Source organism: Chelmon rostratus, chromosome 18 (assembly GCF_017976325.1).
Source record: "Chelmon rostratus isolate fCheRos1 chromosome 18, fCheRos1.pri, whole genome shotgun sequence".
Taxonomy (NCBI): Eukaryota; Metazoa; Chordata; class Actinopteri; order Chaetodontiformes; family Chaetodontidae; genus Chelmon; species Chelmon rostratus.
Window position 1 is genome coordinate 4,647,491 of NC_055675.1, and position 141,902 is coordinate 4,789,392.

At 43.1% G+C, this 141,902-nt stretch overlaps 9 protein-coding genes, 1 long non-coding RNA gene and 1 other non-coding gene across 16 annotated transcripts in view; 7 read left to right on the forward strand and 4 right to left on the reverse strand.

Annotated features, from left to right (window-relative positions):
- Nucleotides 1–24,301: 24,301 nt before the first annotated feature.
- Nucleotides 24,302–39,907, forward strand: LOC121622391 (trace amine-associated receptor 1-like). The gene is made up of 4 exons (XM_041959351.1): nt 24,302–24,447; nt 34,325–35,193; nt 37,329–37,460; nt 39,681–39,907. Exons 1-4 carry the CDS (start codon nt 24,302–24,304, stop codon nt 39,905–39,907), a joined length of 1,374 nt encoding a protein of 457 aa, XP_041815285.1.
- Nucleotides 39,908–41,742: 1,835 nt separating this feature from the next.
- On the forward strand, nt 41,743–53,125 carry LOC121622392 (trace amine-associated receptor 1-like). The gene is made up of 6 exons (XM_041959353.1): nt 41,743–41,979; nt 42,423–42,558; nt 49,387–49,446; nt 49,546–49,583; nt 49,689–49,780; nt 52,222–53,125. The coding sequence occupies exons 1-6, from the start codon at nt 41,743–41,745 to the stop codon at nt 53,123–53,125; spliced, it is 1,467 nt and encodes a 488-aa protein (XP_041815287.1).
- Nucleotides 53,126–68,398: 15,273 nt separating this feature from the next.
- Nucleotides 68,399–69,304, forward strand: LOC121622393 (trace amine-associated receptor 1-like). The gene has a single exon (XM_041959354.1). The coding sequence runs from the start codon at nt 68,399–68,401 to the stop codon at nt 69,302–69,304; it is 906 nt and encodes a 301-aa protein (XP_041815288.1).
- A 9,777-nt stretch (nt 69,305–79,081) lies between these two features.
- LOC121622160 (adhesion G protein-coupled receptor F5-like) lies at nt 79,082–95,312 on the forward strand. Of its 2 annotated transcripts, XM_041959030.1 has the most exons (22): nt 79,082–79,197; nt 81,777–81,883; nt 82,105–82,156; nt 82,329–82,472; nt 82,578–82,751; nt 85,572–85,727; nt 85,852–86,019; nt 86,224–86,253; nt 86,403–86,660; nt 86,743–86,831; nt 86,943–87,004; nt 88,132–88,253; nt 88,412–88,630; nt 89,109–89,318; nt 89,492–89,620; nt 89,715–89,896; nt 91,195–91,371; nt 91,457–92,836; nt 93,016–93,057; nt 93,209–93,259; nt 93,353–93,419; nt 93,925–95,312. In XM_041959030.1, exons 1-22 carry the CDS (start codon nt 79,101–79,103, stop codon nt 93,981–93,983), a joined length of 3,975 nt encoding a protein of 1,324 aa, XP_041814964.1. In that variant the 5' UTR covers nt 79,082–79,100; the 3' UTR covers nt 93,984–95,312. The 2 variants fall into 2 exon arrangements, with proteins under 2 accessions (XP_041814964.1, XP_041814965.1); XM_041959031.1 differs by lacking the exon at nt 79,082–79,197 and having other exon boundaries at nt 81,826–81,883; nt 82,059–82,156.
- A 2,555-nt stretch (nt 95,313–97,867) lies between these two features.
- adgrf3b (adhesion G protein-coupled receptor F3b) lies at nt 97,868–115,845 on the forward strand. Its single transcript, XM_041958154.1, has 19 exons — nt 97,868–97,999; nt 98,376–98,481; nt 100,270–100,330; nt 100,652–100,664; nt 101,353–101,508; nt 103,032–103,184; nt 103,417–103,478; nt 103,591–103,649; nt 104,447–104,571; nt 106,225–106,455; nt 107,300–107,539; nt 107,718–107,858; nt 107,970–108,169; nt 108,972–109,157; nt 111,296–112,600; nt 113,319–113,360; nt 113,650–113,679; nt 113,765–113,841; nt 115,346–115,845. The coding sequence occupies exons 3-18, from the start codon at nt 100,277–100,279 to the stop codon at nt 113,831–113,833; spliced, it is 3,066 nt and encodes a 1,021-aa protein (XP_041814088.1). The 5' UTR covers nt 97,868–97,999; nt 98,376–98,481; nt 100,270–100,276; the 3' UTR covers nt 113,834–113,841; nt 115,346–115,845.
- Nucleotides 115,846–115,936: 91 nt separating this feature from the next.
- mep1a.2 (meprin A, alpha (PABA peptide hydrolase), tandem duplicate 2) lies at nt 115,937–121,636 on the reverse strand. The gene is made up of 14 exons (XM_041958155.1): nt 121,555–121,636; nt 121,423–121,447; nt 121,279–121,332; nt 121,142–121,179; nt 120,941–121,016; nt 120,728–120,845; nt 120,410–120,585; nt 119,759–119,980; nt 119,403–119,549; nt 118,240–118,455; nt 117,551–117,997; nt 117,261–117,434; nt 116,921–116,986; nt 115,937–116,476 (listed from the first exon to the last, which is right to left on the reverse strand). The coding sequence occupies exons 1-13, from the start codon at nt 121,615–121,617 to the stop codon at nt 116,928–116,930; spliced, it is 1,815 nt and encodes a 604-aa protein (XP_041814089.1). The 5' UTR covers nt 121,618–121,636; the 3' UTR covers nt 115,937–116,476; nt 116,921–116,927.
- A 1,804-nt stretch (nt 121,637–123,440) lies between these two features.
- On the reverse strand, nt 123,441–129,277 carry mep1a.1 (meprin A, alpha (PABA peptide hydrolase), tandem duplicate 1). The gene is made up of 14 exons (XM_041959355.1): nt 129,221–129,277; nt 129,112–129,136; nt 128,975–129,019; nt 128,727–128,767; nt 128,423–128,498; nt 128,067–128,184; nt 127,251–127,426; nt 126,835–127,056; nt 126,550–126,696; nt 126,199–126,414; nt 124,994–125,458; nt 123,926–124,099; nt 123,722–123,797; nt 123,441–123,622 (listed from the first exon to the last, which is right to left on the reverse strand). The coding sequence occupies exons 1-13, from the start codon at nt 129,275–129,277 to the stop codon at nt 123,754–123,756; spliced, it is 1,806 nt and encodes a 601-aa protein (XP_041815289.1). The 3' UTR covers nt 123,441–123,622; nt 123,722–123,753.
- A 579-nt stretch (nt 129,278–129,856) lies between these two features.
- On the forward strand, nt 129,857–134,389 carry LOC121621620. 2 transcript variants are annotated; one of them, XR_006007655.1, is made up of 3 exons: nt 129,857–129,928; nt 131,089–131,221; nt 131,738–134,389. It is a non-coding gene; the product is annotated as an uncharacterized LOC121621620 (long non-coding RNA). The 2 variants fall into 2 exon arrangements; XR_006007654.1 differs by lacking the exon at nt 129,857–129,928 and adding an exon at nt 130,149–130,225.
- On the forward strand, nt 130,558–130,639 carry trnas-gcu. The gene has a single exon. It is a non-coding gene; the product is annotated as a tRNA-Ser (tRNA).
- LOC121621619 (protein FAM177A1) lies at nt 130,714–132,382 on the reverse strand. Its single transcript, XM_041958127.1, has 5 exons — nt 132,146–132,382; nt 131,727–131,873; nt 131,583–131,637; nt 131,408–131,502; nt 130,714–131,219 (listed from the first exon to the last, which is right to left on the reverse strand). Exons 1-5 carry the CDS (start codon nt 132,164–132,166, stop codon nt 131,010–131,012), a joined length of 528 nt encoding a protein of 175 aa, XP_041814061.1. The 5' UTR covers nt 132,167–132,382; the 3' UTR covers nt 130,714–131,009.
- Nucleotides 133,682–141,902, reverse strand: part of brox (BRO1 domain and CAAX motif containing) — a 10,114-nt gene continuing 1,893 nt past the window's right edge. For all 4 annotated transcript variants that reach the window (XM_041958123.1, XM_041958124.1, XM_041958125.1 and 1 more), the window contains exons 4-13: nt 141,156–141,252; nt 140,199–140,294; nt 139,989–140,061; nt 138,869–138,974; nt 138,498–138,587; nt 137,895–137,980; nt 137,656–137,737; nt 136,863–137,013; nt 135,667–135,826; nt 133,682–135,543 (exon numbers count right to left, since the gene is read on the reverse strand). In XM_041958123.1, the coding sequence (XP_041814057.1) occupies nt 135,460–135,543; nt 135,667–135,826; nt 136,863–137,013; nt 137,656–137,737; nt 137,895–137,980; nt 138,498–138,587; nt 138,869–138,974; nt 139,989–140,061; nt 140,199–140,294; nt 141,156–141,252 (1,025 nt within the window). In that variant the 3' untranslated portion in view covers nt 133,682–135,459. The remainder of the gene's footprint in view (nt 135,544–135,666; nt 135,827–136,862; nt 137,014–137,655; nt 137,738–137,894; nt 137,981–138,497; nt 138,588–138,868; nt 138,975–139,988; nt 140,062–140,198; nt 140,295–141,155; nt 141,253–141,902) is intronic.

Consider the following 141,902-nt stretch of genomic DNA (forward strand, 5'->3'; position numbering starts at 1 on the left):
GCACACTTAGGTCGAGGGCACAGGAGACAGGGCCAAAGTTAACAGTCTTTAATGAACACTGAACCTACTGTCATGCCCTCCACCTCTGGCTCCACCTAGCAGAGCTTCTCCCTCTCTTCTCCTTCTCCCTCTTTTCCCCATACAGGTGACGGCAGACAGGGAGAGTGACTGAGCGTGGGCAGGTGCAGCCGATCAAGTGATCATTGAGTGTCTCCAGCTGCTGCGGGGAGTGGTTCTGCCTCTGTCATTGAATCAGCCTCCCTTAAAAGACGCCAGCAGACCACTACACGACGCCAGACCGTAAACTTACCTTGAGTCAGTAGTATTGGCTTAGTGTTGAATCTCAGTCACAGTCGTAGCTTTTGTAACTCCGTGTTTGTTTCTCCCACAGTTCCGACCCTCCTCGCTGCCTTGGTTTTCCTGCCTCATACCATCATCATCTTCTGCTCATCTACTGGCTTTCTTCCACCACCGACATCCACGCCTCTGCTCCTGCCCGGCCCGGCTCACCACTCTCCCCAGACATACCACGCCTGCTGTCTGCCTTCATCCCCACTACAGTAATCCCTCTGCTGGTTCACCCTCTCTTGCTTTGTCCATTTAATGTCCATAGTCTTAGTCTTGTGTAGTTATTAGTATTTTCTGTGTCATGTAATTAGAATCCTGGTTAGTTTCAGTGTTTCTCTCTTGTTGTAATGTTCCCCCCTCCTTAAGAGGGCGACTTTAGTCTACATTTAGTTTATTCTTGTATTTGCTTCCCCTCCTTATGAGGGTGACCTTAGTTGACATTTAGTTTTCTTCCTGTATTTCGTTGTATCCCTGTGTTAGTGAAAATAAATTATTTTCTTGTGAACGTTTGGTCTGAGGTGTATTGTGTCTGCACCTGAGCCTCTGAACCTGATTCGTAACATTACGGTCTGGCCATGATGAGCTCAGCAGACATTACGCCAGACTCTGACCAAACGTCCTCAGGACCTGCCCTACAGCAAGCCATGGCCAGTCATGGAGCTTTGCTCGGGCAACACGAGAGTATTATTAAAGCTCTTGTTGATACTAATAATGTCTTGATTAGTCAAGTATCTCAGCTCACAACTAAGGTTTCAGCATTAACTGCCCATATTACAGCTTCTTCCAATGATAGCTCAGCTGTTGCTGCCCCTGCTAACGATGCTACTGCTAGTGCTAACTCCGCCCCCCACCAGGTAATTCGTGAGCCCTTTGTACCAGTTCCTGAGCACTACGATGGTGATTTAGGTACGTGTCAGGCTTTTCTTACACAAGTTTCCCTTGTTTTTGACCTTCAACCATTTTCTTATTCTACTGAGAAAGCAAAGATTGCATATTTAGTTAGTTTGTTTAAGGGGCGAGCAAGAGAGTGGGGGACAGCAGTGTGGGAGAGGCAGTCTGTGGTGTGCTCATCTTATGCTTTGTTCTCCTCTGAGATGAAGAGTTTTTGACCACCCGGTCCGAGGAAGAGAGGCTGGCAACCCCCTCTCGTCACTTAAGCTAGTGTAGCAGGATGAGTTGCAGCCTCTCTGCTCTCATTGCAAGTGAGTGTGCCATCTTGCTCTCCCTCTAACTCATCAGCCAATCGGCACCTGAGGCCACTCTATAAAGAGAGCCGGTGCTCATCCGTCGTTCTCTTGCTCTTTGGCTCTGAGGCCCGCCTACTTCCTGGTCGCCTCACTTCCCCCTCACTGCTGCTGGTGCAGGTAATGTGGCAGTAGCTGCCTTAGTTTGTTTGAGTTTGCCTTATTGCGCACGTTGTTATATCAGTCGCTGTTTGTTTCTAGAGTCAGATTGTCGGACACCGTGCCGACATAGCAGCTCGCGGGAATCCCAGTTTAGACATGCTTGGGTTATCGGCAGCCACTGTCTGCCACCGCAGCTTGCTTAACATGAAGCTCCTCTCTCCTCTCCCACATGTGGTCTGATTCGGCCGATCGGTATGTATCGCACATGCTACCCTGTCTCTCTGCTGTCCTTATTAGCATTTAGTTTGTCTTTTATATTAATTTAGTTTATTTCTGTGTTTTTCTGGCAGATACTACCGGTGGGCTGTGTGATGCTGCTTGTCAAGAACCGCTGCTGTTTTGTCTCTGCTTAATTCTGTTTTGCGTTGCTTTGTCTCCATCTGCTTTCTGTTTGTTTAGCCTCTGTTTTATTTCTATTTTGTTTGTTGGTTTCTGCTTGCTCTGTCCGTGCCTGCTGCTTCATGCGTTGGTCCCGGTCTGGCTCGCTGCTTGGCCCTGTTCTGTTCTGCCTGGTGCACGCTACTGCGGACCTTGCCCTGCTTTCGCGTGGCTTTCTCCCTGCCTTGATCTGCTGGGGACATCAACACTGCTGCTATATTGCATGGGTGGTTAGCTTGGAGAGCAGACTTGTGCAGTTAAGGCTGAGAAGCATGGACTGACATACTCGGTGGCCCGGTTCCTTTAAAACCATATTTTATCTATGCAAGCTGTGGGGTTAATTCCCTTTCCCATCCTTTGATTCAGTTATTAAGTGAATTAATTTACTTTTCATTTATTGTGCTTTGGTATTTTTGGTTATGCCATTTTCTGACTAAGTTGCAATTTGTCTTCTTTAAAATTAAGTTGTTAAACTGTTTTTTTTTTTTGTTCTTTTATTTTTCCTTTCCTGTTCCTCATTTCACCCCACTGCCCCATCATAACTGTACTTGTGTCTTCATTTATTTGGTTAGGTGTAGCTATGGAGGAAGAGTTACAAGATTTGAGGGAGTTAGTAGCACAGTTAAGAGCAGACAATGAGAGGTTGCGGCAGGAGCAGGCGGCGGCCGTGCCTGCCCCTAGTGCCGCACCTTCCACCTCTCCTGCTCCCTCTACTGCTTCTTCCACTGCCAGCGCCCCCTTAACAGAAAGATTAGTGTTTGTGCCTCGGGACAGAAAATGTCCCATGTTCAGGGGGAGAACAGGGATAGGGTTATCTGAGTGGATCGAGGAGGTTCAGGCTTGCATGAGAGCGCGTCATTTATCAGCACCCGATCAGGCATTTTTCTTGTTTGATCATCTGGAGGGAGAGGCACGTGAGGAGATCAAATTTCGTTCTAGTGCGGAACGAGGGGACCCTGACAAAATAATTTCTGCGTTGCAAGAGGTTTACGGTTGTGCTGATTCCTACGTAGCCATGCAGGAGGCGTTTTTTTCCAGACGACAGCAAGAGGGTGAGACACTGCATGAGTTCTCCCTTGCGCTGATGGGTTTAATGGCACCTGTTAAGCAGCGCGCACCTCGTGAGATGATAAATGCAGAAGTCTTGCTGCGCGACCAATTTGTAGAGCATGTCATTGATGGTCCCCTCCGCCGTGAGTTAAAACAGTTTGTGCGCAGGCAGCCTACCGCTACGTTGCTTGAGGTTCGGAGTGAGGCGATCAGATGGGAGCGTGAGGGGTCCCCTGCAAAAGTGAGGGGCCGAAGTAATTCGGTCCCCTCAGTTCTTGGCCTCCAGTATGGAGTCGAAAGTGGCCCTCAGGTGGTGGCGAACTCACCTCATGTGGCTGAGTTAAGCGAGATGAGGGAGATGCTCAAACTCCAACAACAGCAGCTTAATCAGCTTACCCAAAGCATTTCCCGCTTGCAGAGCTCCCATCCGCACGGCCGTCCCTCTCATCGTGGCCCAATTATCTGCAGAAGATGTCAGCAGCCTGGTCACTTCGCCAGAGAGTGTGGTGGGGTTCGTGTCCCTCCACACACTCAGCCCTCTTCATCAGCCCAACAGTTTGGGCGGCAGCCCCATGCCACCAGGCATCTGGAAAACTAGCACCCGCCGAGTTGCAGAGCCACAGTTCGGGGGGTGCAGCCACTGGCTCAGAAGCTGTTTTTAGTGATTCAGGTGAACTTGCTAAGCTCATGTCATCTTGTCCCCATCTAAATGTAAGCTTGGGTGGAATCAGTGTCCCTTGTTTGGTGGATACAGGGTCCATGGTGTCCACCATAACCGAAAGCTTTTTTCTCCAGCATTTCGAGCCTTGGGGCCAAGAGAAGCTTCGGTCTTGCCACTGGCTCCAGCTAAGGGCCGCCAACGGGCTGGCCATTCCTTACATTGGCTACTTGGAGCTAGAAGTTGGGCTTTGCGGTAAGCTAATGCCACAATGTGGGGTATTGGTGGTCAGGGACCCTCCTGGCGGTGCATCAGCCCAGGTCCCTGGTATTTTAGGAATGAACGTCATCCGGAGATGCTACCGTGAGCTTTTTGGGCAGCATGGTCTGGCCTTGTTTGAGTTGCCCTCCGTGTTTGAGGCCCCAGAAGCAGTTGTGCAGGCACTGCAAAGGTGCCATCAGGCCAGCGTGAATGCCCCACAGCATGTCTCCGGCAGGGTCCAGGTGCGTGGTAGGAATGTTTGGCGGATCCCTGGTGGCACAATGAAGGTTGTCGCAGCCACTTGCTTAGACCTGCACTATGGCACCACTGTGTTGTTTGAGCCCTTGGACTCTGGCCTTCCTGCTGGACTGCTCGCCTCTCCCGCTCTGGTTCAGGTAAAAAGGGGCACTGCCTACATTCCTATTGTGAATGTAGGTACTACCGAGGTGTTGCTCTACCCCCGCACAGTTGTTGGTGGTTTGAATGAAGTAACTGTTGTGAGTCTTCCCGCAGGAATCACTGAAGTGCCGTCCACGGTGGCCACAGTGGCATCCCAGTCTGTGTCTGCGTCGGTTCCAGAGCAAATTGCAGCCATGGATTTGTCATCCTTGCCTGCTGAAGAGCAGGTTAAGGTGAGGTCCCTCCTCACAAGGTATGCCCCAGTTTTCGCTGCACACGATGGGGATCTTGGCTGCACCAGCTTGATTGCCCATGACATTCCTCTCTTGGATAATGCTCCTGTTCGACAGCGTTACAGGCGCATCCCCCCGTCTGATTATGAGGGTGTGAAAGAGCATATTAACCAATTGCTTGAGTCACAGGTGATCAGAGAGAGCTGCAGCCCCTATGCATCCCCGATCGTCCTAGTTAAAAAGAAGGATGGCAGTCTTCGCTTATGCGTCGACTATAGGCAGTTGAACCAGAAGACCAGGAAAGATGCATTTCCTCTTCCCCGCATCGAGGAGTCGCTTGATGCGCTGACCGGTGCCCGCTGGTTCTCCACCCTGGACCTGGCCAGCGGGTACAACCAGGTCCCAGTAGCAGAGGTAGACCGGCCCAAAACAGCCTTTTGCACTCCCTTTGGGCTTTTTGAGTGGAATTGTATGCCCTTTGGCCTCTGCAATGCCCCAAGCACGTTCCAGAGACTGATGCAACGGATTTTTGGTGACCAGCAATGCCAGTCTTTGCTGCTTTATTTGGATGACATTGTAGTCTTTTCCTCGACAGTTGATCAACATCTAGAAAGATTGGAGGTGGTGCTCGGGCGGCTACAGCAAGAGGGGCTTAAAGCTAAACTCACCAAGTGTTTCTTTTTCCAGCCAGAAGTGCGTTACTTAGGCCATGTAATTTCAGGCAGGGGTGTTTCCACAGATCCCAGCAAGGTCGAGGTGGTGGCAAACTGGCAGCCTCCAACTACCATCTCTGAATTGCGGTCGTTCCTTGGCTTTGCTAGCTACTACCGCCGGTTCGTGGAAGGCTTTGCCAAGTTGGCAGCCCCTCTACACAGACTGGTGGCTGAGTTGGGGGGCACCAAATCCCAGAAGAGGTCAGTTGCAGTTGCTGAGAAGTGGTCTGATGAGTGTCACGGAAGCTTCGAGGCACTAAAGACCAAACTCACTACTGCACCTGTGCTGGCATATGCCGACTTTTCCCTCCCCTTTATTTTGGAGGTTGACGCAAGTCAGGGTGGCCTGGGGGCTGTGCTCTCACAGGACCAGGGTGGCAAGGTGAGGCCCATTGCCTACGCAAGCAGAGGCCTACGGCCCACTGAGCGCAACATGCTAAACTACAGCTCCATGAAATTGGAGTTTTTGGCACTCAAGTGGGCCATGACAGAAAAATTTAGGGAGTATCTGCTTGGCCATAAGTGCGTTGTCTATACGGACAACAACCCGCTTAGCCACCTGTCCTCCGCGAAGCTTGGTGCCACAGAACAACGTTGGGCAGCCCAGCTCGCAGCATTTGATTTTGAGATCAGATATCGCTCAGGGAAGGTTAATAAGAATGCTGATGCTTTGTCCCGTCAGCGCCCTCCCGGTGCAAGAGACATGGAAGCCATGCTCCCCGGCACATCGCTTCCTGAACCTTTGCAACAAGCCCTGCAGTTTCAGAGGTCCGAGCCCACACAAGCTGCTGTCGTAGCATTGCCCCATTGTGCCCCTTCTGACCTTTGTACACTCCAGCAGGCTGACCCTGTCATTCAGGAGGTCTTAGGATTTTGGAAACAAAAGCGGCGTCCAAACCAAGCAGAGCGCCGACAGCTTTCTCAGCCTGCTTTGGTCCTCCTCCGTCAGTGGGATCGTTTTGTGGAAAGGAGTGGAATTGTGTATCGGCAGGTGTTCCGTCCAGATGGCGCTGAAGCAGTTTTCCAGCTGCTGTTGCCTGCGGCCTTGAAAGACCAGGTCCTGACTGAAGTTCACCAGAGGCATGGCCACCAAGGTGTTGAGAGGACCCTGGAGCTACTACGGCAGCGGTGTTATTGGCCTAACATGTCCTCCGATGTGGCACAGTGGTGCCAGTCATGTGAGCGGTGCCAGGTTGCTAAGAACACACAGCCAGCCCCCCGTGGCTTCATGGCACACTTGCTAGCATCCCGGCCAAATGAAATCTTGGCCATGGACTTCACAGTGTTGGAACCCACCCACACTGGGATTGAGAACGTCCTTGTAATGACCGATGTGTTCAGCAAGTATACACTGGCTGTCCCCACTCGTGACCAGCGAGCTGCTACTGTGGCTCAGGTCTTGGTCACAGAATGGTTTAGTAAGTTTGGTGTTCCTGCCCGTATTCATAGTGACCAGGGCCGCAACTTTGAAAGCGGTCTGATTCAACAGCTTTGTATCCTTTATGGCATTGAAAAGTCTCGCACTACTCCGTACCATCCAGCTGGTAACGGACAGTGTGAAAGATTTAATCGAACCCTCCACGACTTGTTGCGTACCCTGCCTGTCTCCCGGAAGCGGGACTGGCACGCCTGTCTGCCTCAGCTCCTATTCTCCTACAACACCACTCCCCATCAGTCAACTGGTGAGTCGCCATTCTTTTTACTGTTCGGGCAGGAGCCCAGGCTCCCAGTTGATTTCTTGTTGGGTCAAGTCCAAGATCCAGCTGGTGGTAGTGTTAACGAGTGGATTCAGGAGCACCAGACTCGCTTGCAGATTGCCTTTGAGGGTGCCCGAGAGAGACTCAGGGTTGCAGCAGAGCGTAGAAAGAACAACCATGACCAGCATGTTCGAGGTGCCCCATTGCAGGAGGGCCAGCTGGTGCTGTTGCGAGACTTCAGTGCAAGAGGGCGTCATAAGATTCAGGATTTGTGGGGACCGGTAGTGCACGTAGTCCTCAAAGCACCGAAGCACAGCGGCTCGGTGTACACTATTGCTCCTGCAAATGATCATTCTCGAATAAAACATGTTCACCGTACACTCCTGAAGGCAGTGGTTGGAGCCAGTGCTACGGATGGTGCTGCCACCTCTTCTGCACCGCGTTCTGACGAGCAACCATCAGAGGATGAATTTCCACATGACGGTGATTTGTTCATCTTGAGGCAGGAGATCTCTCCTGCAGCACCTGTTCAAACAGCTGCAGTGACTCAAACCACTCCTCGGGTACTCCTCCCACAAGTAGACCCAAGCCCAACTGTACCAGGTCCTTGCATGGATCCTGTGGCAGGCGCACCATCTGCTTGTGCTGACGTTCCATCAGTCACGTACCCGGGTGCTGGTGAGGCAGCAGTCCGCCGTTCCGTACGTTCAACTGCAGGGCAGCATTCAAACATTAACCATCTTCCAAGACCCATTGGGGACTTGGTACATGGTGCTGCGAATGCCCCTGGCCCGATGTCAAATGCAGTGTCTGCCCTCTTCCGACCATGGAACTAGTGTTGGTTGCCTTGGAGGGAGTATTACATCGTCGGGGCGACGATGCATTTGGGGGGGGTAGATTGTAGCAGGATGAGTTGCAGCCTCTCTGCTCTCATTGCAAGTGAGTGTGCCATCTTGCTCTCCCTCTAACTCATCAGCCAATCGGCACCTGAGGCCACTCTATAAAGAGAGCCGGTGCTCATCCGTCGTTCTCTTGCTCTTTGGCTCTGAGGCCCGCCTACTTCCTGGTCGCCTCACTTCCCCCTCACTGCTGCTGGTGCAGGTAATGTGGCAGTAGCTGCCTTAGTTTGTTTGAGTTCGCCTTATTGCGCACGTTGTTATATCAGTCGCTGTTTGTTTCCAGAGTCAGATTGTCGGACACCGTGCCGACATAGCAGCTCGCGGGAATCCCAGTTTAGACATGCTTGGGTTATCGGCAGCCACTGTCTGCCACCGCAGCTTGCTTAACATGAAGCTCCTCTCTCCTCTCCCACATGTGGTCTGATTCGGCCAATCGGTATGTATCGCACATGCTACCCTGTCTCTCTGCTGTCCTTATTAGCATTTAGTTTGTCTTTTATATTAATTTAGTTTATTTCTGTGTTTTTCTGGCAGATACTACCGGTGGGCTGTGTGATGCTGCTTGTCAGGAACCGCTGCTGTTTTGTCTCTGCTTAATTCTGTTTTGTGTTGCTTTGTCTCCATCTGCTTTCTGTTTGTTTAGCCTCTGTTTTATTTCTATTTTGTTTGTTGGTTTCTGCTTGCTCTGTCCGTGCCTGCTGCTTCATGCGTTGGTCCCGGTCTGGCTCGCTGCTTGGCCCTGTTCTGTTCTGCCTGGTGCACGCTACTGCGGACCTTGCCCTGCTTTCGCGTGGCTTTCTCCCTGCCTTGATCTGCTGGGGACATCAACACTGCTGCTATATTGCATGGGTGGTTAGCTTGGAGAGCAGACTTGTGCAGTTAAGGCTGAGAAGCATGGACTGACATACTCGGTGGCCCGGTTCCTTTAAAACCATATTTTATCTATGCAAGCTGTGGGGTTAATTCCCTTTCCCATCCTTTGATTCAGTTATTAAGTGAATTAATTTACTTTTCATTTATTGTGCTTTGGTATTTTTGGTTATGCCATTTTCTGACTAAGTTGCAATTTGTCTTCTTTAAAATTAAGTTGTTAAACTGTTTTTTTTTGTTTGAACTGTAATTTTGAATTATCTTTGGCTAACTATTTCGTTAACCAGGTTAATTGGTGTATTTGGTTGTTGCCAACCCTTGAGAGTTTTGTTTATTCTTTTGGTGTTCATTTGATTTGGTTCATTTGAGTTGACCCCACTAATTTCCCCTCTCCCTTTCAGGTGCTGGAAGCGTACGGTGGCGGTCCTGGTGTCCTGGTGGTGGTGTCCCCCTTCTTGTGTGTCGTGCAACCCCTGGTCTTCGTTTTCACCTTTTGTGTGTTTGTGCGTGTGAGTGTCACGAGTGACCGGGGTGCTTCTCTCCTGGGATCCCTCTCACCTTATTGCCCCAGTTCCCCCCCCACTGGTAAGCTCCAGCCCTGTCACCATCCCTCCTTCACTTCCTGTCCTGCATATATGGTATTTTTTTTACAAGATATTTTTATTGAATAATGTAATAAAGAACCTTATAATTTACCCAGAACCACGTCTCTTGCCTCAAGTAGAACGAACCTGAGTGCCTTGTGTTGGTACCAAATTAACTATTTCCCTGGGTGAAATTCCCAGGGTGGCGTTGTCTGGCTCCTTTGGGCTGTTTCCAAACTTAACAGCTGTACCTTATCCCATTGTACGTGTGCGCTCGCCACACTAGGGAGCCGGAGCGCAGCCGAGTTTGCCGTGGACTTCCGAACCCTGGCTGCAGAAAGTGGATGGAACGATGTTGCTCTTCAGGGAGCCTTTTACAAGGGCCTCAACGAGGGTTTAAAAGATGAACTTGCCACACGAGACGATGCAGCAGATTTGGATGAATTAATCTCTCTCGCCATTCGGTTGGATAACCGTATCCGAGAGCGGAGGAGAGAGCGTGGCCAACAAATTACCTCAGCCCCTGTCCGCCATCCTGACACCCCCACTACCCAAACCTTGGCGGTCCATCCGGCGGAACCTGGGTCAGAGCCCATGCAGATTGGTCGGGCGCAACTGTCACAGAAGGAGAGGAATCATAGACGCGCCACTCACCTTTGCATGTATTGTGGCAGTTCAGATCACTTTGTTGCCCGCTGTCCTAAGCGATTGGAAAAAGAACTGGCTCATTCGTAATGGGAGAGATACGGATGAGCCAAGCAACTTCAGCCCCTCTCCAAGAACTGCAACTTACTGCTACTCTGTGCTGTAATGGCCGCTCCCATTCCACCTCTGTTTTAGTAGACTCTGGGGCTGCAGAGAATATTTTGAACAGACAATTAGCTGAACAGTTGTGTATCCCCACGGGTCCCCTGGAAACCCCTCTGGAGGCCAGGGCCCTGAATGGTAAATCTTTGGGCCAGGTAAACAGAAGAACTGTTCCTGTCACTTTGATCCTAGCCGGGAATCATCGAGAGAACCTGTCCTTCCTCCTTTTTGACCGGTCCAACCCCTCCGTGGTATTGGGTTTTCCCTGGCTGAAGAAACACAATCCCCAAATTGACTGGGTAAAGGAGGAAGTCAGTTCTTGGAGCCCCCAATGTCATGCCAGTTGTCTCCAATCGGCCTTAACCCCTGCCAGTGGAACTGAAAAGCCCCCAGCAAAACCCATAGACTTTAGTTCCTCCTGAATACCATGATTTAGCCCTGGTTTTTAGTAAAGACAGTGCTTTGTCCCTACCCCCTCACAGACCCTATGACTGCTCTATTGAGTTTTTGCCTGGAGCCACACTGCCAAAGAGCCATCTCTATAACCTCTCTAAACCTGAGCAAACTGCCATGGAGACATACATCCGGGACTCCTTGGCCTCTGGAATCATCCGCCCCTCCTCGTCACCTGTGGGAGCAGGTTTTTTCTTTGTGGATAAGAAAGATAAGACTCTCAGACCATGTATTGACTTTAGAGGTATGTTTGACATTACAGTCAAAAATACTTACCCACTGCCATTGATTAACTCTGCTTTTACCACCCTCCACAACGCTTTTGTTTTTACCAAGCTTGACTTAAGGAATGCCTACCACTTAATACGAATTAGGGAGGGAGACGAGTGGAAGACCGCTTTTTTTTTTTAGGTCATTTTGAGTATTTGGTAATGCCTTTTGGTCTGACTAATGTTCCTGCGGTTTTCCAGAACATGATTAACGATGTTTTGAGAGACATGCTTAATAGGTTTGTTTTTGTTTATTTTGACGACATCCTCGTTTACTCTCGTAACCAGGAGGAGCATGTGCAGCACGTCCTTCTGGTTCTTGAGCGGCTCCACAAGAACAGATTATTCGTCAAGGCTGAAAAGTGTGAGTTTCACGCATCCACGGTGTCCTTCCTCGGCTACATCATCTCCCGCGGAGAGGTACGTATGGACCCCCTGAAGGTCACTGCAGTCAAGGAATGGCCTGTGCCTGAAAGCCGAAAGCAACTCCAGCGCTTTCTGGGCTTCGCCAATTTTTACCGCAGATTTATCCGAGACTATAGTAGGGTGGCCGCGCCTCTAACCGCCCTGACCTCCACCTCTCGGCCGTACCAATGGTCCACTGAGGCAGCTCAGGCTTTCCAGTCTCTAAAGGAGCGGTTCACCTCTGCCCCCATTCTGATTCAGCCTGATCCCTCTCTTCAGTTTGTAGTGGAAATTGATGCCTCAGATACTGGGGGGGCAGCCGTTCTCTCCCAGAGGGCCAAAGCAGATAACAAGCTCCACCCTTGTGCTTTCTTCTCTCGCAGGCTCTCCCCAGCAGAGAAGAACTATGACGTTGGAAACCGTGAACTCTTAGCCGTTAAACTAGCCTTGGAGGAGTGGCGGCATTGGCTCAAGGGCGCAGAACACCCATTTATTGTGTGGACGGACCATAAGAATTTGGAGTATGTGCGTTCAGCCAAGAGGTTAAATTCTCGCCAGGCTAGATGGACATTGTTCTTTGGGAGGTTCCGCTTCACTTTGTCTTATCGGCTTATCTTTGTCTTATGTCAAACCTGACGCTCTCTCTCGCCAGTTTTCCGGTGAAGACTCTGCTGAACCTCCCGAGCCCATCCTGCCAAAGTCCTGCTTGGTTGCCTCACTCACCTGGGACATTGAAGACAAGGTCCGTCAAGCGCTGGAGCACCAGCCAGACCCAGGTAAAGGTCCACCTAATACTCTGTTTGTTCCTGTCTCTGTCCGTTCCCAGGTGCTCCAGTGGGCTCATACCTCTCAACTGTCTAGTCATCCAGGTGCCTCTAGAACCCTGGATATCCTACGCCGACGGTTTTGGTGGTCCACCATGCGCAACGACGTCAAGGAATTTGTTGCGGCATGCTCCACATGTGCTAGCAACAAGACTTCAAGCCAGCCGAGTGCCGGAGTTCTCCAGCCCTTGTATGTGCCCCATCGCCCTTGGTCACATATTGCCCTGGACTTTGTAACTGGGTTACCGCCCTCCAGAGGTAATACAGTTATTTTAACATTGGTGGACCGATTTTCCAAAGCTGCTCATTTTGTCGCTCTTCCCAGACTCCCCTCTGCCAAAGAGACTGCAGACCTTCTTGTGCACCATGTCCTCCGCCTACATGGGATCCTTGTGGATGTGGTATCCGACCGTGGCCCTCAGTTCACATCGGAGGTCTGGAGGGCTTTCTGTTCGGCCTTGGGAGCCACAGTCAGTTTGACTTCTGGGTTCCACCCCCAGTCTAATGGACAGACTGAACGGACTAATCAGACACTTGAGTCTCTACTCCGATGTGTTACTTCAGAGAATCTGTCTGCCTGGAGTGACCAACTGCCTTGGGTTGATTATTCCTTTAATTCTCTCCCTAATGCTTCTTCTGGTCTGTCACCCTTTCAATGCTCCCTAGGTTACCAGCCACCCTTGTTTCCTTCTCAAGAGGAGGAGATCTCGGTGCCGTCAGTCCAGGCATTCATTAGGCGCAGCAGAAAAACATGGAAAAGGGCACGGGCATCACTTCTGCGAGCCAGCCATCGCATGGAGGTCCAGGCTAACCGTCACCGGCGTCCAGCCCCCACGTACGTGCCTGGACAAAAGGTTTGGTTAAGGGCTAAGGATCTTCCTTTGAAAGTGGAGTCCCGTAAGCTGGCTCCGCAATTTGTGGGTCCCTTTGTTGTTGAAAGAGTGATTAATCCTAGTGCGGTGCGTTTGGCCGTCCCTAAGTCCATGAAAATACATCCAACCTTCCACGTTTCTCAGCTCAAGCCTGTGGTTGAGAGCCCTCTGGCACCCCCTGTCCGTCCCCCTCCACTGCCCAGGATGGTGGATGAAGCACCAGCCTACTCTGTCAAACGCCTGTTGGATGTCCGCCGCCGGGGTCGCGGCCTTCAGTTCCTGGTGGATTGGGAAGGCTATGGGCCGGAGGAGCGGAGTTGGATCCCACGTCGCCAGATTCTGGATTCTACCTTATCCAGGACCTACGGAGACGGCGGCCGGATCGGTTTCAACGTGTGCCTGGAGGCACACGTAGGAGGGGGGATACTGTCATGCCCTCCACCTCTGGCTCCACCTAACAGAGCTTCTCCCTCTCTTCTCCTTCTCCCTCTTTTCCCCATACAGGTGACGGCAGACAGGGAGAGTGACTGAGCGTGGGCAGGTGCAGCCGATCAAGTGATCATTGAGTGTCTCCAGCTGCGGCGGGTAGTGGTTCTGCCTCTGTCATTGTTTCAGCCTCCCTTAAAAGACGCCAACAGACCACTACACGACGCCAGACCGTAAACTTACCTTGTGTCAGTAGTATTGGCTCTTAGTGTTGAATCTCAGTCACAGTCGTAGCTTTTGTAACTCTGTGTTTGTTTCTCCCACAGTTCCGACCCTCCCTGGCTGCCTTGGTTTTCCTGCCTCATACCATCATCATCCTCCTGCTAATCTACTGGCTTTCTTCCACCACCGACGTCCACGCCTCTGCTCCTGCCCGGCCCGGCTCACCACTCTCCCCAGACATACACACACACTCCCTGTGTTAGTGAAAATAAATTATTTTCTTGTGAACGTTTGGTCTGAGGTGTATTGTGTCTGCACCTGAGCCTCTGAACCTGATTCGTAACACCTACAGATAGATAGACTTTATTTATCCCAAGCTGGGAAATTGCAGTGACTCAGTGTATCCAATCCTTTTTCCATAGACATACAAGGCATGGAGTCAAACAGGTGGGAGCAAGCACCTGAGCACAAAAACAAATGAGTCAGGAAGGCAGGCAAGCAGACAAGAAAAAAGAGGTCTCAAAAAGATACTTAGGCTTGGTACAGATCTGGTAGACGTCTAGAAGAGCTGCACTATGAAATCATTTTATCCCGATTCAAGTTAAGATGAAAGATGGAAGTTAGCTGGCCAGCAGAAAGTGTGTATGCTGGTAGTTTGCTTTCATGAACGTGGCTTTTTTGGCCTGATGTGCAACTGAGCAAAGTTCAGCCTCCAAAGTTGTATCCATTTCTAATTATACATCCATGAACACAATGAGACGAGGCTAGTTTCGTATTGTGTATATCCATGACTGACTCACTGTCTGAGCGAGCTAGTGTTTGGCACAGTGACCCCATCAACTGATGAATTAACAGACCTGTCCGCCAATAAGACACAAGTATTTCCACATATTTTCCTAGAAGCCCTATCTGATTTGTCTTGCCTCCATTCCTCCTGTCTTTAGTGACAAACTGACAAACTGCTCAAAATGGAGGATTATTCCACAATTATTGTAATATTAGACTGTTTTAATGACTATGGCCAGAGATTTGTAAAACGCAAATGGAAAGATGACACCTGTCTCCATTTTTTTTTAACTATTCTGTTAAGAACAATAGTGTTTAATTGTTCTGTTTTTATAAAAGTCGTCTAACTCGCTGTCTTTCATTTTGTGCCATTCACCTCCTTCAGAAAAAGTTTGTCTAATTATGGCAAACTCAGCTTTTTGGTGATCTGTTTTCATTTATCTATTAGGATGCACAAGTTAGGATATTATCTGATATGTTCCGTCTTGCTCCAAAGTATACATGGAATCTCTCTTTGTATCACTTGTTTTGACCTCACCATACTGAGTGGCCTTTTGGATTTCATTCAGCAAGCCATTTGCAGACCTTGCTAGAGTTTGTCCTTGAAACAAGAGTGTTAAAGGAGGGTAGCGAAAGAGTTAATGTTGTACATTGGCAGTACTACTGCTATAACTGCAACCTCTTGTACTGTAGCTACTAGAGTTACTCTGCACGACACTACTACCACTATAAAATTACCTGACATGAACCTGTCAGAGTGGCCCCATTCTCAAATCTGAAATAGATTAGGGTTAGGGTAAATATTTTTTTTGGCCAGAAGTTTCATGTCTTTGGAAAAAAATCTTAGTCTGTCAACTTAAATGATAAATCAGATATGAGCAGTTCTGATACAATGAAAGGACTCACGGGCACATTTAAGAAGCTCTTCTCATCTACAGTACAGTACATTGCTCTGACATCTAATGTAAACAAGATGAAAAGTCCCACATCTGATTGGACAAATACAGAAGGTGCTTATTATGGAAATGAGACAGGGGTTGATAAAAATCAAGACTGTGCCAACAGTCATGGAGAACATCCATCAACACTGATGTGTGAACTACCTTCAGCATTTAAAAGGTATGACAAAAACTGAAAAACTCTATGTTCATCTAGACAGCTATTATTGTAGTGTTGTGCTCATGCAGGGCAGAAATATTCTCAAATAAACATTATTTTTTCTGTTTCAAATATTGTTAATTTTTAATGGAAAACTGATTTGCAGGAACCCAGAAACATGGCACCAGAAGTCACTGCTGAACACACTTATGTTGGCTCACATCCCTGTTATGAAATACATAATGTTTCTTATAGGAGGACAAGCACACCTTCCACAGTATGTGTTTTATTGTCTGTGTTCCTCAGCTCATTGTCTGTTGTCACAATATGTGGAAACCTTCTTGTAATAATCTCCATCATTTACTTCAAACAGCTCCACACTCCTACAAACTCTCTCATCCTTTCCTTGGCAGTAGCTGACCTGCTTGTTGGGCTTGTAGTTTTTCCTTTCAGCATTGAATTCTCTCTAAGTTCATGTCTGTTCTCTGAAAATGTATTTTGCAAAGTACGAGACAGCTTTGACATAACACTGTGCACTGCTTCCATTTTGAATTTGTGCTGCATTTCTATTGACAGATATTATGCAGTGTGTCACCCTCTGACTTATAGAATGAAGATAAATGTTCATGTTGTTGTCATCATGATCGTGGTGAGCTGGAGTGTTTCAATTCTAGTTGCATTTGGCTTCATAATTGCAGGAATAAAACATGAAAAATGCAAACAAAAGTGTTTTATTGATGTTCTGCTTGCAACCATTTTAGGACCCATTTTCTCATTTTACCTCCCAGTGATTTTAATGCTCTGTATCTACCTGAAGATTTTCCTTGTTGCACAGAGACAGGTACGCAGCATCCAGGGAACAAAGTCTGGAGCCACTGCCAGTAAGATGGAGAGAAAATCCACTAAAACTCTGGCAACTGTTATGGGAGTGTTACTGATGTGCTGGACTCCTTTCTTTCTCTGTTTTTCCTTTAACCTTTTGAATCATGTGTCAGTGCCAGTTGCTGTGATTGAAAGTCTTAACTGGCTTGCACTCTCAAATTCCATGCTCAACCCATTTATTTATGCTTTCTTTTACAGCTGGTTCAGATCAGCTTTCAGATTGATCATATCTCGAAAAATATTTCAAGGTGATTTTTCTGATTCAAAACTGCTTTGATCTATTCTTTGGAGTGCAGATGAGTCAGTACTGATCACATGTGGAATAATAAAGATTAAGCATGTCATTAGACTCTGCAACCTGTACTGTTTGTGTCATGTTTTCAATTTTTTAATTGATGCTAACACAGACTGATGTCCAACATAATGAACTGTTTATGCCAGGGGTGTCCAAACCCATACACATACAGAAAAATATACCAAGGACCGGGCCACTAACGAGAGGGGGGTACACAGCCTCACTTCTAATGCATAAATGTTGTAAAATTAATGTAAAAATAATTAAATACAGGTCAGTTATGTTTCATAATTGGACTTATTTGAAGAAAAAAAAACTCCATCACAGCTCTCCATTTACAGAATTTCATTTTATTTTTATCAAAAAGGATGGCAAGCCAGTTTCTCAGTGACAGCCTCAGATTGCTTCTTGGCATGGTGATACCCCTTCATAGTCCTGAATGAAGGGAGAGACAAGAAGAGAAAAAGGGAATGTGGCTATTTTAAGATTGTAAAGCAAATAAATCATTGGGCTTGTTATCACATAAACTAATGTTTTGTTTTGTTTTTTCAAAATTGTCATCAACTTAAATTGACTGAATTTATTAAGTAATTAGGCTTTTTAACATATGAAAACGGTGTGTTCCTTTTTTAAATCACCTCTAATGGGAAGAGTATTGCACTGAGTGGGAGGAGTGATGCTGAGCTTTGGTCTTCAGGATGGCTGGCAGTTCAGGAGTCAGTTTGGTGGTTGAGATGCAAAGAACATCGCAGAGATGGCTGTCGGTCATTCTGGTTCTTAATCTGCTTTTGGTTAGAGTTAACAGAGAGATTGTCTGCTCACATATGTATGTCGATGCCGAACAAACTCATCATGCATTTTGTGTGACGTCTCAGCAGAGGAAACCTTTCCTTTTTCAAGCTCCAGTAGAAGTCAGGTCAGAGAGAAGCTGATGTTGATTCTTCAGAGAATCATCACACTGCGGTTCGATGAGCTCTATCTGCAGTCTTTCTTCCACTTCATCTGCATCAATAATAAACGGAGCTGCAAACAGCATGAATTCCTTCTCAATTACAGAAAAATCTTAAAAACGCTGACTGAATTCTGTAATTAGAGATGTGATCACAGACACATATTTTTCCGTAAAATGCACTACATTGTAGTTGCGCAGTTGTGACTCGAAAAAACAGAGCTTCATGCAGAATGTTGTGGTACGAGCTGCTCTTTGCCTTGTAGGTTCGTGTTCAGTTTGTTGAGATGATCAGTGGGATCAACTAAAAACCAGGTCTGCCAACCACCTAGCTCATCGAATGGTCTTCCCTTCTCTTTCAAAAACTTGTCAGTATTTGATCTCAGAGAATAAAACCGCCGCAGCGCGGAGCCACAACTTTGCCAGCACACTTCAGAATGTTAGAGCACGTCCCCGCATTCAGCATCGACATCAGATAGAAAAGTTTGAAATTCTCTGTGTTAGAGCCCTCATCACGAACTATGTTGACAGTTTTAACATCGCATCGTTTCACATCGCCAAGCTGGACTGTCTTGGCACAGAGGGTTTCCTGGTGGATGATGCAGTGCATTTTAACAGCCTCACATCCGCTTTCTTGCACCTTGGTGCAAACCATAGAAGCTATGCGTTCCTTCCTTCTCACAGAGTGGATGTGTTACACTTTTAAGAATGACTTTGCTGCCGATCCTTGGTGTAGCACATTCAATTTTATTTCCTGTAGGAACAGTAACAAAAACACATCAATATCAGTCGTTTGGCATCTGTGTTGTTTCTGGCCTGACGTCTTACTCTGCTCGTGACTGACTTATTTCAGAACAAATATTACAAGTTAAACAAACAGAATCAAAATGAACTGTTTCACCCTTTTAAACTTCACTCATATCTATTTTTTAAATCATTAGTATGTATTATTGTCTTTGTGTACTCCTTGTTCGTGAAAAACAACAATGAATTAAATGCAGAAATCACGTTTGTCATATTAACTCTTATTCTTAACTGTAATAACAAAACCCATGTTCAATCCGTCATTTCCGCTCTTATTTTGAAACTCACAGGAAGCTGTCTACTGCCATTATGTATGCTAGCCTCATAACGGCTAACACTGGCGCGTCGGCCGTTGCTCATTAACACACAAATAAAGTACCTATTTTCACATTGTCCATTAGCATGAGTTACGTTCAAACTATCATCTCTCTTCGTGGTTTTTGTTTACTGTTGCACATCTGACACTCTAGAAGACAGTTTCACAGTTCGTTTTCGACATCTGTCACTGCCCGCGAAATTGGACTACTATTCATTTATTCATTCAACAAGCTAACTCGTCTCCATTCAAAGTTACGTTACCTGTAGGAACAGTAACAAAAACACATCAATGGGTGGATCTCATTTCTCAAAATTGTCGTTTCCTCGCTCCTCGCTCAAACCGGAAGTACTTCTGGTCCGCCATCTTGCCGGCTGTCCCAAAGCGCAAATTGCAGCTCTGAGGAGCGAGGATGGAGGAGCGATGAGCGAGGATACATCAGTGCATCCTACCCGGAAGTCTGTCAACTGAACGGTATGAAGACTCCGCCCCCACAGCTGGCACGTTTGAACGAGGTGGCGGAGAAAGTGCGCTTGTGGAAATATCCTGCAGTAAATGGCTGTAATTCAGATGAGCCCAACAACGCTACGTTCTCCAAAGAGCGATAATACAAGAACATGAGGATCCGTCATGTTTCACGTAAGAGATGATGTATAGTGAGCAGGGACCATAGGAACCTGCTCACTATTATCCAGCTTAGAACTCTGCTCACTACTAAAGTGTTCAATATAAAGTGACACAAAATGGTGATTAAAACATATTTATTGATTTAAAATGAGCCTACTCTTGTCTGTCACCGCTCTCACTGCGCAGCGACTCTGAAAGTAAACGCGTATGCTGGTAGCAACCACCTCTCACTGTGAGCAGGCCGGCAGGCAGGAAAACTTATTTCTTTACAGATAGATCAGAGAAATCATGTCAAATGTGTGTCAGGCCGGGACTGGAATGAGGACTGAGGTGCAGAGTTAAGCAGCAACCGAGTTTTATTTTTCACAAAAACAACCAATGATCTCTTCGAAGAACGTGAAAGCAATGGCTATGAAATTTACTCTAGATCAAAAACGTTCTGGACCCGATAGCGGTCAGAACACAATGGGAACAAAATAAATTAAGAAAAACACAAAACGCTCTGATAAGAGGAATCGAGGCTATAAAACTTAGATAACAGAAATCGCTCCAGAAGGAGGAAAAAACAGCAAAGCTATCAAAATTACCCAACGTAAGAAATTCACTTATACAAAAAACCAAAGTAAACTCCGCTCTTTAATGACGGAAGACTATCAACAGTTATATGAACCGATTACCTGTAGGAACACTAACAAAAACACATCAATGGGTGGATCTCATTTCTCAAAATTGACTTTAATGACGGAAGACTATCAACAGTTATCTCTGAAAATAGAACAAAAAGCGCTCACAAGGAGGACTAAGAAATGTCTAGAAATAAAACAATGACTACTTAGCGTGAACAAAAAACCCTCGTAACAAGGACTATGGATCTACAAAGAAATAACAAAGGATCACAAAACTCAGAACTAAACTATGAAATTGTAACAAACACAAAATGCTCACGAAGAGGATCAAAGGCTTACAAGACGACTTGGACTGTGGCTGTGGAACTTTGGCTGGCACGGGTGAAACAACCTCAAGACACATAACACACTGGCACGAGACAAGGGAGACGCAGACTATTTAAATACATGGGGGGTAATTGGCAACAGGTGGAGACAATAGGTAATCAGGCTGATGCACCGGTGACACATGAGGGAGGGCAAGTGCTCGGAAACGAGAGGAGAGTTAGGTTCACAAAATAAAACAGGAAATGACAAGACAAAAACCCAAAACGAGACAAACCTCACCGCGGTGTGACAATGTGGAGAAGTAACGGGACCTCCCAGACCTGAGAGAGACGTAGCTGGAGACAGAGTTTGGTTTACCGCTGTTATTTCTACTGATGGATAAAAGTAGCGCAGCAGCTGATTTCTGCGTTCAGCGTCATACATTAAAACATCTGTCTCCAGTTTTGTCTCCGCTAAGCAGTCTTTTATCTACAACCTGTTCAAACACTAACACATCAGCCTCTCTTCACTTGTTCTGTGTGTTATCTGAGTGAAATAATGTGTTTCATGGCTCGTAGGTTTTCTCTTCACTGACAGCTCTGAAATGTGTCTCATTGAACAGAGACAGAAGACACAGCGAGGTTGATAAAGTTCAGGTCAGAAAATGACCACCTGTTCACCTGGAAGAGGCGTCCAGCCAAGAATGAACTCATACTCTTAATAAAAGTGTTTCATATTTATTTGCTAGTGCTGGAGACTTTTTAATAATGTAAATATAAGTATAAAATATAAATATATTGAGGGCGGGGGGAGGTGGGGGTGTGAATATAACGGTAACTGCAGCAGATCCAGCTGTGTCAGAAACAGACGTCGCTTCACGTGACGCTTCAGAGGAAAGGACGTCTCAATTCTCATAAAACATATTTCCTCGTTTCTTCTCTCCTTGCGTGGTTTCCTCTCATGCATCCCCGGTGGGAGGGACTAGGACGCAAGGAAAAGACGCAAGTGAGGGAAACGAGGATGCAATTTTGAGAAATGGGATCCACCCAATCAGTCGTTTGGCGTCTGTGTTGTTTCTGCATTGCTCATGGCCTGATGTCTTACTCTGCTAGGGGCTGGCATCAGCCATAGACACCTGATGCACACAGCGCCCTCTGCTGACTCAACATTTTAACCATGTAAAACAAAACCAGACCTGCTATTAAATGAATGAAATCACACAGGTAATGCCAATATAATCCCTTTTTAACATGTTTTAAACGATTTACACAATTTTTAATGTCTCCTGACATTACAACCAAAGTTCTACCAAGGTCGCCATAAGTATCTCTGCTCGTTATTCCGAGTCAGTTCACAGTGTCTTGCAATCAGTGATGGTTGCCCCAGTGTCTCGTAGCTCAATACAATGGGTGGCTGTCTGAGTCTGTGTGGGTATGTTCTTACCGTCTGAGACAGTCCTTCTCCCAACTCACCACTCTCAGGAACACCAGAAACAGGTGGATCCAGTTGAAGTTGCTCAGCCAGTTGTGACACATCAGCGACCTCTTCGCTCTGTAGTGGCACATCCACCTTATGCAGGTGGGGAACCCTGGTGAGGCTGGAAGGGTTCTACCTCAGGATTCAAGGATGCTTGATGCAGCAGTCTCTCTCTGAGATGCCACTGGTAGGTGCCATTGCCATCATGACCCTCTGAGCTGCTGTCTGATGCCGGCTGCTGCTGCTGCTCGTAGCGTGGTGTCTTCTTCCTTTTTGTAGGTGTCGGGGTGTGTCTCTGCTGCCGTGGAGTCTGTACTGATGGCAGCTCAAGGGGTAAGTAGTCGCATGGCAGTAGAAGATTTCTGTGGACCACTCTGTCCCTCCCAACACCATTCTCTGGGCTGATCTGGTAAACCGGGCTGTCATCGCTCTTTCTCTCTTTCACTCTGAAAACCTGGTCCTCCCAGTAGGACAGAATCTTTCCTGTGCCTCCTCTAGGAGTGAGGTTTCGGATCAGGACCCGATCGCCTGGTTGGAGGTCTCTGCCTAGCACCTTGTTGTCGTAGTTGGCTTTTCCACGAGCTGCTCCTTTATCTACATTTCTGGCAGCGATCTGGTAAGCCTCCTGCATTCTCTCTTGGAGAGCAGGGTTCGGTTGAACCTCTCCACTTGTCCGCTACCCTGGGGGTGATACAGTGTCGTGTGGGAGCCCTGGATACCAGAGAGTTCTTTCAGCCTAGCCATCAGTCTGTTCTCAAATTCTCCTCCCATATCATGGTGCAGCTTGCTGGGGAAACCAAACTTAAGAGCAAATCATTAAAGAGCTTGTCAGCCACAGTCTTCGCTGATTTGTTCTTTGTAGCATAGGCCTGTGCGAACCTTGTGAAGTGATCCATGACAACTAATATGTATTTGTAGCCATGTTTGCACTTGCCGAGATGGAGAAAGTCGACTGAAACTAGCTCGAATGGATATGTGGTCTGGATCGGAGTCAGGGGTGCACGGGTCTGCCTACTTGGTCTCTTCTTCTTTACGCACTCACAGAGTTTGGTCACAAAATGTTCTACATCCTGGTGCATTTGTGGCCAGTAGAACCTCTCTCGAACCAGATCAAGCATCCTTTCTTGGTGCAGCTCTTTGAAGATCAGCGCATGGTAGGCTCTCGTCGGAAGGTTCTGCGGCGCAGTACACCATTTTCATCCAAGTCAATATTTAGCCACTGTTTTAGCAATGTAGCTACTGCTGACTTCTCTGCTTTGATCTCAGATCGACTTGGTCTGTGTTTGCGGCTCTTGTACCAGATGACTCGTGACAATACTTCATCCTCTTCCTGAGCCTTACGGACCTGGGCTGGCGTCAGTGGTTGACCAGTAGTGCTGTCACAGTCTCTTATAAGGTTCAAAGCACAGGTAGGGATGACTCCAACACCCTGGCACGGGTCTCTCTTTTCAACCTTCACGTTCTCCATGAATGCACTGACAGTCTCCCCACTGACCTCTCTCGTACAGCTGTTCATGTAGTCCTCGATGCTGAGCGGCATCCGAGACAGTCCATTGGTGTCATTGTTGTTCTTCCCTGGGCGATAGCGTATGGTGAAACAAAAATCGGCCAGCTCCGACACCCATCTGTGTCCTGCAGCATTGAGTTTTGCAGTTATGCGTACATACGTCAATGGATTATTGTCCGTATAAACCACAAATGACTGGGCGTGATACAAATAGTCCCGGAAGCGTTCACAGATGGCCCACTTCAAGGCCAAGAACTCAAGCTTCCCTGAGTGGTACCTCTTCTCTGACTGACTGAGGCTGCGGGAGCCATACGCCACCACTCTCACCTTCCCCTGTTGCTGCTGGTACAGCACCGCACCAAAACCATCCTGGGAGGCATCACAGTGAAGTGCAAAAGGCTGTTCAAAGTCAGGGTACCCAATGATGGGAGGTTTGGTGAGGTCCTCTATCAGCTTGTTCAGCACTTCCTGGTGCTCAGGAGTCCACTGTATCGGTGTGCGAGAGGGTAAGTGACCTTTCTTTGTCTTCCACTGTTGTTTCACAGGTGATACTTTTGGGTCGGGTGGTTCAGACTTGGGTGGGGCAAGGTTGTACAATGGCTTGGCTTTGCAGGCGAAATTCGGGATGAAGGAGCGGTAATAGGAAAGGAAACCGAGCATCTGGCGCAGGTCTCCCACCTTTGCAGGCCTTCTCTCCTTGAGAGCCATCACAGGTGCAATCTCCGCAGGGTCCATTGTGTAGCCCTCTCCTGTTACCAACTTCCCCAGGAACCTCACTTTTCACCTTAACAGTTCACATTTCTTTGGTGTCAACTTTACACCGTGTTCCTTGTAGCGCTGGAGGACAAGGCGGACATGTTCCAGATGTTCATCGAAACTGCTACTGTGTACCAAGTTATCATCCAGGTATGGGAGGCAAATGGTGTCCCTCAGACCAGCCAAACAGTGTTCCATGCTCTGTTGGAAGTCAGCGGGCGCAGAGCTCAACCCAAATGGGATGCGTACCCATTCAAAGAGCCCCGAGGGCATGATGAAGGCTGTTAAAGGACAACTTTCATTTTTTACAACCTGGACTTTATTTGTAGCATTAAATACGACCATTTAGACACCCAGACAACTTTGGTGGCATTTGGAGTCTTTTTGAAGAAATTAGCCCCAGAGGAGCGGCGCGTATATCTGTATAATGCGAGTAATCGGGGCATCCGTGCGTAGCCTCTATAAACGCATAATCTGCGGCGAAACTCGTTCATATAACTGGTGGTGTTCTTGTGGACAATGTTCATGGATGACAACAGAGGAGGATATGTTCATCGATGACAACAGAGGAGGATGTGTCAATAAACGTCTGTATAACAACACTGGAGGATTTCCGCGCAATGATAAACCGGGCTGTGGTGGAGACATTTTTTCTTGTACCTAAAGTGAACTGGAAGACCCAGCCAAAGCCTGCAGGATCAAATGGGCAACTTTCGATTGAGTAAGTAGCTTACACACATGTATAGATTGTTTATTTGCCTTGGTTTTGTTTGCCAGAAGTTTATCATTGCGCGGAAATCCTCCAGTGTTGTGATACAGACATTTATTGACACACCCAGATGCATATCTCCTGGCCGCAAGTCCCACTCTGAGCAACAGAGGCATTCCTCCTCTGTTGTCATCGATGAACATTGTCCACAAGAACACTACCAGTTACCGTCTACTCGTGGACGCGCAGCCGTTTGTTGTTGTTTGGCCAGCTGTTCCTCTCTCTGCCTCCGCATCCTCCTTTCAACGAGCTCCTCGTCCGTGTACTCTGGCTCAAAACGGTAAGGACGTCCATCGTAAACAAAGTCATCGTCCACCACCTCAGAGTCGTAAAAATATTCATCCATTTTGTGAAAAATAACAGTCGCTAACTACAGCTAAACAGCCGACTGCCGCAGAGTTAGCCGTGTTGTGGCTGGTTGCTCGCAGAGCGCGGCGCTTGTCCCCAGACTTAAGAACCCTTTTCTACTCGTTCAGTAGGGTTTTCAGTTCAGGGGACACCCAGGGTTTGTTGTCCGGGAAACACTGCACTTTTCTGGTGGGCACAGTGTTGTCCACACAGAAGCTAATGTAGTCTGTGATGCATGTTGTCGAACTGTCAGTGTCTTTACCATGAGGACTGCACAACAATTCCCAGTTGGTGGTGTCAAAACAGTCCCTCAGTGCCATACTGGACTCCTCTGACCATGCCTTCACATATACAGATACAAAGATGACTGCTGGGTAGTATGTTGTTGTCCTGTCTCCATTTGATCACGTTGTCTCCCTCTCTCTAACACACACTCACATTTGAGCTGCTGCAGCTGTGCACACAGGCGCCATCTGCTGATGCGTACTCAGAGCACAACAGTTTAAATGCTGACACTGTGAACTCCTTTGTTTTTCTAGGAAGACTATTCTTTTGCATGCTTTGGCCTGTAGTTTATTTGTCATACCATCCTGCATTCACTTATAATTACAAAGAAACTCATAGTTTCTTTGCTATCATTGTCTGGGGCTGTCAAATGAGCTATCAGCTGTTCACATCAGCTGGTCACATCTATCCAATAATACAGCAAAACACACTGATTTTGAGCCTTTTATCCTGCTGCTGTCGTTGAAAAAGAGAGCTAGACAAAACTGGTATGAGTTGAGAGACGGAAGGTTGGATGTACTCTTGTGGACCAGGGTAGTTTTGGTCATGGAGTTTTTATTGTGGCCGCCTACATCCCACCGCGGGCTAATGCTAAGTTAGCATTAGAGGAGCTGTACTGCCTAATCAGCGGGCAGATGAACGACAACCCGGAGGCGGCTGTGATTGTGGCGGGGGACTTTAATCACGTTGAACTGAAGGCGGTGTTTCCCAAAGTACATAAAGTTTCCGACCAGAGACAGTAACATTTTGGATCAGGTTTACTGCAACATCCCTGCTGCTTACAAGGCTGTAGCAGCTCCAAACCTGGGCATGTCAGACAACATCTCTGTGAAACTCATTCCTGTCTACAAGCCTCTGGCCTGCAGAACAAAGCCAACCACCAGGACAGTACAGATATGGACTGAGGAGGCCTCCTCTGCACTTCAGGACTGCTTTGAGCTTACAGACTGGAATGTGTTCAGAGAAGAGGCAGACCTACAGGAGTATACATCATCTGTATTGTCCTATGTTCAGTTCTGCACTGATGCTTTCCTCCCTGTTAAGACCATCACAGTGTTTCCCAACCAGAAACCATGGCTGGACAGCACAGTGCAGTCCCTGCTGAAAGCCCAGGATACTGCCTACAGAGCTGGTGACAGGCTGGCTTATAGCAGGGCTCGAACAGAGCTGAAGAAAGGAATTAAGCAGGCCAAGCTCCAGTACAAAAACAAAATTGAAGATCACTTCAATAACAACAACCTCCAGAACATGTGGAGAGGCATCAGAACCATAACGGACAACAAGCCTAACACTTAGCTTGCCAGCCACGATCCCCACCCTGCCTGACACCTTAAACAGCTTCTTTGCCCGCTTTGACACATCAGGCAGCAGAGAAGCTACACACCTACCCCGGCTGGAGGAGCAGCACCAGCCCCTCGTCCTGCAGCAGCACCAGGTGACATCCACCCTGAGAAGGATCAACACCTGCACAGCTACAGGACCAGATAAGGTGTCAGGCAAGACTTTGGGGACATGTGCTGACCAGCTAGCAGGAGTGTTCCTGGACATTTTCAACCTGTCCCTGCAGCTGTCTACAGTTTCTGAGTGCCTCAAGTCCTCCACCATCATTCCGGTACCGAAGAAGACATCCATCACCTGCCTGAATGACTACCGGCCTGTTGCTCTGACCCCGGTAATCATGAAGTGCTTTGAGCGGATTATTCTCAGGTACATCAGAGGCTTCATCCGAGACAGCCTTTAGTTCGCCTACAGAGGGAATTGGTCCACAGAGGATGCTGTCTCCATCACCCTGCACACAGCCCTGACCCACCTGCAGCAGCCCAACACCTACGTCAGGATGCTATTTGTAAACTTTAGCTCAGCTTTTAACACCGTCATCCCAGACAAGCTGGCGCTGAAGCTACACACAGTGGGTCTGCCTGTGTCTCTCTGCCACTGGATCAGAGACTTTCTCACCAACAGGCCTCAGGTGTGAGAATAGGGAACACAACATCATCCCCTCTGGTCCTTGGCATGGGCACGCCACAGGGTTGTGTGCTCAGCCCAGCCCTCTTCACCCTGTTTACTCTGCCATCCACCCCACCAACACAGTCGTGAAGTTTGCGGACGACACTACAGTAGTGGGTCTCATCTCAGATAACAACGAGACCCACCACAGAGAGGAGATACGCCAGCTCACCCAGTGGTGTTCAGCCAACAACCTGGTGCTGAACACAGGGAAGACCAAGGAGGTCATTGTGGATTTCAGGAGGTTCAGGAAGACGGATCATGCCCCCTCCTCATGGACAGAGAAGTGGTGGAGCGTGTGAACAACATCATGTTCCTGGGCTTCCACATCATATCTGATCTTTCCTGGTCCATGAACACCTCCCGCCTGGTGAAGAAAGCACAACAAAGGCTCTTCTTCCTCTTCCTCAAACGGGCTGGACTCTCCTCTCGGTTGCTCGTCAACTTCTACAGAGCCACAACTGAAAGCATCCTCTGCCTTAGTGTGACAGTGTGGTATGGCAGCTGCACGGCACAGGAGAGGAAACAACTGGCACGGGTGGTTAAAACTGCACAGGGCATCGTGGGCTGCCCCCCTCCTGACCTAGACTCTATATATGAAGGCCGGGTCAGGAAGAGGGCAAGATCCATCGCCACGGACCCCAGCCATCCTGGCCACAGACTGTTTGTACCACTTCCATCAGGAAAGCAGTACAGGAACATTCGCACCACCACCAACAGACTGAGGGACAGCTTCTTCCCCAGAGCTGTCAGAGCTATCACCCCCAGCAGCCCCTCACTGGAGTGAGAGACTGTGAGAACTGTGAACCACTGCTCACTGCACTTTTACACCTACACCTCCACCTGCACCTTCTGTGTACTTAACATTTAAGTACACACACATACTTAACTAAACTATACACATTTTAGTATATTGGCACATTTCATTTTCATTGGTATTTCATTTTATTGGTATATTTTATTGTTTACTGTTTATATACATTTTAGTATATTTCAGCTGCTGTCGGTATATCTTATTCTGTTGGCACATTTCACTGGCATCTTTGATTGTTTATTGTTTAGTATATTTTATTTCCTTAGTATATTTTCATTCTGTTATATTTTTTGGTTTATTTTATTGTAGTTATTAGTGGCACGAGGCAACGCAAGAGCCACTCGCCTCTATAGCTCAAAGAGCTATAGAAGGCGAGTGGCTCGAGTGTTAGCTCTTCTGTAGTTTTTTCTTCCCATGTTTCATCTTCCGCCAGAATTTCGGCGCGTAACGCCAGAATTTCGGCGCGTAACTAGTCCCACAGCTTTGAGAAAACCCACGCAAACATGAATGGGAAATTTCCTCAAATTTCAGCCTTTTTCAATTGTCCGCTGCTTCGCCATACTTTCTCCTAGAGACTTCATTCAAACTTTAAAACGTAGATAATTTTGTCGGGTCAAAATGAACCTTGGCACATTTTTTGATATCTGTTACGGTTTTCGAGCTATGACCATCTGAAGACCATAAAGTTTCTCAAAAATGCTCAGAATTTCTCCCCCTAGAGTGGATGACATCATCAGTTAGAGTGAAAGAGCCAGTGAGAAATCGCCTGAAATTTTTTTCTAAAATTGCCGTAAAATCCAAACGGTGAATAGGAGACACATAATTTTTGGATCTTTTTGTAGACAAACCTTTCTACTCTCGTCAAAGTTCAATTTTAAAGGGCTACCCCCCACCAAATTTAAATAAAGAGGGATCTTGCACCAGCTGCCCTGCTCTGCTGCTCCATTTGAACCCATACAATCTCCTGTTTTCTGAGTCGCAGCCTGCCGGAGTGTGTCTTTTTCAATCGACCATTTAGTCATTTTTCTAAAGACTTTCTGGACATAAAACACACGTTCCTCTGGCCCAGACTTGTCCGCATCTCACAGTGTAATCGTTTTTTTGATAGCAGCTACGTTTTTGTCACAATCACAAGTTGTTCGGAAGAAACCGACAGCGAAAAAGTAGCTGTTCAGGAACAGGTAAAAAGTGGGAGAGATAGAGAGGTAATTATCAGCAGGTGGGGCAGAAGTTACACACGCACACACATACACATTAAGACACATATATACCAGACACATCTCCATGTAGGAACTGGTTGGGCTGCTTGTCCAAAATATTTGGGACAATTTGATGAATGTGTAGTTCAAGCAGACACACACACACAAACAGACGAAGACACACATACGCAGTCACACACAGACTGTGAGAACTGTGAACCACTGCTCACTGCACTTTTACACCTACACCTCCACCTGCACCTTCTGTGTACTTAACATTTAAGTACACACACATACTTAACTAAACTATACACATTTTAGTATATTGGCACATTTCATTTTCATTGGTATTTCATTTTATTGGTATATTTTATTGTTTACTGTTTATATACATTTTAGTATATTTCAGCTGCTGTCGGTATATCTTATTCTGTTGGCACATTTCACTGGCATCTTTGATTGTTTATTGTTTAGTATATTTTATTTCCTTAGTATATTTTCATTCTGTTATATTTTTTGGTTTATTTTATTGTAGTTATTAGTGGCACGAGGCAACGCAAGAGCCACTCGCCTCTATAGCTCAAAGAGCTATAGAAGGCGAGTGGCTCGAGTGTTAGCTCTTCTGTAGTTTTTTCTTCCCATGTTTCATCTTCCGCCAGAATTTCGGCGCGTAACGCCAGAATTTCGGCGCGTAACTAGTCCCACAGCTTTGAGAAAACCCACGCAAACATGAATGGGAAATTTTCACACACAAACAGACGAAGACACACATACGCAGTCACACACAACGACAGATACACACAGACACAGTCACACACAAATACAGTTAAATACACACAGACAGCCTCATATCCATAGACAGGCACAACGCTGTTAGCTCTATTAGCACCGTTAGCATTAATGCCGTTAGCTCTGCTAGCTCTATTAGAAAAGCTAGCACTGTTAGCTCTGTTAGCACCGTTAGCTCTGTTAGCATTAGCACCATTAGCTGCTAGCACCGTAAGCTATATTAGCGCCATTAGCTCTATTAGTGAAGTTAGCTTTATTAGCACCATTAGCTGTTAGCTCCATTAGTGTTAGCTCTGTTAGCTCCATTAGCATTAGCTCTGTTAGCCCTGTTAGCTCTGTTAGTAAAAGGAAACTTCTGATGATAATAGAGATGGTTCATTTCCATTAAATTCATTGATTCAGTTAATAAGACCAGCAGCCCCCTCGTGCCACTGTCAAAATACCGGTGGCGCCAGAATTGTCTCGTCTTAATTTTATTCTTTCTAATCTTTCTTATCTTTCTTATTATCTTGTTTCTAACATGGGGGGTGCAATGCAAATTTCATTGACATGTCATGCTCAATGACCATAAAGAATCTTGAATCTTGAATCTTATTGCTGTTTTCAATTCAGGAAAGCTGTGAACTCCAGAGGGAGGGATTAGTGGACGTAACACAACACAGGCGGAACTCTTCATCCTCTCAGATCCACAGAGAGCCTCAAAATGAAGAGCTTTAGTTAATCGGTCAATAATGGTCAAAATTACGGTTTTACCTTGGGATGGCAGCAATCCAATCACAAAGTCCAAGGCAATATGGGACCAGGGACAGCTGGGTAATGGGAGAGGCTGCAGTAGGCTGACAGGAGAAAAGTGTGAGGCTTTATTCTGCGGTTTTGTTCACCAAATAGATATATTCCCCACCAATTAGCTCTCTTGAGAAAAGAAACCAATACATACAAAAACATACAGTTTGTGCCAGGGTAACAGGTGAAGCGAGCAGTGTGGATCCAATGTAAAACCTGAGACTGCTTCAGGGACAAAGGTCTGTTACCTGGGTCAGGTTGAGAGCACTGAGCCTCCTGGATTTGATCTTCCAGGTAACGGCTTCGACCAGGCAGGAGGAGGGCAGGAGGGCCTCAGGACTGCCAGGATAGTATCTACTGGCGAGAGAGTGCATCAGGCTTAACACCATGACACCTGAATTTATCTAGAATTATATTAAAAAATTAATTCTTTGTGTTTTTGCTTTCACATTTATCATAAATTAAGAGGAGCTTGTTAATTTTTCTGCAGCACATACAATAGATATAAATTTAGGTGTGATGCAAATTGTCGACAACAGGCTTTAATGCTTAAATGCAAGAAAAATACTTTTTTTCAAAAGTAATAAATGTGCATCATAAAAGCCATTCAAAATTTATTCATTTCATCAAAACAGCCACAAAATTGGCTTACAACTATTACATTGTGACAACAACACAACGGATGTAGTTTTCAACCAGTTTCAAACCAGTGCTTGCAAAAGGTTCCCAGGTGTGTGTTGAATATGCACAAACCAGCATTAGAGGAATGCATGTGCAATTCGGCTGCAATGTGGATGAAAGTGGTATCTGATGAAGCGACGGGAACCACTGGAATCACCACTGGTGTTGAGTGAGATGCTTGGCCATTCTGCCACCACCCATATCTTGTGTGGGCCCACCCTCATCTGCCCCTGCTCAATGATATAGCCAAGGAAACTGACTCTCTTTTAAGGTGAGATAATCTGAACAGCTCGCTAGATGTCAAGGGTGCACCTGGAAGAAGGTCTATGGCAGTCATAGAGCCGATGCAGGGGTAAGGAGAGAGCTGAGTCCTTGTGAAAAACCTCCTAGAGCTTATGATATTCAGGGGGTATGGAAGTGAGCTCAACCAGAGGGGGAGCTGGTGGTTCAACTGTGACCCCCGGAGGGAAAAGTAGACTGCAAACAGTGTCATGCAACTGGGAGTTCAGCTAACTATTCTCCCGGCCAACCAGTCCATGATGATGTTATGTTAAATTAACCTGGGGTGACCCAAAACAATGGGTGAGCTTGGGGAACTAATTACATTAAAACTCTATGACGGTTGCCTGGCAGAATCAACATGACAGGGGCAGTCTGATAAGGGCACAGGGGTAATGTTAGCTTGTCCAGACAGTTCTTAACCTCTAAAGTTCCCTTTAGCCTGAGTCAGCTAATGCTTGGGCAGGGCAGGATAATTCACTAGAAAGCAGGGTGGCTTGCAACAATGACCATGAGGAGAGGGAGGAACTACACATTCTCCTCAGTGGTGTCTTATGTACACAGACTTTTTTCAGTCATGTCTATTTGCACACTGATTCTCTTCATGCACCCAAGTACACAATGAATTCAAGGACACCCCAAGTACAAGAGGCGCCCAAGGACATGATGTACTCCTGCCCAGATTGACACCACACTGCCACACTCTGTCAGCCCTGGTTCAGTGTCATCAGACAGCTGGATGCCACCCCATGTGGTCTGGATTATCAAACACACTAGTTAGGCTCCGTGCAAACTGTTCAACTGTGAGTGTGTTATGTTTAGCAATGCACTGGACGGACCCAAAATGGCACACTTAGGTCGAGGGCACAGGAGACAGGGCCAAAGTTAACAGTCTTTAATGAACACTGAACCTACAGGCAGAGTCAGTGTATCCAATCCTTTTCCATAGACAAACAAGGCATGGAGGCAAACAGGTGGGAGCAAGCACCTAAACACAAAAACAAATGAGTCAGGAAGACAGGCCAGCAGACAAGAAAAAAGGAGGTCTCAAAAATATACTTAGGCTTGGTACAGACCTTGTAGAGGTCTAGAAGAGCTGCACTATGAAATCATTTTATCCTGACTCAAGTAAGCGGAGGGATAAGATGGAAGTTAGCTGGCCAGCAGAAATCTCTGGTGTGTATGCTGGTAGTTTGCTCTCATCAAAGTATCTTTTTTATGGCCTGATGGGCCAATAAACAGATCTCAGCCTCCAAAGTTGTATCCATTTCTAATTATACATCCATGGACACAATGAGACAAGGCTAGTCTCGTGTCACGAACCAAGCGAAGGCAGAACTAAGCTATGACTGCGAATGGTTTAGCTGGCTACAGTGTAGCGCAAAGTAGCTGTATATAACTTATGCATCTGCTGTTACCGTAGTCACATAAGTTACAGATTATACAGAGATAATGTTGTACACACTGGCAGTACTACTGCTATTACTGCAACCTCTTGTACTGTAGCTACTAGAATTACTTTGCACAACACTGCTACCACGATAAAATTACCTGACATGAACCTGTCAGAGTGGGCCCATTCTCAAATCTGAAATAGAATAGAGTTTGGGTTTTTTTTTTTTTTGGCGAGGAAAATTTTAGTTTCTTGTCCTTGGAAAAAACCTTCGTCTCTCAACTTACATGATAAATCAGATATGAGTTCTGATACAATGAAAGGACTCACAAAAGAATTTCAGAAGTTATTTTCATGTACAGTACAGTACATTGCTCTGACATCTACTGTAAACAAGATGAAAAATCCCACATCTGATTGGACAAATACAGAAGGTGCTTATTATGGAAATGAGACAGGGGTTGATAAAAATCAAGACTGTGCCAACAGTCATGGAGAACATCCATCAACACTGATGTGTGAATTACCTTCAGTATTTAAAATGTATGACAAAAACTGAAACTCTTTTTTTATCTAAACAACTGTTTTTGTAGTGTTGCGCTCATGCAGGGCAGAAATATTTTCAAATAAACATTATTTCTTCAGTTTTAAATACTGTTGATTTTTAATGGAAAACTGATTCGCAGGAACCCAGAAACATGGCACCAGAAGTCACTGCTGAATACACTTATGTTGGCTTAAATCCCTGTTATGAATTACATAATGTTTCTTACAGGAGGACAAGCACACCTTCCACAGTATGTGTTTTATTGTATGTTTTCCTCAGCGTATTGTCTGCTGTCACAATATGTGGAAACCTTCTTGTAATAATCTCCATCATTTACTTCAAACAGCTCCACACTCCTACAAACTCTCTCATCCTTTCCTTGGCAGTAGCTGACCTGCTTGTTGGGCTTGTAGTTTTTCCTTTCAACATGGAATTGTCTGTAACTTCATGTCTGTTCTTTGAAGATGTGTTGTGCAAAGTACGAGACAGCATTGATGGAACACTGAGTACAGCTTCCGTTTTGAATTTGTGTTGTATTTCTATTGACAGATATTATGCAGTGTGTCACCCTCTGACTTATAGAACGAAGATAAATTTTCATGTTGTTGTCATCATGATCGTGGTGAGCTGGAGTTTTTCACTTCTACTTGTCTTTGGCTTTTTAATTGAAGGAATAAATCTTGAAAAATGCAAACAAAATTGTTTTATTGATGCTCTGCTTGCAAACATTTTAGGACCCATTTTCTCATTTTACCTCCCAGTGATTTCAATGCTCTGTATGTACCTGAAGATTTTCCTTGTTGCACAGAGACAGGTACGCAGCATCCAGGGAACAAAGTCTGGAGCCACTGCCAGTAAGATGGAGAGAAAAGCCACGACAACTCTGGCAATTGTTATGGGAGTGTTTCTGATGTGCTGGTGTCCTTTAGTTCTCTATTTTTTCTTTATGGTATTGAATCCTGTGTCATTTGCTGTGATTGAAAGTCTCAACTGGCTTGCACTCTCAAACTCAATGCTGAACCCATTTATTTATGCTTTCTTTTACAGCTGGTTCAGATCAGCTTTCAGATTGATCATATCTGGAAAAATATTTCAAGGTGATTTTTCCAACTCAAAACTGCTTTAATCTATTCTTTGGAGTGCAGATGAGTCAGTACTGATCACATGTGGAATAAGAAAGATTAAGCATGTCAGCAGACTCTGCAACCTGTACTGTTTGTGTCATGTTTTTTGTTTTTTTGTTTTACATTAGACATATTAAGGTGAAACATAGTCTGTGGCACAAACGGAGGTCCGATATGATGAGCTGTTAATGCAATCATGTAAATTACTTTAGAACACTATGAAAAAATGTACATATATATTCTGATTGTTTCTTGTCTTGATTCTTGTTGATCCTTTTCCTGATGCTATATGATCCTTACATTGAATAAAATATTTATAAAAACATTGATTTCAGTGTCTTTGAGTTCATTTAATTTTGTATATATTTAAATGCATCACAAAAATATATTTGTGATCAAATTAAATATGCTGAATGACATTAGTGGAAGAGTTTTCAAAAACATCTTTGTACACGTGCAGGACGAGTGTGATTTCCCCCCACAGGAATGATCCTGATACTGGCCTCAAACTGTCTGCTCCTGCTGAGAGCTACACTCTCAATGCATGTAATTGTTGGCCCCTGAACAATTCTTTATCGCTTACAATGATTGATTTTCTATTTAGAGATGTTGGTCTACACTATGTCATGAGCATTTTCATTACACTGCACCGTAATTGCAAAAGTATTGAAAATGGTATGAGACAAACAAGAAGAAAATAATAATTGATAATAATAATAACAGTAATTAATGGTTGTTTGTGGTTGTTGTTTGTGGTGATACACAAAACACTAACCAAAACTATCAATAATCACTTTAGGCGATTCTACATTGATGTGTTAAAAAGTGTGAGGAGGCCATGTTTTTTTTCTTGCCATTTAAACAGAGGTCTTGTTTATCAACAGTAAATGCTCTGTGTTGGTCCTCTTCAAACTTGACAGAACCATTAAGGATAGAGATGGACACTGTGTGTTGGGGGAACCCAAACTCTTATTTCGTCCCACTACAGTGGCAGCACTACTGAAGAACACTGCTTAAAATGAATATAAAATCAAACGATTGAGTCTCAGACTTATATTACAGTTTGATTGCTGTTTATGTTGATGGCTTAGTTAGAAACTCGTGCTCGTGAGGGAGGCTCAACCACACACCACTCATGCCTGATCAACCTTAAGCCCATTCTGATTTTGTTTAAAATGTCATAATTTACACGATTATATGGAATTCTGATGCATATTTTATAGCCTACAATCTGATAGTGCCAAAGCAAAATAAGATGAAGCGTCTACAGTCATGCAAGTGACTCTTCAAGGCTATACTTTGGAACACTGGTACTTTGAGTGTTTGCCTTATTGTTTGTTTGTTCTTACTCTTTTCCATGTTCACCACTCTTCTGGAAGCATTAACACAGTACAGCAGGTCCGAACTGGTGAACTTTGGAGTACAGTTCAGACTCCACACATACCCAAAACTGGACTCCGGAACTGGATTCCTCTGGAGCTGCTACGGACCCCAGAGCCCACCACCATCCCCCCGCTGCTGCCAAGGAGATGGAGGAGGCACCATCAAGAAGAGCGTGGCAAGAGAGCTAGGCTACAAGCTAACCCTCACAGACCGGCTCTCCCCAGTCGTTTTCTCACTAACGCCAGGTGTCTTGCCAACAAAACTGACAGGGTCCATCTAAGGATATTCTCTTGTAGGATGGACAGCTGTGTTACCGTTGTCACAGAGACCTGGCTGGACGACAACATCCCGGACGCAGTAGTGGAGGTAGCGGGGTGCTCTCTGTTCCGGACAGACAGGTCTGCAGCTTCAGGTAAGAACAGAGGTGGAGGTTTGGCGCTGCATGTACACAATGCCTGGCGTACAGCCACACACACTGTCAGCACAGCCAACCAGAAACTATGGCTGGACAGCACAGTGCAGTCCCTGCTGAAAGCCCAGGATACTGCCTAAAGAGCTGGTGACAAGCTGGCTTATAGCCCGAACAGAGCTGAAGAAAGGAATTAAGCAGGCCAAGGTCTGGAGAAAATTGAAGCTCACTTCAATAACAACAACCCCCAGAACATGTGGAGAGGCATCAGAACCATGACGGACGACAAGCCAAACACTCTGCTTCGACACATCAGGCAGCAGAGAAGCCATACACCGACCCCAGCTGGAGAAGCAGCACCAGCCCCTCGTCCTGCAGCACCACCAGGTGACCTCCACCCTGAGGAGGATCAACACCCACAGAGCAACAGGACCGGATAAGGTGTCAGGCAAGACTTCGAGGACATGCACTGACCAGCTAGCAGGAGTGTTCCTGGACATCTTCAATCTGTCCCTGCAGCTGTCTATGGTTCCTGAGTGCCTCAAGTCCTCCACCATCATCAGTAGCTAAGAAGACACCCATCAACTGCCTGACTGACTACTGTTGCTCTGACCCCGGTAATCATGAAGTGCTTTGAGCGGATTCTTCTCAGGTACATCAGAGGCTTCATCCCCTCGGACCTAGAAAGCCTTCAGTTCACCTACAGAGGGAATCCACAGAGGATGCTGTCTCCATCACCCTGCACACAGCCCTGACCTACCTGCAGCAGCCCAACAGCTACGTCAGGATGATATTTGTAGACTTTAGCTAGCTTTCAGCACCATCATCCCAGACAAGCTGGCACTGAAGCTACACGCAGTGGGTCTGCCTGCAACACTGTGCAACTGGATCAGAGACTTTCACCACCAGGCCTCAGGTGGTGAGAATAGGGAACACAACATCATCCCCTCTGGTCCTCAGCACGGGCACGCCACAGGGTTGTGTGCTCAGCCCAGCCCTCTTCACCCTGTTTAGTCTGGCATCCACCCCACCAACACAGTCGTGAAGCGGCACTACATTAGTGGGTCTCATCTCAGATAACAACGAGACCCACTACAGAGAGGAGATACACCAGCTCACCCAGTGGTGTTAAGCCAACAACCTGGTGCTGAACACAGGGAAGACCAAGAAGGTCCAGAAAGACGGATCATGCCCCACTCCTCATGGACAGAAAAGTGGCGGAGCGTGTGGACAACATCATGTTCCTGGGCCTCCACATCACATCTGATCATTCCTGGTCCATGAACAACTCCCGCCTGGTGAAGAAGGCACAACAAAGGCTCTTCTTCCTCAGGAAACTGAAACGGGCTGGACTCTCCTCTTGGTTGCTCGTCAACTTCTACAGGGCCACAATGGAAAGCATCCTCTGCCTTAATGTGACAGTGTGGTATGGCAGCTGCACGGCACAGGAGAGGAAACAACTGGCACGGGTGGTTAAAACTGCACAGGGCATCGTGGGATGCCCCCTTCCTGTCCTAGACTCTTTATATGAAGGTCAGGAAGAGGGCAAGATCCGTCGCCATCTCGCCGTCTCCAGCCATCCGGGCCACAGACTGTTTGTACCGCTTCCATCAGGAAAGAGGTACAGGAACATCCGCACCACCACCAACAGACTGAGGGACAGCTTCTTCCCCAGAGCTGTCAGAACTATTACCCACAGCAGCCCCTCACTGGAGTGAGAGACTGTGAGGACTATGAGCCACTGCACACTGCACTTTTGCACCTACACCTCCACCTGCACCTTCTGTGTACTTAACATTTAGGTATACACACGCTTACCTAATTGTCAGCTGAATCTCAGTATATAAATTATAGTATATATTCAGTTGGTATATTTCATTGTTTTAGTATATCTTATTGTTTTAGTATATTTTTATGTATTGTCTAAGTGAATTTTATTTCTGGTATATATTTTTTATTGCATTTACACTACAGGTGGTGCAGAATTATTAGGCAAGTTGTATTTTTGAAGATTGATTTTATTATTGAACAACAATTATGTTCTCAATCAACCCAAAAGACGCATAATATCAAAGCTGAATATTTCTGGAAGTTGGAGTGGGGCTTTTTTAGTTTGGGCTATCTTAGGAGGCTTAGTGTGTGTGCAGATAACTTTTACTGTGCAGAATTAATAGGCAACTTAATAAAAACCAAATATATACCCATCTCACTTATTTATTTTCACCAGGTAAACCAATATAACAACTGAGAATATACAAATAAACATTTCTGACATTCAAAAAACAAAACAAAATCAATTCAGTGACCAATATAGCCACCTTTCTTTACGAGGACACTGAAAAGCCTTCCATCCATAGATTCTGTCAATTTCTTGATCTGTTCATGATCAACATTGCGCGCTGCTGCAACCACAGCCTCCCAGACACTGCTCAGAGAGGTGTACTGTTTTCCCTCCCTGTAAATCTCACGTTTTATGAGGGACCACAGGTTCTCTATGGGGTTCAGATCAGGTGAACAAGGGGGCCATGTCATTAATTTTTCTTCTTTTAGACCTTTACTGGCCAGCCACACTGTGGTGTATTTGGATGTGTGTGATGGAGCATTGTCCTGCATGAAAATCATGGTCTTCTTGAAAGATGCCGACTTCTTCCTGTACCACTGCTTGAAGAAGGTGTCTTCCAGAAACTGGCAGTAGGACTGGGAGTTGAGTTTCACTCCATCGTCAACCCGAAAAGGTCCCACAAGCTCATCTTTAATGATACCAGCCCATACCAGTACCCCACCTCCACCTTGCTGGCGTCTGAGTCGGAGTGGAGTTCTCTGCCCTTTACTGATCCAGCCACGGGCCCATCCATCTGGCCCATCAAGACTCACTCTCATTTCATCAGACCATAAAACCTTAGAAAAATCAGTCTTAAGATATTTCTTGGCCCAGTCTTGACGTTTTATCTTGTGTTTCTTGTTCAATGGTGGTCGTTTTTTCAGCAGTCCTTACCTTGGCCATGTCCCTGAGTATTGCACACCTTGTGCTTTTTGACACTCCAGTAACGTTGCAGCTCTGAAATATGGCAAAACTGGTGGCAAATGGCATCTTTGCAGCTTCACACTTGATTTTCCTCAATTCACGGGCAGTTATTTTGCGCCTTTTTCGTTCAACGCGCTTCTTGCGACCCTGTTGGCTATTTGCCATGAAACGTTTGATTGTTCTGTGATCGCGCCTCAAAAGCTTGCTAATTTCAAGACTGCTGCATCCCTCTGCAAGACATCTCACAATTTTAGACTTTTCAGAGTCCGTCAAATCTCTCTTCTGACCCATTTTGCCAAAGGAAAGGAAGTTTCCTAATAATTATACACACCTGATATAGGGTGTTGATGCCATTAGACCACACCCCTTCTCATCACACAGCTGCACATCACCTGATATACTTAGTTGGTAGTAGGCTTTCAACCCTATACAGCTTGGAGTAGGACAGCATGCATAAAAAGGATGGTGCTCAAAATACTCATCTGCCTAATAATTCTGCACACTGTGTAGATGCAGCTGTTAGCGCTGTGATAAGGAGATGGAAAAAGGGATGCAGAGCTGGATTTAAGTGCCAGGACAAGCAAAGATGGTATAAACCTTCCATACGGTCACTTATTATGGGGAATGTGAGATGTCTACCCAGTAAGATGGAAGACCTGACGGCGCTAACCAGACTGTAGCAGGAGTACCGGGAGTGTAGCGTCATGTGCTTCATGAAGACATGAACAAACTTATGCCGGGCACTGACAATTTTCATCTGCTGAGAGCGGACAGGCGGACAGACAGACAGACGGAGTGCAGTAAGAGGAAAGGTGGGTGCATAGCGATGTTTGTGAACAACAGAGGGTGTGACCCAGGTAATCCATCAGTGTAAAGGAGCAGCACTGCACAAGAGACACTGAACTGCTAGCTCTTAGCATTCGGCCATATTACCTCCCGAGTCAGTTGTCACAAGTCAGTGCGATAACTGTGTGCACCCCCCCCCCCCCCCCGTCCCCGACGCTGCAGCAGAATGCAAGCTCCTGCACACTGTGGTCTCACAGCTGCAGACATCGTACCCCCAGGCCCTCCTTTCATGCTTCCCTGTTTTCAACCCACCTTCACCCAGTATGTCAACACACCAGAGACAATAAAACAGTGGACTTGTGGTATGCAAACACAAAGGATGCTTATATCTCTTCATCCCTCCCCACACTGGGGCGATCTGCTCACTGCCTGGTTCTGCTACCAACTTACATACCCTTGGTGATGAAACAACAGTCAACCATTAGCTCTTTGAAGACATGGTCAGATGAGTCCAGTATGGCACTGTGGGACTGTTTTGGCTCCACCGACTGGGAAGTGTGCAGTCCTCACAGGAAGGATATTGACAGTTTGACAACATGCATCACGGACTACATTAACTTCTGTGTGGACAACACTGTGCCTACCACATGTGTTTCCCAAACAACAAATCCTGGGTGTCCCCTGAACTGAAAACCCTACTGAAAGAGAAGAAAAGGGTTTTTAAGTCTGGTGGACAGAACTGAGTTGAAGAGGGTGCAGAGGGAGCTGAAAGGGAGATCAGGAGAGGGAAGGAGAACTACAGGAGGTAGCTGTAGGAGTGCCTGTAGGGGAACAATGCCAGAGAGGTTTGGAAGGGCCTGAAAACCATCTCAGGCCACAGCAGGGACAACGGCAGGGGCGCAGAATCTGGACACCGGGAATGGCAAATAAGCTGAACCTGTTTTTTAACAGGTTTTATTCCACCCCCGTTCCCTCCCCCAACCACCAGAGCCCAGACCAGACGGCGTTGCCTCTCAGCACCCCCTCCCTCCCCAGTGCATCCCTGACACCAGCGGCTCTGTCCTCCTACCACTTCACCCCCCTACAATCCACATCACAGACCACTGACCCAGCTCCCAACCTCACCCAACAGGAGCCACCCGCTGTCCCCCACCCGGTGAGGATGAAGGCTACTGGCCCTGATGGCATCAGCTCCAGACTGCTGAGGGACTGTGCAGATCAGCTTTGTGGGTGCATTTAACACATCTTTAATGTGACCCTCAGGCTGGAGAGAGTTCCTGCCCTGTGGAAAACTTCCTTTGTGGTTCCAGTGCCAAAGACTGTGCATTCTAGGGAGCCCAAACATTTCAGGCCGTTAGCCTTCACTTCCCACCTGATGAAGACCCTGGAGAGGATTATGCTTAACCACCTTCGTCACCTGGTGAGCAGCGAGCTGGACTCCTACAGTTGACATATCGACCAGGCATTGGTGTGGAAGACACTATCATCTACCTGCTCCATCGCTCTCTTTCCCACATGGAGAGCACTGGGAGCACAGTGAGGGTCATGTTTTTTGGCTTCTCCAGTGCTTTCAACACAATCAAGCCATCTCTGCTGAAGGGGAAGCTGGAAGGAGCCGGAGTAGACTGCCACCTGGTTGCTTGGACCATCGACTACCTCACCAACAGACCGCAGTATGGTAATATTTGCGACTGTGTGTCGGATGTGGCAGTTTACAGCACCGGGGCTCTGCAGGGTACTGTGCTCTCTCCTTTCCTCTTCACCCTCTACACATCCGACTTCAGACACAACACAGACGGCTGCCACCTCCAGAAGTTCTCTAATGATATAGCCATCATTTGATGTGTATTGCAGGGGAACAATTTGGAATACAGGGGAGTCATCGCTAACATTGTCAACTGGTGTGGACTAACACATCTGCACATAAACACCAGCAAGACCAAGGAGATGGCAATAGACTTCCGCAGAAAGGAAAGCACCAGAGATTGCACTGCTGTGCATTCAGGGTCTGGACATTGAGATCGTGGAGAGTACAAATACCTGGGTGTCCACCTCAACAATAAACTAACACTGATGCCCTGTACAATAAGGGCCAAAGTCATCTCCATCTGCTGAAAAGACTGAGGTCCTTTGGAGTATGTACAACATTACTGAGGATTTTTTATGAGTCTGTGGTTGCATCTGCAATCTTTTCTGCGGTGGTCTGCTGGGGCTGTGGAAGCTCTGAGAGGGAGAGAAAGAGACTGAACTGAGGAGGAGGGCTGGTTCTGTCCTGGACTGCCCTCTGGACACCACTGAGGATGTAGGTGAGAGGAGGATGTTAGCAAAGCTGACAGCTATCAATGACAACCACTCCCACCCCCTGCATGACACGGTGGGGGCCCTCAGCAGCTCCTTCACAGTCCAACAGACTGCTGCATCCACTCTGCAAGAAGGTCCTTCATTTCAACAGCTGTCAGAGTGTTGAACTCCAGTGTTGCTTTTAATGTAGCACTGGTTTGTGATGTGTGATTTATTATACACGTATTACCTTGCAATATTGTTTTTTTACGCTCTCATTGAGTACTCTACCTATAAGTACATAATGGTATTCCACTGGAACATATATACATATTTATTACTATGCAATAGCGTTAATGTTATAGTCACTTTATCCACCATGTGCAATTGCTACCCATGAGCGATTTGTGTAAAGTCTGCACAATTCTACAGAATCTTTGGCAGTACATTATGGTAATGTTTCTTATACTTCTTTGCGGCAATATATATTTTGTACATATGTTTTTTTTTAAATATTCCTTTGTATAAAAATAAGAATAGGGAGAAAATGAGAATGTCATCCAGCTAGACATTCAAGTCCCAGAGAACATCATTCAAGTGGCCAAAGCCTTGTTGAAGACCTCCTTTAAATCCAAATAACACTAGATAGTCGGCCTCAGTACCTGGAGATGATGAGGAAGGAGTAACCGATGAAGGGTCAGAAGAGAACACAATGGACAGAGTGGGAAGAACAGTGGAGGTGACAGTCCAGACCCCAAGCGATGATCTCCACGGTTGTCAAGTTCATGTGAGGATTGTGTTTACGGAGCCACAGGTGTCTCAAAATGAGGGGGTGCAAAGGGCAATGGTAAAGGTCAAACCTAATCGTCTCAGAATGGGAGTCAGCAAAGGTAAGGGTGAGGAAAGCAGTGCAGTGTCTCACCCGACACAGTAGCCGACCATCCAGAGCACTAGCATTGAGGAGCTGAGCAAGAGGTCAGGAGGACAGATCGAGTTCTTGTCCTTGTCCGTAGTCCATTAAATTAGCATAAGCACCATTATCAATGAGGCTGGATGGCTGAGGGGGAAAGAGGAAGAAGTGAGTTGTACAGAGGTTAACTGGCGAACAGGGCTCGAGTGCACCAAGGTAGGACTCACCAGCATTCTCTGTCTCCCTGCTGCTCGCCCGCTCTCCACAGAGCAATCGGCCAGGAAGTGTCCTGACTGGCCACAATAAATGTAGAGTCCTGAGTCTGCCGGAGTCCATTTTGTGGCCAAATAATACTGTCAGGGCTCACAGAAGAAGTGGACTCACCAAGCAGTCTCGACACAAATGATTTTCAGAGGATTTAAAGTCTCTTCAGACAACAACAGTCCATCCAACTAACGACAGTATCCAAAGGCAAAGGCAGAGAGAATCATTGAAAATCCAAAAAGGGTCATACACAAGGAACACTGGAATCTCGAGAAAACGCTGGAAAACAACACACATGGGATGAAGATTTTCTGGCAAGAAAAAGGGAAAAGACAAAGGGTATATATAGGGAGGAGGAGGTGGACAAAGGGGCACAGGTGAAACACATCAGGCTGATTAGGAAGGGAGGGAAATTTGCCAGGAACTTGAGGAACGAACAGAGTTTGATGAGAAAAATGGGTATAAGAATATTTCCTTTCTTCACATTTTGTGAGTTTATTATGTTTATTCAGCTAAAAAGCTAAGAGAGTTTGTGAAATGTAATAAATTCAGTTGTTACAAATTAGTATTAGAGCAGAAACAGAAAACTGCTATCATTAAATATTCATTGACTGAAAGCTGGAAAATCCATTAAATGTATTTATGGATTTTCTCACTCTCTCTCTCACACACAAATTGTTCAGAAACAGGTCATTCAGTGTCGTCCATGCACTGTTCACCATCATCTGCTGCTGTCTCTCTCCTCTCTCTCTAGAATCTACTGCTGTAAAAACAGTTCAATGTATTCAAGTTAACAATAGTCACTTCACCCCTTCAAACTGAGCTTGGTGTAGCTACATGATGAATTTAGGCTTCACAGTGCAGAAAAACACAAGTAAAATGAAACATGACCAAATAATATTGCGGAATATTCTGACAGAGAACACTGCGTCAAATCAATATACCTGTGCAGTTGATTCGATGTGTTGGGTCACAATATAAACAGTGAAGTAACCACAATATACTCATTTATCATCCAGGGAGAAAATACCAGACTCCCAGAAAAATTCAAGTGTTGAGTTGTTCAGTTGGGGGGAAAGTGAATAAACTTTGTGAAGTGCTGATCATTTGTCGCCTCTTGTGACTTCGGCAAATGGAATACATAAAGTTATTAGTTATTGTTAAGCTGGTTTGTTCAAATGTGCCTCAGTTGTGACCAGAATCAGAATTGGCTTTATTGGCAACGTATCTGTGCACATACAAGGAACTTGACTGATAAACATTGCACTCAATGACATACAGCTTAACAAGTACATAAAAGACATAAAAAACAAATCACAACAAATGACTGAAACAGTACCAGCCGTTCAACTTCCTGTCTGTATACAGACTCATCACCGTCTCGGATGAGGCTGAAGGCTGTTGTGTCATCTCAAAAGACAGGTCTCCTGAGGTGCAGTTGTTGGAGTTGAGGGAGAAGAGCAGGGGGGAGAGCATACACCCCCGGCGGGCTCCGGTGCTTATGGTCCAGAGTTAATTTAAACACAAGATACTTCTGCTCAAAAAGAGGATTCATTCTCAGTGAAGAACCTTGGACCCCTAATCTGCCTCTATACATGCCAAAGAGCAGTGAATCCTAACACGTCTCTGGGGGTCATCAGGTGGATACCTCCCTTCAATGGTGTTTCGCCTACTTAGTCCCACTACACCTCCAGGAGGCTAGGCGGTGAACTCCGGCGTCCCAGAGTCACCCCCCCTAGTGCCAGTTCACACTGCTCCTACACAATCCAAACAGCACTGCCACGTTCAACTGACCCAGGCCTGTTTAGGAGATGCTCCAGGTAGTGGCCAGTACCGATGCTACCATTTAGCTAATGCTAATGCTCATGCTAACCACTAAGAAGAAAAGAAGAAGACAATACAGTTCCGATGCAACCATTTAGCTAATGCCAATGCTAATGCTAAATGCTAACCGCTACCTGCTAAGAGGACAATACAGCTAGATTTACCTACACTGTTAATGTTAACTGCTAGATGCCAATACTAACTGCTAAGATACTATCATACTACCACCGCTTTAGCTATTGTTAGCTGCTACAATGCTACCACAGGCCTAGATGCCACATGTAACTGCCAATTGCCGCACTACCATCAACCATCATCTACCCCTGCCTCTCACCAACTGCACCAATAAAAGCGGGATGGGAATACAAACCCTGGTTCGGGTAGGGGGAGAGAAAGTAAAGAGGTAGAGTTAAAGATGAAAGTAGGGATTGGATACAGACCCTTGTTCGGGTAGGGGGTAGAAAGTTTAGAGGGTGCTGAAGGTGGAGGCCTAATCCACAGACTAGATTTAACAGCCTCATCTAACATTTCCTTCAAGAAGCAAACAAAACAGGAAAACAACCAACATAAGCTGCCTCAACTGAATTTTCCCAAGGGACTGTTAACTCAATAAAATACACAGTCTTTTTACTCATGGACCATAAGACAATGTCCGGCCTTAGATTACTATAAACTATTTCCTGGGGCACAACTAGCTTTCCTCCCAAGTCGACCTGCATTTGCCAATCATCAGCCCCTACAAGGCAGCCACCAACATGCCTTCTCCCTGACTTAGCAGCTCTATTTTTCTGCCCCTCTCGAACAAACTGCACACCTAACCTCTCCTTACTAAAACTTCCAGAATTCACCTGCTTCCGTCTCTCTTCAATGCCTGCAGCTAAGCTTCTCAGCACCTGATTATGCCGCCATGTATACCGGCGTTGTGATAAGCTAATTCTACAACCTGACAAAATGTGCTTTAAACTTGCTGTACCTGAGCAGACTGGGCACGATTGGTCGCCCTGTACCCAGAGTCTTAGGTTCTGCGGGGTTGGTAACACATCGTATGTCGCCCCTATCAGAAATTTAATACGACCTTCCTCCATATTCCACAGGTCCCTCCAACTAAGTTTCCTCTTCTCAACACCTTCCCAATTCAACCATTGTCCCTGTTTGGCCTGACCAACTGCTTTTGCCGCCCTTAACAACTCCTTCTGCCTACGCACCTGTTCCACTACAAGCTTTCTTTTCTCCATTAGACCTGCTTTGGTCCACACTGATTTGCCTGGGCCAAGCCCCAAGCCTCCCCAGCCAAATTGAACATTTCCTACTATTTCTGCATGCCTAAGAGCTGCCTCTTCCTCCTGCACTGCTGCCCTTGGGTTCCATTTCCTCCCCCCAGAAGGATTCGGAACCACATTGCTGACAAACATGTCCTTACTCCCAGATAATAAAAGTTCTATCCTAACCTTAGTGCATTTAAACTCCTCTGTTAGACTGGATACTGGCAGCTGAAGCATTCCTTTCCCATACCAGCACCCAACCATTTTCTAATATAAGAGCTAACTAGCCTTTCCATTCTCTCTGCTACAGATAATGGGACTTCATATTCTGACATTGGCCACATTAACCTAGGATACAAGCCAAACTGCAAGCACCACAACCTCAGTTTTCCTGGGAGCCCTGATTTATCTATTCTCTCCAGCCCTTCTGCAACATCCTTTCTAAATTGCACAACCTGTTCAACATCATTCAGGTCCACATTATACCACCGTCCTAGACTCTTGACTGATTCCTCCCTAATTGTTGGGATTTCCTCACCATCTATAGCAAACTTCCTATCACTTACTTTCCCTCTGTATATTGAAATACTCCTTGACTTACTAGGCTTAATCTTCATACTAGCCCACTTCAGATTCTGATTGACTTTATCTAACAACCTCCTTGTACATGGCACTGTTGAAGTTAGCAGTGTCATATCATCCATATAAGCCCTAATTGGTGGAAGACACATTCCATTCTGCCGTCTCTCTCCACCTACGACCCACTTGGAAGCCCTAATAATTACCTCCATAGCCATTGTGAAAGCTAGCGGGGAAACTTTACATCCTGCCATAATACCAACCTCCAATCTTTGCCAGCCTGTTGTGGTCTCTGCGATACTTGCACACAGTCTGATGTCTTGGAAATATGCTTTCACCAAGTTAACAACTATCTCCAGCACTTTAAAGTAGTGAAAGGAACTCCAAATAAGGCTATGCGGCACTGATCCAAACGCATTAGCCAGATCTAAAAATACAACATTGAAGTCTCTTTTTTCCCTCTTAGCTATCTGAATCTGATGGCAAATCATGCTAGTATGCTCTAAGCATCCCGTAAATCCTGGTATCCCTGCTTTTTGCACTGTCGAATCTATCATACCATTCCTTTCTAAGTAATTAGCCAGCCTCTGTGCTACGATACTAAAGAATATCTTTCCCTCAATATTAAGGAGAGAAATCATCGGAAACTGGCTAAGGTCCGATGACTCCTTCTCCTTAGGGATGAAGACGCCTCCTGCCCTGCACCATGCTCTTGGAATGCTTTGTTTCTCCCAAACTATTCTCAGGTATCTCCATAGTGTCCTTAAGATGCCAGGTGCACTCTTATAGACACGGTAGGGGACTCCATTAGGCCCTGGGGCCGAAGAAGCCTTTGCACGCCTAACCACCTCCACAACTTCTCTCCATCTAGGTGGCTCACATCCATCTCCTGCTCCACTTCCACTAATGGTGGCATGTCAGGTGGAAGACTGATGTTCCTATTCTCCTTTGAATCTGAATACTTCCACTTCAAATACTGTTCAATCTCTGATTTCGTTGCCTTAAGTTGCCCTCCTTTTTCTTGATTAAACAAGCCTTTCACAAAATTAAAGGGGTTCCTAAAAAATGCTGAAATTGCACGTTCCTTCTTCTTTGAAGTCATTCCTGTATTCAAAAAAGCCTTTGCGTCAGGTTGTTCCTCCGTGTTGCAGTACTGACTTGTGAGCTACTCTGTGTCTCAGCTGGATTGCTCAAATTTTATTCTTTTTTATTTTTTAATTAAGTTTCTTATCCACTGACAGGTGGAGGCTGGCAGGGTGAGCTGGGTCAGTTTTGAGTGATGGATACATGGGACGATATTGTTGAACGCTGGGTCGAAGTCCACAAACAGGATCCTTGTGTGGCAGGCTGCGCTACGCTCCCCACCGTGGGGGGCAGTGTGGCAGACAACTTGTGAGTGATGGACTATAAATAGACCAGGTCAGACCCTTCCTCGTCCTTTCAGTTTCCTCTTCCTCCTTCACGGAGCCAACACTGTGTGTGACGGTGCCTCGCTGGTTCGCAGGTTAGATCTCAAAGTAAAGGTATGCATGCTCTGCTCCACTCGAGTTACTCAGCGTTGTTGTGGACCTGGTGTTTACCTCAGTTTCGCTCTGTCCGGCAGTGTGCCCAGGTCCGGTCTGGGCTGTCTCCCTCGGGCTGGTGTGAGCGGGGTGTGCTCTCTGCTGGCAAAACGCTTAGTTGTCCGCCGTTTATATTGAGCTGCCGATGGTCTGGTGAGGTGTACTGATTATTGTTCTCCCCCAGCCATCGCTGGTAGAGTTTGGGCCGCGGACTTCTTCCTCCTGCTACTACGACACCTTGATCCTGCTCTCCATGCGCGGCCATCGCTCACCGCGGTGAGCCTCGCTGCTGTCTTGGCTTTTTGTCGTTGTCTCTGTTTTGGCTTTTGGCTTGGTTTCCTCTCCCTTCTTTCCTCAGGTGGACCTACTCCCCTTGGTTTAGCTCTTGTTGGGACTCCAGCTGCCTTAACTCGGCGCTCTGGTTCGGCCTTCATCTGACTCTTTTATCTGGCCCTGTTAACTGGGCAAAAGTTGCCGACGTGAGCCAAGAGAGGGCATTCTGACCCTCGTGGACATCAAGCCGTCCCCTCTAAAGACTGCTTTTAATTAATTCTAATTAAAATTAATTCTTTTCTGTTATTTCTTTCTTTGAATTATTATTGATTGAGTTTCTGGGTTATTGGATTTATTGTTTAGAAATCTTTGTTTCTCCTGATTTTGATAATTTGTGATCTAGTGTGGTTTCTTTTTGGGTTTTTGATATTTTGGGTTGTGTTGTGTGTGTGAGGACTGCTTTGATTTTATGATTTAATATTGTTTTTTTCTGTTTAGAGGCGCTGAGGCCCAATGTGGCAGTGGTTCCCCTGGTGGTGGTTCCTTTTCACTTTTTGGTTTGCTGTGTCACGGGTGCAGTGTAGTTTTGGATCCCTCCCCTTTTTGTTACCACGGTCGTGGTAAGCCCCAGCCCTGTCCCTTATTTCCTTTTGGTGGCTCCTCACATCACTCCTTATCATTATTATTATCATTATTTGGATTTATTTAGTCTGTGGCTCATTTTACATAATTGTTTAATAAAACTATGACTTTTATAATTGGAAATCACGCTCTTGTCCTGTGGAATTCTTGAACTGTGTGTCTAACCGCTCGCCTTGCCACAATCGCATATGTCTCTGGGTGGTCAAGGTGTTGCAGGATGTAGCTCAATCCCATGTTGACTGTGTTCTCCCCTGACCTGCTTGCCTGGTATGCAAATTGAAGGGGGTTCAGCAGGGGGCCTGTGATGTCTTTCAGCTGTGTCAACACCAGTCTCAAAGGATCTCCCAGAGGATGTCTTGACCAACACACACAGTTATAAACCTTGTTTTTCTGGCTCAGTGTGAGAGAATGTTTGTGCCAAAAATCTTTTGTACATCCATGACTGACTCACTGTGTGAGCGAGCTAGTGTTTGGCACAGTGACCCCATCAACTGATGAATTGACAGACCTGTCTGTCAATAAGCCACGAGTATTTCCACATAATTTCCTTGAAGCCCTCTGATTGGTCTTGCCTCCATTCCTACTGTCATTAGTGACAAACTGACAAACTGCTCAAAATGGAGGATTATTCTGCAATTATTGTTACTTGGAGTGGTTTTGATTACAATGGCAACAGATCTATAAAATGCAAAGGGAAGGATGGCCCCCATCTCCATGCTCAGGGGGAGAATTTCATTTTTGAAATTACTCTGTTCAGAACAATCAACTTCAATTGTTCTGTTTTTTTAAAATCCGTCTAACTCTCTGTTTTCCATTTTGTGCCATTCACCTCCTTCAGAAAAAGTTGGTCTAATTATGGAAAACTCAGCTTTTCGGTGATCTGTTTTCATTTATCTATTAGGATGCACAAGTTAGGATATTATCTGATCATATGTTCTGTTTTGCTCCAAATTAAATATGTAGTCTCTCTTTGTATCACTTGTTTTGACCTTACCATACTGAGTGGCCTTTTGGTTTTCATTCTGCAAGCCATTTGCAGACCTTGCTAGAGTTTGTCCTTGAAACAAGAGTGTTAAAGGAGGGTAGTGAAAGAGTTAATGTTGTACACTGGCAGTACTACTGCTATTACTGCAACCTCTTGTACTGTAGCTACTAGAATTACTCTGCACGACACTGCTACCACTATAAAATTACCTGACACGAACCTGTCAGAGTGGGCCCATTCTCAAATCTGAAATAGATTAGGGTTTGGGTTATTTGTTTGGTGAGGAAACTTTTAGTTTCATGTCCTGGGAAAAAAAATCTTCGTCTCTCAACTTACATGATAAATCAGATATGAGTTCTGATACAATGAAAGGACTCACAAAAGAATTTCAGAAGTTATTTTCATGTACAGCACAGTACATTGCTCTGACATCTACTGTAAACAAGATGAAAAGTCCCACATCTGATTGGACAAATACAGAAGGTGCTTATTATGGAAATGAGACAGGGGTTGATAAAAATCAAGACTGTGCCAACAGTCATGGAGAACATCCATGATGTGTGAACTACCTTCAGTATTTAAAAGGTATGAGAAAAACTGAAACTCTATTTTTATCTTGACAACTGTTATTGTAGTGTTGCGCTCATGCAGGGCAGAAATATTCTCAAATAAACATTATTTTTTCTGTTTTAAATATTGTTGATTTTTAATGGAAAACTGATTCGCAGGAACCCAGAAACATGGCACCAGAAGTCACTGCTGAACACACTTATGTTGGCTTAAATCCCTGTTATGAATTACATAATGTTTCTTACAGGAGGACAAGCACACCTTCCACAGTATGTGTTTTATTGTATGTTTTCCTCGGCTCATTGTCTGCTGTCACAATATGTGGAAACCTTCTTGTAATAATCTCCATCATTTACTTCAAACAGCTCCACACTCCTACAAACTCTCTCATCCTTTCCTTGGCAGTAGCTGACCTGCTTGTTGGGCTTGTAGTTTTTCCTTTCAACATGGAATTGTCTGTAACTTCATGTCTGTTCTTTGAAGATGTGTTGTGCAAAGTACGAGAGAGCTTTGATGGAACGCTGAGTACAGCTTCCATTTTACATTTGTGCTGTATTTCAATTGACAGATATTATGCAGTGTGTCACCCTCTGACATATAGAATGAAGATAAATGTTCATGTTGTTGTCATCATGATTGTGGTGAGCTGGGGTGTTTCACTTCTATTTGTCTTTGGCTATTTAATTGTTGGAATAAGTCTTGAAAAATGCAAACAAAATTGTTTTACTAATTCTCTGCTTGCAAACATTTCAGGACCCATTTTCTCATTTTATCTCCCAGTGATTTTAATGCTCTGTATCTACCTGAAGATTTTCCTTGTTGCACAGAGACAGGTACGCAGCATCCAGGGAACAAAGTCTGGAGCCACTGCCAGTAAGATGGAGAGAAAAGCCACTAAAACTCTGGCAACTGTAATGGGAGTGTTTCTGATGTGCTGGTCTCCTTTATTTCTCTATTTTTTCTTTCTGGTATTGAATCATGTGTCAGTGTCATTTGCTGTGATTGAAAGTCTTAACTGGCTTGCACTCTCAAACTCAATGCTCAACCCATTTATTTATGCTTTCTTTTACAGCTGGTTCAGATCAGCTTTCAGATTGATTATATCTGGAAAAATATTTCAAGGTGATTTTTCCAACTCAAAACTGCATTGATCTATTCTTTGGAGTGCAGATGAGTCAGTACTGATCACATGTGGAATAAGAAAGATTAAGCATGTCAGTAGACTCTGCAACCTGTACTGTTTGTGTCATGTTTTTTGTTTGTTTGTTTTACATTATACATATTAAGGTGAAACATAGCCTGTGGCACAAACGGAGGTCCGATATGATGAGCTGTCAATGCAACCGTGTAAATTACTTAAGAATACTATGAAAAACTGTACATATATATTCTGATTGTTTCTTGTCTTGATTCTTGTTGATGCTTTTCCTGATGCTATATGATCCTTACATTGAATAAAATATTTATAAAAACATTGATTACAGTGTCTTTGAGTTTATTTCATTTCGGATATATTTAAATGCATTGCAAAAATATATTTGTGATCAAATTAAATATGCTGAATGACATTAGTGGAAGAGTTTTCAAAAACATCTTAGTACACGTGCAGGACGAGTGTGATTTCCCCCCACAGGAATGATCCTGATACTGGCCTCAAACTGTCTGCTCCTGCTGAGAGCTACACTCTCAATGCATGTAATTGTTGGCCCCTGAACAATTCTTTATCGCTTACAATAATTGATTTTCTATTTAGAGATGTTGGTCTACACTATGTCATGAGCATTTTCATTACACTGCACCATAATCGCAAAAGTATTGAAAATGGTATGAGACAAACAAGAAGAAAATTATTATTATTAATAATAATAATAATAATAATAATAATAATAATAATTATTATTATTATTATTATTATTATTATTAATGGTTGTTTGTGGTTGTTGTTTGTGGTGATACACAAAACACTAACCAAAACTATCAATAATCACTTTAGGTGTTATCGATTCTATATTGATGTGTTAAAAAGTGTGAGGAGGCCATGTTTTTTTTTCTTGCCATTTAAACAGAGGTCTTGTTTATGAACAGTAAATGCTCTGTGTTGGTCCTCTTCAAACTTGACATAACCATTAAGGATAGAGATGGACACTGTGTGTTGGGGGAACCCAAACTCTTATTTCTTCCCACTTCAGTGGCAGCACTACTGAAGAACACTGCTTAAAATGAATATAAAATCAAATGATTGAGTCTCAGACTTATATTACAGTTTGATTGCTGTTTATGTTGATGGCTTAGTTAGAAACTTGAGGGAGGCTCAACCACACACCACTCATGCCTGATCAACCCTAAGCCCATTATGATTTTGTTTAAAATGTCATAATTTACTCGATTATATAGAATTCTGATGCATATTTAATAGCCTACAATCTGATAGTGCCAAAGCAAAATAAGATGAAGCGTCTACAGTCATGCAAGTGACTCTTCAAGGCTATACTTTGGAACACTGGTACTTTGAGTGTTTGCCTTTTTGTTTGTTTGTTCTTACTCATTTCCATGTTCACCACTTTTCTGGAAGCTCTAACACAGTACAGCAGGTCCGAACTGGTGAACTTTGGAGTACAGTTCAGACTCCACACACACCTGAAACTGGACTTTATTCCTCCGGAGCTGCTACGGACCCCAGAGCCCACCACCATCCCCCCGCTGCTGCCAAGGAGATGGAGGAGGCACCATAAGAGAGAGCCCGCTTGCGTGCTAGGCTACAAGCTAACCCTCACAGACCGGCTCTCCCCAGTCGCTTCCTCACTAATGCCAGGTGTCTCGCCAACAAAATCAACAAGGTCCGTCTAAGGATAGTCTCTCGCCAGATGGGCAGCTGTGTTACCATTGTCACAGAGACCTGGCTGGACGACAACATCCCGGACGCAGCAGTGGAGGCAGCGGGGCGCTCTCTGTTCCGGACAGACAGGTCTGCAGCTTCAGGTAAGAGCAGAGGTGGAGGTTTGGCGCTGCATGTACACAATGCCTGGCCTACAGCCACACACACTGTCAGCACAGCCAACCAGAAACCATGGCTGGACAGCACAGTGCGGTCCCTGCTGAAAGCCCAGGATACAGCCTACAGAGCTGAAGAAAGGAATTAAGCAGGCCAAGGTCTGGAGAAAATTGAAGCTCACTTCAATAACAACAACCCCCAGAACATGTGGAGAGACATCAGAACCATGACGGACGACAAGCCTAACACTCTGCTTCGACACATCAGGCAGCAGAGAAGCCATACACCGACCCCGGCTGGAGAAGCAGCACCAGCCCCTCATCCTGCAGCACCACCAGGTGACCTCCACCCTGAGGAGGATCAACACCCACAGAGCAACAGGACCGGATAAGGTGTCAGGCAAGACTTCGAGGACATGCACTGACCAGCTAGCAGGAGTGTAAATGGACATCTTCAATCTGTCCCTGCAGCTGTCTATGGTTCCTGAGTGCCTCAAGTCCTCCACCATCATCAGTAGCTAAGAAGACACCCATCACCTGCCTGAATGACTACCGGCCTGTTGCTCTGACCCTGGTAATCATGAAGTGCTTTGAGCGGATTCTTCTCAGGTACATCAGAGGCTTCATCCCCTCGGATCTAGAAAGCCGTCAGTTCACCTACAGAGGGAATCCACAGAGGATGCTGTCTCCATCACCCTGCACACAGCCCTGACCCACCTGCAGCAGCCCAACAGCTACGTCAGGATGCTATTTGTAGACTTTAGCTAGCTTTCAGCACCATCATCCCAGACAAGCTGGCACTGAAGCTACACGCAGTGGGTCTGCCTGCAACACTGTGCAACTGGATCAGAGACTTTCTCACCACCAGGCCTCAGGTGGTGAGAATAGGGAACACAACATCATCCCCTCTGGTCCTCAGCACGGGCACGCCACAGGGTTGTGTGCTCAGCCCAGCCCTCTTCACCCTGTTTAGTCTGGCATCCACCCCACCAACACAGTCGTGAAGTGGCACTGCAGTAGTGGGTCTCATCTCAGATAACAACGAGACCCACTACAGAGAGGAGATACACCAGCTCACCCAGTGGTGTTTAGCCAACAACCTGGTGCTGAACACAGGGAAGACCAAGGAGGTCCAGAAAGACGGATCATGCCCCACTCCTCATGGACAGAGAAGTGGCGGAGCGTGTGGACAACATCATGTTCCTGGGCCCCCACATCACATCTGATCATTCCTGGTCCATGAACAACTCCCGCCTGGTGAAGAACGCACAACAAAGGCTCTTCTTCCTCAGGAAACTGAAACAGGCTGGACTCTCCTCTTGGTTGCTCGTCAACATCTACAGGGCCACAATTGAAAGCCTTAATGTGACAGTGTGGTATAGCAGCTGCACGGCACAGGAGAGGAAACAACTGGCACGGGTGGTTAAAACTGCACATGGCATCGTGGGATGCCCCCTTCCTGTCCTAGACTCTTTATACGAAGGTCAGGAAGAGGGCAAGATCCATCGCCATCTCGCCGTCTCCAGCCATCCGGGCCACAGACGTTTGTACCGCTTCCATCAGGAAAGCGGTACAGGAACATCCGCACCACCACCAACAGACTAAGGGACAGCTTCTTCCCCAGAGCTGTCAGAACTATTACCCACAGCAGCCCCTCACTGGAGTGAGAGACTGTGAGGACTATGAGCCACTGCACACTTTTACACCTACACCTCCACCTGCACCTTCTGTGTACTTAACTTTTAGGCACACACACGCTGAATCTCAGTATATAAATTATAGTATATATTCAGTTGGTATATTTCATTGTTTTAGTACATCTTATTGTTTTAGTATATTTTTATGTATTGTCTTAGTGAATTTTATTTCTGGTATATATTTTTTATTGCATTTACACTAGATGCAGCTGTTAGCGCTGTGATAAGGAGATGGAAAAAGGGATGCAGAGCTGGATTTAAGTGCCAGGACAAGCAAAGATGGTATAAACCTTCCATACGGTCACTTATTATGGGGAATGTGAGATGTCTACCCAGTAAGATGGAAGACCTGACGGCGCTAACCAGACTGTAGCAGGAGTACCGGGAGTGTAGCGTCATGTGCTTCATGAAGACATGAACAAACTTATGCCGGGCACTGACAATTTTCATCTGCTGAGAGCGGACAGGCGGACAGACAGACAGACGGAGTGCAGTAAGAGGAAAGGTGGGTGCATAGCGATGTTTGTGAACAACAGAGGGTGTGACCCAGGTAATCCATCAGTGTAAAGGAGCAGCACTGCACAAGAGACACTGAACTGCTAGCTCTTAGCATTCGGCCATATTACCTCCCGAGTCAGTTGTCACAAGTCAGTGCGATAACTGTGTGCACCCCCCCCCCCCGTCCCCGACGCTGCAGCAGAATGCAAGCTCCTGCACACTGTGGTCTCACAGCTGCAGACATCGTACCCCCAGGCCCTCCTTTCATGCTTCCCTGTTTTCAACCCACCTTCACCCAGTATGTCAACACACCAGAGACAATAAAACAGTGGACTTGTGGTATGCAAACACGAAGGATGCTTATAGCTCTTCATCCCTCCCCACACTGGGGCGATCTGCTCACTGCCTGGTTCTGCTACCAACTTACATACCCTTGGTGATGAAACAACAGTCAACCATTAGCTCTTTGAAGACATGGTCAGATGAGTCCAGTATGGCACTGTGGGACTGTTTTGGCTCCACCGACTGGGAAGTGTGCAGTCCTCACAGGAAGGATATTGACAGTTTGACAACATGCATCACGGACTACATTAACTTCTGTGTGGACAACACTGTGCCTACCACATGTGTTTCCCAAACAACAAATCCTGGGTGTCCCCTGAACTGAAAACCCTACTGAAAGAGAAGAAAAGGGTTTTTAAGTCCGGTGGACAGAACTGAGTTGAAGAGGGTGCAGAGGGAGCTGAAAGGGAGATCAGGAGAGGGAAGGAGAACTACAGGAGGAAGCTGTAGGAGTGCCTGTAGGGGAACAATGCCAGAGAGGTTTGGAAGGGCCTGAAAACCATCTCAGGCCACAGCAGGGACAACGGCAGGGGCGCAGAATCTGGACACCGGGAATGGCAAATAAGCTGAACCTGTTTTTTAACAGGTTTTATTCCACCCCCGTTCCCTCCCCCAACCACCAGAGCCCAGACCAGACGGCGTTGCCTCTCAGCACCCCCTCCCTCCCCAGTGCATCCCTGACACCAGCGGCTCTGTCCTCCTACCACTTCACCCCCCCTACAATCCACATCACAGACCACTGACCCAGCTCCCAACCTCACCCAACAGGAGCCACCCGCTGTCCCCCACCCGGTGAGGATGAAGGCTACTGGCCCTGATGGCATCAGCTCCAGACTGCTGAGGGACTGTGCAGATCAGCTTTGTGGGTGCATTTAACACATCTTTAATGTGACCCTCAGGCTGGAGAGAGTTCCTGCCCTGTGGAAAACTTCCTTTGTGGTTCCAGTGCCAAAGACTGCATTCTAGGGAGCCCAAACATTTCAGGCCGTTAGCCTTCACTTCCCACCTGATGAAGACCCTGGAGAGGATTATGCTTAACCACCTTCGTCACCTGGTGAGCAGCGAGCTGGACTCCTACAGTTGACATATCGACCAGGCATTGGTGTGGAAGACACTATCATCTACCTGCTCCATCGCTCTCTTTCCCACATGGAGAGCACTGGGAGCACAGTGAGGGTCATGTTTTTTGGCTTCTCCAGTGCTTTCAACACAATCAAGCCATCTCTGCTGAAGGGGAAGCTGGAAGGAGCCGGAGTAGACTGCCACCTGGTTGCTTGGACCATCGACTACCTCACCAACAGACCGCAGTATGGTAATATTTGCGACTGTGTGTCGGATGTGGCAGTTTACAGCACCGGGGCTCTGCAGGGTACTGTGCTCTCTCCTTTCCTCTTCACCCTCTACACATCCGACTTCAGACACAACACAGACGGCTGCCACCTCCAGAAGTTCTCTAATGATATAGCCATCATTTGATGTGTATCGCAGGGGAACGATTTGGAATACAGGGGAGTCATCGCTAACATTGTCAACTGGTGTGGACTAACACATCTGCACATAAACACCAGCAAGACCAAGGAGATGGCAATAGACTTCCGCAGAAAGGAAAGCACCAGAGATTGCACTGCTGTGCATTCAGGGTCTGGACATTGAGATCGTGGAGAGTACAAATACCTGGGTGTCCACCTCAACAATAAACTAACACTGATGCCCTGTACAATAAGGGCCAAAGTCATCTCCATCTGCTGAAAAGACTGAGGTCCTTTGGAGTATGTACAACATTACTGAGGATTTTTTATGAGTCTGTGGTTGCATCTGCAATCTATTCTGCGGTGGTCTGCTGGGGCTGTGGATGCTCTGAGAGGGAGAGAAAGAGACTGAACTGAGGAGGAGGGCTGGTTCTGTCCTGGACTGCCCTCTGGACACCACTGAGGATGTAGGTGAGAGGAGGATGTTAGCAAAGCTGACAGCTATCAATGACAACCACTCCCACCCCCTGCATGACACGGTGGGGGCCCTCAGCAGCTCCTTCACAGTCCAACAGACTGCTGCATCCACTCTGCAAGAAGGTCCTTCATTTCAACAGCTGTCAGAGTGTTGAACTCCAGTGTTGCTTTTAATGTAGCACTGGTTTGTGATGTGTGATTTATTATACACGTATTACCTTGCAATATTGTTTTTTTACGCTCTCATTGAGTACTCTACCTATAAGTACATAATGGTATTCCACTGGAACATATATACATATTTATTACTATGCAATAGCGTTAATGTTATAGTCACTTTATCCACCATGTGCAATTGCTACCCATGAGCGATTTGTGTAAAGTCTGCACAATTCTACAGAATCTTTGGCAGTACATTATGGTAATGTTTCTTATACTTCTTTGCGGCAATATATATTTTGTACATATGTTTTTTTTTAAATATTCCTTTGTATAAAAATAAGAATAGGGAGAAAATGAGAATGTCATCCAGCTAGACATTCAAGTCCCAGAGAACGTCATTCAAGTGGCCAAAGCCTTGTTGAAGACCTCCTTTAAATCCAAATAACACTAGATAGTCGGCCTCAGTACCTGGAGATGATGAGGAAGGAGTAACCGATGAAGGGTCAGAAGAGAACACAATGGACAGAGTGGGAAGAACAGTGGAGGTGACAGTCCAGACCCCAAGCGATGATCTCCACGGTTGTCAAGTTCATGTGAGGATTGTGTTTACGGAGCCACAGGTGTCTCAAAATGAGGGGGTGCAAAGGGCAATGGTAAAGGTCAAACCTAATCGTCTCAGAATGGGAGTCAGCAAAGGTAAGGGTGAGGAAAGCAGTGCAGTGTCTCACCCGACACAGTAGCCGACCATCGAGAGCACTAGCATTGAGGAGCTGAGCAAGAGGTCAGGAGGACAGATCGAGTTCTTGTCCTTGTCCGTAGTCCATTAAATTAGCATAAGCACCATTATCAATGAGGCTGGATGGCTGAGGGGGAAAGAGGAAGAAGTGAGTTGTACAGAGGTTAACTGGCGAACAGGGCTCGAGTGCACCAAGGTAGGACTCACCAGCATTCTCTGTCTCCCTGCTGCTCGCCCGCTCTCCACAGAGCAATCGGCCAGGAAGTGTCCTGACTGGCCACAATAAATGTAGAGTCCTGAGTCTGCCGGAGTCCATTTTGTGGCCAAATAATACTGTCAGGGCTCACAGAAGAAGTGGACTCACCAAGCAGTCTCGACACAAATGATTTTCAGAGGATTTAAAGTCTCTTCAGACAACAACAGTCCATCCAACTAACGACAGTATCCAAAGGCAAAGGCAGAGAGAATCATTGAAAATCCAAAAAGGGTCATACACAAGGAACACTGGAATCTCGAGAAAACGCTGGAAAACAACACACATGGGATGAAGATTTTCTGGCAAGAAAAAGGGAAAAGACAAAGGGTATATATAGGGAGGAGGAGGTGGACAAAGGGGCACAGGTGAAACACATCAGGCTGATTAGGAAGGGAGGGAAATTTGCCAGGAACTTGAGGAACGAACAGAGTTTGATGAGAAAAATGGGTATAAGAATATTTCCTTTCTTCACATTTTGTGAGTTTATTATGTTTATTCAGCTAAAAAGCTAAGAGAGTTTGTGAAATGTAATAAATTCAGTTGTTACAAATTAGTATTAGAGCAGAAACAGAAAACTGCTATCATTAAATATTCATTGACTGAAAGCTGGAAAATCCATTAAATGTATTTATGGATTTTCTCACTCTCTCTCTCACACACAAATTGTTCAGAAACAGGTCATTCAGTGTCGTCCATGCACTGTTCACCATCATCTGCTGCTGTCTCTCTCCTCTCTCTCTAGAATCTACTGCTGTAAAAACAGTTCAATGTATTCAAGTTAACAATAGTCACTTCACCCCTTCAAACTGAGCTTGGTGTAGCTACATGATGAATTTAGGCTTCACAGTGCAGAAAAACACAAGTAAAATGAAACATGACCAAATAATATTGCGGAATATTCTGACAGAGAACACTGCGTCAAATCAATATACCTGTGCAGTTGATTCGATGTGTTGGGTCACAATATAAACAGTGAAGTAACCACAATATACTCATTTATCACCCAGGGAGAAAATACCAGACTCCCAGAAAAATTCAAGTGTTGAGTTGTTCAGTTGGGGGGAAAGTGAATAAACTTTGTGAAGTGCTGATCATTTGTCGCCTCTTGTGACTTCGGCAAATGGAATACATAAAGTTATTAGTTATTGTTAAGCTGGTTTGTTCAAATGTGCCTCAGTTGTGACCAGAATCAGAATTGGCTTTATTGGCAACGTATCTGTGCACATACAAGGAACTTGACTGATAAACATTGCACTCAATGACATACAGCTTAACAAGTACATAAAAGACATAAAAAATAAATCACAACAAATGACTGAAACAGTACCAGCCGTTCAACTTCCTGTCTGTATACAGACTCATCACCGTCTCGGATGAGGCTGAAGGCTGTTGTGTCATCTCAAAAGACAGGTCTCCTGAGGTGCAGTTGTTGGAGTTGAGGGAGAAGAGCAGGGGGGAGAGCATACACCCCCGGCGGGCTCCGGTGCTTATGGTCCAGAGTTAATTTAAACACAAGATACTTCTGCTCAAAAAGAGGATTCATTCTCAGTGAAGAACCTTGGACCCCTAATCTGCCTCTATACATGCCAAAGAGCAGTGAATCCTAACACGTCTCTGGGGGTCATCAGGTGGATACCTCCCTTCAATGGTGTTTCGCCTACTTAGTCCCACTACACCTCCAGGAGGCTAGGCGGTGAACTCCGGCGTCCCAGAGTCACCCCCCCTAGTGCCAGTTCACACTGCTCCTACACAATCCAAACAGCACTGCCACGTTCAACTGACCCAGGCCTGTTTAGGAGATGCTCCAGGTAGTGGCCAGTACCGATGCTACCATTTAGCTAATGCTAATGCTCATGCTAACCACTAAGAAGAAAAGAAGAAGACAATACAGTTCCGATGCAACCATTTAGCTAATGCCAATGCTAATGCTAAATGCTAACCGCTACCTGCTAAGAGGACAATACAGCTAGATTTACCTACACTGTTAATGTTAACTGCTAGATGCCAATACTAACTGCTAAGATACTATCATACTACCACCGCTTTAGCTATTGTTAGCTGCTACAATGCTACCACAGGCCTAGATGCCACATGTAACTGCCAATTGCCGCACTACCATCAACCATCATCTACCCCTGCCTCTCACCAACTGCACCAATAAAAGCGGGATGGGAATACAAATCCTGGTTCGGGTAGGGGGAGAGAAAGTAAAGAGGTAGAGTTAAAGATGAAAGTAGGGATTGGATACAGACCCTTGTTCGGGTAGGGGGTAGAAAGTTTAGAGGGTGCTGAAGGTGGAGGCCTAATCCACAGACTAGATTTAACAGCCTCATCTAACATTTCCTTCAAGAAGCAAACAAAACAGGAAAACAACCAACATAAGCTGCCTCAACTGAACTTTCCCAAGGGACTGTTAACTCAATAAAATACACAGTCTTTTTACTCATGGACCATAAGACAATGTCCGGCCTTAGATTACTATAAACTATTTCCTGGGGCACAACTAGCTTTCCTCCCAAGTCGACCTGCATTTGCCAATCATCAGCCCCTACAAGGCAGCCACCTACTTGCCTTCTCCCTGACTTAGCAGCTCTATTTTTCTGCCCCTCTCGAACAAACTGCACACCTAACCTCTCCTTACTAAAACTTCCAGAATTCACCTGCTTCCTTCTCTCTTCAATACCTGCAGCTAAGCTTCTCAGCACCTGATTATGCCGCCATGTATACTGGCGTTGTGATAAGCTAATTCTACAACCTGACAAAATGTGCTTTAAACTTGCTGTACCTGAGCAGACTGGGCACGATTGGTCGCCCTGTACGCAGAGTCTTAGGTTCTGCGGGGTTGGTAACACATCATATGTCGCCCCTATCAGAAATTTAATACGACCTTCCTCCATATTCCACAGGTCCCTCCAACTAAGTTTCCTCTTCTCAACACCTTCCCAATTCAACCATTGTCCCTGTTTGGCCTGACCAACTGCTTTTGCCCCCCTTAACAACTCCTTCTGCCTACGCACCTGTTCCACTACAAGCTTTCTTTTCTCCTTTAGACCTGCTTTGGTCCACACTGATTTGCCTGGGCCAAGCCCCAAGCCTCCCCAGCCAAATTGAACATTTCCTACTATTTCTGCATGCCTAAGAGCATGTCCTTACTCCCAGATAATAAAAGTTCTGTCCTAACCTTAGTGCATTTAAACTCCTCTGTTAGACTGGATACTGGCAGCTGAAGCATTCCTTTCCCATACCAGCACCCAACCATTTTCTAATATAAGAGCTAACTAGCCTTTCCATTCTCTCTGCTACAGATAATGGGACTTCATATTCTGACATTGGCCACATTAACCTAGGATACAAGCCAAACTGCAAGCACCACAACCTCAGTTTTCCTGGGAGCCCTGATTTATCTATTCTCTCCAGCCCTTCTGCAACATCCTTTCTAAATTGCACAACCTGTTCAACATCATTCAGGTCCACATTATACCACCGTCCTAGACTCTTGACTGATTCCTCCCTAATTGTTGGGATTTCCTCACCATCTATAGCAAACTTCCTATCACTTACTTTCCCTCTGTATATTGAAATACTCCTTGACTTACTAGGCTTAATCTTCATACTAGCCCACTTCAGATTCTGATTGACTTTATCTAACAACCTCCTTGTACATGGCACTGTTGAAGTTAGCAGTGTCATATCATCCACATAAGCTCTAATTGGTGGAAGACACATTCCATTCTGCTGTCTCTCTCCACCTACGACCCACTTAGAAGCCCTAATAATTACCTCCATAGCCATTGTGAAAGCTAGCGGGGAAACTTTACATCCTGCCATAATACCAACCTCCAATCTTTGCCAGCCTGTTGTGAGCTCTGCGATACTTGCACACAGTCTGATGTCTTGGAAATATGCTTTCACCAAGTTAACAACTATCTCCAGCACTTTAAAGTAGTGAAAGGAACTCCAAATAAGGCTATGCGGCACTGATCCAAACGCATTAGCCAGATCTAAAAATACAACATTGAAGTCTCTTTTTTCCCTCTTAGCTATCTGAATCTGATGGCAAATCATGCTAGTATGCTCTAAGCATCCCGTAAATCCTGGTATCCCTGCTTTTTGCACTGTCGAATCTATCATACCATTCCTTTCTAAGTAATTAGCCAGCCTCTGTGCTACGATACTAAAGAATATCTTTCCCTCAATATTAAGGAGAGAAATCATCGGAAACTGGCTAAGGTCCGATGACTCCTTCTCCTTAGGGATGAAGACGCCTCCTGCCCTGCACCATGCTCTTGGAATACTTTGTTTCTCCCAAACTATTCTCAGGTATCTCCATAGTGTCCTTAAGATGCCAGGTGCACTCTTATAGACACGGTAGGGGACTCCATTAGGCCCTGGGGCCGAAGAAGCCTTTGCACGCCTAACCACCTCCACAACTTCTCTCCATCTAGGTGGCTCACATCCATCTCCTGCTCCACTTCCACTAATGGTGGCATGTCAGGTGGAAGACTGATGTTCCTATTCTCCTTTGAATCTGAATACTTCCACTTCAAATACTGTTCAATCTCTGATTTCGTTGCCTTAAGTTGCCCTCCTTTTTCTTGATTAAACAAGCCTTTCACAAAATTAAAGGGGTTCCTAAAAAATGCTGAAATTGCACGTTCCTTCTTCTTTGAAGTCATTCCTGTATTCAAAAAAGCCTTTGCGTCAGGTTGTTCCTCCGTGTTGCAGTACTGACTTGTGAGCTACTCTGTGTCTCAGCTGGATTGCTCAAATTTTATTCTTTTTTATTTTTTAATTAAGTTTCTTATCCACTGACAGGTGGAGGCTGGCAGGGTGAGCTGGGTCAGTTTTGAGTGATGGATACATGGGACGATATTGTTGAACGCTGGGTCGAAGTCCACAAACAGGATCCTTGTGTGGCAGGCTGCGCTACGCTCCCCACCGTGGGGGGCAGTGTGGCAGACAACTTGTGAGTGATGGACTATAAATAGACCAGGTCAGACCCTTCCTCGTCCTTTCAGTTTCCTCTTCCTCCTTCACGGAGCCAACACTGTGTGTGACGGTGCCTCGCTGGTTCGCAGGTTAGATCTCAAAGTAAAGGTATGCATGCTCTGCTCCACTCGAGTTACTCAGCGTTGTTGTGGACCTGGTGTTTACCTCAGTTTCGCTCTGTCCGGCAGTGTGCCCAGGTCCGGTCTGGGCTGTCTCCCTCGGGCTGGTGTGAGCGGGGTGTGCTCTCTGCTGGCAAAACGCTTAGTTGTCCGCCGTTTATATTGAGCTGCCGATGGTCTGGTGAGGTGTACTGATTATTGTTCTCCCCCAGCCATCGCTGGTAGAGTTTGGGCCGCGGACTTCTTCCTCCTGCTACTACGACACCTTGATCCTGCTCTCCATGCGCGGCCATCGCTCACCGCGGTGAGCCTCGCTGCTGTCTTGGCTTTTTGTCGTTGTCTCTGTTTTGGCTTTTGGCTTGGTTTCCTCTCCCTTCTTTCCTCAGGTGGACCTACTCCCCTTGGTTTAGCTCTTGTTGGGACTCCAGCTGCCTTAACTCGGCGCTCTGGTTCGGCCTTCATCTGACTCTTTTATCTGGCCCTGTTAACTGGGCAAAAGTTGCCGACGTGAGCCAAGAGAGGGCATTCTGACCCTCGTGGACATCAAGCCGTCCCCTCTAAAGACTGCTTTTAATTAATTCTAATTAAAATTAATTCTTTTCTGTTATTTCTTTCTTTGAATTATTATTGATTGAGTTTCTGGGTTATTGGATTTATTGTTTAGAAATCTTTGTTTCTCCTGATTTTGATAATTTGTGATATAGTGTGGTTTCTTTTTGGGTTTTGGGGTATTTGATATTTTGGGTTGTGTTGTGTGTGTGAGGACTGCTTTGATTTTATGATTTAATATTGTTTTTTTCTGTTTAGAGGCGCTGAGGCCCAATGTGGCAGTGGTTCCCCTGGTGGTGGTTCCTTTTCACTTTTTGGTTTGCTGTGTCACGGGTGCAGTGTAGTTTTGGATCCCTCCCCTTTTTGTTACCACGGTCGTGGTAAGCCCCAGCCCTGTCCCTTATTTCCTTTTGGTGGCTCCTCACATCACTCCTTATCATTATTATTATCATTATTTGGATTTATTTAGTCTGTGGCTCATTTTACATAATTGTTTAATAAAACTATGACTTTTATAATTGGAAATCACGCTCTTGTCCTGTGGAATTCTTGAACTGTGTGTCTAACCGCTCGCCTTGCCACAATCGCATATGTCTCTGGGTGGTCAAGGTGTTGCAGGATGTAGCTCAGTCCCATGTTGACTGTGTTCTCCCCTGACCTGCTTGCCTGGTATGCAAATTGAAGGGGGTTCAGCAGGGGGCCTGTGATGTCTTTCAGCTGTGTCAACACCAGTCTCAAAGGATCTCCCAGAGGATGTCTTGACCAACACACACAGTTATAAACCTTGTTTTTCTGGCTCAGTGTGAGAGAATGTTTGTGCCAAAAATCTTTTGTACATCCATGACTGTCTCACTGTGTGAGCAAGCTAGTGTTTGGCACAGTGACCCCATCAACTGATGAATTGACAGACCTGTCAATAAGACACAAGTATTTCCACATAATTTCCTGGAAGCCCTCTCTGATTGGTCTTGCCTCCATTCCTACTGTCATTAGTGACAAACTGACAAACTGCTCAAAATGGAGGATTATTCTGCAATTATTGTTACTTGGAGTGGTTTTGATTACAATGGCAACATATCTATAAAATGCAAAGGGAAGGATGGCACCCATCATCTGCTCAGGGGGAGAAATTCATTTTTGAAATTACTCTGTTCAGAACAATCAACGTCAATTGTTCTGTTTTTATAAAATCCGTCTAACTCGCTGTCTTCCATTTTGTGCCATTCACCTCCTTCAGAAAAAGTTGGTCTAATTATGGAAAACTCAGCTTTTCGGTGATCTGTTTTCGTATCTATTAGGATGCACAAGTTAGGATATTATCTGATCATATGTTCTGTTTTGCTCCAAATTAAATATGTAGTCTCTCTTTGTATCACTTGTTTTGACCTCACCATACTGAGTGGCCTTTTGGTTTTAATTCTGCAAGCCATTTGCAGACCTTGCTAGAGTTTGTCCTTGAAACACGAGTGTTAAAGGAGGGTAGCGAAAGAGTTAATGTTGTACACTGGCAGTACTACTGCTATTACTGCAACCTCTTGTACTGTAGCTACTAGAATTACTCTGCACGACACTACTACCACTATAAAATTACCTGACATGAACCTGTCAGAGTGGCCCCATTCTCAAATCAAAAATTAGGGTTTGGGTTATTTTTTCTGGCGAGGAAACTTTTAGTTTCATGTCCTGGGAAAAAAAATCTTCGTCGCTCAACTTACATGATAAATCAGATATGAGTTCTGATACAATGAATCTACTGTAAACAAGATAAAAAGTCCCACATCTGATTGGACAAATACAGAAGGTGCTTATTATGGAAATGAGACAGGAGTTGATAAAAATCAAGACTGTGCCAACAGTCATGGAGAACATCCATCAACACTCATGTGTGAATTACCTTCAGTATTTAAAAGGTATGACAAAAACTGAAACTCTTTTTTTATCTAGACAACTGTTATTGTAGTGTTGCGCTCATGCAGGACAGAAATATTTTCAAATAAACATTATTTTTCTGTTTAAAATACTGTTAATTTTTAATGGAAAACTGATTTGCAGGAACCCAGAAACATGGCACCAGAAGCCACTGCTGAGTACACTTATAATGACTTACATCCCTGTTATGAATTACATAATGTTTCTTATATGAAGACAAGCACACCTTCCACAGTATGTGTTTTATTGTATGTTTTCCTCGGCTCATTGTCTGCTGTCACAATATGTGGAAACCTTCTTGTAATAATCTCCATCATTTACTTCAAACAGCTCCACACTCCTACAAACTCTCTCATCCTTTCCTTGGCAGTAGCTGACCTGCTTGTTGGGCTTGTAGTTTTTCCTTTCAACATGGAATTGTCTGCAACTTCATGTCTGTTCTTTGAAGATGTGTTGTGCAAAGTACGAGACAGCATTGATGGAACACTGAGTACAGCTTCCATTTTACATTTGTGTTGTATTTCTATTGACAGATATTATGCAGTGTGTCACCCTCTGACATATAGAACGAAGATAAATTTTCATGTTGTTGTCATCATGATCGTGGTGAGCTGGAGTTTTTCACTTCTAGTTGTCTTTGGCTTTTTAATTGCAGGAATAAATCTTGAAAAATGCAAACAAAATTGTTTTATTGATGCTCTGCTTGCAAACATTTTAGGACCCATTTTCTCATTTTACCTCCCAGTGATTTTAATGCTCTGTATCTACCTGAAGATTTTCCTTGTTGCACAGAGACAGGTACGCAGCATCCAGGGAACAAAGTCTGGAGCCACTGCCAGTAAGACGGAGAGAAAATCCACTAAAACTCTGGCAACTGTTATGGGAGTGTTTCTGATGTGCTGGTCTCCTTTATTTCTCTATTTCTTCTTTCTGGTATTGAATCATACGTCAGTGTCATTTGCTGTGATTGAAAGTCTTAACTGGCTTGCACTCTCAAACTCAATGCTCAACCCATTTATTTATGCTTTCTTTTACAGCTGGTTCAGATCAGCTTTCAGATTGATCATATCTGGAAAAATATTTCAAGGTGATTTTTCCAACTCAAAACTGCATTGATCTATTCTTTGGAGTGCAGATGAGTCAGTACTGATCACATGTGGAATAAGAAAGATTAAGTATGTCAGTAGACTCTGCAACCTGTACTGTTTGTGTCATGTTTTTTGTTTGTTTTACATTAGACATATTAAGGTGAAGCATAGCCTGTGGCACAAACAGAGGTCGGATATGATGAGCTGTTAATGCAATCGTGTGAATTACTTAAGCACACTGTGAAAAAATGTACATATATATTCTGATTGTTTGTTGTCTTGATTCTTGTTGATGCTTTTCCTGATGCTATATGATCCTTACATTGAATAAAATATTTATAAAAACATTGATTACAGTGTCTTTGAGTTCATTTCATTTCGTATATATTTAAATGCATTGCAAAAATATATTTGTGATCAAATTAAATATGCTGAATGACATTAGTGGAAGAGTTTTCAAAAACATCTTTGTACACGTGCAGGACGAGTGTGATTTCCCCCCACAGGAATGATCCTGATACTGGCCTCAAACTGTCTGCTCCTGCTGAGAGCTACACTCTCAATGCATGTAATTGTTGGCCCCTGAACAATTCTTTATCGCTTACAATGATTGATTTTCTATTCAGAGATGTTGGTCTACACTATGTCATGAGGTTGTTGTTTGTGGTGATACACAAAACACTAACCGAAACTATCAATAATCACTTTAGGTGTTATTATTTCTACATTGATGTGTTAAAAAGTGTGAGGAGGCCATGTTTTTTTTCTTGCCATTTAGGTCTTGTTTATGAACATTAAATGCTCTGTGTTGGTCCTCTTCAAACTTGACATAACCATTAAGGATAGAGATGGACACTGTGTGTTGGGGGAACCCAAACTCTTATTTCGTCCCACTACAGTGGCAGCACTACTGAAGAACACTGCTTAAAATGAATATAAAATCAAATGATTGAGTCTCAGACTTATATTACAGTTTGATTGCTGTTTATGTTGATGGCTTAGTTAGAAACTCGTGCTCGTGAGGGAGGCTCAACCACACACCACTCATGCCTGATCAACCCTAAGCCCATTATGATTTTGTTTAAAATGTCATAATTTACTCGATTATATAGAATTCTGATGCATATTTTATAGCCTACTGTCTGATAGTGCCAAGGCAAAATAAGACGAATGCAAGTGACTCTTCAAGGCTATACTTTGGAACACTGGTACTTTGAGTGTTTGCCTTTTTGTTTGTTTGTTTTTACTCATTTTCACGTTCACCACTCTTCTAGAAGCTCTAACACAGTACAGGTCCGAACTGGTGAACTTTGGAGTACAGTTCAGACTCCACACACACCCGAAACTGGACTTTATTCCTCCGGAGCTGCTACGGACCCCAGAGCCCACCACCATCCCCCCGCTGCTGCCAAGGAGATGGAGGAGGCACCATCAAGAAGAGCGTGGCAAGAGAGCCGGCTTGTGCTAGGCTACATGCTAACCCTCACAGACCGGCTCTCTCCAGTTTCTTCCTCACTAACACCAGGTGTCTCGCCAACAAAATCGACAAGGTCCCTCTCAGGATAGTCTCTTGCCAGATGGCCAGCTGTGTTACCGTTGTCACAGAGACGCAGCGGTGGAGGTAGCGGGGCGCTCTCTGTTCCGGACGGACAGGTCTGCAGCTTCAGGTAAGAGCAGAGGTGGAGGTTTGGCGCTGTATGTACACAATGCCTAATGTACAGCCACACACACTGTCAGCACATTCTGCTCTCCTGATTTGGAAGACCTGGCAGTGAAATTCAGACCGTTCAAGCTGGTTTGAGAATTCTCGTCCGTTGTTATTGTGGTCGCCTACATTCCACCGCGGGCTAATGCTAAGTTAGCATTAGAGGAGCTGTACTGCCTAATCCGCGGGCAGATGAACGATGACCCAGAGGCAGACTTTAATCAAGTTGAACTGAAGGCGGTGTTTCCCAAATTTCACAAATACAAGGCTGCAGCAGCTCCACACCTGGTCATGTCAGACCACATCTCAGTGAAACTTGTTCCTGCCTGCAAGCGTCTGGCCTGCAGAACAAAGGCAACCACCAGAGGCCTCCTCTGCACTTCAATACTGCTTTGAGCTGACAGACTGGACTGTGTTCAAAGAAGAGGCAGACCTAGAGGAGTATACATCATCTGTATTGTCCTATGTTCAGTTCTGCACTGATGCTGTTCTCCCTGTTAAGACCATCACAGTGTTTCCCAACCAGAAACCATGGCTGGACAGCACAGTGCAGTCCCTGCGGAAAGCCCAGGATACTGCCTGCAGAGCTGGTGACAAGCTGTCTTATAGCTCGAGCAGAGCTGAAAAAAGGAATTAAGCAGGCCAAGCTCCGGGACAAAGAGAAAATTGAAGATCACTTTAATAACAACAACCCCCAGAACATGTGGGGAGACATCAGAACCATGACGGACGATAAGCCTAACACTCTGCTTCGACACATCAGGCAGCAGAGAAGCCATACACCTACAGCACCAGCCCCTCGTCCTGCAGCAGCACGAGGTGACATCCACCCTGAGGAGTATCAACACCTGCAGAGCTACAGGACCGGATAAGATGTCAGGCAAGACTTTTAGGACATGCACTGACCAGCTAGCAGGAGTGTTCCTGGATCTTCAATCTGTCCCTGCAGCTGTCTATGGTTCCTGAGTGCCTCAAGTCCTCCACCATCATCAGTAGCTAAGAAGACACCCATCACCTGCCTGAATGACTACCGGCCTGTTGCTCTGACCCCGGTAATCATGAAGTGCTTTGAGCGGATTCTTCTCAGGTACATCAGAGGCTTCATCCCCTCGGACTTAGATAGCCTTCAGTTCACCAACAGAGGGTATCCAAAGAGGATGCTGTCTCCATCACCCTGCACACAGCCCTGACACACCTGCAGCACCCCAACACCTACGTCAGAATGCTATTTGTAGACTTTAGCTAGCTTTCAGCACCATCATCCCAGACAAGCTGGCACTGAAGCTACATGGGTGGGTCTACCTGCAACACTGTGCCACTGGATCAGAGACTCTCTCACAAACAGGCCTCAGGTCGTGAGAATAGGGAACACAATATCATCCCCTCTGGTCCTCAGCACTGGCACACCACTGGGATGTGTACTCAGCTCAGCCCTCTTCACCCTGTTTACTCTGCCATCCACCCCACCAACACAGTTGTGACGCGGCACTACAGTAGTGGGTCTCATCTCAGATAACAACGAGACCCACTACAGAGAGGAGATACACCAGCTCACCCAGTGGTGTTCAGCAAACAATCTGGTGCTGAACACAGGGAAGACCAAGGAGGTCATTGTGGACTTCAGGAGGTCCAGAAAGACGGATCATGCCCGTGCGTGTGGACAACATCATGTTCCTGGGCCTCCACATCGCATCTGATCATCTGATCTCTCCTGGATTTCACAATGGAGAAATTTACTCTTACAGAAGCTCTTCACAACACACGGGGGGGGTTAGGGTTAGGGTTGGGGGGGGGGGTGGAGGTGCAAATGAGAACAGTAAGAACAATAAGAACAATAAACTACAACTGTGCAAACTACAAAAAAAAGAATTTGAGTAAGTTTAAGAAAAACATATGACGTGTCTTTTGTTCAGTAGTGGATTTGGAGTAGCAGTGGATTTCGATGTTTGTAATCAGAGGAAGAACAAAGGTTATTGCTAATATTAACTATACATTGGAGTTGTACAGTCTGACAGCGGTGGGAATGAGTGAAGGACCTGCGGTAGCGCTCCTTCCTGCACTGAGGGTGTCTACGTTGGCCACTGAAGGAGCTGCTCAGCTCTTCTACAGTCCGGTGCAGTGGGTGAGAGCTGTTGTCCATGATGGCTGTGAGCTTGGCCAACAGCCTCCTCTCACACACCTCCTCCACAGAGTCACAAACAGGTAAGACCTCTGCATGATCTCATGGAGGCAGCTACCTCAGTTTGATCATGTTTTACATTGTAAATTAAATATTAAGTGGCTCCCTTTCATTGTAAAATTGGTTATATTGTGTTCATATAATGTTTTGTTTTTTGTTAACGAATGAAATAAAATTTAAAAATGAAAAAAAAAGTGTTCTCATCTATATCATGTTATGTTAAATAATTAAGCCTATATTTAAACTAACACAGACTTTTACTCAGCCAACAGAAAGAAGGCAGATGCACGAAGAACGGGTGGTGGCCTAACACCGATAACTGTCTGGAAAAGCAAGAACATCGTGGTCTGATAACTATCTCCCGACGAATATTTCATTCTCTGCGCAGTATCGCTGCACCTTCATCCACGGGATCATGATCAAAAGACGTTAACATGTCATGTTAACGAAAAAAGTCACCACCTACTGCGCCTAATGGACTTCCCACTGACTGATATTTTTAATGATTTTTTTAAATAACAGACGGCAGAACTGCCGTCTGTTATTTAAAAACTGCCAAAACTGGTCTGCCGACTGAATGAATGAATGAGGAAATGAAATACGGTGTGTGGTTGAAAGAGGGCGGAGACACAGAGAAACTCGAGGTTCCTTGAGTAAAACCTGGTCCCGACCAGGTTAGGTTCATAGAGTCAGTTACTGCGGTTCAGTTTCAGGGTTAACATACTCGGAGTTTTCAGTAAACCTGCTTTGTGAAACGGACCTCTGATGAACAGTTAGCAGTCATGCAGTGTCACAACAAAACTGACCGGCAATCCTTTAAGGCATAGTCTTTAACACGTACATTCATCACTAACTGTCACTGTTTACATAAATACCTGCACATTGAAAACGTCATTGTATATATTATTGTATAAACACACACACACACACACACACACACACACATGAGATTGGATCCAAATGCAGACTCACAATGCAGACTCACAATGATGGAGCTGGTGCAGTTCAATAAATTTAATTTAACAAAATGGCAACCCAGCAAATAGTCCATGAGCCAGACCACCAATCACAATCGAACGGATGGGCCATTTCTAGTTGCTATTTTCTTCTTCCTATATATGTCCACATTATTTATTGGCATGATAGCCTTTGCAGACTGGTAGCTCAGTGATTATCATGCGTTGAATATTTAGACTCCTTATAGCTGAAACCTGGAACTGTGTATGGTACATTTGGCATTATGGGGCTTGGTGACTTTTGTGAACCACTCAAGCTGCCAAACTCAACCCAATATGTTCTAAACATGCGACAGAACTTAAAAAAAATGTATTCTTGGTTGCTCAGATCATGTATGTGACAGTTATATCCCTCTTTCTTTAAATTATGCATAGGCGGAAATAAGAATTAAATGTTTCTTCTATGTATCTATTTACATCAGAGACACTAGGTAATATTGGCATTGGCTTCCAGATTTGAAATCTCACAGGCCTCAGCTTTCATTAGGTACCAGCTTTATGCATGTAGGTCTTATAATTTTGGAGATATACTCATTTGAATATGTGCATGTTGTTTAGGCAGGATGTCCATAGATTATAATCAGATCATAATAATCCCATATATGATGCACGTTTCTGAATTTGATGAAAATTACAATATAGTGACAAGATACTCACGAAACACATCTTGAACATTTTTACTTTTGAAGCAATACTTGGAACAAAGAACAGTATACAGTATATTAGATAATACAGATGACAATTCAAACATGTATTATTCAAACAACTATCGACTATCAAGCTCACTCCTCACTTTCAGAGTCAGTCAGGTCTGCATCTGTGATCAAGATTTCATGGTCATCCTCTTGGGGTTGATTGTCGCATGTTTGCAAGTTGCACATGTTGGTGCATTTCAAGCCATTGCTCATGCACTGGCACTCCGGGAGCTTACATTTACAGCTGCATTTACAGGACAGCAGGTGTAGCACTGCCTCAGGTGCTGGAGATCCTTGCATCCATTTGAAAGTGAGCTGACCATTATTCTTGGCCCAGCCATGCTCAACTGGGCTTGGAACTTCCGGATGTTGTTGGAGACTACCTCTAAAGATGCCAGCCTGGTAGTTGGCACGCATAGCATGCGTAAGGAGGCAGTCCTTGCGTGGTGGCAGCTGGCTGGATTCAAGCTCCCCATGCCGTGCAGAGAAAAGCTGGTAGCGGGCTGTGTTGACATCCTCTGTTGATGTGGGTGCTGAGTACAGTTTTCAGGTGAAATCTTGCAGCCTCTTGAACAGGTCAGTGGATAACTCCCAGGACTGTCCCAGCTCCAGGAAAATTTCTTGGAAGTGCTCTGATTTTGTTATCAGCTTCAGGGCTCCAAGCTTCCCCCTGCCTGCGAAGGCACTCACTGTATCACACCCAGTGTATGCATGCATGCCAATCAAAGCATTACAGACCCCATCTCCAAGCCCCTGACATAGCTTGGTGATATCAAGATACCTCACCCGGTTCTTTGTTTCACATTTCTGGAACAAGAGTCATGAGATATTTGCAGAGAACGCCAGGCAGAGCACCAGGACATCAGTATCATCAGCTGCTACTATAACAGCACTGTAGCCTTCGTCTGCAGCATGGGCTGCATGCAGTATGATTCTGGTGTCAGCCTCTTCATGGTTTGACTGCAGGTCTGCAACCTCTGCCCACTGATCCTTTTTCAGGTTGTTTGTAGAAGCTTTCTTTCGGATATCTGAAAATGTCTTCAGTTTCATCTTTGTCATCTTGTCATGGAACTGGGTCTTTGGTCTTTTGTCTTCTAGTCGATCCTGCTTCCAGGTCTCATATGCTTCTGTGCTAATTTTTTTGGCTTCAAGAAGGTCCCCTACAACATCTGGGGGAGGGAGGGTGCCTGTTGAAATGCTGACAAACTCGGTTTCATTTGGGTCAAAAGGGTTCAAGAAGCTTCACAACGGACTGTATCTGGACATCTGCTTCATCTCTGGTGATTCTGGTTGACTGCAGGTCTGGGTGGTTGAGGTGGGACTGTCCACGTCCTGTCATTGCTCTGAGCTGCTTTAGGAACATGCAGCGGTACTCAGGAGTCAGGTAGTACTTCTCCACAGCTGCCTGTTTCAGGCTGAAGCCTTTTGTGCCTCCTGCTGTCTGGGTATCCCTGTTGACTGTTTCCTCAATGGTTTGATCCACAGGGATCCGGCCATAAGGATTCTGGACACTGAAGCCACCCTGCATGAACTGCTGGTACACCTCTGGGTGATCATTTGGCAGACGTGTCATTTTTGAATAGTAGTATAGCAGGAAATGTGCATTATTCAGCTTGTCATTAGCAAAGATCATAGCATGGATTGATGCGAGGTGGAGCATCCAATCCCCTTCTCTTGTGGCACGAAGCAAGCCCAGCATGATCTCAGCCAGATCGAGGTAAGACATCCAGAAAGTTCCCAGTGGGTTGCCATTCCTGAGGGAGTCAGATACTCTTCAAACAACTTGAAGATGCGAGTGCAAGATGCATCATCCATGAGCATTGTGAAGGAGGTCTGGGACACATTGTTGTGGAAAGTAGAGATGCTCTCGAGGGCTTCTTCCAGATGTTGAGTCTCTGCCCTGTGGTTAACTTGGATCCAAGGTAGAAATCCCTTCCAGGCTACCCTCATGAGCGCCTCATATACAACCTTGTGAAGCCTGACAGCACAGTTGTACTTGCCTTCCATCACACCAGCTATGGATCCCTCTGCAATTACTCCGGACTCCACACACAGGTCACGCAGGCCAGCATCCTGAAACCTTTTCCCACTGATTGACAAGAGGTTGCAGATGGTGTGAAATGTTCCCATTCTCAGTATTATATTCTGAAACCTCTTCACCAAAGTCCTCTTCACCAAAGTCCAATACTGCAGGACCTTCCTGCAGCTGCAAAGGTTATTTTATTCACTGGTACTGGCAAAAAATATGCAACATAAAGAATGCCCATTTTTGCAAAAGAAATCTTGATACAAATTACCCACTTAGATCTGATTATGGAAATTCCACCTAAAACAACATGCACATATTCAAATGAGTATATCTCCAAAATTATAAGAGCTACATGCATAAGTCTGGCACCTAATGAAAGCTGAGACCTGTGTGATTACCTAGTGGCTCTGATGTGAATAGATACTGTGATGGAATTTTTACATGTTTCTAGACTTTTCTATTTTGTTTTCCTAGTTTATATAGTTGATCTGTAGTGTTAGCTGTTTTACTGTTGTATTGACTAGAGGATGTCCTGGTGGATTTGTTGTTGTAACCTACTGCAATTAACTCCCAGGGTGCCAAAGTAAATGACCTGATGTTATCACACCTAACTGTAAAGTCCTGAGAACAGGACATCATCAAGTTTTATTGCAGACAACTGTTTTTCTGTTGCCATCTGTTAAACCAGTTCTGCTAAGACCAAAGGCATGTCAGACTATAAGAATGGGGTGAAAACATCTGATCACTGAGCACAACTCTGAACTGCTTACTGCCGTGTGGTTCTGTGGCTGTGTCTCCTCTCTATAGAGATTAAACACTTTGTGCACGTTGCTTGCTTTCCAGAGTGGTTTGTTTGGCTCTGTATAGGCAGAACGGGAAATTTTTCCACAACAATACATAGAAGAAACATTTAATTCTTATTTCCGCCTATGCATAATTTAAAGAAAGAGGGTTATAACTGCCACATATATGATCTGAGCAACCAATAATGCATTTTTTTTAAGTTCTGTCATATGTTTAGAACATATTGGGTTGATTTAGGCATCCTGAGTGGTCCACAAAAGTCACCAAGCCCCATAATACCAAACATGTACTATACGCAGTTCTCAGATTTCTGCTATAGGGATCCATATATTCAATGCATGATAACCATCACTAAGCTACCAGTTTGCAAAGGCTATCATGCCCAACTGTGAACTGCAGACACGTAGCAAGTCAAAAATACAGATTAGAAATGGCCCACCCGTTCGATTGTCGGGGGTCAATTTTGGGGCCTTGGCTCATGGTTGGCTCAGATAGAGGAACAAATAAGCAAGAAGGCAAGAGAGCAGCATGCAGTAGGTTTCATTATATTTACTGCTGTTATTTATAGTAAAACATATGCTCGAAAGAGTGCCAAGGAGGGCTGTGTGCTCGATATCTAATTGAAAAAAGCTTCCTGGAAAAAGTCCAGTCAAACTTAAGATCCCATCATATCACAGAAACAGATCCTGTTAGAGTACAGGATGATCTGAGACAACATACTGACACTGAAGTGCATCTGCATTGTTCCAGCTTCTGAATGAAGCACCTTGAGAAATGATTTAAACTCTGACACTGTTTATATTCATAAACACTGGAAGAAAATTGTAGATTCTAAGTGTCAAATTTGATTATAGGAGTACATATCACACATAAATAAACACACAGCCGTACATATGTGGTCATTGTTTGAACGCAAATGTGAAAAAAAGAAACTGGAGATGAATTGCCCTCCCTTCCTACCATGATTTTGCTGTTTTATTATTATGTATATAATCTTTTTACTGCTCGCTATTTTGATATTTTATTATGTATAGTTTGCTCTTTATAGTGTTATTTCAGATATTTTCACTTATTTCACTGTGTGTAATGCTGCTGCTGCACTGCAGTTTCCCAGCTTGAGATAAATACATTCTATCTATCTATCTATCTATCTATCTATCTATCTATCTATCTATCTATCTATCTATCTATGACCACCGAGCAGCCACACTTGGATACTCAACAAAAACTCTCTAGCTTAAATCTGTGTGCACAAAACAAATAATCACACTCACAGCGCTCAACTCTACAACCAACTCAGTGTAAACTTTTAACTCATACCATGGATCAGGTCACTGAACTTGCCAGACAGGTGTGTGACTCAGACAAAGTATTCCAGGAAGTTGACTGATGCCTCATGTGTTTATTAACTGCTCTATGTATTTGCAGAGGTACAGTGAGACGATCGTCCCTTCCTGACAAGAGCCCTTATGGAAGACAGACGACAGTGAGAGGTAAACAATCCACATTTTAAAACTTTACTCTTGTCTGATATAGATGGTTATTGCTTATTATGCTTTCAGGCAAACTGTTCAGGAGTATGATACATGTTACAGTGAACATAGAGCCGTAGCCTGGATAGTCTCACGTGAAACGTATTTAACCCATTATACAAAACAGATAAAACCTTTGTCAACTTACAGAATATTAACAGGAATAAGGGGAACATTTATATCTCCTTTATACACAGTACAGATGTATGTCTTCAGCACAATTTACTGCAATATCAACCAACACTGTATACTGCAATTGTCCAGTTTCATTATGCTGTGATAATTAGCATAAGTGTGGTATCATTCCCCTGGGGGAATGCTGACAAAAAGTTGTTTTATGTAGGCTACAATGCTGAAGTGCTTACCTTTTCAATAGCCGCTGCAGCTTTTTAGGAACACCGTCAGAAAACAATCCTTTCATGCAGCCAAGGCTGGTGAAACAACAACAACAACAAAAAAAACTAGCTTCAAAACAAAGCTGAAGTTCGGGATTCATATGTGAAGCTTAAACAAATTTACATTATGTCTATGATCAAAAGTGTTATCTTTAAATAGCGCTTCAGTAACTGGAAATGAGAGAACTTTGACTTCATGCTGTGTTAACCCAGCTAGGTTCACCGGAGTCAGGCGTATAGTGGGAATGCATACACTCATTACTCACTCAGTAATAGTCGGCTTCAACCACCTGTGTTAGTCCTCATTAGTAAGAGTGTGTACACACAGTGCTTGTGTGGGACTGCAAAGGTACACAAAAGCCAACCATTAGGTTGAAGCAGTGTAATGTTAATGAGGGCCTCCTGCCCACTCATAGAGATGTATGAGCTTCTTAAGAGGCTCTGGCACTGATGCTCTCGTTTGATTTTGTTTGATGTCAAATAAATTATGTTTTAATAAAAAAAAATACATTAAAGATTAAACATTGGAGTTGCACAAATGATCTGCCATCACCTGCTCTCCCTCTTCGTGCCTATTATAATCTGTGCTGTCTGAAACATTTACTCTTATTTTTATTTGTGGTGACCACTATGATTTTCACACGCTTACACGACAGTTTAATACAGAATGATGTCCAAAATCAAAAACATCATATGGATAAAATTTCTAATAACTTCCTGATTATATGAAGTAGAAAACATCTGCCTCCAGCAGCAGCTAAATCAGTCAGAGGTTACTTTCTTTTACTTTCCTCCGCCCAGTAACTTGAGTCATGAAAGGAAGAAGGCTGGAATGTGTGCACTGTATGCTGAACAAGTTTAAAAACTATTTGGTGGCTTCCAAACACTTAAAAACACCATGCTCCTTTCACATGTCAGCTGTCTCTTCTGCATGTAATAGGTAATTAAGAGAATTTCAAAATAATTTCTAAAATGGACCGGATGCTGAAGTGGAGTTGAAATCAGAGAAAAAGATTTAAACAGTATGGAGACGATGAATTAAAGACAGAGATAAGCCAGAGAAAACAGAGAACCAGTGGTCGGTCTGACCAGGAAGTTAAGAAGGCATTCTCTTTTTTTCGAGGTAGAAGGAAGCATGACTGAACCAGTTTTTCAAAGATATACTCCAAAGAGAATCCTATTGTGTTGCAAACAGGCGTTAAAAGATTAGATAAAGAAGGAGTGATGAACTGTTTTGTCTGTGATAGCTGGAGCAGTAATTAAGGAGGGCTCTGCGGTGGCTGAATAAAACCGCTCCGAACATCATTGGTGCCTATTTACTGAGCATCACTATGACTTATTCATTCATCCATTTATATAAAGTCTGTTTTGCGAGTAGCATAAGGGGTCAACAATGAGCATTTTGTAATACGATTCTGTGCTGTAGAATGCTCAATAGACCTTGTGTAAGTAAGTGTGTGGGAGGCTGGGGTGTGAATGTTGCCTTGGTGACACCAGAGAGCTGTAATCCTGACCCCATCTCATGCGTGATGAGCAAAAATTCTTCCTCAACTTCTTTTCACATGTGAATAACTGATGTAATTAAATTATTGAGTGTGTTGCCCCTGTCAATAAGTTATTGCCTGACTGCTGGGGCTTGTCGGTCTTCATGGAAATATTATAAATAATCTGTGTTGACGGACACCTGAAGTTAAATCTACCACCTTGGATGTTTGATTTAAAACTTGATTTGATTGAGGAGTGACTCACATCTTCCCACAGGTGTTGGATCAAAAACAGGTCAATAGTTTCATTTGGTTTTCAAAGCCACATAAGTCTATTGTGCCTTACTCCCAGTTAACTTGGCTCTCACCAAAGGTAAAGAGAAAATCCACCTACCAGCACCTCTAATGCTCGGCAATTCAAGTCTTATATCTTGTTTCTTGAATCTTTACTTGACCAGACTGTAATAACATGTGGTATTTCTTGAGAGATGTGAAGCAAAGACACTGTGTGAGGTAAAAGGGATGTGTGTGTTGTTGTTGTTTTTTTATTACCAACCATCTACGCTACCATCAACTATGAGTGTGTCCTACAAGGAATAAATGTTTGATTTTATTCATTTAGTAATGAGAAATCATTGTTTCGCTTGTGTTCTCCCTCCAGTCGGGATGGCGTTGCTTAAGGCAGTAGGATACACGGTTGTCATCCTGGTTATATACTGCAGTCTGGAGAATCAAGGGCACAGCCAGCCTCTGAATGTATTCTTTGAGGTAAGAGTATGATAAGACAATAAACAGTCAAGGTTATCGTGCAATAGCATGAGATTCTCCAGCTGGTGTGATTTGGTTACATCACTAAACAGATCAAATCTATTATTGTCGTATGACTTATGAATGTTGTAGTTTTATCAATGACTTGTATTTAGTCAGTCATTGTTTTACATAGACAAACTGTACAAGTGAACTAATCGGGTGGAAATGGATCTCTCCAGGAACTGATGGGTACAGAAGCATCACACATTCATCCCAGAGAAAAAAGAGCGGGTGAGTCGCGTTTTGTTAGTATCAACAGAACATCTCAACTGCATCAGTGATACTGTTCGCTATTTGCATACCTGTCTGCTCATTAGGGCAAAAAATATAGACTATTGACAACTGAATCTGCCTTTTCTTGTCACTTGAGTGTACACTTCATCAGTTCACCATGTCTTCCCAGCTACCTTTAATTCCTCTGAATATGAACTCCAAGCTGTCATAAACATCTCTGACCTGGAGCGTCTCCAACAGCTTCTGAGCACATACACCTTCCCGTTAATGATCAGCAGTGAGGCTGAAATCATAAGCGTCGATACCACAACAGGTATAACAACATACTTTCATTTTGTTGCCAAAGCTAAGCATACTTTAACCCTACCAGCAAATATGTCATTAAACCTTGCTGTCGCCCGCTCCCTTCTCTTCCCAGTGTGTTCATCAAATATGACTGGATACCAGTGCAGATGTGAGCAGAACTTTAAATGGTCTTATAACACCTGCATTAGCGATGGAGCCTGTGATGCCATCATTGCTGACACATGTGGATGCATTAACGCCCTGCCGTCTGATGGCCAGTACTGCCAGCCAAACACCAGTCGAACAGGTCGGCCCAGCACTCAATATACAGTATAATGTCAACACACACTGAGATGTGTATCATCTGGAAAAAAAAAACCCTACATGGTGATTCTGTGCTGTGTTTGCCTGTGAAATGTTTTTGAGTTAGTCAGTGGTGGAAAGCAACTAAGTACATTTACCGAAGTACTGTATTTGAATACAAATTTGAGGTACTTGAGATACATTTCAGTGGAATCTGCACTACCTCTACAGTACGTTTAGTGTAGCAGAGCACTGTACAGTATACCCTTGTTTTTCGCGGGGGTTACGTTCCAAAAAGAACGTAAAGAACAAATTAAATACTCTATTATACATTGAAAAGAAAGAACAAACCATTTTACAGGCTCAAGCATTTGTTTCACAAAAAAATGTACTTTAGAAACGTTTTTTTCAACAAATAACTTCTGTACTGTACTGTCAAATAATAATTTTAATCATTAATGTGAACAGAAGGCTTCAAATTGCGGAGATTAGCACCGCCCACTGCGACCCGAGTAATTGGATTAAACGGGAGAAAATTAAAAATGATTATGAAAAAAATACAAAGTACAGTCGGACAAATAGTGACTCAGGTGTATTTCACTGCTCTTCAGACTGAGCCGCTGCATCCTGACTCCGCTCTGCAGTGTTTTCTTCTTTTGAAGCCCGCGGTGCAGGTGTGTTTGTTCGGGAGAAGAACATAGTGATAGGCAAAACTCGAAATTGCAAGAGAATTTGCACGTACGTAATGTAAATTTGGCAAGCTGTTTTACGTACGTGTACATATTAAACTGCAACGTTATTGACGCACAGGTAGAGAAGAAGCCGGGTGACTTTTTAGCCAATCAGAATGCAGAACACAATGCACGATGCAAATCCGTGAAGTAGCGAAACCGTGAAAAGTAAACCGCGTTATAGCGAGGGATCACTGTAGTTACTAAGTTATATTGCTGATGAAAATATGAAAAACAAAAACAATAATGAGAAATAATGTGAAATACTAGATATCAATAACAATAATCCAGTAGTATAATATATAACACTGTTGCACTGACAGAGCCAATTTTCACTGTAGGGTGAGTATGCTTACTTTTCTACTTTAACTACATATTGCTGTAACAGAGAATTTGTATGGTAAGTAAAAGATCTGAGTATTTCTTCCCCCGCTGAAGTGCATTTCCTCAAATACTGTCCATTAAGTGCAATTAAAGGTCCCTGAGTATTACTATTTTATGATACTTTATGCCTCAACTCCACTATATTTCAGAAGGAAGCTGTACTTTTTGCTCCACTACATACATTCAGCAGCTACAGCAATGTACTGTAGCATCAGATTTCATATATGAAACATATGATGAGGTTTAGAAAATATTATGTCTAGTTGGGGGAGTCCTGGTAGCTCATCTGGTACAGTGCGTACCATGAATTAACCACAGCAGCCCGGGCTTTTTGCTGCACATCACCCCTCCCTCTCTCTCTTTCTTAAAAAGAAAAGAAATAGGACAAACAACATTAAAATGCTGCTCATACATTAATCTACTAGTAGCAAGATCGAACTGTTGCTTATACATCTGTCAGTGGCAGAAAAAAGTGATTGACCATAAATGAAGAATATCTTCAGGTATACGTTTTAGGTAAATGGATTTCAGAGCAATTGCCTCTTTAGGCCACTAGATGGTGCTTTGAATGCATCAAATCCCAAACCTAAAAGTTCTGCATGTGGTCGTTTTACTGTACTAGTCAAATGCCTTGTAGCACATATGTCAAACCGATTCCATAAAGGGCCGTGTGGCTGCAGGTTTTCATTCCAAACAAGGAGGAGCACACATCTTCCACACGACCTTTTAGGAATCAGTTTGACATGCCTTCCTTGTAGTTTTAATTTATCAGAAGTGACTGTGGACACACTAGTTTTTTAGGAATCATGAAAGAAGCAGCCACACTTACTGAGCTTTAATCAGTTAGATGTTTCAGTAAAGACAAGAATCTGTTGCATACATGCTAATAAAACCTTGTTCCTTGTTCCTTGTTTGTCCAAGTTTGATTGACACTTCATGTCACCTCTTTGTATGAGAAAAAAATATTTTTCTTTGTATGGACAATATAGGACAATATAGACTCTTTAATCGTAGTATAAAATATGAATATATGAGAGACATCTAATGTCAAACTCTGCATCAGGTTTCCTTAGAAAACATTGGCAGTGTACAATGAGTGAGATGAACATAAAATGAGAAAACTGTATCTGCTGCAAAAATGCCAGCATCTTGGGTTTTACATGGTTTGAAAACTTACACAGCATGTTTGGCTCACTCAGCTTCCACAGACCATGCAAGAACTCACTAAGACAGAAGAGTTAGTTAAAAATTCTGCGTGTGGGCAGCATTGAAAAAGATTAGTGTTCAATCAAGTGTTGATTGAAAAGATTACAACCATTCATTCCATTCATCCTGTTTTGATTTGCAGGGATGAAGTAGAATAGATTCTTCGGTTGTAATAGAAAATATTTGCATTTAAGAGGTATTTAAAAAGCATTATGATAACAAAAGTGCTGCTGAAACACCATCACCTACACCACCGAATGTACGACACATAAGCTGTAGAGAATGAAGGTCTGCGTGTTTGTTTCTGAAGATTTGCACTGATGCTGAGGCTCATGCAACTTACATAAACCATGTAAAGTTTCAGTTCAAGCAAAAAGGTGACCCTAAAAAGTCCAAGTCAAATAGCGCACGTGGGCAACACTTAGCGCAACATAATTCATGTCATGATGACTGCACACAGTGATACACTCATGTAGTGAATATTGGCCTGTTCTCATTCACAGAACCGGTGGACATTGATATAGTCCTTGACTTGCGCATCCCAGTCTTCAGTGTGCCGTCAAATTTCATTCATCTATTCAGGGAAGCTCTGGCAGGTTTACCACTCCCGCAAGCCATCACCGAGTCTGTAGAAGTTGTAAGCTTAAATTTCACCACAGGTAAGGTCCTTGCTTTGTCGTTTGTTTCCTTCTTTAATTTGTATGGCTGATTTCATGTTGTTTTATCAAATAGTGTAAGATCTGTATGCTATGGCTTGAAGTTTACTTTCAATTTCTTTAAAAGCGTGCTATCCGAACTCTACTGGAGGACTTCACTGTCCGTGTGAGGAGCAGTTTGCGTGGTCGTGTGATAAGTGTGACATCTACGGTGCATGCAGTAATGGCCCTGGACAAACCTGCAAATGCATAAATGGACTTCCTCCTGATGGACAGTTCTGTGAACCACTCACTAGTAAGCATTGTCATGTTGTAGCTGTTCCAATAAAAGTGATGCTACTGACAAAAAAGTGACATATGAATATATATTGTATCTGACTGGCTGCCCTACATGTCATGCATCAAGTTGCATTGATGCTGATAACAACTGAGGGTATTTTGTTTTCCTTAGCAGAACTATGTGGTCTTATCTAATTGAATCTCCAAAATTGCTCCACAGGTATCAGTCAATGTCCTACCCCAACTCCTGGTATGGGAAAAACCTTTTTTTGCATAGATAAAGTTGAAAAGTCTGTGTTTGAAGACACTTATTGACAATTTAGAAAGCATGTATTGCTTTTAAAGAACCTTTATTGAATATGTCAAGTGTTGCAGATTTTTTAAAATTCTTTTCTACAGAGATGCCGACGACAACACCAATGTCAACACCAACAACGACAATGACAACACCAATGACCTCTACGACGGCCATGACAACACCAACAACAACAATGACAACACCAACAACGACAATGACAACACCAACAACGACAATGACAACACCAACAAGGACTATGACAACACCAACAACGACAATCACAACACCAACAACGACAATCACAACACCAATGACCTCAACAACGGCCATGACAACGACACCACCGCCACCACCAACAGGTATTACACATACTATGCATGAATGAAGCTTTGTGTATCTCATGAAATTGCTTCTTGGTGCTGACAACTGTTTGTGCTGTAGAAAGCCGCTTGTCCTTTTCCATGGACCTAGAATATAATCCTTCATATAATGAGCCAACCAGCGACGTTTACCAAAACGTTAATAATACTGTAAGTCTTGATGTGTCTTTCAGTTTTGTCACAATGCTGATGCAATTAATTTATGTGAACTGATGTATCGATCGATCAATAACAAGCAGGCTCTGCTACTGTTTCAAACAGATTCAAAGCCAATGTAAGAAGCACATCTCCACTCTAAAAGCAGCAAAGATAGCTGAGTTTCGGTAAGTCAAATTCTTCGTTTGATTTTACTCTCCTTCTTAAATCAGTTTTGGAGATTATATATTTTTTTAACCACAGTTTGGTTGTTTTCAAATTGTTATACTTATATTAACACAGCGTCAAGGTAATTACATTTTTCAATTTGATATTTTAATTTAATATTTACATAAAAGAGTGGTAACATAGATGTTTTTACCTCAGTATGATATTCTAGGGGTGTAGTCTCCACATTGGACATCAGAATTCTGCATGTTGTTTTTTGCCATGCTAGTAGCACAGCTCTAGAGTAGCAGTGATGGTCAGCCAGTCCACCACTTTGGTCCAGGCTGAAATATCTGTTGGATGGATTGTCAGGAGGTTTTGAACAGACGAAAGACAATATATTTGACGTTCAATCCATTCACAACAGGCTACTTATATAATAATTTTGTCAGTTACACTTCCATAATTAAGGCAACAAGGGTTAAGATTCATGTATATCATTATTGTGCACGTTTGGGGTGTGTGTTGTGCACCTGGCATGTCCTCAGAGCTCTGACTGGATGTCTGTTTAGCATCATGAAGCTCTCATAGCTCTGAGTAAGAAACGAGTATACAGCTCTTTATTTTCCAGATTATCTCTGTGCATACAAATCTTCTGCTTTCATGCAGAGCATGATTACATTTTTAAAACAGAATCAACTTTTTTCTTTTTTAAACACCAACCACATCCCTCGCTCATGAAGATCTGTAATTTTACAGATATTTGCGGCGCTGTCCTCCAGGTTTTTCTGTTTTTCATGTGCTCCCTCTTATTGGTTTAAGACCAAATACCTAATGGCAATCCCATCAGCCTCAGCTCGAGTTTGAGTTAAGTGCTATTTTGCAAATGCTAAGATGCTGAATTGGTGAAGATTACACCAGCTGAGCATCAGAATGTTAGGGTTGTCATTGTCAGTATGCTAGCATCATGGATGTGGTTAGCATGCTGAAGTTAACATTAAGCTCAAAGCACCACTATGCAGCCTCATAGACCTAGCATGGGGGGTAGCCTCTTGGTCTTGTTTTTGGTTAATCATAGCGTTGATAACGGACTACATTATGCCTGCTTGTGATCGGATTTTCATTGGGATTCAATTCTGTCTTGCAGGAGTGGAAGCACCATCTGTGACTATACAATAACAGCAACTTCTGTTCAAGAAATTGAAATCGAAGCAGTAAAAGCGGGGATATTTACAGAGCTGAAAGAGATATACCCCGTGGTCTTTGACAGTAAGACAGTTCCACACATTTTGAGATTTGTTGAGAAATCAAATTTTCTGTAATTTTTTAAATTCACATAAGCATTGTGTGTCATGTCAGGAGTAGCTGGTCATTTTGTACGGACAATTGTATAATAATTGTCTGTCCTTTGTGTCTGCTTTTTAAAGGCCTAATACCCCTAAAACCTGAACCATCCAAAATATTTTTTGGGAAAAGGGTGACTGTGACGTGTGGCCCTCCACCAGAGGCTCTCAATTTTAGTACCAACTGGATTGCAGAGTGGAGACGTGATGGCACAGTAATACTTGCAGATAGCGAACACAGCATTTCAAAAATGAGTGGAGCATCGATCTTAACTGTGTCCAGATTTTTTAGCACCGACAATGGTAAGAAACAGATCCAGTATGGCGCAATCAAGAAATGATTTTCAGAGTCAATGCAGAGTCATTGTCTTAATATTAAGATTCAGACTCCTTCTCTTGTGTTCTTCAAAACCCATCTAAAGGTAGATGTGACAAAGACAAAGACAAACACATTCCATCTGAAATCACCTTTAGTCATTCTTTTTCCAGTTAGAAATAACATTAAATAATAATCATGCAACCAAAACCTCAAAGGAGAACACAGGACAAGTGATTTACAGTGCAGTAATAACAATAATAATAATGATAATAATTTCAGGTGTCTTTAGAGGAACCCCTGGAGAGTGTTAAGTCTTTTAAAGTCAAAATATGTGAAAAGTTGTTCCAACTCCTAAATACCTGATGGTGGTGTCATCCCACATACTACTACTACTGTACATTTGTTTGCCAACACTGACTTCACACCGATTTGATGTTGACTGATGATCACCTTCACTTTCAGGATATTATGAATGCAAGCTGAAAGAAAGTGTGAACGGGAAACCAGTTTTCAGACAGACATCCAGCGGAGAATTCGTTCTCAGCGAGACACCCTTGATCCAAGTGACACCAATCAGACGAAATGTCAATTGTGAGGTTGAAAACGAAGTGTCACTGCAGTGTTCTGTCAACAGTCCTTATAGAGTTATGTTTAAAAACATAACTACTGCAGGTAAACCTTAACCAAAAAGAGAGCTATTAACACATTGTAGATCTCAAATATTTGAGATAATATGTCTACATATATCATATTTTCAATGAGTGAATGTTGATATTCTTTGTCCAAATTTAGTGTTTTTTTCTGTTGTTGTTTGTTTGTTTTTTGTTTTTCCTTTGTATGTTTAGACACCGGTAATAAGATCTCCCATCAGTTTTCAATCACTGACTGTGAAAACCTGGAAAAGAGGTTCACTTGTCAGGAGGAGAGCTTTCCAGAATTTAGCAAAGTAATAACACTGGTGTTATCCACAAAGGGTAAGTATTGATCCAGACATTAGAGCATTTCATGTAATTCTGGCCAAGATACTTGTTCCTTTAATAAACAAAAATTACTTTCTTAAATTTCTAGCATTTCTGTGTATCAATGACCCGGTCTTTGGTAATGGAATTCTAAATGACAAGGCTGTAGCTCCCTGTGAGCCGAACAAGGTGGGGGAAAAGACAGCAGTTTGTATGGAAAATGGTAAATGGGAAGATCAACAAGACAACTGCGTCCTACAACCGGTTCAGGAGCTGCTCGATCAGTCTGAGGTGACTTAGTGCTTCAGCTAATTCTGACACCAAATGACGGTATGGACTGAGGTGAAGTTAGTATTTGAGGGCTTGAGGCAAACAAGCATTGGCAGACAGGTACATTTTAAAGAGTATCCTGACACCAGGTTGAAAAGCAGTGTTTTACTGCCCTTTCTGGCTGCACATTTCAGGCCCGTTTCACCTCTGGCCACACCCTGAATCTTAACCCAGTGTTCACCGACAGTATGTAAATGTGCAAATGTCTCAGGTTTTTTATTTTTCAGTTAAAATACAGTTCCATGAGTTGGGATTAAAATTTCTGCTCAAAATCTACTTTTATTTACTGCATATATGTTTGTTTTTTATATATATATTTGTGAATCTTTGGTTAGGGGTAGTGTTTGCTTACCATTGTCATCGGAAAAAAGTACTCTGTGGCACCATCTAGTGGTCATGTCTGCACATAACTGCAACAGCACTCGTAACTTCATTAGTTATTTTAATCTTCCTTAAGTGCCTAAGGATTGGTCTCAATCTGACAATAATTGACCTTCTTGAAAACAGATAATGAAAGTGAAAACGTGAGGTTTGCAGTATTAGTGACTGTAGTTTAATCATAGTGTTTGCTGAAACATACATGCAGCTAAAGGATATTGTCTGCCATTCAAATGCTTTAAATCCAAATAGGCTTTGAATGCACAGACATTACCACCTGACAATATGTTGATTACTGATGTTTCAATCAAGTTTTCAGCCTCGATGTTCGTCATTTCAATCTGTCAAAGTGATACTCAGCACCAGCCAGAAATGAGAAGCTTTTAGCCTCATACCTGAATGCACACTGCTCAAGACTGACAGCTTGAATCCTTGTATTTTGCCTATCCAGGTGTCACAACTCATAGAACTCAAACAATTTACATTCACACAATATAATTTTCTCTCATTTAGCAGTGAGTAGTGAGAGGTTGGCTGTCATAAAGCAGAGCAGTCCTGCAACATGGGTGGCTGATGCTGACCAAAAAGAGTACAGTAAAGAAACAGTCAGATTTTGACTTCTTTTAACCAAGATTGGTACATTAAAATTTGCCCACATGCAAACCCTTTGGATTGGCTCAAGGCATCTCTAATATTAATGGCGATGTTTATTTGTGTTTTGGGACTTGTCTGTGCTTTATGTAGGTCAACTTTTCCCACAAAGGGATTAGGGCTCTCCTCCTTCTTTTAATCGAGTGAACCAAATTTCACCATGATGGTTTGAACTTTCTACAAACAATACCTTGCTTTGCTTATGTTTTTTTTTCTTTCAAATCCCACAGTCCTTGAATAACAATTCATTGCCAGGATTCTTGGACCAACTCAGCAATGTCACTGTCAACTACACTACGGAAGTGGTTGAATCTCCTGCAACCATTAAAGCCATTGTTCTTATACTTAATAATGTAGCCCTTGCATCATCATCATTGTCTATACCAATAACTAAAACATCAATGGAGGTATGTGGAATAGTCTGCTGAGGTTTGCACACATCCTGAACACCACGTGCTGCATTTGATCTAATATCCTTTTCTTTCAATTTAGGATATCCTATTGACTGGAGGAGTTCTCACCATAGATGAGGCAAAGGAATCATGGAATTTTCTGAATACCAATGATACCAGAAACACATCAGTAAGAGGAAGCAACAGCCCCAAAGCTGAAAGTCTCAGCTCATTATTACTGCTGTCTTTTGAGAACATAACAAGTCGTCTTACCACCGACTCCTTTGACATTGACACAACTCACATTCTTTTGAACAAAACTACATTCACAGACTCTTTCGATGCTGACTTTAACTCCTCAGTGGAGATAGACATACCAGAGTCTGATGGAGGAAAAAAGTCAATCACTGTGATAACATTTGCCTCGATGGATAACATACTCCCTCCAAGAGACAAAGACAATTCAACCTCCTATGTCATCAATGGGAGGGTCGTACTTGTTCAGTCCAGTGGCACCATTGATAATGTTTCGTTCACATTCGATGTTATAAACGATACCCTTAAGGACCCACAGTGTGTCTTCTGGAACTTCAGCCTCTTCGACGGACTGGGGGGATGGGATGGCAATGGCTGCGAGTTGGTGCACAACATAAACGAAACCGTCAGCTGCAACTGCAACCACCTGACCTCGTTCTCCATCCTGATGTCACCCTTCAGCCCAGATGACCCAGCGTTGGATATTATAACCTACGTTGGAGTTGGCATATCCATGGCTTCCTTGGTCATATGCCTCATTATTGAAGCTGTCATATGGAGAAAAATAAGAAAGAACAATACATCCTACTTACGCCATGTTTCCGTTGTTAACATCGCCGTGTCTCTGTTGATTGCAAACATCTGGTTTATTATTGGGGCAGCCATTTCAGATGCAAAGGAGGAAAATCCACCAGCGTGCACTGCAGCTACATTCTTTATCCATTTTTTCTACCTGGCCCTGTTCTTCTGGATGTTAGCCTCAGCTCTGCTGTTGTTCTACCGCACAGTCAGTGTCTTTGACGGGGGTTTGTCGAAAACATCGATGTTAGCTATTGGATTCTCTCTCGGCTACGGAGCCCCTCTCATCATCGCCATCATAACTATAGCCGTAACCGCACCCAATCAAGCGTACATCCGAGGAACTGGAATCTGCTGGCTCAACTGGAATGAGTCCAAAGCCCTGCTGGCATTTGTAATCCCTGCACTGTTAATAGTGGTGATAAACCTTGTAATCCTGCTTGTGGTGATATACAAAATGTTGAGGAGAAGGGCAGTGGGAGACGCTGCACAAGCAGCAGAGAGGCACGTTCTAGTGGTCATCGCTAGGAGTCTGGCTGTCCTCACGCCATTTTTTGGATTAACATGGGGTCTGGGAGTTGGGACCATGACCAGTCCCTACAACAGAGGAATTCATATTTCATTTGCATTTTTCAATTCATTGCAGGTAAAGGTAGTTAATAATTATATATAATTGCTATTTTATATACTATATACTGCAAATACTACTATTATATTACTGTATACTCTAGTACCTGAAGTTATTTGATGGATTCTGAATAGTGAGTTGGCCTTTTGTCATTGAAGGTCTCTTAGCTGATGCTACTCTGTACATCTTCTTTAAAGGGTTTCTTCATATTGCTGTTTGGAACGCTTTTAGACAGAAAGGTATGTCAGTCTCACTATTCAATTCTATTTTAACCAACTGTTCTTTTCATTAACGGGAAAATCCACTCTGAATTAACATTTGTTATTTGTCTGATATTGCATTTCTAATGTAATATAGCGTTGTGCTAATTTTTGAGAATTAACTTTCCAGGTGCGGTCAGAAATAGCAATTAAGTCACAAACTTCCAGAAGTGGGACAAGGGTAAGGACATTTTTCTTAATCAAGTCATGTTTTTTTGTTTGTAATATTAACACATTGTGGTGATTCGTATTTTTGCTGTTATTGTCCTTCTAGAGCACCAGTGCTGGAAACTCATCATCAAGTGGATTTGACTTTTTCCGGAACTGGAGAAGAGGAAGAGGTATTGCAACAATTAAGAAAAGAAACGAAAAAAACAGAAGCTTAAAGGCTAAACTTCTGATTGTTTGTCAGGGTTTTATTAACTAGGCTAGTGGCTGAAGTGGCTGGTTGATCATGGATTGGCACAACATTTTTTGGTTGGTTAAGTGGTGTTTTACTGTGTGGTTAGTGCTAAATAGCAAATGTGAGCATAGGCACTAAATAAGCTCATGATTGTGCAAAACATTAGTGTGCTGTTCACATCATTTCATTCAGTCTAAAATTACTAGCAGCCTAATAAAAAAACAATTCAGATCACCATATGACTTATAACAGTGCATCAGAGCCATCAGGAATTGCTGACCCCGAGATCCCATCGGGCGCGTCTCCAGGCAACCAGTTTTTGTCCCGTCTCCCATGCAGCTGCAAACTCCCACTTGGCAGAGCCTGCAGTCTGTAGGCTCTTATCAGCTGTCATGATGTTTTGCCACAGACTGAATCCCTTTGTTTTGTTGCTGTGTTTTCAGATGGTTACAATATTTCATCCAGCTCCTCTGGTGCACCTCACTCCTCCGTGAACACGTGACGATCTCTGCAGACAGCTCTTGCCAGTCCAAGTCCAACCAAGCAAACCAGCTGTTCTTTCTTCATCGCAGCTATAAAGTGTAACGGTTAGATTTTAAAGTATGGTGCAACAATGCCACAGACTCAGGCTTGATATTTGGAAGGAAAACAAAGCATAATTACAATCATATTTTGAAAGTAGTGTTTCGTCATAGCACTGCTCGCAACATTATGTAACACGCAAAAGCAAAAATGTCATATTTATTAGTATGTATAGTATGTAGAGATAAATGTTACATCTGATGTCTTCTAAAAGTGAATACACTGTGAGATATTTGTGTGTGTGTGTGTGTGTGTGTGTGCTGGAAGTCACATCAGAGACATTAAATTTACTTTCACCCAAGTAAAGCACAAAAAGAAAAAAAAGGTTTGTTTGGACATTTTAAAGTATTCATCACATTGTTTTCAAGCAACAAAATGTCCACAAAGGAGATGCAAAATGGTTCTTGTTTTGGTTTACTTTGCCAATCAAATCAGTTAGACGAGGCCAGGCTGTCTTGCACACATCAGTGAACTTGTTTACTCAAGGGGTGGCATCACAATGACAAATTGACTTGGGCACTGGTAATGCAATTAGCCAGAGAAAATACAAATATATTAGTATAATGGTAGTACTAATACAACAGTAATTTATTAATATATAGTATTAGAAACATGTTTCTGTCATATGACAACTTTGGTATCAATGTTGTTTTCTAACATTGTTTTGTGAGAGATGTTCTGTTGGCACTTTAAGAGCAGGTAGCTGAAGTCCTCTGTGTGTGTTGGTTGTTTGGATGTAATTATTGGTGCAATCTGAGCCTGGACTACACTTCCATGCCAATAAAAATGCATGCTTTAGTTAAGACAATGAACGACTCAGCAGAAGTGGTTATATGGTTACAGGAAACACTGAAGTGCTTTAGCTCGATAGCAAAATAAATGTGAGACGTGAGCATTTTAGGCTTCCATACGCTGGTACCTCAGACTAGGAAAGGGGGCATAAAGTCCAACCAATCAGAACCAATGAGACAAGTTATCTATGCTTCAGCTGATAGCAGCATGTCCACCTGGATTTGGGCTACATGATTAAAAGAAAATGAATGTACTGCCCCCCTAATCCTGCCATGAATGATTTTTAAGGTTTTATCGCATTTAAAGTAATATGTGAGTCTGTTGTTTTTTAGTGTTTCGCGTCACTTGGACTTGTTTGTGTTCAGTCTTAGGCTGAGGTGGCTTTGACCTTTTACAAATTTCTCTTTTCCAAATGAAGGATTTCAAGCTGTACTGTAAATAAAAGTTTCCAAAATTACTTCTCTAAGGTTTTGTGTGTGAATTGATTTCTTTCATGTAATGCACAACAGTGGGACACAGTTCATTGCATTTTGATTAATATTGTTTTATTACCTTATATGTGATTTTGCATCCAATACTGAAAACATCCATTTATTGCGATTGATGTAAAACATATCACTGAGCCCTAACATCTGTTCAGTCAGTGGAACGGAAAAGAAAGGGCCTTACATGTCCTTCATTGAGGTCTTAAAAAGGTTTTGAAAAGCACTGAAATTGTTTGCAAAGAGTTTGCAGACATGCAGTGAATGTGCTGTAGCTGTTGTCGAGTTATTTGGCCGATAGCTTTTACAGCTTGGGGAAAAACAAAGCAGCACAGTGAGAGTAGCAAATAAGATCAGTGAGATCGTTGGCACTGAGTACACTTATGTAAAAGTCCTCCACAATCGACCGGCACACTCGTGTCACTAATTCCAGGCCACCACAGGCTAATTTAAATGTCACTGATGTTAGTTATTGCACATGTGGAGAAACTGTTGTCTTTGGAGCGTTCCATAACTTTCCCAGTCTTTCGTTCAGGATAAGGAGATATTTGCTATATGTTTTTGAAACACCTTGCTTGCAATTAAGCAAGTGAATAGCAGTGAATATTTTGTAAAAAGAGGTGCTGATGGATCTTGCGTGGTCCAATGTGAAATCATTCTCAAAAACCTCCTGAATTACGATTTGGTAAAGATATGACGGATATGTAGCAGCCCAAACAGTAGTTTATACCATGAAAAATTAGACTATAAGAGAGTTAAATTAGAAGAAGGACCAAAGAGCAAACCAGGGAGGTGGTTTATCAGTGTGAAGCGGTCTGACGGATAGCTATCTGGAAGTAGATGACAAATAACCTGTGTGGGGAAAGGAAGGGGTCTAGCCTGTAGCAATGACGGTAGGGACCAGCAGAGGCAGAGGTGGAACATGTCAGAGAACAAGCCTCAGAGGAGGATGTGACAGGCCGCATCATTAGACGAAATATAATTCAGCTTATCAGCCAATACAAGAATTGTAATAAGAGTTATAGTTGTTTTCATTCAAGGGAAGTTTCTTCTTCTTTTTTTAAGTTTGTTAACATTTAAATTTTTGTTTTATTGCAAAGTGAGTAACAAAGTCAAGCTGTGCAAAGTGATTGCTGGCATAATGTTTTAGTCTTAATGTACCATCTGGAGCCTGAAATGTGGGCTAATAAGGTTCTCAAGTCATTCTGATATCTAAGGAGTTGGATGTTTTGAGAATTTGTCATTTGACGTTTTTTTGTTCAGCTTGATATAAGAAGTGTAACCAGCTTGTAAATAAATGATTTAGTGATTAAATTGTGTATGCTGAGAAGTAATTGAGAAGATTGCTAATGTAAAACCCTGATTCCAAAAACAAAACGCACGGATTCTACGCTCCAGGAAACGGTGAAATGACACCCCCTGCTGTCCAATGTCAGCATCTACAGCAGCAGCAGCAAATGCTGTTTACATAGGTTTTATATCCTGCATATTTAAGTGTTTGCTTTTACTACCTAGTTACAACATCAAAGTTTTTTTTTAAGGCGATTACGTGACGGGATGGTCATATCTGAACTACAGGGTTAATATCATAGTATTACATCTACTAGTATTACTAGTATTACTCTTATTCATATTCTACTTCTGTCAGCACTTTAATTTCCTTCTTGTATTACTCTACCTTTGCTCCTGCAACAACCACACAGCGGTTAGTACTTTCTATATGTCCTGTAATAAGCTGTGGTGAAAGAAGTATTCAAATCTTTTCCTCAGTAAAAGTAGCAATACCACAATTTAAAAATACTGTTACAAGTTAACGTCCTTTATTCAAAATCTTATTTAAGTAAAAGTGTGTAAGTAGAGTAATGTGCTTAAAGTATAAAAGTGTTCACAATGCTGCCAGACTGGGCTCTGTCAGTTGTTTCGTTATTAACTGTTATACTATTGGATTTTCATTATTGATGCATTGGCATCACAGCAGTATTTTAACATTGCAGACCTTATTTTACTTATTTTTATGTTGGGTAGTTTAATTTAGGTTCTTATTATAGGTTTTTTAAATCTTTATCTGTAAAGTAACACAACTGCCAGGTAAATGTAGTGTCACCTGACTATGTGGCATGTGAGTCATCTTTCAAGAGATCATGTCCATTGCAGGATTAGAAAAAACCTGCTTTGTGATTATAAAGGATCTTTAGCACCAGATTTTTTTAAATGAGGCCAGCTGACTCAAACAGAGCACAACCTGAGCTGGTTTCATGAGACAGGCTGCAATGTGACCTCCGAAAGGAGAATGCCTGATTTGGTAGACAAATACCCATGGAAAGCTGGAAGGCTTTGTGTGTATGCCTGCCTGTCCATCCAAATGGAGACATGCCATCCATGCAAATGGTCTTTCAACACAAAGTCAGGCCATAAGTGTGTACCGTAACACCCCCCCTACACACACACACACACACACACACAAACACACGCACCACCACCACCAATACACACCCTATCCTGCCTAACCCAGTCTTTCTAACAGATGTGCTCACTTACTTTCTCTCTAATTCTGATGTGTACCTGATAGATATGGAGAACAGTCAGATTCCTGGTTGCTAAATGAAGCAAAGCTGCCGGGTTAATCATCTTCTTTCTGTACGATGCTAAGTGTAAGGACAAGGTAAGAGCTTTTTATGAATGTGTATTTATCTTTATGAGAGATATGAGATCATAAGAGAAGCTAGATCTTACTACATAGCACTGTACTACAGACAGTAATAGTAAGGTACTAGTGTAAACAGCATTATAAAAGCATATATCTGAAAATATCTGTCTGACTTCATGTGTTAAATGTTGTTACAACCTTCCTCAACTAAGTTATGTATACCCTTAAGTCAAAACTGACTGTCTGTCTCAGTCTGAGACCTATCTTTGCTATTACAAAAGAAACCCTCAGCCTTTCAAAGTCAAAATGAAATGTTTTAACAGTAAGTAAACAAATGTTCGTGCTATTCCTGCAATCAGAGTATTGTTAACAGGAACTGTTCTCTTCCAAGGGCCAAAGAACAGAAAGCAAATACCTTACTCTGCGATATCATCGAGGTGGACTGTATGGAGATTTCTTTACGTACATGAATAAGTGAGTGGCCGAGAAGAATCAAAGTAAGTGAATTTACTGTGGCTTTAACTGTGGACATGGTTCTACACAAAACACAAAGCTTTCTCTCCCTGGACAAAACAATGCCGAATGTAATGTAATGTATTTTCAAACACTGAGCTAATGTGTCGAATGATAAATCCTTTTCAGAGTTAAACGTCAGAAATACATACATTCAGAGCTCGAAACTCTACTTTTGTGAAGAAGTGAAGCCTGTAATGTTATGGTCATGTGAAATTCAAAATACGAAAACCATAACTTTGAAAATCCCAGCAAAAATTTGCATTGTAAGCTTCAAAAAGCATTACTACCATTATTATTGCAGTTTTTTATAATAATTACTATGGATATGGCCGTTGAACAGGTGTTCCTATTATTGTGTCCAGCCCTTACGGGATAGTTCATGTAAGCATTTGTGTGTTAGTGGGCATTGTAGCATGTCAGTGCGCAAGCGTTTATTTGTGATACATATCTGCATGTGTGTTTATGAACTTGTGCATATTTATGCAAGAACATGAATGTCTTTCGTGTGCTGGTAGTTGAATGAGGCTATCTGTGCTGTTGGTCGAGTGTTATTGTGTTGGTGTTAACCAGTGTAACAGTGGCTAAAAAGAAGCCACATCCTCTGCTTGACCACACTGGCTGCAGGCCGCCATTGATGTGGGCAGGAGTGAACAGTGCACTGTTATGAGAAACAGGGAAAACCACCAACATGTGGTTTGTAGTCACAGTTCAAATTCAAAATGATGCAAATAAGTTTGAAAAGATAAAATATGAACTTCCCATATCTAGAAGGCAAAACAGATACCTGCTAATGCCGTGAAAGCTGGAGGATGAATATGTAATAGCATAGATGCACCACCGTCTGACTCACAGTCAAATGTAGACTTGATAGACTACATGTTGAGAAAGCTAACACACGTTTCATTTTGAAAGAAGACTAGTGCATACCTGCGAAGCAAAGTACAAAGTACAGAGTTTCAGGAGAAGATATACGTTTTTAGCCTTCATTCAAAAATATTCCCTGATATCTGTAGGCAGCGTTCCAGACCTTTGAGGTGTAACTGACAAGGCTGCATCCCGGATTTTAACCTCTGATAAACCAGCAACAGATGATCATAGTGTTCTTGAAGGCAAATAGTAGTTTGGTGCTAACTCATTAAGGGCTTTGTATACAAGGAGGAGGACCTGAAAATCAGTTGTGTTGGTTACAGGCAGCCAGTGCAGAGCAGCTAAAACTGGACTAATGTGCTCTCAGAGTTTAGAAGTGAAGAGTCTGACTTGTACTATGTGTATTTCCTAAATGATCATAGTTCAAAATAAAAACATTATCAAGACCAGAATTTAGGTTTGAAGCTGCTATAATACAGTATAATCAGTTAACATTTTTACCTGAGGGTAGAGCTAGTGCAGTGGCTAATTTAAAACTTTATTTTTTTTAATTTGTATTGCACAAGTGGAAAATCTGGCCTGATTAAGACATTAGGGGAAAGGTCAGGGAGTCACCAAAAACTCTCTGATAATTAAGACTGCAGACTTTTAGACACCGGAATAAAGTTAATTCTAAATGCTGCTATTTTTAACTAAATAGGGTTCTATCATCTGCATATGTGAGAACATTATGTAAAAGTCCTGAGATTTTTTTTTTTTTTATATTTCAGTGTTTGTTTATAAGGGCATGTATGCCAATGTGTGTGTGTGTGTGTGTGCATTTGTACATATGCATCTTCAGTCTCCTTTTTCCTCAGTTGTTGCTGCTGCTCATTTATATTCCGTGTTTGTTTTCCCACCAGAGTAACAATGTGTTCCAAGGTGTTTATGTTTCTGATTGGAGCTGTGTACGTCTACTATTCGGTAATTATGCCTCTCAGCCTAATGTGTTGCTTATTTTTTAGACTGGACTTTCAGCAGATGGTTCTTGTTTAAATTTCTACTTTAATTATATTATTAATATATTTAAATGCTCTACTTTAATGCACACAATCTAGAGGGCTCGATGTATGTAAACAGTTTAATTTACTGACAAAAAATTAAAATGATGCGCTCCAACTTGTGTGCATATCTGTGTTAATTCGTCCCGCTAAAAAGGGAAATTAAAGAATTGGAAATAAGACTGAATTACACCCATGACAGGAAGACTAAAATTCTGTTGTTTGCCTGTTCTTGCCATTGTAGGTCCTTGCAGCAGGTGAGTCACTTGTCTACATTGTCACTTAGGGTGCTTTATTAAAAACTCCCCACCCCAAATTTTGTCAGTGTTTAAGGCCTAGTCTCACCAGCATGTCCATTCACGGCAATGGAACCATCACAGTTGGTGGTGGTGAGTATGCCTAATCATTTGTGTTAAGTTCAATTTTGGAGAGAATTTGCACCGTTGACCAATAGCAAGCTGTCTTGACAGTGCTGACCTTTGAGGACAAAATCCAGAACGCTGTCATGGGATGCCCATTATTTGTTTTGCTCAATCCACTTTTATTTAAGATAATTTTATTGAATATATGTTCATCCATTCTTTGTAAAGGATACATCACCATAGCAACATACCATCAAGCGTGTTTTCATTCTGCCATCCTGCCATTTTGTGCGACTCTATGTGTTGACCGTCTGCTATCTACCGTGCCTGAATCCATATGAATGCAGCAAAAGAGTACACACACACACAGACACACACAAACACACAATTTTTCGAAACCTTCACATTTTGAGCATCAATCCTTCAATCCATCAATTTTGTTTACAGCAGCAGAAATCCACCACTCACAAATTTATCAGCGTGAAATCCAAAGTGAGACACAGCATGCAGTAAATCCCTTTTCTCAATCAAGTTGCTGAAAATGCAAAAAGATAACGCTTAGAAATATCTTGTGTTGTTGCAGAAGATGTCTTCATAGCTGAGCTGATGTTGGAGAGTAATGTCACGCTGGAAGCCCAGACCATCCTCTCAGTTTTCAGTAGGACAGATGACCTCGAAGTGATCGATAAAAGTGGAGCTTCCCACACAGTGACCCTCTTACAAAATGAACTGGTAGCAGGTATCGTGCTGCAGAACTGTATTCTTTCTTTGGCTATTATTCCAAACTGTCTTTCTTTAATACCTTCCGGGGGGGAGGGCGGTCAGTTCAACACAGTTCAACATAATCATCTTCGAGCAGGACGCAGATTCAGGAACTCTGTGTAACGTTTAGAGGGTAGGGGCTGTTGTGCAAACATTAAAGATCCATTAAAGTCAGTAATTTGCTCTCTTGTTCAACAGGATTTAAACCTGCTACCTCCTGTTTATGGAGAGAATGTGGTCTGTTCTCCTGGGCTCCAAGACCCCATAATCACAACTAGAAGTTTTGTGTATCTGCAGCACTACAAGCCAATCGCATGTTGGGGAAAGGATAGTGGTAAAAACAAAGATTCAAGAGTAAAAGTGCATTGATAATTTGTTAGATGCAGATCAGACTAGACTCTGTATGACTGGTATCACAAAGCTAGTTACCACCCTGCTCTTTTAACTTGGGGTTTGCTAATGCAACTATGATTTCATGCATTTGAAAGGGGCTGGGTTTGTGCTAAATGGTTGATCATAACCAACACCATGAGATCCAGGGCAGCATATTTATTGAGATACATGATACATGAAATTATTGATTATCCTGAAATCCACCCATGAGCCAAGTAAGAAGTAATGGTTTAATAAGGTGAAAGTTTGAAAAAAATTAAGCACGTAGAATATTATGCAGCAACTCAGCTTGACATAATACACAGACTAAACAGGCTCTTTCCTTTGAGCTTTAATCCTGAACAAAACCTAATCCTCTCCGGTTCGTCTTGTGGCAGCAGTTAACATGGAAGCTGTTTGATGTTTACTCTGTCACATTGTGGGGACTCACCAGCCTTATGCGGACAAAATGCAAACAAGTCCCCATAGGGTGTACACTTGAGTTAAAGTCAGGGTGTGGATTAGTCTCCATTTTGTCTCCAAGAAATGAATGTAAGGCAAAGAAATGTCCCCAGAAATGATGGAATTACAATTGTAGGTATGTGTGTGTGTACGTGTGTGTGGCACGTCCGTGAGTACATCTGTTCGCAGCTAATCACACAATCAACAAGACCCATGAGGGCATAAATATGTTTATACAGTCACATTGTAGGGACTCGCCTGCCTTATGGGGACAAAATGCAAGTCCCCACAATGTAAGTCATTAAGTTTTAGGGTGAGACTTGCATTAACGTTAAGGTAAGGTTAAGTTAAAGGACAGGTTAGGGTTAGTCTTCATTTTGTCTCCCAGAAATGAATGTAAGTCAAGGTCAATGACCCCAAAAATGAAGATCATGAGTGTGTTTGTTCATTTGTGTGTGTTTGTGTGTGTATCATCCTAATGTTTTTGTGCACATTTCTAACTGTGTGCTCCAGTGTCTCTCATGATTGCAGTGATTCACAATGTTTGCAAAACCCGTTTCACTGGCTGCTCTGTTTCATGCTGCCGTTGACTGCTGACTCGTCACGCCTCTTAACCGGCCAGTGGAGGCCACAGAACAGCTGCTTCAGTTGTGCTTCTGTTGCCAGATTGCCTGATTGTTGGAGATATATTCAGTTGCAACTGCTCTGACGGATACATTTGGAGCAATCAAGTGTGCTACGATTACCAGTGTTGCAGAGAAACGACTTGCACACAAAACGTGTCCCACATCATGCCACTCTGCATCGCCAAAGTCAAAGGTAGCCGCTCTGACACATATTTAAAATTACCCTCCTTTATTGTAGTATTTGCATGCAAATTTTCTGCGATGATTTATTGTGTTTTGCAGTTTAGCGTAGCATCATGGAACAAGTGTCAATCTTATCTGAACGTGTTCCTGTATACTGCTGTGCTGATAGATTTTATTGGCATACTTTTTTCCATAAAGACAAATATGCTTGTTAATATCAAACTTGTTTGCATTCAATGCAGTTCACATCAATGGATCAGTCATACTGACTGAAAGCACCTGGGATAGCAGCAAAAACACCATGGTACATGTCACTGTCATCACAAATGTATACGTGTGTATTCCTAAAGATACAGTATTTGCATCTGTATTGCATAAGTCCAATATAAATGGTTTAATGCTCATTCTTTTCAAAGCTTGTAACTGCCTTCGAAGGACTGAATGGCTTTGAGTCCCTTAATGTAACCGTTCTAAGGTATTGTACCATTTAATTACTTTCTTCCTACAACATATGCGCGATGGGTTCTCAAACCACAGCTGAACTGGACAAACGCTTTTAAAGCTGACTAACTCCTAAAGGTCCAGTGTGTAGGATTTATGGGGATCTATTGGCTATCTATTGAAGAAGAATGGTTGTGTTAGAATGAGTCATATATACATCCAGAGGAAGTGGGTACTCTTCCACAGAGTCTGCCATTTTTTTGCTCCCATGTTTTTACAGCAGCCCAGACAGGACATACCAAACTGTAACTCTAAAAACCTTATTGTCTAGACCTGAAATTTAATGCAACCCCTGATTTTCATGCGTAAATTCAAGTAAAAAAAATGTCATCTCATTCTCAGTCCAGTATGGCATTTTTGCAAAGATGATGAAGAGGGAAAAAAAAGTTTGAATAGATGTATCCAATTAGTAGTCGTTTAAGCTATTGCTCATACCCATTGTTAATTAGGAGTGTAATTGTCATTTTAGGAGACCCTATGACCCAGTTGCATCTGGCATACACCATTATTTGACATCAGATTAACAGACTCGGTGAAACTAGCGCTTGCAATTAATTTTCCCTTAATTAACTAGAACAAATAGATAAATAATTATTTTACTTCAACATATTCATTCAAACACTGACCAGAAGGCGAAGGTTAGACAGCTCTCACACCTCAGTTGTAAACATTCCAGTTGTAAATCACATATTACTTTTATCGGAAGCACAAACAGACACTTCCTGTCACACTAACCAGTGATCTTTCATTGATCCTTTCCAAATGTTAAAGGCAGGGCAACAGCATTGCTGACTTTGAGGCAGCAGTCAGTGTCAAGTTTGACACTTCTACACTTCAAAGCATAATCACAAACCTGGAAACCCAGCTTAAAGCTGTGCTTTGGGTCGACACTGAAGGTCAGTAAAAAAGTGTGCTGCTTATTGCCAATCATTTAGATCAGATGTTGTACTGCATGCTCTGAGTAGACTATCTGCTGTGTTTTACTGTTCCCCACTCTGAGTATATAATACGGCCATGATACAACAGAATTAGGACTCATTATTTTTGTTTTATTTATTTATTTATTTATTTTTTTAATCATCGCTAGAAGTTCTGGTTTTATTGCAAACTGCAGTGAACAGCATCTTGTTGACACTGGCTACAGTCTTTCAGTTTTAGTCTGACTTTGGGTGGAATTATTTTGGTTGGGATGTTGTGTAAAGCATAAATAAAAACAGAATGCAATCATTTGCAAGTCCTTTTTGACGATCAGTCTGTTGCTGCGTCCACAAATGCAAGTTAAGACTCATGCAAACAACATCCAAAAACACAGCTGATTTCCCTGAGCCTGAGCTCATGTGAGCAGGACTGACAGAAAGAGCAAAAGTGTGCTGTGGTCTGACGAGTCCATGTTATAAATAGTCTTTGGCACTTAGACTCTACAGGGAGATTTTGTAATCAAATCTGTCAGCCTTCTTTTTTTGTGATCAATGGAGACTAATCAATCAGCATGGAGCCCAGACACCTTGGTGGTGGAGGTGGATGGTGATTCTGTCGACTGATGAGGCTGATGAGGATGTTGAAATCATATAAAATCATAAAGGCAATGATGGAGAGGTGGAGGGTTGCACATAACAGCAGCATGAAAGACGGCTTAAAAGACTACAGGTGCCAGACTGGCCTGCCTGCAGTGCAGACCTGTCTCCCACTGAAAGTGCTATGATGTGCAAAATACAAGAATGGAGACCCTGAACTATCAAACAGAGATGGGAAAACACTGTCAAAACCTCAACAATCATTGTCCTCACTTCCCAAACACTTACTGAGTGTTACTAAAAAAAGGGTGATGTGACACAGTGGTAAACAGGCCCCTGCGCCAACTTTATTAGAACATGTTTCAGGCATCAATTTCAGAAGGGGTGTATAAAAAAGAAAAATGTTTGTCAGTTTGAACATTAAATATCTTGAGTATAGGTTGAAAATGATTTGCAAATCGTTGCATTCTGTTTTTGTTTACTGTCTGTATTTTACACAGCTCATGTGATTAATCAGGCTCACAACTTCTAAAATGCAAAATAAAGAAAAATATAGATTAAAAACAGCAGCTGTGACAGAAAGAACAAAAGATTAAGCTTAATTAAAGGATGCTCCAGAAACAGGGTGTAGTCTGCAGGCAATACAACAACGGCATCAGTTTATCAGCCAGTCTAGCTGACAACCCAAACACATTAATCTGACTTTGGTTAACGATGTAGCCTGATGATCAGTCAGTTTGCCACTGGCCTAGAAACAAGACTAAAAGTCTAATTTAGTCTTTAGGAACTGGGATGTTCATCACAACCCACAACACAGTACAAATGTGTTGAACAAATTGATGATTTTGGAGTTTGTAACCTTTGGACTAAGGCTTGGGTAATAAAAAATGTAAGCTCATGATGTTTATCCACTTTGTACTGACAATCTGCACAGTAATTAATTAAAGAGATACACTCTGTTCTAATTTGGAAAAAATGAAAAGAGCTCATCCTCATCCACCACAATGTGTATTTATTTTTGCTTTCTACATGCAGGAATGGTTACCATAGAGTCGCCCGAGGGTGCGGTGTGCTACCTCTCCTCTCCAGAACTGAAATGCTTATTTGAGGAGGCGACGGGCAGCGCCGGCTGGAACATGAGCAAGAAGCACGAGCGCTTCGAGCTCAACAACGGCAGTGTGGTGAAACTGAACCACAACTGCTCCACACCGGAATACAAGTCTTGTGTTGCAGTTACGCTCAAGAACCTGACAGGGATCTGGACAGGCAAGTACAATGTTCCACATTTACTCTTGCTTAAAGTCGAACAGAAGTGAACAAAAAATGGAAAAATTGCATATCATGAAGAAGAAATTGAAGTTTTATTTATATTTCTGTCATGACAGTGGCCTTACCTTAGTTTAGTCCAGGGAGCCTGAATTTTGGGTTCTGACTCATAAAGAATAATTAGCTGTTATCCGTTGCTTAGCCCCATGTATGAATTCAGTACTCCCTACTTTAGGCCATCACTCTATACATTCATCACCATGTGTTGGGATTCAAATCACCAGTAATTTACTTGAGTATTTCTATTTAATGCTGCTCAACTCCACTACCTTTTAATTTATTGTCACCTACCTTTCACATAAAGATTTGCTATGAAACAATTAGAGGTGAGCTTATAAAACACAGTCTAAAGTTTAAATCGGGTGTTCTCAACCTTTTCTGGCTTGTGATCCCTCACAAGAAAGCAATGTCTGGTTGTGGCAGTTCCACCAAGAGGCAGGGGTAACCAATAGAACATTTCATCTCTAAACTTCTCAGATTGTTATTTTAGATCATTTTGCTGATAATACATCTGTACTTTTACTTACGTAGGTATTTGAATGAAGGAACGGGAGTATTTTTACGTTTTTGTAATGGTACTTAAGTAAGGATATAAGTACTTCTTCTGCTAATGCCAGTCAGTATCACATCGCAGAAGCTGACAATGCACCTCCATAGCAAATGTGGATAATTAAAGTTTCAGTTGACTTTCATTTCAAGACAAATCTGCTGGTGACTCCTGATCTGAGTCATATGAGAGAAGAGGTCATAGCTGTAGTGTGAATTTACCCCTTGTTCCCTGCAGGCACGTATGAGTGTGGATTTACTAGGGGGTCAGTCAGACACATAGCCAAGACACAACTGAGTGTGGCGCTCCTCCCTGATGAGATCACCCTGAACATCAACCCCCTCGCTGTGGACTGCTCTGAGGGCGATAAAAGTGCCATCGAAGTTGCCATCACTGCCACCATCCTAAACAGCACAGAGAATTTTGATGTTTGGTGGAGCTACATGGGTGAAAAGAAATCTGAACTGTTTAACAGATGTAAGACAAACCTGCAGCTTCTGTCAAATCTGTCTGTCCTCTTGTTTCTGTTGGCTACAGCATAAAATGCTACTTTAACTGTTAACACTGACAGAAATTTGAATTCACAATATTCCTATTGCACAGGATGCATGTGAAATTCACCAAACAATGACACTAATATTAATTTTTCTGACAGCTGATGGAGATCACCTGGTGTATGACTTCACTGCTTCTGTTAGCTGCCAAAAAACCATGGATGCACAATATGTCATGGTCACTTTTAAAAACAAAAAGGAACAGGAAAAAAGTGCACGAGTGGATATCCCAGTCATTTATGGTAATGTAGTCCATGGTATAATAGGACATTCTCTTTTTTTTTTTTTTTAGAATGACATTTATTTGCATTGTCTCTTGCATCAACTAACGATTCCCTATATTTTCTCCTAAGCGGGTACACAGTTTTGCGATGAGGATGATGTAAATGGAGAGATATGGCCCAAAGCCCCAGCTGGAGACACAGTGATTAATCGAACATGTGCGGAGGGCAGGGTTGGCTATAAGTCACGCACTTGTGAAGGCACCAGCTGGGACCTAGTGTTCAACTACTGCATCAGTCAAGAATTGAGGAAAATTTTAAATGCCGCAGACGTGAGTGTGGCATTATAGCTATTGACCATAGAATTATAAGGTTCTATCTACAATAACAAAAAAAAAAAAACCTTTTACATTTTTTAAAAGTTTATTTTTCACTTTTATACATTAATGGCACAAAAATTTACAAAATCAAAAGTTCTGTCTCATACTGTTTGATAGCAATATATATTGGTATTATTAGTTACAGGAGTTACAGTGACTACTTCAGAGATTACTGCAATGGAAGTCAACATTTTTATGCATTGGAATCGCAGATAAATTCAGGTTTTTAGCAGAAGAATATCTTTACAATCTAATGCTATCCTGCCCTGCCCCTTGCAGGGTATGTGCTTGTATAACTTGTATAACTTGTGAACTGCAGTAGACAGTGACGACGGTTACTAAATTTGGAGCTCTGACAATGATTACCCAAGCCTGTAAAGTAAGTATATTTGGGTGTCGAAAAGAGACAGAAATTAGCAAATTAGCTTACCTGTACAGCATGGCTAAAAACATTTTTAAACATCTTGTCATTGTTTTCTATTGTATTGATAGTAAAACTGTATTAGTAGCCTGTGAAGATTCTTAATCATCCAGGTCACAGTATACACCTTGATGTGCATTATTCTTACCAATAAAAGAAAACTTTATTGTCCCAGACAGTGCGACGCAGTGTCAAAACCAGTCAGATTGAAGAGAGGACCCGTTAATTCCAAGTTTACAGCTGTTTAGACCCCATCTGCATTCTGGGTATGGATGTCATTTGTGTGCTTTTGTACACTGTTACATGGAGATAATGGTGTTTTGTTTTTTCTAGAACTTCCTCAAGGGCCTCGGGGCTTCCCAGAATGTGGCCCTGGATATATTTAATGGACTTCAGAACACCACCACATTTGATTCTGATGCCAGTGACACTATGGCCGAAATTACCGGTTCCATCAGCGTGCTTTATGTGATGGCCACTGCATCAGAAAATGTTCACTTGCAGGAGGATGTCTTGCCTGTAAGCCCCTGATTGATTGATTATGATGTACATGCAGTGGCGTGCACGGGTGGGGAGGGGGGGGGGCCCTCGTGGCCCAGTTTTTGAAAACGCTAAAGTGCCCTCTTGGACTCCAAAATGCGTGTTAAAGTGCCCTCTTGGGAGCCAAAACGCGCGCTAAAGTGCCCTCTTGGACGCCAAAACGTGCTCTAAAGTGCCCTCTTGGATGCCAAAACGCGCTCTAAAGTGCCCCCTGGGAGCCAAAACGCGTGTTAAAGTGCCCTCTTGGACGCCAAAGCGCGTGCTAAAGTGCCCCCTGGGAGCCAAAACGCGTGCTAAAGTGCCCCCTGGGAGCCAAAATGTGCTCTAAAGTGCCCTCTTGGACGCCAAAACGCGTGCTAAAGTGCCCCCTGGGAGCCAAAACGCGTGCTTAAGTGCCCCCTGGGAGCCAAAACGCGCGCTAAAGTGCCCTCATGGACGCCAAAACGCACTCTAGGTGCCCCCTGGGAGCCAAAACGCGTGTTAAAGTGCCCTCTTGGACGCCAAAACGCGTGCTAAAGTGCCCTCTTCAGTGACGAGGACACGCTATATGTGCCCTTTTTTTCCTTTCTGCCCCTGCCCTTCAAAAAGTCTGTGCATGCCACTGTTTACATGTGGAGTTTTGAGCTTGAAAACGGCAGCTTGAAAAGAAATTTTTAACACAACTGTTTTTATGAAACTTTTGATTAAATCCTGTGGCAAGTGTTGTGCGTGAATGCGCTGATGAGCTACACGTAGGCAGATGTGTAACCCACTAGACTGTAGCATTGGAGATCTTCAGTCTTTGCTGCTGATTTAGAAAAATGGAAGAAATTAACATAACATTGTTCATTTTTGAGACTGTGAACTTATATCTCAACACTGAATGAATACCTGAAACAGACAACATCAGCTGTCTGTGAGCCCCAGACCAAAACCGGCCATTGCATTAACTGGGAGAGGGTCAAAGGTCATCAACCAGGAGTCAGTAGACGGCAAAAAGGTAGATCAAAGAGGCCATTCACATCCAATGCCAGACCATGTTTGAACAGAGATAGGTTATCTATTATCAAATAGCCACATTTCCATACACAGGTCACATCATTCCAACTATACTCAACCATGGCATGAGTCTGGCAACTAAATGGTAAATGGACTGCATTTATATAGAGCTTTTCTAGTCTGCTGACCACTCAAAGGACCTTTACAGCACAAGCCTACATTCACACATGGTAGCTAGTCCACCTGCACATTACGAGCACAGTGGCATGGTAGCATGTGTGAACACAGTAACACATTGATGACCCAAATATACTTTGACGTTTAGACTGTCGAGGCCAGGGATCGAACCCCCAACCACTGACCTTCTGATAAGTGGACAACCGCTCTACGCCCCGAACCGCAGTCGCCCCAAAGTATTGAGCGGTTTTAAGCAAGAATCCTTTAATATTGGGTAAATGATGATTTATTACATATCTGACACATCCAAACAACAGCTGTAGCCTACTTAATCTGACCTTATTTTTCACAAGCTACTAGATACAAATACTGAAGTTCCTGATACAAACTTATCTCATTTCTAATTTTTTTATTATATGACATGAAGGAAAGTTTGATTGGAAAGTCTTTTTCAACTTGACATGCTGCGTAACATTGAGGAGACACACAGAGTGTCACTCTGTTGGATTTGTTAGAACTATAGACTCAGTCAAATATTGTTTGACTGAGGGAAGAACCTCAACCCTCTAACACCATACGACTGCCAATAGACAGTTTTGTACACTGCTCTTTGCTAATAATACATATGCAAATCTGTGCATCGTGGCAACCTCAATAACAGAACTCAGTCATTCCACCGGTGCACCCAAAACATTTTCCTATTCACAGGCTCTAATTTTCAATTGCACTTGCTGTCAAAAGTTCACACTGTTGGCTGTGCTAAAGGAGAGCAACGCTGGAACACTAGCAGACTGAGGTGGACAAAACAGAGCATAGTAAAGGATGAATTTTGATTGGCTTTATTTTAGACAATACAGATGCATTAAGTTATGATTGGATAGATACAATACTGATTAGTAGGTTTGGAGTATCTTGAGACAAAATGTGCCTTAGCACTGATTGCATTTATTCTTCTGTTTCAGGATTTTGTTAGCGCAACAAGCAACATCTTGAACAAGACCTGGGTTGGGGTCAACGAGTCTACTGTTCACAACATGTCATCAAATTATCTTCAATCTGTGGAAGGTCTAGTGAAGAACATTAAGGTCAACAAGACGAATGAAATCAACAGCCAAAACTTGGAGCTCAAACTCTGCTCAACTCGTGACTGTAATGTGTCCGCGTTTGATGTCAGCGTGAACCTAAATAAGACCAATGGAATAATGAAAACTGTCGCTGTGAAAAATCTAATGGATAAATTAAGAAACAACTTCGGCCAAACTACACCTACCAGCCTCTTGCTATTGGCCACACTAGAGGACAACAATGATTCATCGCTAGAAATTAAACTGGACTTCCCCAAGGAGCAGCTGAAAGCCAATAAACCTTTCTGCGTCTTCTGGAACACTACAGAGAATGACTGGTCAGATGCAGGATGTTTTGTCAAAACTAGTGATGGGAACCGTACAGTCTGCGAGTGCAACCACCTGACTTCATTCTCTGTCCTCATGGCCAAGGGGGATGTATCTACAGACGTCCTAGATATGATTACCAGTGTGGGCTTGGGTGTGTCCATCTGCTCCTTGCTGATCTTCCTCATCATTGAGTATCTAGTGTGGTCGGCTGTGGTCAGGACTAACCTCTCACATTTCCGCCACACAGCCCTGGTGAATATTGCCATCTTCCTCCTGCTCGCTGACTGCAGTTTCTTGGCTTCCACTTCTCCTGAGACTCTCAGCGACACCTGGTGTCTTGTTTTTACCTTATGCAAACACCTGTTTTTCTTAGCCATGTTCAGCTGGATGCTGTGCATGAGTGTCATGCTTGTCCACCAGCTCATCTTTGTCTTCAGCCCGCTGAGAAAAAGAGTCTTCATGTTCATCTCCAGCATCGTAGGCTATGTTTGCCCAATCCTGATAGTGGGGTCTAGCTACGTGTATTGCAAATACACCAACACGTCTTACCACGACTCGACCACATGCTGGCTAGTTTTTGAGAGACTGTTGGAGGGCTCTATACATGCTTTCCTCCTCCCAGTGGGAACTGTTATTTTGACAAATCTCTTTTCCATGGTGGTCGTCATTGTTACTCTGGTGAAGTCCTCTGTCCCTGATGGCAACAAGACAGATGACAAGGAGACAGCTAAAAGTATCCTCAAAGTGGTGGTTTTTCTGACACCCATCTTTGGAATAACATGGATTATTGGCTTCGCTCAGCTTATGTTGGACGCAGACAGTCCCATGTTTATTGTTGCTCAATACAGTTTCACCATCCTCAATTCCTTCCAGGTAATTTGAAAGTGACCCTGTTTGGAAATGAAAAAAAAGTTTAGCTATGCGGGTCTCTGCTTAAGATGGCAGGTTGAGGCAACATTAGCTGCTGCTAGCAAAACATACCCACATCTTCAACCCAACTGTCAAGTTGCATTGTGGGTAATATAGGGTGCTTGCTTAGGACAAGGATGAAGAAAATCTGTCTCTGGTTCTGCTGCATCGATTCTGACCATTTTTCAAACTGTTGACTGTGAGTTTGACAATGTTATAAAAGTATAATGCTAAATTGCTGGAGTACTCTTTTAATGAATGTAATTACAAGTGGAAACACTGAAAACTTTATAATATTGACAATATGATTGGCCAATATATTTGTCACAATAAATTCAGTGACAAAAGATGACAGCTCAAAATTTGGATAGCTCACTACCAAAATATGCAGGACAATTCAACAAAACCCATGTAGTCACTAGGCATGGATAAAGGAAAGGTAAGGCTTGGCAACTAGCACTTAAAGTAAGGGAAAAGTCATGGTTAAATATATGTTTCTTAAAATTTTTAACTACAGCCACCATTGTTCAATTCATCAATCCATAACCCCAACCTCTACATGAGCATTGTAGTTTTTATTGCCTTGAATGATCATCAGATTTTGTGAATATTAATAATTAAACTAAAATGTCTTCATAAAAACACAGTTTAAAATCTGTTACACTACATTTCTCTCTTGCAGGGCCTTCTCATTTTACTAACAGGGTGTTTTGCAGAGCAGAAGGTAGGTTTGTCATTCCACCATTGACAGGTATCCATCGTGTTCACTGATTTACTGAAAATTTCTCAAATGTCCTGTTGTCATAAGCAAGGAAACAGCTCAAATGACTGACTGCACACACTGCATAATGTTTTAGTGTTGGAATTCTTACCTGTGCCATGTGAGGCGAGGGTTTAATGTCTGGGGGCCCAATAAAAATGCTTTAGGGCCCAAAAATGTTTCCAATAATTATGTAGTTTAGTATTAGTCATCTGCCCAATTCATAAAGCGATCTTTGTGTTATTGTTAACAGGTTCGGGAGGAACTGTTAAAGCTCATAATGGTGAGTTTTCCGATAAAGTCTATCCAGAATGACACCATAAAGTGATAAATACATGCATCATAACTATGTTTGCTTCTACCCTCAGGCAAAATCAAAAGGAAAAAGTGAGAGCATGAAAAATTTGACCTCAACCGCATACACAAAAGACAAGTGAAGACTGAGGTCAGATTTATGTCATTAATGGTCTGCTTTTTACTTGTGTGCATCTCCAGTGATACCAAATGTCAAAAAATATTACATTTCAGACCTGTAGATGCAAACCAAAGTAGTTAATCTCCTATTCACTGTTCGATTCACCACCCAAGGAAGCCAGTCAAACAAAGTAGCAGGTTTTGAAGTCTCCAAATTGTACACTGTAGGCATAAACCACCACAGAGGCAGGAGGCCACTACTAGATTGCATCATCAATGTCATGAGAAATGACTGCGTATAATCTGGAACAAGAACATTGTGTTTGGAATCACACACTAACAAGCATGATGTCAACTTGATTGATTTTGTGTACTTGAGAAATCCCAAGAATTTCTGTGTATGACCCCCAAAATGTATTACGTCTCCTCAGACTGTCCAATGGCAGGAGGCGAGGCACACAGTTCGAACACCACACTGCAGGATTTTTTAGCTTGAATTGATTTTTGCATATATTACATTGAATGCATGTATTACATCACAGCCAGGTGATGCAGAGAACTTGCATTGCTTGGGTACACTTCAGTCTGCTGGTACTGGTATGCTGACTTGTTCATTTAGTAGGCAGTATGCAGTACATACTGATTGAGTATGTAGCAGGCAGTACATTGTTATGCAATTCCAGGCACAGCATAAGAGTCTATGGGCATATCAGTGGCTCTGTGAAGTTGTACTTCGGCAAAGCAGCATGCTAACATGCTCACACTGACAACACTAACATGCTAATGTTTAGTTAGTGTAATGTCAACCATATTCATCATTGTAGTTTGTTGAGTTAGCATGCAAATTACCACTAAACACAAAGACGAACAGAGGCTGATCGTCGACAGGGATGAGGCAGAGAAGTAGAGTCAATGGCAGGCAGAGTTCGAAGCACAGGCAATGTACAGGCAGAGGCACAGAGGGCGTGGGCAAAATCTCAGAGTCAAGGACAGGCAGAGTTCAGAATACCGGCAGACAATAAATGATCAAGCAAATTTCCACAAAAAAACAGAAAACATAGGCAAGGCTCACATGGCAGTAAGTTCCAAAAAGGGCCAAAAACACAAGCAAAGAAAAGAGGCAGAAATGTCCCAAAATTGACCAAAAACAGAAAAAGGCTCACGTGGCAAAAACTCAAAAAGGCTTCAAATAACAAAGACAAAACTCACGTGGCAAGAAGGGTCACAACAAGGCAAAAAACAGACAAGGGAAGGCTTGAGCACAAGCAACAGGAGCAGAGTACACTTCAGAGTGGCAAACAATCTTGCGATGACCATAGTCCTTGACTTAGTTTTAAAGCCGTGGCTGATGAGCAGAGTGGAAGCAGCTGTAGCAGTTCAGACCATTGTCACCAGAGGGCAGGGCCACAGGGGAAAAGTGGGCCGGAATATGCAGGGCCAACCCTGCATGTTAGATTGCAGGACAGATTAGGGCTGGGCTGTGACAGAATCAAGTCTATAAATGTTCTAAATGCTTGGTTATCTCTACTTTTCAGATTGTGAAGACGGAAACAGCAACTCACATGCATGCAGCTCCACTTCACCAGGCAACTGGAAAGTACATCGTAGAGTTTGCTGTGTGTTAAATTACAGATCCTAGATGGTTACAAATGTGCAGCTGGTTGTCTAAAACCAGGCTCATATTTAACTGAAGCTTAATAAATAGAACCCTGATGTTTTGATAATATCTATAACCTTGATAGAAACATTATTAGTAGTAGCACAGGTACTAGCACTGATTATCATCATCCTCTTCTGAGGCTGACAAGGATTTCACATTAAGTCAAATCCACATTTACATATTACTCCAGGGAGTAATATGTAAATGTGGTTAATGTATAGACTTTCTTCACTTGCATCACTCCATTTTCTTCACTGTATGTACCGTTTAATTGGATGTTGTGTATTCTGCATGCCGAGATTGTGAGTGCTGACTTTACATAGAACAAAACAGACAAGTTTGGCTTGGTTTGATAATTTTGAATAAAAGGACAGTATAATGGACCATAATCTGAACACTATGTGTGTCTGACACTATGTGTATCTAAGGTATATGTGTATGAAACATGTAATGAAATAAAAACAAGAAACGTAATATCTTTTATTGTTCATTACACTGGGCAAGATTGAGACATTTCAATCCAAACTATACATTTTTCATAAAGAAATTTATTTAGCAAATTCTATATGATCACTTTTATCATACAAAAAAAAATGTCCTCCTGCAAAATTTTGTTAATCTGGGAGACTGACAGTTGGTGATGAATTGTCCCCTGTGGATGATGTCCTGTGTTGTTTGTTTTTTTCCTACTGGTGCAGGCTTAAGTGTAGTTTTCAGTTTTTTAAGTCTTATCTCTAGGCTCAGACTAAGGAGAAAAATCAGTTGTATTCATGTGGGGGTGCACCACAGATACAGAGAGATTGTCTCAGGATACATTTAGTGTCCAAAATGTGCCTAATACTAATTCTGATGCTTCTCTCTCTCGTATTGGTATTCATTTATGCTGTGATTTAATGCTGAGTGTATGTAGAGCACACATGATTCCTCTGAAATGTGCTTCACCGAGCTCTCCTGATGTTCCTCACACCTGTTTCCAGTGGAGAAGGTGGTCTGGCTTGAAGCGCACCTGAAAAGGCAGCAGACAGAATTTTCTTTATTATGAAAATGTATTTCCTGAAATATGAGTTAGTGCTTTGAACTGGAGTGTCCACGTGAATACACATGCTGAGCGGTTTGATTGTAAAGTCTGACAGCAGCAGGAAGGAAGGACCTGCAGCATCTCTCTTTCACACACTGCGGGTGAAGCAGCCTGTCGCTGAAGGAGCTGCCCAGTGCTGTCAGAGTTCTCCATCAGGGATGATAGCTCAAACATCATCGTCCTTTCTCCCACTACCTACACTGGGTCTAGTCTTTATGCAAAGCTAAGTGTCTAAGTGGTATTGATCTCCATACTTTAAAACTCTTTAAACGCTAATGGGTGCAAGCCTGGGGTGACATGGGTTAGCAGCACATGTTTCTTTGTGTTTCGGAGCCTCCGGCCTCTTTTCCACCTCGCTGATTAGCTTCTCACCTGTGATCTAATTTCTTGATGCAACTGGATTGACAGGTACCTCAGTCTTGATCAGGTGGGTCAAATCTACAAAACGAGACAACAGGTTAATGAAAAAGTTAAAGGAAATATTAATGTTTAAAAACTGGCAACATGGCAAGATTTTAATATGTAAGAGAAAAGTGAGACAAGATTTAGAGTAATTGGGGAGGGGGGGTCAGAAATGTATTTTATGAATTGAACATATATACAAATTTTGTGTGTAGAATTTGTGGAAAGGTTTTTCAGAAATCTAGAAAATTAACTATTGTTTGACAGAGTGCGGTATAGCCAGGTCGAAGCTGATGTTTCTCATTTTCACCATTGAAGTCAGCAGTAATGATGAGGTCATCGTTCTTGAGGAAGCTCCTCCTGTGCAGTTGCATGTGAGAAATGAATGTGCTCCAGCCGAAGTCTGGACCGCGGTAGCACTGGCATTTCTCATCCCACTTCGCTTCCGAATTAGGGATTGGTTTGTTCCAGTGAGGACGAGTGTCTGTGGAAAAAAAAACAATCATATGTTGTGCATCTCAACAACAGGATGTCAAGGTGGGATGATGTGATCTGGCTAGACAGTTTTCTTTTTCCCAAACTCCAGTGACCTGGGCCTACCTGTGGTGAAGCTTCTTGTAGAGGACATCCTCAGTTTTACATCGGGGTCCTGGTCCATGGCAACAATGGTCAGCTGCCTGTTTTTGGCCGGCCACTCCAACACTGCATCATTTTCCCCACTGCAGAGGTGCATGGTCATGCTGACATAGTCTGGGTAGTCGCTGTCTCTTCCATTTGGATAAACGCTGATACCAAATGAGTAGCCCTCCGAGCTGTAGAAGCACTCGCTTTGCCGCTTAGTGCCATTGGGAGTGGTGTTGAGGACGTTGCTGAAGTTGGGGATTTGCCACACAGCCACTGGGCAAACAGTCTCAGTAAGAGTGATGTCATCGATTAAGATGGCGCCCGAGGAGCTGGATGATCCTTTGATGCCTTGGAAGAAGTAGCGGAACTTCCCTGTCACCTTGAGAGTCACATGGGCTATTTTCCAGGCATCATCTCCGTCACCTGAAACACAAAAAGCAGGGAATTATTTTATCATTAAAAGATTTCTAGGTTACTATAGTGTTATAGGTAACTCTGTCATAACAGGTGTGTTTCTAATTAATCAATCATGCAATAAACTCAACCACTACATTGATGGAAAGAAACATACATTTTTTAGTAAAAAATTGAGCGACAACATTCTCATGAGCACTGTGCTACAGGCAACGTATTCTGAACTACATGTAAATGATAAAATGAAATACCCGTGATGGTGTGGACCTTCTTAACACTGCTTAAAGCCCCAGTCCCATCCTCAGTCCTGATCCATATCACCAGATTGTCCCCAGCTGCTCCGGTCATCTTGTAGAAGAACTGCAGGCACTGCTCGTCCCTCTTGGGGTAGAGGATACGGGACTCGAGCAAAGCGCTGTTTCCAGCTGTGCCGGAGGACGTGTCGAACTTCATGTAGTAGCCAGAATCTAAACAGAGAAGTGGCCCTCAGTGAATATTTTGTTCATAGAGTCATGTACGTATTCTGTTCTATTTGTGTATTAAGAACAGCAAATGAATGAGACTTTGCCACTATTGAACAAGACATTCATTTAATTTATTTAAGCCCATCAAAGTTTAACTAATTAGCTGCCCTCCTGTTGTATAAAATGTGAGTAAGACAAGTCGTAGCTGAGCATAGAGTGTAGCATAGTGTGCATTTTGTTGAAGAATGTGTTGCCTTTCTAGCACTAAAAAAAGGGAACACATAGAGATTTATTAGAGAAATATGGGACTATTTTATGTTGAACTACTGTTGGACGTCCAGATTAAGTTGTTGATCGCTTTCCATTTTGAAGTTATAACCCCTTCAGGTAATCCTAACCCAGTCATGACTTGTATCATTTTGACAATTTTAACATATGATCATGTACTACAGTTCCCCACCTTGGTATTTTGTGCAGTAATATGCATCAATCAAAAAGTTTTTATTGTCTATTATTATATATTATATATTGTCTTTATTGTTTTTTGATGGGGGTGAGCCTCTTCTTTGATTGTTTTTTTTTAAACAAAACCAAACAAAATCAGTATTAGGCTTGGAACTTTGGAAAAAACCCTCCTCTCTAATTTCTAAACTCAACCCTGACCAAATGTTAATGGAACAAACTTTTTTAATTACCAAAAATTGCAGATATCTGCATAAAATATCAACTACCAAACATATGGTAAACATAACAAATTGTGTGGAATATGCAGTATTTTAGACTCTGGGTTAACTTCATATGATGCATTTAACTTGACTGTGGTTCTTATAAAGTGCAGGTGGCTGTTTGCTGGGCTTATGTCAGCTAACAGCTGTTAGCTGTCATTCCAGAGATGCTGGATTTCTGTTTAATATACCTTTGCGTATGATGTAAAAAAATTTTCTCTGTACCTCTGCAGCCCCCTGCCAGGGTGTGGTCCGTATCAGTTGGACTGCTCAGTGTCTGGACCCAGTCTGAGTTGTCGTCCTTATTCTGGATCATTCCACAGATGTTGTCCAGCTCAAAGGAACACTGGTCCAGGAGAGTGAGCGTGTTGGCTGGAACACAACAGTTGTCAAGAGTCAGCCAAAAGCCAGAATTTGATTGGGGAAATATGTTGGACCTACATAGCAATACTGGGATTTTTTTACACAATATGTCTCATGTAACTCTAAAGCTGGATTTGTTGATTTTGTTTGGCCCCTACAGTACAGTGGAAGCTTTGCCTTTCTCTAACCTTTGCACAGGCGTGAAAGGAGATACTCACCACAGTCGTACTTGCGGTTGAGCCTGGTGATGTCCACTTCACTGAAGTCAAGCCGCTGGCCAATCACCTCATTAAAATACGGTATAGTGGTGGTGATGGTGGGGATGCTGTCGTTCTTGTTGAAGGACAGTGGTCTGTAGTGCATGATGGACTCGTAATCGTACGCTGTGTTCAGATCAGTGATGAAGCCATCATCATACTTTTCAAAATTGTGGTCCTTCCCTGTGAAGAGAGAGAACATACAAATATGTAGAAGCCATAAAACCTCCTCGACTATCAAACGTATAATTGTTTCTTGTTGTCAGTTACAGCGCCGTAGCTACCACTGAGGACATGAAGGTCACGGCCTCAGAAATAATTCTGTGAATTTGGGAGGTTTAACAGTGATAATGTTTTCGGTGTTTAAGCCAGCATGGACAAGAAGAAGGAGAGGAAGGAGAGCATTTTCATGACAAGCAGGTTGCTCCACCTGCTGAAGAAGGTTGTGTGATGCGGTTGAGAGGTGTGGACCATATGGTTAAAATTGTCTTTAGCAACAATAATTTCAATTCAATGAATGTGAAACTGGTTCAATAAATATATGAATTGTAAAAATCGTACCACTTCTTAAATGGTGTTCTGATAAAAAAAAAAAAGAAAATGGTCACCCACCTTCTTCAATCTGGTCCCACCAGATTTTGACATAGTCGTCTCTATCTGAGCGAGACTGTTCATGGTAAAAGCCCAGAGCGTGGAGGAGCTCATGCTGCACTATGGCCTTAGTGTCACATCCGGCACCGATGGACACATTCTGGCCTATTTTATCATCTCCAACATATGACCAGCATCTGAAATTGGTGTAAAATTCAAATGATAACACAGTCAGCCTAAAGTGCTTTTACTGAACCCTAATCGTCATGCCTATAGTTTGATTGCATTACAGCTTGACCCATAAAGCTGTGAAATGGTCGAGATTATCCTGCAGCTCACCCAGACAGCTTGGTGAAGGAGATGTGGCTGCTCTCTCCCTCATAGGGCTTGAAGTCCACACAGGATCTCAAACGGTATTCCTCCAAAGCCTGGAGGATCACACCTTTGGCATTCAGGTCTAGAATAATGGGAATGAATTTCCAAATCAGTACACGTTTTACCTTTTCAACACATTATTTGCTAGTAGAAATTATTCCTTCATGCACAGTGTACCTAAAGAGTCAGTTAAGATGTATGGGATGGGGAACTTCCATTTTCTTGTTTCATCAAGGATTGCATTTCTACTGGGCTGCAAGACAAATAGAAAGCATTGAGAATATGGGTTTAAGTTTTATTTTATTCTAATCAATGATCCGTAAACAAAATTGACATAATAATCTCTAATAGTAATCTCTAAACAGACGTTCTTCTTACATTACCAGCGATGTCTCCCTCAAACAGGTGGTTTAACCCTTGAAAAGGGAAAAACAAATGTAGTGTGTACATTTTAGTATGTGTGAATATCAGTCAGTGAAGCATATGATCGCAGCACCTGAATCGAACAAGTATACCTCTATTGATCTCGGGTATGTCATCCCTCAGTTCACCAGCATCTGCCTCATCATCTGGAAGATAATTGTATTGTTAGAGCGGAAAAGTTTAAAAAATAAGTTTGCTTTAGGTGCATATGATGAGTAAACTTAATAGGAACCAACCGGTACGGGTCGGAAAAGCTTGCGCCTAAAACACAGAAAGAGATGCATTTCAATTTAAACCTTCAGCAGAGAAAGTTTTTTTATCACTGTTTCTCAGTGTGATTATGTTTCAAATGCTGAAAAAATTCCTACCTTCAAAACCACAAAGATTCCAATGAGTGCAGCAATCCTCCTCAGACTGTCTCCAGAGCCCATGTCGTTGCCCAGACAGGAATGTGTTTCCCTGATGCCAGTGTAAACTTGTCCATAAAGACAGCAGCCAGAGGGGAACTTTGATCCGGATGATACTGTTCAAAGAGTAACAGACATTTCACACGTGTCCTTGCAGCCCCTCGAATACGACTGGCAAGTCGTCAGGTGTTCTGGCATGCACAGGTGATGACAGCAATAAACTTACAACCCTGTATAGCACCAATATAATCAACAATAAGTGATATGAACTGATCTTAAGTCATTAAAACTTGTTTATGGGTTTGACCTCTGGCTCCTCTGTGGCTGGGGACAGATGTCTTACAACAAGTCATGCAAGCTAGGTCTTCAGAGAGCAATCGTGCAATGCAGGACATTTGTTGTTGCCTATTTGTATCAAAACCATTTCCTCTTTGTCTTCAGTGAGGAAACTGCATAAATAGTTCATTCAGGCCTCCCGTAGCACTTCATAAGATTGACGATGCCTTCAAAGTGCTCGGCAAGAGGGCGAAGATGTGAACAGAGATTAAAGCACAGGACAGAACAGCAAATAAAGTGCTGATGTTCCAATCTGCCAACACCATTACGCCATCAAGATCTGATAAGATGCTATTTAACATTTTCCTTATCTTATGATCACTGTGTTGTTTTGTATCAAATGTCAACACAGCTGATTTCGCTCGCTGATATTTAAAGGAAAACCTAAGCACCTTATTATTGCAGTTCATTTAAGTTCAAGGACTTCAAGCGCTAGGTTAAAAAATGATCAAAAGCAGCTGAGGCCAGCGTGTCCTTACTTTTAATGCCCAGAGCTGGTCAAATCAGCCTGATAGTCAGACTGAATTTACGCTTTGCTACAGTTCATTTATTCAGCCGGTCATTGCGTTCCTGTTAGCCAATTTCTTTGTTAGTTTCTGGTTATTACAGTGGCCTGAAAAAGTATTCATACCCCTTGAACTTTTCCACATTTTGTCACGTTCCGACCACAAACATAAGTATATTTTATTGCCATTTTATGTGAAAGACCAACACAAAGGCACACAATTGTGAAGTAGAAGGAAAATTATACATGATTTTAAATTTTTTTCACAAATAAAAAACTGAAAAATATTCAGCCCCCTTTTCTCTGAGTGCAACCAGTTGCCTGATGATTGCTGAATGATCAAATGTTGACCTATTGATTAAATAGAGTCCACCTGTGTGTAATCTAATCTTCATATAAATAGTATAATGTTCTGTGACGGCCTCAGAGGTTTGATAAGAGGACATTGTTCTGCAATTAGTAAGCTGATTGGTTGATTGTTGTTTGATCAATGGACACATGGCTCAAACTATTGGGTTCGCTGGATGAATCCAAGACGTGGGCTCTGAGTTCAAGGCCAAGCTTCAAGAAACAGCTCGATCCGCCATTTCTTATAATGCAGCCCATAGCTTGTTTTGTTTTTTTTTTCACTCTTATGACATCATCAGGGTTATGTCCTCAGAGTTGACAAAGCTCTTCCAGAGCCACAGAAGACATTATACAACTGTTTTCTCAGGCTGGGTGATGAATAAACGGATGTCAATGTGTTAAATGACCTTTAGTTTGATAATAATAAATAAATAAATAAATAATCAACCAATGATAAAACATATTAACTACATCATCTTGATTATTGTCATACTATATTAACTTATTGCATCCTTTTATAACAAATCAAAAACCAAATGTAAATACTAGTCAATCAATTTAAAGAGCTTTTTCATGGGCTTTAATGGTCACACACAGCAGCCATTTTTGCAAAACAAAAGAATCAAAACACAGGCTCGTTCTTAACTGAATAGCTTTTATTGTTTTTATTATTTATTTTTTATAGACAGTTCAATGACAGTTCAATATTACAGGCCAAATACAACTTTATATGTCACGTTTTGTAAATTTTGTGTATAATTTTGATATTGTGTCACAGCAGTAATCATCCAGACTTCATCTTCACAGTTGTTCTTCTCATCCCAGCTGCATATGCTGCATCTGGTTATTTTGAATGGAAAAAAACAAGTAATTCACACGATACAGAGTACGTACGAGTTTGATGTAATTTTTGTGATAGAATAGCGGCTAATGTCTTACCTCAAGTCAATTGTGATCTACGCAGGATCCTCCTATGGGTTAGCGGGAACTTCTGTTTTGATCAGTGCTGTTATATCTGAGGACAAAGAAGTAATTCCTTGACATATCTGCATGCTTCAGAACAGCACAATGGGGAGTCCTATTACAATCATATTTTTAAATATACTGCATTTTCGCACACAAACGTGAACACAAACCACTGACCCTCAAAGTCGATGAAGATGATGAGGTCATCATTCTTGAGGTAGTTACGCCGTCTGAGGTCAAAGTGCTTGACAAAGTTCCTCCAGCCCCATGTTTCACTTTTGTAGCAATTACAGTCAGAATCATATGTCCCCACTTTGGAGGGATTGTCCCAAAAAAACATTCCATTTGATGCTAGAGGACAGAAAGAGACAAAGACGCAACGTGAGGAGTGATCCCACTATGTGCACCATACTGTAGTCATGAAAGAACAGCCTACGACTATATATCATTAATAGCTGGCATGTGTGATGGGTGAATGATTTTAATACAGGGATGTTTGTCAGTCAGTCCACCACTTTGATCCAGATTGGAGTGTCACTGTAATAATTGGATGGATTGTCAGAAAATTTGTGGACGTTCATGTTCCCCTGACTTTTCGCTCATGTGGTTGACGTTTGCAGTTTTGGGCAAAACGTCAACTAATACAGACATTCATGTTCCCATCATGATAACTTAAGTAAAACCTTTGTTGATCCCTTTTCATGTTCTACTCTCCTACTAAGTGCAAAGGTTAGCATGCTAACGTGCTAAGATGTTAACTAAGACAGTGCAAATGATCATTATACCAGCTAAACACCAGAATGCAACCACTGCCACTGTGAGCATGTTAGCAAAAAATTTGTTTCACATTCAGTGTTGTTTCCTCTACAAAACCTAGCAGCAATTTGGATTCCTAAGCTTACAGATTTGTACAAAAACAAACATTTTATGTTGAGAGCCGGTGCTAATTGTTTATAAGACCGGGACTAAAACATTTGGCAATGTATTCAAGAGGTTGTTAAAGAGTTTCACAGTGGATCTCACTATAAATTGTTTTTCATAGCATTTACTAAGGGTTTAAAGGGATCTACAAAGTTTCACTGTCTGGTGGAACATGGTTGCAGTCTAAAGAAGTTCTGACATACACCACCCTGCCAGCAGACTTATTACTATATTTATTGTACTGTTGAATTTGTATCTATGATGCCATCGTAGTTCCCTGCACTTGTCTTAATGCCTCCGGGAATAACGGATAGGCAAACTTACAAGTCATCATATCAGTCGTGAGGCTGCGAGCGGTGGACATCCTCAGCTTAATGTCAGGGTCTTGGTCCATCACCACCAAGGTGGCCTGTCTGTTTACTGCTGGCCACTTCAACACCACATCATTCTCCCCACTGGCCAGGAAGAAGTACAGCCCTGTGTAGTTCCCTGTATAATCACTGTAACTCGACAGAGGCACGACGCGAACCCCATAACCGTAGCCTTCAGGGCTGTAGAAACGAGGGCTGTCAAGAAATGTGCTCGTGTTAGCTGTTTCCATGATCTGGGAGAAGTTCCGGATCCTCCACACTGCATTGGGGCAGCGTGTCTCGGTCAAGCTGATGTCATCGATGTAGATGCCACCAGTGGATTCACTGGGTTTACCACTCACAGCTTGGAAAGCATAGCGGAATTTCACCCCTACCTCCATTGGTACATGGGCGATCTTCCATGAGTGGTCAGAATCCGCTGGGTAACAGGGAAAGGGACAAGATAGCAAATGTTACTGTGTGTGGCAATATTATTTGTATGTTAAGTAGTGGTTTATAAAGAACTGAGGCTATGCTTAAAATTAGCCCTCAGCCTTCATGTCACACTATTGCCTGCAAAGAAATAGTTTGACATTTTGAGAAATATTCATATTCAGTTTCTTGCTAAGACTTGGACAAAATGATCCATGGCACTCTAATATCTGTCCATTAAATAGGAATCACAATATGATTGTGATTATTTTGACAGTCCTCTCTTCACTCTTGGCAACTATTGAATTTTGGATAGGACCAGGCGAGTTTTTTGGCTTGTTTCGAGTCTTTCTGCTAAGCTAAACATGAGCCGATGGCTGTATCATGCATCGCATACAGATAATACAGACAGTTTAAATCTTCTCATGGAACTGTTGGCAAGAAAGCAAATGAGTGTATTTGACAAAATGTTAAAATATTCCTTTCAAATAATTTCAGTAGCAGAATTTACTGTTCCAAACCTTTCATCACTGACTGTGTGTGAATGATCTTATTACTGTGGAGACAGTTAGGGGATGTCTACCTTGTATGTTTTAAGATGTCTGAAAATAATTTCATTTGAATATAATTTTACTGAGCCGAACGACAAATGGCCATATGAACATTTGCCTGGATGCAAAGCATTTATTGTGTAGCTCCAGGAAGCTGCTGTGAAACGTGTGCACTTCAATAACACTTAGTATATACCAGAAAAGGTGTGTATTTTCTTCATCCTACGAACGTTGCCTGTGCCATCATCCATCTTGACCCAGATCACCAGCTTGTCCGTGGAGCTTCCAGTCATCTTGTAGAAGAACTGCAGACACTGAAGCTTCCTCTTGGGGTAGAGGGTTCGGGATTCCAGCACAGCAGACCCCTGAGGCGCCCCGGTCATGGTATCGAAGTGCATGAAGTACCCAGCGTCTACAAATTCAGACGAAATCAGACAAGCTATTACAGCATACAGTGCAAATTCATTTTAACTAATTTCTTTCATGCTGTCTGAACTGAGAATAATCAGTAGTTGGGATTTTAAAAGAGACATAATTCAGCTCTGACCTCTGCATTTTCCCAGGAGTGTGTGATCCTCTGCAGCCACACTGCTTTCGGTGTGGACCCAGTCAGCATCATCAGTGGAAGACTGGATCATCCCGCAGATGCTGGCGGACTCAAAGGTACACTGGTCCAGCAGGGTGAGAGGACCAGCTGGGGAGGTACAGGGAGTAAAGGTTTGGAGAGTCTTTTAAAAATTGTGGCCCATTTTGGTACTTTTGTACATACGTCCTTCTTCCTAAACATGATTTCTATCAACATGGGAAATTTACTTTTGCAATAGATACATACAGCAGTTGTACATCCGGTTGAGCCTGAGGGTGTCCAGCTCACTGAAGTCGAGGTACTGGCCGATGATGTTGTTGAACTCTTTGATTTTGGTGGTGACAGTGGGGATGGATTCGTTCTTATTGAACGAGAAGGGCCTGTAATGCATGATAGACTCGTAGTCGTACGCCGTGTTTTGATCTGTGATGAAGTCATCGTTGTATTTGTTGAAGTTGTGCTCAAGCCCTGCAGGAAATTAATGTTAATTTAGTCATTCCTACCACACAAAATGCCAGAATAAAGGTAAAATATGTACTGTAGGTTATCATTTCTGGATTTAGAACATCTAACGTGACAACATCAAATTTGAAGGCATTACTCCAAACAGAACACAGATGACCAAAGAAACAAAATGATGCGCCATGAAGTTAAAAACAAACCTGGTAAAACCTGATCCAGCCAGATATCCACATAGTCGTCCCTGTCTGTGCGGGACTGTTCGTGGTAAAATCCCAGGGCGTGGAGTAGTTCATGTTCAATCACCGCCTTGTGATCACAGCCTGGGCCCAAAGACAGAATCTGACCGTTCTGTTGGTCACCAACGCTGGAGAAACACCTATGACAGTAGAAGAAGTCCAGCAAACTTGTGACCCAAAACGAAAAAAAACAAAACATTTAAAGCAGCCATGTCCAAACTATTCCATAAAGGGCCGTGTGGCTGCAGGTTTTCGTTCCAACCGAGGAGGAGCACACCAGGCTGGACTCATTTAATCAGCTGATCTCACTTTTCAGCTGATAACTAAGGGATCCCTTGATGTTGATTGGTTGGCCTGGTGTGCTCCTCCTTGGTTGGAAAAAAAACCTGCAGCCACACGGCCCTTTATGGAATAGTTTGGACATGCCTGATTTAAAGGTATACTCCAGTGATTTACTGATGCACTTCTATAAAGTTTGGGGACTCACAGGAGACAGATTAAAAAAAGAACTGCTAAAATCGAAATAGGAGAGGTCAAGTTATCCTGACTTCTAGTCTGCTTTTAGTCTATTGTGTTACCTCCAAAAATCCTGGATCCTACATTTCCTATAATGCAACCGATGGCATCTTTTCATTACATACACCCTACCCAGCAAATGCAGATGTCTTTCCAGGCCCCAAGACTGGAACGAAGCCTCTCCATTATAAATTTATTTTGCAGAAAATTTCGTATTAGATCTTGCAAACATAGTAAACAGAAGTAAGACGGCTCGGGCCATACCCATCTCTCTTTTCAAACTTGATGTATGTCTTCTCTCCCTCATAAGGCTTGAAGTCAATACACGACTTCAGCCGGTACATTTCAAAAGCCTGGTGGACACAGCCCTTGGCATTCAGATCTGAGGAGTGAAAGAAACAGTCACAACAGAGGACACAATATGTTTTCATCCAGGCGGTTAGAAGAGGCACCGGATCAGCCTTAAGTTTGGTTAAACAGCTGTTTTTCAGAGACCAGTTTTTCTTTTTTGCTTGGAATTGTAATATATGAGAGGCACAAACTGGGGCCAACTCTGGGCCATACATGTGACGGTGAGTCAAGACAGTATTCACATTTTAATGAATATCAGAGAAACTCACCCAAATCATCACCCAGAATGTAAGGGATTGGAAATTTCCATCTGTATCTTGTGTCAATCAGAGCATTCCTTCCTTCCTGTAGCATAAAAGAGGTAAAGAGGACTTAAATTGTGACCAAACACCTGGTCAGAGATAATAAAACACACACAATAAACCCACTGCATCTCCTGAAATAATTATTACACTGTAGTTACTCCAAACATGTGATTGCAGAAGGCCGCAGAACAAAGCTGCCAACAACAATCAAGAACTGATACAATGATTATGTATATGTATTTTTCACATTTATTAAAATAGAACTTACTGGAATTAGCATGTCCCCTTCAAACAGGTTTGCACCTGAACCTGCAGCACCGGCACAAACAACACATCATATTTCATCATATATCAGCAATGAACACAGTTTGACTCAACGTTTTTCGCAAAATTCCAGTCAACACAGGAACACAGCGCTGATGTCTTGCGGTTATACTTTGCTTTTTTTTTTAATGTGAAGCACTTTAAAGTGCTTACGTATGAGATAGTGCTACACAACTGAACTGAATTGCTCACCTCGGTTCAGGATGGGGTTCTCATCCTCACCATTCTCATACACCTCTGTAGCACAAATACAGACACATACAGCTCAGAGTCTTGTCACCGCCTTTCATAAATCTTTTTCAATTTGCAAAAGATCTTTTTCGACATACCGTGTACATCAGGAGTTTCAGGTATCTGAATAAAAAAGAGCAGCCTAAGTCATCACGTAGTTAAGGGTCATATCATATAATGCATTCTTATTAATCAGTTAATACTTACAGTATAAGTAGCGGCGAGAGCCACTAGTCCAAACAATAAAAGCACTCTCTCCGTCATCATGCTGAGTGTCACCAAGCAAATGTTGCTGCTTCGCTTTAAATGTGCCCGTTGACAAGATATGACCTTTAAGCGCTTGATGAAGTTTATGCTGGTTGTAAAGAGTTACTGAAGGACTCTGACTCAGCAATGTTACTGATTTGTGAACTGATTTAAATGTTGGTGCATGTTCATAAAACTTGGTTTTACAGTCTGTTATCCACTATCTGATCTTGTTCTTAACGTCCTATAGCACCCCTAAATTGAGCTCATCAGTGTTGGATGTGTTGTGTTATGTAATTTGTGTGCTCAAACACCAAGGGATTGAAGGTGCACTTTAGATTTTGTGTCAAATTCTGAAACGGTATATGTGGAATTTGCAAGCCATCACCATGTCAGCTACAGATGTTTCAATTTCCCCAACATTGCAAAGGCATAAATTCGACTGGAGGCTCGTGTAGATTTTGAAGTGACTGCAGGGCTTCAGTCAAAGTGCTGGTTTTCATGTCTTTTGTTATGAGCCAGTGAGGGTGAATCAGTCACTCCAATAATCTCATTCAACCACTAGATGGCAGCAAACACCGAAGCTCCTCTAGACATAAACAAGTACTCGCTTGACTCTGAATTTTAAGGTGCAGTGCCTGTGACAGAGATTAATTTACCTGCAAAGAGGTAAGATGGACCCCAAGTGTGGACCAGCAGTTGGTTTTATGGTTGTGGACTCGTTTTACTCTTATTTTTACTCTTCAGTTTTCAACATAGAAAGCAATTATTGCAACTTTCACTGCTCTTCTGAAGAGATGTCCAGACATCCTCTTGGTTGTTATGTCTTCCACACGATGAGTGCTCCCTTTGACAACGTGGATGTCATTTTCTTCCGCTCCCATGAAACGCTACAGACAGATGGCAGCAGTGGTGTCCTGCATGAGAAAACAGAGACCCGAAGGACTGAATGAAACAACAAAAAGAGTAAATAAACTTAGCTTTACTCAGATGTCGCCGGGCTTGCTTTACGATGAAACTGGGAATACTGCAGATGGCACATCCACAGCTTTTAAAGTTTTAGTTAACGTTAGCCAACGTTAGCTGGTCGTATTAGCACATTAGCATGGCTTACTAGCACGTTAGCTAACGTTGACAGGGAGTTCCTGCCATAACTAGATTATCAGTTAGCTAACATAAGATTGGGTTTTTCGAAATGTGTCGACGAAGCTTAGGCGACATATTAATCATATGTCAAAAAATATCGTTTGAGGAATGGCATGTTGATGAGGACACACGATGACGTGTAGAACATCGCAGACGAGGTGGCCGAGTGGTTAAGGCGATGGACTGCTAATCCATTGTGCTCTGCACGCGTGGGTTCGAATCCCATCCTCGTCGGCAATCTTTAGTGTTTTTTTTTTTTTATTAATCAATTACATTTGATTATAATAGTGTAATACGTTGAACGGCGTATGGTATTTATGACTATGGTGTGGTATGGTGTCTCCTTTCTAGACTGTCAACTGCAGCATAACTGTCGCCAACTTTATTTTGGTTATTGTAAAAAACAAATCCTTTATAGCAGTAGCCACACACTGTAATCTTCATGTTTGTCAGTGTGATTTTCTTTTTTACATACTTTTGCAGTAACTTTACCATACTCCAAACAGCCCCACAAGTCTTTTGTTACATCATTTGTTACACACTTCACTTTAAACAAATGCTTCCACATCAGATCACTACCCTCATTGCCTTTCTTCTTTTGGTTTTATTCCAAATAATCATCATCTGCTTGATAGCCTTTGTTGTGACATCCTTCATTTCTGTCCGTATGTTTATCATCGCAGCTCTCCTGCAAATCCACAAGGCGTCTCTCGTCTCCTGTAGCTCCATAATGACTTCCTTTCGGTCCGGGAGTGAGGTGGATCGTCTCTACCCGTCCTTCCCCGAGATTCTCTGTGGTTTGGCTGCTCATTGTCTGTGAGTGGGATAGAGGAAATACAGAGTCACGGAGAAGGAAATAATCATCCGTAGGAGTGCCAGTGTAGTATTAACAGCCCGGGCAATTTCATCCCATTTCCTGTTAGTGACGTCTCTAAGATGGCCCTGTTACAGTTAACTTTATGAGCAGTATGCTTGTTTTGTTGCTCTTGAATTCTACATTACCTTGTTGTTACGATGATGCTGATCTATGGCGTACTGGTATTTGGCTGCATTCAGTCCGAGTGCACCGGCTAGTCTCTCTCCAAGGAAATCGCAAGCTGATTTTGGAGACGACATAGTTACACTACAATTAGGCCTACATTTAGTGTGCCTTCGATGTTAATTGTCACATACGTACTCAGCAGTGAAATCCTCCCAACTAGAATGGCCACATTCTTGAATGAGAACCGAGTCTGAGATGGAGGAGGCAGAAGAAAACAGATGACACAGCTGCGACTTAATGACATCTTATATGACATGCCTCCATCAAACAGTGTCCCACCCTTTCTGCAGGTCTGTCTGATGGCTGCTCCTCTTCCTCCTCGCTGTCATCCTCCTCCAGAGTTTCACCACTGGAGAAGTGGATGATCCTCCTCTGTTTGGACACGGCGGGACTCTCAGACTCTGTCTCCTGGATGTCCAGTGGCGTCTGACAGATTGCAGAGTTCTTTGCATAAACTTTGGTTTATATTCTGTTTCGTGTCCAGAGACATTGTCTTCACGGCACAGTATCTATGTCCAACATGTTGCCATCTTATAGGCTGTTTTATATACAGGCTACATCAGGCTCCAGAGTAAAGTTTTACCAACGACTAGTCGCAAACAGCTGTTAAAAGTTAACTTACACCTTTGCCAGAGTGTTACTGAACACAGCCTAAGCTAACATCTCTGTTTGTCTTGCCTCATTATTACAACACTTACTTCCTGGTGGCCGCTGTTCATTGTGATACTAGTCTCTCTTTGTCACTCCAATGCAACAGCGTCGATTCTTTCTCATGTCACGGCTGTGCTTTCTGTCCATCCACGCTGACTCTGCTACGTAGAGAAAGACAACTACAGGATGCAGGATCAGTCCTGAAACCTGAGACAGACAAATAAAGCAGTGTGAGTAGTCACAGAGCTGTCACCGTAATGCAATCAGTTTCATTCTTGGGCTCGAGGGGCTGGGCTTGTCACAGTGTGGAGAACGTCATGGGTTATTGCCAACTTTAGCCACTTGCACCTTAATCTTTCCAGTATTCTCCTTATATTTGTCCCTTAGGTGGCCAGAAAGTCAGATAAAGCATTTGTTACACCCTGATATCACCTCCACATATTGAATATCTGCTTGTTGTAGCACGTCTCTTCAGACTAGAGCGAAACATTCAAATCCAGGAGACCACTTTCTCTAGATGTTTCCCTGGAACTTAGCCTGGCATATTCAGTGCTTTTTTTGACTAAAATGTAAAATGTATGTAAATGAGGCGTCAGATAATGGCGAAGCAGAGCCCAGCCATGTCAGACGAGTGCCGCATATAACATGGAGCATAATTTTTGCAATCATGCTCACGTTTTGTCATCATGTCCAAAGTTTAGTCTCTTAGATAAATGTGGTCAGTGCTCTTAAACAACTGTTCCGTCATATTTCTAGCGATCCTAGTTTATGCAACCCTTCTAGATTTCTAGGTTTTCTTTGTATCTAGTTGCTTATTACAAAAATAGATACATACACATTTAAACATGTAGGCTAGAAACTGGAAGGATAAAAACATGTTAAAATTTCAAATTGTACTGCACAGTGTGAAACGACGAAATTAAAATGAAAGTTAAAAAACATTTTTATTTAAATTCATTTTCTTTGTCAGGGTTTGACAACGCTCAAGCACACGTTTGGACCAAATGTTTAAAGTGGTACTCCAGATAGAGATAATGCCACTCATTGTACAGCATCTTTCTCAAACGAGATCATGCTCAGTAAAGAGTCGTTTTTCTAAGTCTGCTCCCGATTCTCTTCAACATAGCTCAATTTTCAGCTGAATCGTGGGAATCGTGGTTGGGGAAAAAATGCATCAGATCTCAAGAAAGACTTTTTTTTCTTGTCAAGTTTAATTAGCAATATGATTCAAAAGTTGCAGATTGATTGGCATATACACTTTCATCACTGGTTAAGTGTGTTGATTTCATTGACTACTAAGAGTTTATTAAGATGAGCCGTCCGTGGCAAACACTGCATAGACTTGGGTCACGCTGCATATCTTTGAAATGCAGGCTTTCTGTCTGCAAGCTCAAGCCGAGATAACACTGATTACATCAGCAACAACAGCTTCAGACAATATGCAAGTTTTCACAGGCTAACAAGTGCTAACCATGACCTGTAAGACTTACCTTTACTGAGTACCCATTAAACATACTGATAGGATTATTCTTACGCTAACTCAGTAATCATGTTGACATATATGAGCACAAGATGTGGAAGAATGGAGTTTTATGGATGATTTAATAGAGTTTGAAATACATTTTACATGAAGGACACCATTAGAGGAGGATAATGAGCAACAGGAGTGTACACTGTAATGGTGATCTGACACACCCTTTTAATAAACAGTTGCCTTGAAAAGAATAAAGGACTAGCATTGATCTGTGAATGCAATGTTAAACTGGCTGTTCCGGGTATAATGCAGAACAGACAAATGCCATGAGCATTATGATTCCATTAGACCCCCACTGAAAGCCCTGCACAACTGAGTATAAAGTGCAAAGGTGTTGTGCTATAATGGAATTTAGTCAGAAAGTTAGCTTGTCAGCCTTTCACTGCTGCCGGGGTCTTGCTCAGGTACGCTAATATACCTGTGGGGGCATAAATGAGTACATGTGAGCACTAGATTACAGTTTATACAAGTTTCCAGCTTTAACCGACATTTATTTTCAAAGTGGGAAAGTTTTGATAATATGAGCAAGTTCTGTGAAGCAGCCAGAGCTCCCACCCCCGGTGTCTGATGATGCTCCCGCCTGGTCTTTGTCTCTAAGGAAGGGGATAACACTTAATAGATCTACAGTACATACATTGTGTCAACTATAGACAGCAGCACTCACTCAGCAACTGAGAAGTTTACAAGGGTAAGCCTTTTACTGTATGTATCAGAGGGGATTCTGTTGTATCCACTGAAGCATAAAAATGAAAATCAACATCACCAAAAAATATGATTGGAGTTACATAGAACTGTATACTGTCATAAATGTTTGAAGTTCTCAACTAAAATATTGTGGCATAACAACAAATAAATTAAGAACTAATACTATCAGGGATATAATCACAAATTCCCTAAGCATGTTTAAGAATGACTCAGCCTCATCCAGTAATAAAGTTTTCTTAAATGAATAGTAGAAGTAAAAAAAACAGCTATGTCATGTACAAAAATGACTACAGTACATACATCATGTGATCTAAATCAAATATTGATTGTAAACTGCTACAGCTACAACAACCCAAATGCACCAGCAATAACACGTGTAGTCTTCTTCAGTTTGTCTGTCCACTGTTGATTTACATTTCAGTTCTGTTAATTATAACACGTTTGTGGTGGAAGTGGTGAACAAATCTCAGCCTGAAATTCATTAAAATCATCTGACTGTATTGTAGTATACAGGCTGATTGTTGGAATGCAGTTTCCTTCATTGCTAAATATTGAATGTAAAAATCCGCCTTTTTATCATTTTGGTTTTCAGTACAGCATTTTTTGTTTAGATCCACATCCTGAGGCCATTTCGCAGATTGTTTAATAGGCCAGTTTCCTTTTTTTTAAGCCATCAAACTATAAATCAGTGCCAAAAAGGTTCAAAGGGGCCTCAGTAAACAGGTTTACTTGCAGGCAAAGGCACCATTAATACAACTTCTTCACCCATAAGGCTTACTTATAATCATTCCACTTGAAATTACTTCATGTAAAGACCTAATTTGAAGTAATCCTTTCATCTGATGTGTAATTACTAACAAAAACCCGAAAGAAGTTTCCATCTGTATAAATGTCTGAGGTTTACTTTAAGGGAAGCCGTGACTGGCTCTGGCTTAGATGAGAGGACGATGGCTGTCATACCCACGGACAATACGCATGTTTCAGCATAAATGTAAAACACCATAGATTAATATTACAAAAAAACATTTTTCCTATGGAGGTTTACATGAAAAGAAATATGGATGCCATCATTATAATAGATGGTAGTGAAGCATGAGGCTGAAGATGGAATCTGTGGAGAGTTTAGGAGACGACACAGCCTGTGTCCTTCTGAGGCTTCAAATCTGGCTCCTTCACTGGTTTCACCTCCTCCTCCTTGGGCTTGGCCTGGAGTTAAAGTAACAATAACACAGATTTGAAACAACACAGACACACATGTAAACTCTTAAGGGTCTTTTCATTATCTCATCCTGCCTTTGTTGGAATAAACTTTGAGGTTGATCGCACTACCTTGTCATTTTTGGCTCCCTTGGTCAGGTCAAAGGTGGCATAGACTTCTGCAGAGCACTGCTCACTGAGAGGCGGCAGCTCGAAGGGGACCGGCTCAGCCAGGCCATAACTCGCCTTCAACTCCAGCTGGGGCGCCTCAGCTGGGATCTTGTGGAAGTATCTGAGGAAATATGTCCAAAGTTGGAATTTAAGAGAAGACTTTCCTCCTCAAGGCAATATCACTGAGGCTTTAGTGTTGCACAAACTGTTTTGCAGTTGGAGCACTTTATGCACTGTCGATGATACAGTAAGTGAAGTAGCCCTAACAACTACAAGTACAACATATAGAGTCTACTGCAAAGTATGATGGGAGGGAAAAGTCACTGTTGGTGACTGTTAGTACAGCAATTTGTTGCGAATGTGGACACACAGTCGACCAGTATTGACAGCAGCTAACAGCTACGTATTGTTAGCTACAGTAAAAATGAGATGTGTTGACAAGACAGTAGCTGACGCTGATCAGACAATATCATTTGCTGAAAAGTTGTCTGGTAGAAAAATGATCAGTTCCTGTTCAAAAACATATTCCCCAAATATATGTTGAGCTGTCAAAAGTTAAAATATTCTATCATCTGTCCTCAGCCGCTGTTGCTATCCACGCGACTAAATGAATATGCCCATGTGGATTTTCTTGTACATCTAAACGGGTTTCCATCCACACATCCTGCAAACTTTGACTGAATTACCAGAAAATCTGCAAATGAAACTGAATGAATGCCTAATTCCATCAAACATAATGTGATTATTCGGAGTTGATTCTTTGAGATAAGCAGTAGGTGGCGCCATTTTTCCAATCAGAAAACCATTCTACCACTGCAGAGAAGCAGGGTGCATTGATGAAGGTTACATCTGATCTGTGTGGAGCAATGAGCTGTTTTAATCTGCAGAAGTAGCTTCTTCTTCCTCCCCTTGTCCCGCTGTAGAAACAGCTGATCAGTCATGTGAGTTAAATGTTTACTACATCAGAACTTTATATGTCAAGGTGTTTCATCTCACGTTACAAGCATTAATTCTCTAATTTAGCAGCTTCCATAAACTTTCTTTTAATGCGATACTCCAAAAAAAACATAAAAATAAGATGACAGAAACACAGCTAATATGTGTGCATTGTCTGAGTCTCCATGCATGCGTGTACGTGTCTCCCCCGACTGACTCACATGAAGCCGTTTTCTCTCTGGCACTTCTCCAGCGTGTTTTTAATGACGCCGCCCAGTTTGAGGAAGAACAGCTGCTCCGACGGCTTGGCTGTGGTGCCTGGGCCTTTGGTCTGACGATACTCTTTACACAGCGCCTCGGCACGGGAGTAGCCTATGACAGAGAAGTCAATGATAATACAGGGGAAATCCACGCAGCACGGCAAGGGAAGCAAGAAAGGAATGAGACTCTTCGTTTCGTGACAAGATGTGTCCAAAAATACTGCAGCAACACGCAGGAAACGAACACACGGGAAACACCTGTGTCACGACCAGTATGCGAACAATTCACGACGCTTCAACTACATGCAGCTACACCCATATTAATATATTCTTTCAACGTCAGCCTTAATGCTGCTGCTCTTTCCTCATTAGATGCATGCTGCAGCATTCTAGGTTGCAGAATACAAGTTTACCTAAACAATACATGCATTCATAATAACATGCTGTGCATGATGTAAGAACACACTCATGTATGTCACATGCACTTAATCTGATTGACTGAGTGTGCTTTCAGTGAGAAGACACAATACTTGAAGACTAGAAGAGAAGCACTTGTCACCAGTGTGTTAATTGACAGATGTACATGAAAACACAAAAATGAAGCTAAATCACTTGCTGAGGAGAACTTGATGCATGAATCAATTTAAACACAAAGTAAATACAAATTACACCAACAGAGTGTGCGGCTGAAATGATCACTGAAGTGCAACAACATGTAGAACAAATGTTAAATCCAAGACATGGATATACATACACTTTTCTGCCTCCTGGAGAGATCTTATAGCCTCTCCACACTTGTCACTGGCCAGCAGTGTCTGTCCATGATAGCAGTAAGCCTGCAAACACAGTTAACAGTGTAATCAGTAGCCTGATTGTCGTCTTCTTCTCTCTTTATAAAGAAGAGTAGGTTTCATGCAAAGCCTGTGTGCTCATTGAGGTTCCTTCACATGAATAAAAGTACTTTGAACTGCATTAGGATATGCATGAACTTACATAAGCCATGTAAAAGTGCTGCTTCAGCTGAAGATATTTCCTCCACTTGCTACTGCACTCTGGCTCCAAAGTGTTCAATGTGTGGTCTGCAGACAGAAATCCTGGCCTTTAAAAGTCTGTTCTAGAGTGGTAAAGGTCCCAGGTCCTGGGTCCCAGATGAGAGCACAGCAACTCCAGAGAAAACCTTCATAATAGACTATTTTAACATCACAGTTGAGCAGGCTCTCTGTTTGAATCCATTGACTTGACTAAACTGTGTGAAATGAAAGATACTGATCTGCAAAGGCAGTGCAGCAGACTGAGTGACGCACTGAGCTTGTCCAAATCTCAGGACATAAACTTCCAGGACCTGTTCCAAGAGCTGAGGATAGGGATTGAACTCCAGAGGAAATGACCACGGCACTTCTAACACAGCATGGCAGGATATGTCACAGTGCTGCAATGTGCCAACAAGTCAGAAAACCTGAGACCAGAGAACCTCTCAGGTTTGAAGAGTGCCTCACACTTTTCCGATTATCACACAGTATTTTACACAAAACCAAGCTTAAGTAAAGACAAAAACATAGCTGTCAAAACCGAAAGAGCAGGTGGTAAAATACTGACCAGCTTTTTGATAGAAGTTTGCCGTCTCAAATGCCAGCGCTGCAATGAGTGTGGCATTGTGCTTCAGTTCAATCGCTCTGGCAATTGTCACTGTAAAAAAGAGAAATAGACGGTCACAGTGTTACGTTTTACCATTCCACTTATGATGTTTACATAGCAGGTAAAGAAAACGCAAACGTCAAGCTCAGACAGTATAAATTAACGAGATAAAACATAATTTAGATTCCCCAAAAAGTCATCAGAATTTCAGAATAAAACTTCAACAAAAAGTCGTTATTAAGTAACTCAAAAAGCGATGTGTATTAACAGAAATTAAAGTTTATAAAGCTTTACAGTGGCTCGTTCAGTGTTCAAGCCTGGAGCCACCTTACCTTCTTGCGCCTCTGCCTGGCACTGGATGATATATGCATCAATCACTCGGGGCTCCAGGTCTCTGCCCTTCTCAGCTGGGGTGATGAGACGAGGGATGTGGACCTCCTGTCGCAAACAATCCAGTGTTATAAGTCTGACACTGTGGGTACCTCTGCCTCGAGGGAATTGAGGGCCGCCTTCAGCAGTCATAGCACCGCTGCCTTTCCCGAGTTGATTCTATGTTTTACTTAATCATGCTGTGTAGGGAAGCAGGAGACGTGTTTGCATGGAAATAATCTGGAAGATAAAGAGCTGTATACTGTTTTCTGTCCGGCTGCAGTACCTCTAGTTACTCTGAGCTACCAGAGCTTCATGATGATAAACCTGAGTCCAGTGACTGGTCTTTGAGGATCAACATGTCAGTACTAGAACTGGACCTAGAACCTGCAGAAACTCTTAAAACTAGACAAGCTGATCCCTTTTAATCAATTTAAATCTCATTTCATAAACACAGAGCGGGTGTAGGTAGGTGTTTTATCTTAACTGCAACTTCTGGCAAGTTACAGGGAGCACCCGTTTGTCTTGTAAAGTGTCTTTATGGCCATTTATTCTTGATGGACATCAGAGATAGGGATATCCTCAGAAAGTGTCACACTGAATCTAAAAACACATGTATGTGTGTGTGATGATCTGACGGAGCTACGACTTTCAGAAGGAGTGTGAGTTCTGACACACCTGACCTTTTCATCTCACTCAGTATCTCTGTCTCAAGTCTGTCCCCCTGCACCCCCTCAGGACGAACACCTCCCAGTTTGAAAACCTCTGTTTTAGAGAAATAAGTTGTTTGCAGATGCCATGTTGGGGTCACTTGAAAGCCGTTTAATAAAACGTACTTTATTTAGAGGTAACTGTAAGGAGTTCTCTGAAATTTCCTTACATCTGCATTCAACCTGCAACAGAAAACTATCATAGCAATCAATCTGAATTCAGAGGTCTAATTATTCACACAAAACTGCTTTTAGTAAACAACTAATTTAGTGCTACATATCAAGAAATGCTAAGAGTAAGACTGGAGGTGACTTGGGATCACACAGTTCTATAATAACATAGATATAAGGCTGGTCTGTAAATGTATCTCACCTTGAGGTTTTTGAATATGCCAGCGGCAACCTTCAGGCTCCGGTGAACATCTTTCGCTTCAGCCTCCGTTATGCTTGAACAGACAAACATGACAGTGACAAATATTCAGGACAGGAACAAAATAATGTACTTTTTTTTAAATCTAGGACTGATCAATATATGACTGATTTCATGCAAAATAAAACTACTACTAGACAAGAAAGCACATACTTTTCTTTCCCGGCTAGTCTCGAGGCAAACTTGGTGTACCAGAGGGCTACATTGAAGGCCATGGAGACCAGTTCAAAGACTGCGTCCTGCTGGGCACTGGGAGGAGAGCATGGAGAGATGGTGGGTTGTACAGACTGGTGTAAGAAGTTAACAATGATAAAAATAAAAAATTAGCAACTACAATACACAGCTCACTGTAGCTGTGGGTTTTGCAAGATAACGACTGTGATCAGAAAGTCTGAGAATGTCTTGTGAACCCCTGAGGGAAAAACTGAATGAATTACAGAGCTGGGTAGGACTTTCACACAGGATTAACAGGATTACACCCACTGAGATAGTAGCACATTGCTCGATGTTAACCTGTGAGTTCCTAAGAATGCTACTTCTTCCCCACGTCATTGGTAAGAATGAAAACTTTTGTTTTGCTTTTTTATCAGTTCTGACCATGACTCCTCATCAAATATCCCTTAATACTTGCAGCACTCTGTAATTCAAATACAAAACATCTTTCAAAGAGGTTGTTAATGGACTCCTGGAAGGCACTTTCGTTTACTTCAGCCCTCCTTAAAAAAGTACCCTGACGTGCCAGATGGTTTGTTACACAGAACCATCTGGGAAGGGCAGACACTCTCAAAGAATACCTGGCAGGTGATTGGATGATCCACCTGTCTACTATCCAGTTCTGATATAACTGATGCTGTGGCAGCATATATGCATTCTCTTTAGGAGCTGCTATTGTTGTCACTTCTCCCACTGTCGTCACACCTAAACCACACCTGCAGCTGTCAGTAGTTCACATAGCACACAACTTGAAGCCTGACAAGATGGCGTCTTGGCTCGTGTGATCTTGAGATCTCATGAATCCAGCTGCCTCACAAGGCAACCCTGAAACTGCAACCTATCCACTCAACACTGCCACTGACTATGAGACTGGAAGTGTTTGGTCTGTGTTTTTACCTTGGTGTGTTTCCTTGTAAAGTGTCAGTCCACTTGAAGTTCTGGATGAACCTCATCTTGTTCTCCTGTGTAGTTCCATCCAAGGATAAGATAAATCCTATTGTATCAACAACCAATATTTAAAAAAAGATGAGCCGCTGGTTAGGTGCAAAGCAAAATTTAAAAATGCAATGTTAGAAGGCATACAACAAGAAACTTTTGACAATAATTAACACAATATGCAGTACCTTTCAACGCTTCACAAGGGCATGCAGTACATACATTATGTTGTGTACATTTGCAAATGAGTTTGATACAGACAAAAGGTTTTATATTAACGTTTAAATTGGACGATACAGTTTTTGCTCCACAATTTTGTTTGGCACCCCTGCTGCTGTGTGCCGAGTCATCATGTTTGTCTGCTGTCTGTAAATACACTTGATAGGCATGCCCCGTGGCACACTGACTACAGAAATTATGCAATATTCTTGGGTTATCTGCCAATATATATTATGTTGGTATGTGTGTCTGCCAGTGCTGGGCAGTAGCAGCACTACTGGTTTAACTACATTTCTCAGTAGTGTGGTGGGAGTCGCTGTTTGCTGAATCCAATAGCTTTCTGCAGTAGCTCAGCTCTTTTATTGATCAAGCAGTGCAGCAGAGTCCACGCAAGCTTCACTTTCTCAAGCATTTCTGAAGCTCCAACACAGCAGAGCTTTCTGCTGTAGTCTGAAATAAAACTGCTCAGGATCAGTGAGTGATGCCACC

Excerpts from the sequence above, each read along its gene's own strand:
- LOC121622391 (XM_041959351.1), top strand. The coding sequence starts at position 24,302 with ATGTTCCAGATGTTCATCGAAACTGCTACTGTGTACCAAGTTATCATC. Across the intron at positions 24,448-34,324 it reads GCTCAACCCAAATGGGATGC|GAGGACAAGCACACCTTCCA; the intron begins GTACCCATTCAA and ends TGTTTCTTACAG. Across the intron at positions 37,461-39,680 it reads AGGACCGGATAAGGTGTCAG|AAGGTGTCTTCCAGAAACTG; the intron begins GCAAGACTTCGA and ends CACTGCTTGAAG.
- LOC121622392 (XM_041959353.1), top strand. The coding sequence starts at position 41,743 with ATGGCAAATAAGCTGAACCTGTTTTTTAACAGGTTTTATTCCACCCCC. Across the intron at positions 49,584-49,688 it reads GGGCTGTCTCCCTCGGGCTG|CCATCGCTGGTAGAGTTTGG; the intron begins GTGTGAGCGGGG and ends GTTCTCCCCCAG. Across the intron at positions 49,781-52,221 it reads CGCGGCCATCGCTCACCGCG|GAGGACAAGCACACCTTCCA; the intron begins GTGAGCCTCGCT and ends TGTTTCTTACAG.
- LOC121622393 (XM_041959354.1), top strand. The coding sequence starts at position 68,399 with ATGAAGACAAGCACACCTTCCACAGTATGTGTTTTATTGTATGTTTTC.
- LOC121622160 (XM_041959030.1), top strand. The coding sequence starts at position 79,101 with ATGTGTTTATTAACTGCTCTATGTATTTGCAGAGGTACAGTGAGACGA. Across the intron at positions 86,661-86,742 it reads ACCACCGCCACCACCAACAG|AAAGCCGCTTGTCCTTTTCC; the intron begins GTATTACACATA and ends TTTGTGCTGTAG. Across the intron at positions 93,058-93,208 it reads GAACGCTTTTAGACAGAAAG|GTGCGGTCAGAAATAGCAAT; the intron begins GTATGTCAGTCT and ends TTAACTTTCCAG.
- adgrf3b (XM_041958154.1), top strand. The coding sequence starts at position 100,277 with ATGTGTTCCAAGGTGTTTATGTTTCTGATTGGAGCTGTGTACGTCTAC. Across the intron at positions 103,650-104,446 it reads CTTAATGTAACCGTTCTAAG|GCAGGGCAACAGCATTGCTG; the intron begins GTATTGTACCAT and ends CAAATGTTAAAG. Across the intron at positions 108,170-108,971 it reads AAATTTTAAATGCCGCAGAC|AACTTCCTCAAGGGCCTCGG; the intron begins GTGAGTGTGGCA and ends TGTTTTTTCTAG.
- mep1a.2 (XM_041958155.1), bottom strand. The coding sequence starts at position 121,617 with ATGGGCTCTGGAGACAGTCTGAGGAGGATTGCTGCACTCATTGGAATC. Across the intron at positions 117,998-118,239 it reads GAAGGTCCACACCATCACGG|GTGACGGAGATGATGCCTGG; the intron begins GTATTTCATTTT and ends TTTGTGTTTCAG. Across the intron at positions 116,987-117,260 it reads CATTACTGCTGACTTCAATG|ATTTGACCCACCTGATCAAG; the intron begins GTGAAAATGAGA and ends CTCGTTTTGTAG.
- mep1a.1 (XM_041959355.1), bottom strand. The coding sequence starts at position 129,277 with ATGACGGAGAGAGTGCTTTTATTGTTTGGACTAGTGGCTCTCGCCGCT. Across the intron at positions 129,020-129,111 it reads TGAAACTCCTGATGTACACG|AGGTGTATGAGAATGGTGAG; the intron begins GTATGTCGAAAA and ends TTTGTGCTACAG. Across the intron at positions 126,697-126,834 it reads CAACCGGATGTACAACTGCT|CTGGTCCTCTCACCCTGCTG; the intron begins GTATGTATCTAT and ends GTACCTCCCCAG.
- LOC121621619 (XM_041958127.1), bottom strand. The coding sequence starts at position 132,166 with ATGAACAGCGGCCACCAGGAA. Across the intron at positions 131,874-132,145 it reads TGAACAGCGGCCACCAGGAA|ACGCCACTGGACATCCAGGA; the intron begins GTAAGTGTTGTA and ends GCAATCTGTCAG. Across the intron at positions 131,220-131,407 it reads AGCATCATCGTAACAACAAG|ACAATGAGCAGCCAAACCAC; the intron begins GTAATGTAGAAT and ends TCCCACTCACAG.